This window comes from Coenobita brevimanus, chromosome 67 (assembly GCF_032717465.1).
Source record: "Coenobita brevimanus isolate Jiangsu-jjx chromosome 67, ASM3271746v2, whole genome shotgun sequence".
Lineage (NCBI taxonomy): Eukaryota > Metazoa > Arthropoda > Malacostraca > Decapoda > Coenobitidae > Coenobita > Coenobita brevimanus.
The window spans coordinates 18,629,380-18,758,287 of NC_137020.1; the positions used below are offsets into that span (position 1 = coordinate 18,629,380).

General features: G+C 41.7%; 2 protein-coding genes across 2 annotated transcripts; one reads left to right on the forward strand and one right to left on the reverse strand.

Moving 5' to 3' along the window:
• The first annotated feature begins 18,268 nt into the window (after positions 1–18,268).
• On the forward strand, positions 18,269–30,864 carry LOC145405577 (zinc finger MYM-type protein 1-like). Its single transcript, XM_080276904.1, has 3 exons — positions 18,269–18,431; positions 28,889–28,990; positions 29,534–30,864. The coding sequence occupies exons 1-3, from the start codon at positions 18,269–18,271 to the stop codon at positions 30,862–30,864; spliced, it is 1,596 nt and encodes a 531-aa protein (XP_080133030.1).
• Positions 30,865–38,869: 8,005 nt separating this feature from the next.
• LOC145405517 (ammonium transporter Rh type B-like) lies at positions 38,870–114,879 on the reverse strand. The gene is made up of 12 exons (XM_080276861.1): positions 114,760–114,879; positions 80,798–80,981; positions 79,830–79,980; positions 73,954–74,095; positions 63,422–63,585; positions 60,355–60,492; positions 59,876–60,009; positions 58,835–58,911; positions 50,085–50,134; positions 47,388–47,442; positions 43,813–43,979; positions 38,870–39,293 (listed from the first exon to the last, which is right to left on the reverse strand). Coding segments are annotated over exons 1-11 (1,251 nt in total). The 5' UTR covers positions 114,761–114,879; the 3' UTR covers positions 38,870–39,293; positions 43,813–43,824.
• Positions 114,880–128,908: the final 14,029 nt, after the last annotated feature.

Below are 128,908 nucleotides of genomic sequence, written 5' to 3' on the forward strand. Positions count from 1 at the left end.
TGGTGTCGCACGTTGTGTTGTGGTGTCGCACGTTGTTTTGTGTTGTGTTGTTGTGTCGCACATTGTGTTGCCCACATACACAACATTTGCACACACACACACACACACACACACACACACCTGAGCTGGGATCGGCAATCCCTTTCCCATTGTGACCTCTATTTCCTTACCCAACATTCCTTCCCTTTCCCTAAGGACTTCCCACTTCACCTGACCCTTGTTTCTCTCAGTCTTTGTGCGGTGATTAGAAATCTGGACAGAATAGGGTTGAGACTGAATGGCTTGTTCTCTGTTACTTTTGTTAAAACGATAAATATAAACAAACACGTTTGTTTAAATAACTGACGACCTACCAAAATCTATCATTCTATCAGAATATATATATATATATATATATATATATATATATAAAACTAAAAATATATATATATATATATATATATATATATATATATATATATATATAAAACTATAATATATATATATATATATATATATATATATATATATATATATATATATATATATATTGTTACCGAACAGCGAAAGATAATGTACACTTTAAGTGAGAATACTAAAAATCACTACTGTCCCTGGGTAAAGTTCCAGGTTCAAAACAAAAGAGTTACGTAAAATTACAAGTTAAAGTTTAATGCTCAAACTAACAACAAAACATTCAGGACTCATAAGGATAATGTAATGGCAAAAAAACAGGTTAAATATATGGTTAACTGCAATAGCCTCTATTAACACGAAATTAGCAAGAGTAAATTTACCTAAGTCAGCCCTGATAAAATGAGATACCAGATAATACTCAGTGAATGCCAGATATATTATTACAGATACAAAATATTATTAATGATGGCTGACAACAAGAACCCTATATAAATTACAAAAACCTTACTAGGCCTAAGAATTAACCTTATGCTACATAGTACAAGAAAAAATGCAACAACAGTTATACTCAAATTACACAGCTACTAGATGGTTGGAGACTTCCTGAGCACTCACAATAATAACTGTACAGGGGAGGACAGAGATGTGAACAAAATGAGGAGTAGATCTAAGTGGCAATAATGCAGAGACTGAGCTCATTATATAGGGGCCGGCAGAGCTTGATACAACTTGTAAGAAGGACGCGCAAATGAAGCCATGGGGACAAAGAGTTGACAATCCCGCTCTGAACAACAGAAAGGACGACTTACTCTACTATAACGGTAGAAGGGTGGACTGAGGTAGAACACGCTCGTGATCAAACATGCAGCACACTGTACGTTAGAATTACACAAAGGATGATGAAATCATAGGCTATGTAACACCTCCCCACAAAGAAAAAAGAAATTTACAAAGGAAATTTCTAATTACTCTAAAGCAATCTGTCTAAAGTCTAGATAAGCAATCTGCAATAACATTTTCTTTCCCCTTGACATGTTGTATGTCTAATGAATACTCCTGAAGAAGTAGACTCCATGTTGTCAATCTCTGATTTTTATCTTTAAACTTACTAAGGAATTTCAGTGGGTTATGATGGGTATAAATGACTATGGGGTCAAAAACCAGAACACAAATAAAAATGAAAAATGCTGTAAACCCAAAATCAAGGCCAAAAGCTCTCTCTCAATAGTTGAGTAGTTCTTTTGAGGTGGAGTGAACTTCTTACTGTAATAAGATACAGGGTGTTCAATACCCTGATCATCCTCTTGCAGCAAAACAGCCCCAGCTCCTGTATCACTTGCATCAACAGCCATCTTAAAAGGCTTAGCAAAATTTGGAGCAGCGAGCACTGGCTGACTTAATAGGATAGCTTTAAGTTTGTTGAAAGAGGATTCACAGTTATCGGTCCAGACAAATTTAACTCCCTTTTTCAGTAGGTCTGTAAGTGGTGATACAAGAATAGAAAAGTTAAGAACAAATCTCCTGTAATAACCTACCATTCCCAAAAATCTTTGTAGCTCTTTCCTACTTTTAGGTCTGGGAAGATCACTTATAACCTGAACCTTAGCTCCTGGTGGTGCAACATGTCCATCACCAATTACATACCCAAGGTACTGAACTTTAGCTTGACCAAACTCACACTTTGATAAATTAGCTACAAGATTAGCCTGAACCAAACGGTCAAGAAATTTACTGACATGGCATAGGTGATCTTTCCAGTTGTCACTGAAGATTAATACATCATCAATATAAACAACACACCCTGCCAAACCCTCTGTTACAACATTCATGAGCTTCTGAAAAGTGGCTGGTGCATTCTTCATACCATATGGCATTACGGAACATGCAAAAGTCTTTCCTAGTGTTACAAAACATGAGATCTCCCTAGCACGTTCAGTCATAGGTACTTGCCAATATCCCTTTAACAAATCAAACTTACTTATGTACCTAGCCTTTCCGATCTTGTCTATGCAATCTTCCACACGAGGGAGAGGGTAAGTGTCTGTTTTGGTTATCTGATTAACACGTCTGTAGTCGATGCAAAGCCACTGTGACCCACCTGGCTTAGGGACTAGAGTGACAGGAGAACTCCACTCGCTCTGACAGGGTTCAATCATCTTGTGGTCCAACAGGTAGCCAAGCTCCTTCTGGATGAGAGGAACTTTCACTGGGTTCACATGGTAAGGAGGCAGTTTAATTGGCTTTGCGTCTCCAACATCGACATCATGCATCAACACAGTGGTTCTTCCTGGAGTGGTACGGAACACTTGCGGGTACTCCTGCAGTAATGCCGAAAACTCCTGCCTTTCCTCGGGAGGTAGATGAGAAAGCTTAGTCTGGAGATCATTCATGATATCAGGATTCTTCCCCAAACTATCACTCAGGCTCATGCTGCATGGGAGAATTTCACTTGCAGACTCGGGTGGAACAGCTACAGTGCAGACTGGATTATTTTCGTCCCGCCTGTGATATAACTTTAGCATGTTGATGTGACATAGTTGCCTGTTCTTTCTACGATCTGGTGTGGCGATGACATAGTTGACATCACTGAGTTTCTTCTCCACGAAATAAGGACCACTAAACTTGGCTTGAAGAGGTTGCCCATGAACCGGTAGCAGAATCAAAACCTGATCTCCTGGCTGAAAGTGGCGTAACCTGGACTTCTTATCATACCAAGTCTTCATCTTCTCCCGAGCAGCTCCTAAATTCTCTCTACGCCAGCTGTAAAGCAGTGGACAGCCGTTCTTTGAACTTCATCACATACTCCAGCAGGTTGACGTCATCTTCCTCCAACAGCCAGCATTCCTTGAGTAGCTTAAGGGGTCCTCTTACTTCATGGCCAAACAGTAGTTCAAAAGGTGAGAAGCCCAGTGATTCATTTGGAGATTCTCTTGCAGCAAACACAACGAATGGAAGACCTTTATCCCAGTCTTTCTGATTTTCCAAACAGTATTTCTTGAGCATCGATTTGAGTGTTTGATGATATCTCTCCAACGCTCCTTGGGTCTGGGGATGGTAAGCTGAAGACGTGATCTGGGTGATGCCCAACTCTTTCAGAGACTGCTTGAAAATGACATGAAATTACTTCCCCGGTCTGACTGTACCTCCTTGGGCAGACCAAACTTTGTGAAGAACCCTAGCATTTCCTTAACCACGTTCTTTGCTGAGATATTTCTAAGTGGAATGGCTTCAGGATAACGAGTAGCCATATCAATCAGGGTCAACACATAAGAAAATCCTGAAGAAGTCTTAGGAAGAGGGCCCACAATATCCACCAACACACGGGTGAAAGGCGCCTCAAAAGGAGGAATGGGAACTAGAGGTGCAACCTTTTCGGTCTGATTACACTTCCCCACAACTTGACAGGTGTGACAAGACTTACAATACCAGGAAACATCCCTGAAGATACCTGGCCAGTAGAAGTGTTTCAAAATGAGTGCCACAGTCTTCCTCACTCCAAGGTGTCCTGCCAAACTGAAATCATGAGCCACTCTAATGATATCCTGCCTACAAACACGAGGGATGACAACTTGATGTACAACCTCCCATTCACAGTCGGCTGATGCTGTTGGGGGTCTCCACTTCCTCATAAGTACTCCTGACTTTACATAATAACAAGTAGAAGCACCAGCTGACTCTTCCTCACTGCAAGAGTTAGCTAGACCTTTCAACTCAGGGTCAGCAACCTGCAACTCAACCAACTCTTGACAGAGACAAATTATCAACACTACAGGGTACTGCCTCATCTGGTGAGTGGTCCAAATTAGCAAGAAAAGTGTCAGCTAGGATAACATCATCATCATCATTATCCTCTAAGTCATCAGTAACTTTAGACTTAGCCCTAATGACAGCACATGCAGGGAACACATCAGGGACATCACGATTCTGGGTCACAGTCACAGGTTCACTAGACAACTGAGGAGCTGGACACACTTGACTTCCACCAATATCATTTCCAAGTAAGAAAGTTACACCTGACATTGGGAGTGTCTCATCCAACCCAACCATAACGGAACCATTAACAAAACCAGACTCTAAATTCACTCTGCACAGAGGGACAGAGAAGTAATTATTCCCTACACCTTGTAAGATTACAGTTTCATCAGAGGAATTAACATTAGAGCCTAGAACACTGGTCAGCATAAGGGATTGGCAAGCACCTGTATCACGATATATTTTAACTGATTTCCTGTCATTACTGTCCAGAGGACTGACAAAACCATCAGACAGGAAATTAGCACATGAACTCTTGAGAGTGTCACCCACGTTACTGCTCAAAAGAGGAGCTCCATCATGAGGAATTTAAGTTACCCCTCAAAGCAGGTTCAATTAACTCAGTTAAAAGAATTCTGGGAACTCTCAAGAGTGGACACTAGACCAATTGACTGAATATTTAAAGACTCCTTTTTGTTCACATCACGCTGTCTCCTGAAACATTTCTCCGTAGTATGACCAAGCTTACTACAATAAGTACATTTACTTTTCTGAAATCTAGAGGTGAAGCTGGTATTTACTTCCTGAGAAACATCATCTTTATTCTCTTTCCTGTTACCTGTACTCTGAGTAGAGGCAATGTACTTACTCTCAGCTTTCCCTTTTTCTTTAGAATATCTCTTGTGAGTGAGAACATATTCATCAGCTAAAACTGCAGCATCAGACAAATTATCTATTCTTCTCTCATCAAGATATAGGCTTACATCTTTATAAATACACCTTTTGAAGTCCTCCAGCAAAATCATCTGCTTAAATTTGTCAAAATCATAATCCACATTCTTAGAATTTAACCACTGCTCTAACAGATCTTCTTTGATTTTTGCATACTCAACATGGGATTGCTTATCTTGCTTGTAGGTTGTCCTAAATTTTACTCTATATGCTTCAGGAACAAGCTCATAGGCCTTAAGAATCAAGCTCTTAACTACATCATAATTATCAGATTGATCCTGAGGCAAAGATGCATAAGTTACTTGAGCTTTACCGGTGAGAACAGTTTGAAGGAGTACTGGCCAATACTTTTTGGGCCAATTAAAACCTGTAGCTACCCTCTCAGACAACTGAAAATACTTTGTTAAATCAGATTCATTAAAAGGAGGGACAAGTTTAACATTTTTAGCCACATCAAAATCATCAGAGCTAGATGATCCAGTTCCATCTTGTTTCATGCGATACTCATGGTCTGCCTGAATCCTAGCAAGTTCAACTTGTGCCTCAGCCTCCTTAGCACGAGACTCCGCCTCCTTAGCCTGAGCCTCCTGCAGCGCTAGCTGTAACTTAGCTAATTCAATCTGCGTTTGCTCATTTGGAGGAGTTACTTTAAACAAGCTTTCATTAATCATGTCAACAATTTGATCTTTAGAATGATGAGAGCGAACAACAATTCCCAATTGTTGAGCAACAAGCTTAAGTTCATTCTTTGTTCTGTTTTCTACATCCAACACTGTTTGCACATTTGACAAAAAATCTTTGGCTTCATCAAGTGTAGTAATAGTAGACATCATGAATAAATCACAGTCACAAAATATCGAGCAATATCCTTATGATAATATCCTGAATATCCTGATATGAGGTCGCCAAATTTATGTTACGGAACAGCAAAAGATAATGTACACTTTAAGTGAGAATACTAAAAATCACTACTGTCCCATAAAGTTCCAGGTTCAAAACAAAAGAGTTAGGTAAAATTACAAGTTAAAGTTTAATGCTCAAACTAACAACAAAACATTCAGGACTCATAAGGATAATGTAATGGCAAAAAAACAGGTTAAATATATGGTTAACTGCAATAGCCTCTATTAACACGAAATTAGCAAGAGTAAATTTACCTATGTCAGCCCTGATAAAATGAGATACCAGATAATACTCAGTGAATGACAGATATATTATTACAGATACAAAATATTATTAATGATGGCTGACAACAAGAACCCTACATAAATTACAAAAACCTTACTAGGCCTAAGAATTAACCTTATGCTACACAGTACAAGAAAAAATGCAACAACAGTTATACTCAAATTACACAGCTGCTAGATGGTTGGAGACTTCCTGAGCACTCACAATAATAACTGTACAGGGAGGACAGAGATGTGAACAAAATGAGGAGTAGATCTAAGTGGCAATAATGCAGAGATTGAGCTCATTATATAGGGGCCGGCAGAGCTTGATACAACTTGTAAGAAGGACGCGCAAATGAAGCCATGGGGACAAAGAGTTAACAATCCCGCTCTGAACAACAGAAAGGACGACTTACTCTACTATAACGGTAGAAGGGTGGACTGAGGTAGAACACGCTCGTGATCAAACATGCAGCACACTGTACGTTAGAATTACACAAAGGATGATGAAATCATAGGCTATGTAACAATATATATATATATATATATATATATATATATATATATATATATATATATAGATACACAACTTAGAACTATAAAACTTATATGTAAACTTCAGGAAACAGGCAAATGGGGCCCCCCCCTTAGAAAATTCCTTGGTGCGCCCCTGCTGGGCACTGATAAATAAATAGAGGCTTCACATTGTTTTATTACTTAAGCGTCGTGTGTGTGTGTGTGTGTGTGTGTGTGTGTGTGTGTTTTCATAGTGATAGCTGAGTAGCCTAGGGAAAAGGAGGGATCGGATTAACGGGATGGGGGGGAGGGGGATTCCACCAGTGAAGAAGAAGGTTTAGATGAGGGAGACATGAATATCGAGTGATAGACAGAGAGAGAGAGAGAGAGAGAGCGATATTGTATTTTCAATGTAAATTTTAGAATATAATGAATATTTATAAAGGAAATGCTACTGTTGATCCTTCGATCAGTAATACTATTGTAAATCAGTTTATGTTTTTTCATAAAGAATAGTAATAAAACAATACAATAAAATAAAATAATTTTTCTTCATCTTTCATGGCTATTTCATTGGCTTCCTTACCCTAACCCTCCCCACATTCCGACCCGGGCCACTCCCATCCTCCATCCCTCCTAATATGGACCGATATCTGGACACTGACAGACAAATAGAGGCTACACATTGTTTTATTATTTAAGCGTCATGTGTGTGTGTGTGTGTGTGTGTGTGTAGAGGAAAGAAAACGGAAGAGGGAAGGAGGAAGGTCCAGAATCCCGAGGGGATCTCGTGTTCCGATTTTGGCAAAGGCTTTGTAAAATTCTCTCCCTCATGTTTCCTGAGAAAGGGTATAACCAGTGTTGTAAGCAAGGTATTAGAAAAGCTTATAAGAAAAGCATGGGTAAATCATGTAGATGAACACAATATGATAACAGAAAGACAGTTTGGTTTCAGAAAAGAAAAATCATGTGTTACTAATTTGTTGAGCTACTATGACAGAGTAACTGACACATTACAGGAAAGAGAAGGATGGGTGGACAGTATCTTTTTAGATTTAAAGAAAGCATTTGACACAGTACCACACCAAAGACTTTTATGGAAACTGTACCATCAAGGAGGAATGGGGTGCTTTCAAAGCTAGTATTCCGCTAGATGGCTCCACTGTTGCAGTAAACACATTCCCCGCACTGTTTAAAAAGCATATTTTTCATTGTGTAAATATCTATACTGTTGTGTGAAAATGTGGATCATGGTAATGTCATATGCCGAAATATAAATAATACAAATAGAACACGTATATATAACGTATCGTGAAGTGTTTACATTTATCATAAACGGAAATTAAAATATCACTGATGGCATGTGATGGCAACCCGTCCTTCCAGTGACCCTATATTATTTAATTTCTGCTACATTTAGTGCAAATTTGGTTCTTAATACATAGTTTGTTCAGACTGTAAAGTACGCCTAGTGGGTATCTAGACTCATCCAGTTTCTATGTGGGCAGAAATTTAATGTTGAGTAAATACTGGCATTCAACATTTTGCTCGCTTCCTTCACGCATGCGCACCACAAGACAGTCCCGTGTTTAAGTTTTTCACGAGGGATGCCAAGTTTCCATGAAAAATTTTATTTTGATGGCGTGTAATGTCACGGATTCACTCAGAGTAGAAACAAGCTAAATTCATAACATTCGTCATTGGTTCGTAAGTGACTATGTACAGGCAGTGTGTTTCACTGAGCGATATCTTTGTGTGATTGTCATTCCCACATATTGCCTCTCTAGCTGTTAACTAAGCTACGCCCATTTCTCATGTCCCTGTACCCGACGTTGGTTACATTACTGTCGTAAATGGACACACCCACAAACACATATAGTTCAGTAATGTGAGTTCCTGACTGTTGAGCTGAGAGAGAGAGACCTTCCCCTGCAGCTTCCTTGCACCATGAGTGAGTCGTATATTTATCATTGTAGCTTTTTGTAAATAAAGTGTTACAGTGAAGTTTTGTCTTTTTCTGTTGAGAACTAGTGGTTATTTTAATTTTTACATTTCACCAAGTGCCTACCAAATAAATACCTTAAGGTCATCTTATCATCAATATCTCACACACATTGCCCCCTCTTGGCAAGTCCCCAATGGTATGGTCATGTGAGAACTGTCTCCCAGGCCACCTGTCCACACACATATGTTTGTAAGATCTTCCACTGACTGAGTCAGTAGCTTGTGCACATACCAGTCCTCTTGACCTGGACGCAATCTCACTCGGGGTAGACATTTAAGAGGATGCAGTAGTATTTACTCATCATGTGTTCTCACGTTTGCATGTGTGTGTATAATATATATATATATATATATATATATATATATATATATATATATATATATATATATATATATATATGTATGTATATATATACTCGTGAATACTGAACTTGACTCCGTGTGAATCTTGTGGATCACTTGGAGGCGATGTCTTGGCTTGTGTACCTTCCACAGTCGTCTGTCCTCGGTGAGACCGGGCAAAGAATGACGCGTAAACGATCTTGGTTTTGGGACGGTTCCTCAGACCGGATCATTTTTGATGGTGAATGCCAGTATTTACTCAACATTAAATTTCTGCCCACATAGAGACTGGATGAGTCAAGATACCCACTAGGTGTACTTTACACTCTGAACAAACTATGTATTAAGAATCTAACTTGCACTAAATGTAGCAGAAATTAAATAATATAGGACCACTGAAATGGCGGATTGCCATCACATGCCATCAGTGATATTTTAATTTCAGTTTATGATAAATATAAACAATTCATGATACGTTATATATACGTGTTCTGTTTGTATTATTTATATTACGGCATATGACATTACCATGATTCACAGTTTCACACAACAGTTTAAATATTTAACAAATAAAATTATGCTTTTTAAACAGCGCGGGAATGTGTTTACTGCTACAGTGGAGCCATCTGACGGAATACTAGGCTTTTCAGAAGCACCCCATTCGAGGCAAACTGTTTTGCTGGATGCAAGACTTTCTTGGAATGTAAGGGAAGCGAATGATGAGGTGAAAGAGAGAGAGATTGTCCAGGTGCTTGAGGGTGCGAAAGTTGATGTATGAGGAATAACGGAAACGAAATGGAGAGGTGAGAGTGTGAGAGAATGGGAGTATGGATGGTGTATATGTGCAGGAGTAGGTGAGAATGAGAGGGCAAAAGGAGTATGTATAGTTGTGAGTAAAAGATGGAAGAAGAACATAAGAGAGTATGGATCGGTTGGGTCAAGGATTGTGTGGGTAAGATTGAAAATTGGAATACAAATGTGGGCGACTGTGTGTGTGTATGCACCAACGCAAGATCGTGCAAGCAGGGTGAGAGAAGAGTTCTGGACAAATGTGTAAGTGTGCATGGAAAAGTTTGGAAGGAGTGAGAGAGTGTTTTTGATCGGTGATATAGGGAATGTGAAGGTGGATGGAATAGTTGGTGAGTGGGATGTGCCTGCTGAGATAGATGAGAATGGCAGTGCGTTAGTAGACTTTTGTGCTGGGAGGGGGTTGGTGATAGCCAATACCCTCTTCAGGCACAAGATGATCCACAGGTATACATGGCGAGTGATGAGAAGGGTGGGTGGTGAACTGAATGAAATGAAGGCAATGATTAATTATGTGTGTGTGGATGAAAGGATGCTAAAATGTGTAATTGTTGCAAGAGCTTATAGAGGTTGGGGTAGTGGACTTTCTGACCACTACTTCGTGGTGGCCAGAATCAAAGTCCAATTAGGATGGAGAAATAGAAGAAGGGAGGGACGGGAAGAAGGAGTATTTGTAAGGAGAGTGGAAAGGTTACAAGAGGATGAGAAAAAGGCAGAGTATAAGAGAGAAGTGGAGGAACGATTGGGCAAATATGAATTGGAGCAGATGGGGGACGTGGAAGGTGTGTGCAGGATATTTACAGAAGAAATATGTGCAGCATGTGATGTGGTGTGTGGGATGAAGAGAAGACGGAGGGGTGTGCAAGGAACAGCGTGGTGGAATGAAGAGGTAAGACAGGCTGTGGCACAAAAGAAGAAAGCATACAATAAATGGATGAGAAATAGGGGCGTGGAAGAAGTTGAGAGGCGGAAGAGAGAGTTATATGTAGAAAGAAAGAGAGAGGTGAAAAGATTAGTAAGAGAGAGTAAGAAGAGAGTGGATGAGGAATTTGGAAGGAACTTGAGTGTAAAGTGTAAGAAAAATGTTCTGGAAAGAGGTAAAAAGAGTAAGACAGGGTGGAAGTGAAGTTAGCTGGGGAGTGAAAGATAAAAATGGTAGATTACTAGTGGAGAAGGGAGAAAAAGTGAACAGATGGAGAGAACACTTTAAGGAATTGTTGAACATAGAGGATGGAAGTAATGCGAGTATAAGTGGCTGGGAAATGGCTGGGAGGAGGAGGGAGGTGAGATGACAGGAAGAAATCAGTAGGATAGAGGTTGTGGAAGCAATGAAGAAAAGTTAAATTGGAGAAAGCAACAGGAATTGATGGAGCGTGTGGTGAAATGCTGAAGTATGGGGGAGAGATAGTAGTAGAATGGATGTGGAAAATGTGCAGATTAGCCTGGGAGGAAGGTAGAGTCCCGGAGGATTGGAAGTCAGGTATAATTATTCTCTTGTACAAAGGAAAAAGGGAAAAAGAAGTGTGTGGTAGTCATAGGGGCATCTGTCATCTTAGTATAATAGGCATAGTGTATGATAGGATACTTTTTGGCAGAGTCAGAGAAAGAACAGAGGAATTAGTTGGAGAAGAACAAAGAGGCTTTAGGAAGGGAAGAGGTTGTGTAGATCAGGTATTCATTCTTAGATCTTTAGTGGAAAAGGTTCTAGAGACGGGAAAGAAGTTGTATGCGGCTTTCATGGATTTGGAGAAAGCATATGACAGGGTGGATAGACAAGGACTGTGGAAAGTATTAAGAATATATGGAGTAGATGGGAAGTTGTTGAATGCTGTGAAAAGTATTTATGATGGTGCTAAGGCTGCAGTGCGTGTGGATGGTGAACTGAGTGAATTTTTCTCTTTGGAGGTTGGGTTGAAACAGGGATGTGTCATGTCTCCATGGTTGTTCAATCTGTACATGGATGGGGTAATAAAAGAGGTACAAGGTAGGGTAGTGGATGTTGGTGTGGCCCTGGTGAGAGAGGATAGTGTTTGGAAACTCCCTGTACTGTTGTTTGCAGATGATACTGTGTTGTTGAGTGAAGACGAAGGGGAGCTGCAAGGCTTGGTGGATGAGTTTAGGAGAGTGTGTAATAAACGGAATCTAAAAGGTGAATGTAGGGAAGAGTAAAGTGATGGTCTTTGAGAGAGGTGAAGTCAGTGAATGTACAGCGAGGTTGGATGGTGAGGAAGTGGAAAATGTGAGTACGTTTAAGTACTTGGGTAGTGTGATGAGTAAGGATGGAGGTTTGGAGGGTGAAGTGCTTGAAAGGGTACAGCAGCGAAGAAAGGTTGCTGGTTCCTTGAAAGCAGTGATAAGAAGCAGGGAAGTGAGCATGGAAGTGAAAAAGTTACTACATGACAGTATTGTGATACCAACTCTAACGTATGGAAGTGAAGTTTGGACGTTGCTGGAAGGACACAAGTCAAGAGGGAGAGCAGTGGAAATGGGTTATTTAAGAGGAGCCTGTGGAGTCACATGGAGAGACAGGCTGACAAATGACAATATAAAGGAGCGTTGTGGTGTGGATGTGATAAGAAGCGTTAGGAGGAATACACTGAGGTGGTTTGGCCATGTGGAGAGGATGGAGGGTGAAAGACTGACGAGGAGAGTGTATGTGAATGAGGTGGGGGGGGAACGAGGGAGGGGGCGGCCGAGGATGAGATGGAGGGAGGGGGTGGAGAGGTATATGAGAGTGGGTGGTGTGAGTTGGGAGCGGGGCAGTGATGTGGCGGGGGACAGGGCGACGTGGAGGCGATTTGTTTGTGGCCACCCCAACGGGATTGAGGCGTCTCGCAATAGATAGATAGATAGATATAGAAGATTTTCTCATAAGAAGAGAAATAAGAATAGTACTAAGGAAATTACTCATCATGGAAAGAAGTGACTAGTGGAGTACCACAGGGCTCAGTGCTGACACCAATCATGTTTTTAGTGTATATAAATGATATAAACAGTAACACTGGAAATGAAAGCTATCTAAATATGTTTGCAGATGATGCAAATATACAAAAGAGAATTACTAACACAGACTCTTGTAAAGAGCTACAAGAATTAAATAAACTTTATGAATGGAGTAATGCATGGCAAATGGAATTCAGTGTGGACAAGTGTCATGTAATCAAGTTTGGTAAAAGTGGAAAAAGACCTGCTTGGGATTATACGTTAGGATATTAAACCCTACACACATCAGAAAGAGAGAAGGACCTAGGTGTTATTATCAATAACAGACTATCTCCGGCTGACGACATCAGTGAGAAGGAACGGAACATGTATACACTGCTTTCAAATATGAGAATAGCATTCAGATACATAAATGAAGACATGCTAAGAAAGATATTAACATCATTCATCAGACCAACCCTGGAGTATACATCAGTAGTCTGGAGTCCTCATCTCAAAAAACACATAGACGAGACAGAAAAAGTTCAAAGGGCCCCTACAAGATGGGTACCAAGCTTAAGGGATCTAAGCTACGAAGAAAGACTAAATAAACTGAATCTACCAACACTACAAGAGAGAAGGAAAATAGGTGACATGATTATGCTATATAAATGCATATAAGGGAAGGAGAAAATAGACATAAATGATTACTTAACCTATGGGGAAGCATCAGGAAGAGGACACTGCAAAAAACTGCATAAGAAGAGAGGTGATAAAGACGTAAGGAAATTTAGTTTCCTAAATAGAGCAATTGATCACCAGAATGCACTACCGAATGAAATAGTGTGTGCCCAAACAATTCACAATTTTAAGGATATGTACGATAAATATGGTTTAAGACACGGGACAGTACGAGCTTGACTCATTCCTATAAAGATACAATTAGGTAAGAACACACACACACACACACACACACACACACACACACACACACACACACACACACACGCACACGGGCACGCGCTGTGCCACGTTAGTCAAAACCCGCAATCAGATGGTCCAGTTGGAAATCTTACTGCGTGTACCTATAATCATTCACGCTCTTTGACTCCCGAAAATACTTATCCCCCCCACTAGATAATCGTGGAGTCATGTACACTCAACAAAAGTTCCGACTGGACCACCTGGTCGCGGGATATGGCTTATGTAGCAACAGAGCGCGTGTGTGTGTTGGAGTGCACAAGTTTCTGAATCACCAAGCTTCATCCTCTGTATTTTATTATTATGTGGCCATTGTGTTATGCCATGATACAGGTTAATAAACATTTGTGACTGGGATAATGAGCTGTGCATTGTTCTGTTTATAAAGTCTGGGTTATATAAAATAACTTCTGTCTTCTAGCATGAACCACGATACAGGCTGAGTTGTGGTTCGGAATAGGTGGGCAAGTTCACCCACAAATGGCGCGTTGGAAGGGGAAGGGGGTAGTAGGGGAGTGGGAGGGAGCATGGCAGGTGAAGAGAAGGGGGGTGAGGTGAGGTCACATCGTTGATTCCAACAGTTATTTAATTCTTAGCCATTACAGTACTGCCTGAGGGAGGCCCTTAGGTAGTACTTCTTTGATTTTCCCTGGATTGATTAATGCTTCCATGGCCGGGAGCCATCTGAGTGTGCCTTGTGCATTACGGAGGTTATTCTCTCGGGCATGGAAGCGTACATTCCTTTTTCATATCCTTTGACTAATGCAAGAAAGCCTTGGTTTAATCACGCTTGTTCTAATGCTGCCCGCAACAAGGAGAGAACCTATAAAAGGTACCGGAGCCAACCTACCCCTGAATCACGTTTCTGCCCGGAATCGTGCTAAGTCTGTTCTTTGCTCTGCTAAAAATAATTTCATCCGTACTAAACGCTCTCAACTCTCCAACTCGAATTCTTCCCGCTCCTTCTGGCACCTTGCCAAAAACCTTTCCAACAACTTTACCTCATCATCCTTCCCTCCTCTTTTCTTTTCTGATGGCTCTGTAGCTATTTCTTCTACTGATAAAGCAGATCTCTTCACTCATACTTTCTCCTCCAATTCCACCATAGACGATTCCGGTGCTGTTCCTCCATCACTTCCCCCCTCTGACTTCCTCATGGCTGACATTAAAATTTCTTCAGCTGATATATTTTCTGCCATCACTGGCCTCAATACTAACAAGGCATATGGGCCTGATAGAGTCCCTTCTGTTGTTCTCAAGAACTGTGCTTCTGTGCTTACACCCTGCCTAGGCAAACTCTTTCGCCTTCGTCTATCAATTTGTACCTTTCTTTATTGCTGGAATTTTGCTTTCAATCAGCCAGTCCCAAGGAAGGGTGACCATTCCCAACCCTTTAACTATCGTCCAATTACTTTAACATCCTGGATCTCAAAAGTTTTCGAGTCACTTCTTAACAGAAAATGTTAAAGTATCTTTCCTATCACCACCTTCTTTCTGATCGTCAGTATGGGTTCCGTCAGGGACTTTTCACTGGAGATCTCATCTACCTTTCAGACTCCTGGTCATCCTCCTTTCGGGACTTTGGTGAAAGCTTTGCCATTGTGCTTGACATCTCAAAGGCTTTCGATCGAGTCTGGCATAAATCTTTAATTTCCAAACTGCCCTCTTACGGTTTCTATCCTATCTGTGCCTTCATCGCTAGCTTCCTTTCTGGTCATTCTATAGCTGCTGTTGTAGATGGCCATCGTTCTTCTCCTAGATCTATCAACAGTGGTGTTCCTCAGGGCTCTGTCCTATCACCAACTCTCTTCCTTTTATTCATCAATGACCTTCTAAGCTGTACATCTAACCCTATCCACTCATACACTGATGACTCCACCCTTCACCTTTCCATTCGGTTCCCGCAACGCCCATCTCAGCAGTTACTTCAAGAAACAAGGAATGAGGCTATGACACACCTAATGTCTGACTTGGCTCGTATCTCTGACTGGGGTAAAAATAATCTTGTTGTTTTTAATGGATCATAGACTCAGTTCTTACACCTATCAACCCGACAAAATCTAATGTTTAATAATATTCAGCTTAATCCTGCATCATCCTTGAACATGCTTGGGGTTTCATTTACTCGGAACTTGTCTCGGAAAGATCATGTTACATCTCTTGTAAAATCTGCTTCCAAGAGATTAGGTGTGCTATGCTGACTGCATACCTTCTTTACCTCCGCACAATTGTTGACTCTATACACGGGTTTTATCCGCCCCTGTGTGGAGTACAATTCTCATGTGTGGGGAGGTTCCCCACATACAGCTCTTCTCAATAGGGTGGAGTCAAAGGCTTTTCGTCTCATTAACTCTTCTCCTCTTCCTGACTTCCTTCAACCTCTGTCTTTTCGCCGCAGTGTTGCATCTTTATCTCTTTTCTTTCGCTACTTCAATGGTCACTGCTCCTCTGAACTGTCTGCATGTATTCCTCCACCTCTACGACGGGCGTGTAGCACACGTCTAGCAGCAAACTCTCATCCCTTTTCTGTCCAACTCTCTAATGCAAGAGTTAACCGTTACTCCCAGTCCTTCATTTATGCAACAGGTCAACTCTGGAACCGTCTCCCTCTGTCTGTATTTCCTGCTTCCTATGATCTCCAGTCTTTCAAACGCAGTGTGTCCAGGCATGTCGAAATGCTCAGATCTTGATTTTGGCTCTCTCTTGTATTTTGTTTTTATGTTGGAGGGAACAGTTATTGCGAGCTCGTGGCCTTTGGTTTCTTCTTACCCACTTAAAAAAGAAAAAAATATTAAGGTGTCAATGATATCCTGTATCCTAAATAATGAACCTAGTTATTTTTATAATTTATTTTGATAAACAAATAATTACGCACTTTAGATTACACTAAACTTAGGATACCCCGTCCCTCGTTAATGGACAACATATAGCCTGCTTCACCACCGACTCTCTCTCTCTCTCCCTCTCTCTCTCAGCTGCCTATCAGTAGACACGCACATTATTAGTTTGTGCTAATGAGGAATGACGTTGCATATATTATGTTTATCTAAAATTTAACAGTGCTAAAATACAAGTGCAATACATATTACGGTTTTCGTTAACCAGCGTATTTGCATAGTCTACGTTTCAGTAATAGTCATGGGGTAGACAAAGATATTTTCGTAATGTTAAAGATAGTGTTCAGCGGAGGATACTAGTTAGAGGGGAGGTGGCCGTTGACACCCCCCAATTCCCATAGCTATATGCTGGTTGCGTTATAGTATCACTGTTGAGGTTCCTCTTCCTCCAGTTATGTCAATAATTAAAGTTAACCTACTGATGAACAACCATTTCTTATGAAAAATATAAACTGCCTATATGAACTCTCAAGAAATACTATGGAGCTTATTGTGAGAGCGTTGCAGCTCTCACCAGTCACAGTTCAGGTCCGTTTGTTTCAGTATTGCCAGCCTGGCAGTGTGCAATGTTAACGAACATGCTATTAATGTTGCAGTTCTAAAAACTTATTTTCATTTGGAACAACAGAATTCAAAGTAGGATTTCATTCAGTACACAGAATGTCAAATACAGTATGTGTGTATGTGAGAGGGCTTGGGTGTGGGACAATGCGTGTCATGGGGGTGGGGGAGTGTAGTGAGTATGAAATGTGCGTGTATCATAATGGTGATGTGGGTGTGTGGATATGTGGCTAAGGACGTCCACGACTGATAAATGTAATCTTGGCTATAACACATGATGACACATTCCTCAGTATTTATTAGGTTCTATTTATACGTTTACAGCATAATGCATAATAATATATGATTATGTTTTGGGGTGGAACCTGAATCACCATATAAAAACTAACACTGAAATATTACAATACTGTAATATGGTACCGTATCTATATTACATGTACTGTATACAATATGTCTTCAAGGAGAAAACAATGTTATTTTAACGTTCATTACATACTCTTGCTGTAGGAGCATCGGTTTGTAATGTTAGATTACTGAACTCCCTGCCATCAGTTTATTAACAGTTACACTGTAGCATAGATTTATGGAATATATCCGTTATCTGTTGTATATGCTTTATCATGGTGGCTCACACAGCGGACGTTCACATAAACTATTTCAAACAGGCAGCAAGTTCAATTTCTAGTAGTGTGCAAAGTTCACATATTTTTTGTTGTGGTTGTGAATCCTGCTGTCCTTTTTTGGCCCATATAATTCCTTATAAAATGAGAAAGACCAAATGTAAGACCAGTACCCTATGTCGTATAGTAGTCTGAAAATGATCACTGATATGATAACTACTGAATGACTTGAGTGTGGCGGCAGCCAATCACGCAGCAGCAAAATGTTTCCAGTCAGCCAATCATAGGTAGACCGAGATGTTGTATACACCTAATGTTTAAATCTGGCATTCCTCCTCTGCAATTCATCATGAACAGGCAGCAAACTGCATTACTTAAGAGAGCTCAGATCATCGCCCTTCATGACATGGGGCTTTCGTCACGTGCGATAGCGCAGGAGTTGGCAGTGACCCTGACAACAGTCATCAAGTGGATAAGGGGACATGAGGAAACAGGGAATCTGGCTGACCTCGGTAAGCATGAACACTGTTATACTGTAAGATTGACGATAATGATAATAATAACCCTGACTGCAGTACACTCGAACTATGTTATATTTGATGTCTTCCTCTTACAAATATTATTACCTCGCCCCCAGAGTGGTTTGCGAGGCAGTACCCCTGTGTGTGGGTGTGGGTGTGGGTGTGGGTGTGTGTGGGTGTGGGTGTGAGAGTGTGTGTGGGTGTGGGTGTGAGAGTGTGTGTGGGTGTGGGTGTGAGAGTGTGTGGGTGTGGGTGTGAGAGTGTGTGTGGGGGGGGGGGGTATGTGCGGGCGTGTGTGTGGGTGTGGATGTGTGGGTGTGTGTGCGTGTGTGTGTGTGCGTGCGTGTGTGTGTCTGTGGGTGTGGGTGTGTGTGGGTGTGGGTGTGAATGTGGGTGTGCGGGTGGGTGGGTGTGGGTGTGGGCGTGAGTGTGTGTGTGGGTGTGAGTGTGGGTGTGAGTGTGGGTGTGGGTGTGAGTGTGGGTGTGGGTGTGGGTGTGGGTGTGAGGGTGAGGGTGAGGGTGAGGGTGGGGGTGTGGGTGTGGGTGTGTGTGCGTTTCAAACCGCGAAGCAAAGGAGTGAGCTACCTTATCAAGGGAGGTGGTGGTAGTTGATAATGGAGGGAGGGAGGAAGAGGGGAGGGGTTTAAAGCTGTATCCGAACACCAGACTACTCTTGGTTTCCTGGCCACGGCATCGACATGGCCTGGATCCTTTCTTTTGATCGCGACTATACGTTCAATCGTGCTATAGAATCTCCTTACACAGCCAAATACAACCCAAACCAAGGCGCACCTGTTCTCACCGTTACTGAAACAGGGGCCTGAAATGTAGATTCGATGGTGTTACAAAGTCCTCTAACACATACAGTACAAACCTTACCAGTCCACACGAAACTCTCACCCTTATTTATATAGGGACCTGGACTGTACATTCGATGATGCAACAAAGTCTGCTAACCCAGATAGTATAAGACCCCTGGACCACAGCTAATTCATACTTATCCCTACCCTAGAACTGAAATAGGAACCTTTGCTGCACACTGGACTGTTGAGTATGGTTATCTAAGGAAAGCTTTGGGCTTGGCCAAAACTGAGTGTGTGTCTTTGCATGTGGCCACACTTGCTCCAAGCACGTGATGGACAAGAGGAAACGAGACTTAGGGGTCCGTCCAGCGTTTACACTCCGATATTGCAGCGACTCCAACCCGGTGCTTTGCTATTCCACTTCATTTCTCACGAAGTGGAATCTTAGGTCATGTCCGTCCGTCCGTTCTTCCGTTCCATGCTGTATTTATCTATCTCAGAAACCATTTATTGGAATTTTCTCATATTTTGTATGATTGTAGGGCCATATAGCAGTTTGATGGCCCTCTTTTCAAAAAAAAAAAAAAAAAAAATCCAAGATGGCCGAATTATGACCACTTTTCTGTTTTTGAAACTTTATTTATATCCCCTTTACTTTAACAAACAGGTTTGCGGGTTGTAACGAAGTGGAATATAGTCTCTCTGAGACTTGTTTCATATTGACAATCACGTTTCTGGCGTGTATGGCTGCACACATGCCAGTCTTGTGTAGATGATGACATTAATTGAGGCATTATTATTCTCAACACCACCACCTACGAAGATTAACGGTAGTAAAAAAAAATGCTACGGCTATACTTTCTTTTCATAGCACTTCTTTGTGATCAAGATCATAAAAACAAATCAAGGTCACTGCTTGATTTTTTTTTTTTTTTTTTTTTTTTTTTCAGTACAAAACTACTGTTGTCCCCTGAAAGTATGGGTGTGTGGTTCACTCGTTTCGTTTCGTTTGTGAAGGCTCCAACTTGCTTGCATGCGTCGGCCTTGGTCACCTTCTTGGCTCTCCATGTTGCTTGATCCCTGGCAGCTTCCCAAATCAGTCCCTTATCCCTGAGGTCACACTCGGTGATTTCGTCCCAGGTCTTTTTCGGTCTGCCTTTCGCAACCCTACCCCCAACATTGACACTTCTCACTTTCTGCACCCAGTTATCATCCCTCATCCTCTCCACATGCCCAAACCACTTCAGTCTACCTATCCTCATCATAACACCAGTACACTCCAGTCCCATCCTACCTCTCAACTCTTCCATCATAAACCTGGTCCCCCCAGGCCTCACAGTCGGGGATGCACTGCACATCCAGCTACTCACTGACATTTCTGTACGCTTACACCTCCGAATATCCTCTTCCTTTATTGCCCAGGTCTCACTACTACTAACAAAATTAATAATTATAATGTAATTATGAGGCAGCTATTTTAGAGTTGCCAATTCATGGAAACTAAGAGCCGCTAGATCGGTTTCTGAAAGTCGTTAGAAGTTATTAAATACAGACTGCAAACAAGAATAAAAACACTACGTGGCCCACACGTGAGAGGTGTATTCCACACAAGGGCGAGTGAGGCCCCTGTGCAAAGTCAACAGCTGTGTGGGGGTAAAAGGAGGCACCAAGAAGCAATATCTCACTCAGTTTTCTGGAAGAGGTTACTCGTATGTAAGAGAGGAAATGTGATATTTCCACGATAGGTCCCGAGAGAATGAAACCCTTACGGATAGCCTACTGAGAGAAGATGAGGGACTGAGCTGTATGTCATCCATTTTTGCTCCATGTGAAGCTTAGGAAACCGGGACTATAACTCAGTCATGATAATAAAGGGGAGGGTGATCGGTCTTGTTTGCTGCTGAGTGGCATTATGTGCAAAATAAATCCTTACCACGCATGGATGTAAATACTACGTGTCCCATCTTGTCAGAGCTCCGTATCCCTCTAGAACACCCGGCCCCGTTTGATTATATGGTAACCACTGAGTATTACAATAGCCAAGAAACAAAACTATACAGAACACAGAAAACACCAACATTTCATAACTTCGCCACCATTCGACATGACCAGGCCGACGACGTTTTTTTTTTTTTTTTTTTTTTTTTTTTTTTTTTATGTGACCGACTCTGGGCATAGGCTTCACAGCCTGCTTTCAAGGCCCAGTAGTCCTCCTACGTACCTCACACCTCTACATGTCACCACTTCGGCGCTAACACCCACCGTCCATATTGAATACATGCTAGGGCTGTCTCATACAGGACTGGTGTATTGGTATTAGCAAGGGTATTTTTATGACATGTCGATGGTGGACTCATCACCCTGGTATACAAATCCATCAACTTTCAGATACCAGTGCACACATAAAGTCACTTCTCCCCCCACATGACACCACAACAGAAATACAATAAATTAAAATACGCACTGGTAACAAATCACATATAACAATCGCTAACCCATACATTCCCCCCCAGTCGTCCCCCACAGTACTACACAGTTCTATCTATCTATCTATTGCCAGACGCCTCAATCCCGTTTGGGGTGGCCACAAACAACTCGCCTCCAAGTCGCCCTGTCCCCCGCCATTTCACTGCCCTGCTCCCAACTCACACCCCCCTCTCTCATATACCTCTCCACCCCATCCCTCCATCTCATCCTCGGCCTCCCCCTCCCTCTTCCCCCCTCCACCTCACTCACATACACTCTCTTCGTCAGTCTTTCACCCTCCATCCTCTCCACATGGCCAAACCACCTCAGTGTGTTCCTTATAACGATTCCTATCACATCCACATCCACACCACAACGCTCCTTTATATCCTCATTCGTCAGCCTGTCTCTCCACGTGACTCCACAGGCTCCTCTTAAATAACTCATTTCCACTGCTCTCACTCTTGACTTGTGTCAACACAGTTACTCTCCACAAATACACCATATCACTGACATACCCAACATCATCTTGGGTGGTGATTTCAAAGCCAAGGCGTTGGCCTGGTATGTCAACAACCCTGACATAGACAGAGGGCTGGTACTGCAATCCCAGACAGATAATTTTTTCATACTCAATAATCCCCATCAACATACCCATATCCCACACCAAACCCTCTTCCTCCCATCATCCCCAGACATCACCTTCTGCCCCCCAATTTTCGCCCCCACTACATCCTGGAGAATGGTCAAAACCACTGGATCTGATCACCTCCCAATCATTATCACTACCAAAACCAGAATCATCCCAGCTGGCCACAGACACACATACACTAATTATAAGAGAACCAACTGGGAGGCCTTCACAACTGAAACAGAACAACATTTCAAAACACTAAACAGTACATCCATCACAAACATCAACACCGCTGTGCACACTTTCAATACATTTATATACAATGCAGACAAAAGACATCCCTAGAGGCAACAGAAAGAGACACAATCCCAACTTCACATCAGAAATTCAAGGCCTCATCAGTCAACGGGACACACTGCGACACCCAACACCCCATAAACAAGACACCGTACAACAAATACAAGAACTCAACACTCAAATAAAACGATAAAATATCGGAACAGCAAACACTAAACTGGAGTAATTATCTCCAAACACTTGACCACAAAACAAACACAAATAAACTCTACAAAACACTAAACAGAATCACACTCTCCGACAGCAACACTACACAATCACACGCTGCCATCACAACAACAGTCACCGTACCTTCAAACAAACAACAAGCAAACACCCTCATCAATCACTTTTCACACGTCAGCCATCTAAACCCCCAATGCGACGACCGATAGTATCATCCGACGTAAGAGACAGTTCCCCACAGACCCAGACTACGCACCTTTCACTTATAGCCAGACTAAGCACATCATTAGCAGCCTTAAGCACTCATCTGCCTGTGGACCAGACAACATAAGCAACATTCACCTTAAACACCCTGGGCCACAACGCATACAAGCACTCACCAACATATCAAACTAGAGCTACTCGCACAACTTAATACCCATCATCTGCAAGCATGGCATTATCATCACTATCCCTAAACCTAACAAAGACCCCACGTTACCTTCCTCACACCGCCCCATCACACTCCTCTGCACCCCCTCTAAAGTCACTGAACGACTGGTACTACAACTAGTTACAACTCACACCCCCCTTGGCGGTGGCTGAATCAGTAAAGAGGCGGCCTGCAGTCTTGATGGACTCAGGTTCGAATCCCGACTGGGGCAAGGGACAGTTTAAGGATTTGAATTTCATAAAAAGCAGACTTTCCTGATCTACCAGATGACCCAGCGACAGGGCCGGTCCTTCCTATACGCTCACTACGCTCAGTGCGTAGGGCCTCCGATCACTGGTGGGGCCTCCCGTCCTCAGGAAGTGTATTAAAAAAAAAAATTCAGACAAAAAATTAAAAAATAAAAGTACGTCGAGAATGCTGCTTATATCGACTAATTGATTCCACGTGCATGGACATTGTATAAACAATAATAACTGAATAATTGCAGGCAAAAACTGGGCTACATTAGTTTTTTAGAGTAACAAAAAACAGTGGTAACTACAAATTTGTTTAGTGGGATTTAACATTAAATTCTGATGGCAATACCTAGTGCTGCACTGCAGGAAATCAGCTGAGTCGCTGTTGCCGACTGTTGCCCTCAGTCAGCAACATGACGTCCAAACGTAAACATCTCTCAGGTTCACAAAACGAACAAAGAAAAGACTACAAGAGGAAGCTCATGCTAACAGTAAAGGTCAGTAATTTATGTTACGTTGCCACTCATCATGCGATTGTAGGCTACTGTTTTTAGAATATCGTAAGTGACGAAACTGGCTAAACTTTATTGTTAATGTTCCTGACAGGTCACAGATGGGCCATAATATAAAAACCCAGAGTTCAGGTGGTCCAAAGGCGACGTTCAGTTGTCAGACGTTCCTGAGCATCAGTCATACTTACTATAAAAAATCTGGACCGTCAGTCTTGGCAAAACCCAGTTCTGGTGTTTGAATGCCACGACAGATGCTAGATTAGGAGGGAGTGTGCTGCATGAGCACTAAAAGAACACAATTTTTTAATGTTTCTTCTGTTTAATAAACGAAACACTTCCCTAACCCATTCTAAACTGTTATTTTTATGTAGGAAATAAGTATATTTGCGCTAGAATTGATAACAAATGATGGCAGAATGCATAAAGACCATGCATTTACAAGCAAAATACAATGTACTGTATAGATCAGGCAGGAATGAATTATGATTTATCCTCCTTTTGCAGTTATCTGCATGAAATAATTACTGAGATTATCCAGGTGTGAATTCATATGAGCAAAGAGAATGTATTATTGCATACCTCGTATACTTGCATATTGTTTCCGGCCAGCTCACCAGTCATGAATTATACAGCAGTTTATCCAGGCTATGTGCACCTCTACTCATGCAGCAGTAGACTAGATCATGTGTTCCTAAATTTATATTGCAAGATGTAAATACAGTTATTGGAGACTTTATATTTAGCATGGACACTAATTTACTTTTTACAAAGCTGGTTGAATGGTCACAGTCATTGCAGCACCTGCACAAGAGGGATGCAGTAACACCTCCTCCATTTTTTTCAGCAGTTTCTTTCCACACCTGTCATCCAGCCATGACCAACAGACCATATTGGAAAACATAGGTTATCAGATGTGTGTACTAGAACAGTTGTTCATTCAGTGTCTATATATCTAGCTATATTCTTTTTTCCCCTAGGCTATATTATTGTCACCTTCCCTGTTTCAGCAATTGCCATAAAATATCCTGTTTAGCTCAGTAATTAGACTAGCTACTCTGATATTCACATTCATTATTACCTTTCCCTTCAAGCAGTATGCAATGATTTCCTAAGTTATATGGTACAGCATTTCTTTTTCTGTCCCAGTCTTGTAGATAAGCTTTCCTCTTTTCCCATAAATCATTCCACCTCTATAGTAATTTCTTCCAGTTCTGTTTTATACATTTTCAGAATGTTTACTGTTCTGTTTTCTTAGGTTTCTCCTAAACTGGTCATATGCTTGATGTTTGTCTCCTCACTAAATATTTATCTCATTGCTTCCTGTTTCAGTCATTGCTTAACTGCACCTTTCATGCTTTTGTATAACCGTTCCACCCTAACCAGTATTCTGTGTCTTTCCTACACCCATCTACTTCTCCATTACAGTAACTGCCATTTCTATCTAATTAAGTACCTTTTATATTATATATTCATGGTACAGGCCATTTCCTTAGGCCTGTAGTTATCTACAAGAAAAGCTCTTGGGATGGAAAGATGCCTCAGGATGTTTTTTTTTTTCTCATGAAATAATCTGCATTTACCAGCAAATTTTGCTTTAAGGCCAACACACCTGTGCTCAAATCCGAGTGCTTGACTGAAACAGGTAAATATCTCAGCCAGCATCCTAATCAACCAATTCACTCATTTCTGGTAACCTTATTTTAGGCTAACAACATCAGCTTATCAATTTATTTTGGTGCAAAAACGAAGCACATTTTTCAATAAAGAACTTCAGTGACTGCACATACTTGTTGGCACTGACGAAAAAATTTTCTGTTTTATCACCAGTTTCTGTAACAACTGTAAAAGCAAACACTAAAGCTAGTGAAAAATACAAACCTAACCATTTACCAACAGTGACGCAACTCTGATGTGTTATATCTGCCTTGTAATATAATATTATATATAAACTTCATACACGTCATTTATTTCATGATTTTTCATAGGCAAGAATTGTAACAAGGATGTTGTTGGGTTAGAGGGAGAAGCTTACTGGCTTCCCCTCAAATGTGCTAACAACAGCACTGAGCTGGCTAACACACAAACTTTCAAACAGTTGCCGTTTCAAAAATCTACTAAGAAGGTACACAGGTAGTCTGAAATAAACTAGGAAGCATAATTTAATGTCTTAACTCCAATTTTACTCGCCACGATGCCACCTTGGAAGTTCTTGTTTACTCGTATTCGTTAACGGAAACGTTTAGTCTTGTAAAATTTTATGAACAGCCTTGTATTTCTAATATATTTTAGCCTGCTAAAGAAAATTTTCTTCTGGAATTATTCACTGTTTTTAAATGGAAAAACCGTTATCGTAGTTATGAATATTTAAATTTGTTACACGAAAGGGAGGGGGAGGTCTCCGGTTGTGTTTATCCTACTGTCACATTCCAGTACTATACTATTTTACACCATAAACAGGTGACGATCGCCTGGCGTGAACAGCAAATTTATTATGGTACGAAAACGGGAACGTCAGATGCTCACTTTCGTCCATTATGGCGTTAAGTTTTTTTTTCATAGGCCTTAGTGGCACCGCATAGGGATCGGCAATTGGGTAAATCACTCTGTCGGGGGTAATTTAAAGTTTTCGGTGGGTAACGATACTCATCCATTTACAATAGTAAGAACGCAACGTTACAAATTATATGTTTAAGAAATTACTGCTATATCCAAGTCACTAATTGCATCACATGTAGCCTAGTCACCCCTTTGGCCTCCCTCATCCCTCGCCTCCTCTCTTCCAGACAAAGCGATGCCATTCAACGCTCCCGTGGCTGTCCCCTCTTCATGCGAAACTATATATTACTTAAAAATTCGTTAATTCACTTATACATGTGTTTATGGTGTGGCAAGTGTATTGACCTCAGTATTTCACAACAAAAAGTATTTTTGTATAGTTTGAAGCATTAGGTGAAAACTAATATTCTATTATGAGGATATTACTCAAGTGAAAATAAATCCATTATTTTAATAAAGTGTATTAATTATCAAAATTAGTGTAAACGAAAACTTCAAAATGTGTTGTGCACTATACTTCCCATACTTTGATAGTACATTGAGAAATGTGGTATTATGCATATAAATTTAAAACTGGCTTACTTTTAGGCTTATATATCCAATTTATATTCTGCACTGCTTCAAAAATAAAATCGTGTACTGAACTTCTGAAGAGCCACGCCAGGGGTTATCAGTGTTTCATTTCGCCCAGGGTCATTACTGAAATTTCTTCGTACCAACCAGACGGAAGCAGCTACTCCCGAAACAGACTTTTTGACCCCAGGCAGCCCTACTGCAGCCCCTTCGACCCCAACCAGCACTTTTGCAGCTCCCTCGACCCCAGCTAGCACTACTGCAACACCCTCGACCCCAGTTAGCACTACTGCAACACCCTCGACCCCAGTTAACACTACTGCAACACCCTCGACCCCAGTTAACACTACTGCAACACCCTCGACCCCAGTTAACACTACTGCAACACCCTCGACCCCAGCCAACACTACTGCAACACCCTCGACCCCAGCCAACACTACTGCAACACCCTCGACCCCAGCCAACACTACCGCAACACCCTCGACCCTAGCCAACACTACTGCAACACCCTCGACCCCAGCCAACACTATTGCAACACCCTCGACCCCAGCCAACACTACTGCAACACCCTCGACCCCAGCCAACACTACTGCAACACCCTCGACCCTAGCCAACACTACTGCAACACCCTCGACCCCAGCCAACACTACTGCAACACCCTCGACCCCAGCCAACACTACTGCAACACCCTCGACCCCAGCCAACACTACTGCAACACCCTCGACCCTAGCCAACACTGCTGCAACACCCTCGACCCCAGCCAACACTACTGCAACACCCTCGACCCCAGCCAACACTACTGCAACACCCTCGACCCCAGCCAACACTACTGCAACACCCTCGACCCCAGCCAACACTACTGCAACACCCTCGACCCCAGCCAACACTACTGCAACACCCTCGACCCCAGCCAACACTACTGCAACACCCTCGACCCCAGCCAACACTACTGCAACACCCTCGACCCTAGCCAACACTACTGCAACACCCTCGACCCCAGCCAACACTACTGCAACACCCTCGACCCCAGCCAACACTACTGCAACACCCTCGACCCTAGCCAACACTACTGCAACACCCTCGACCCCAGCCAACACTACTGCAACACCCTCGACCCCAGCCAACACTACTGCAACACCCTCGACCCCAGCCAACACTACTGCAACACCCTCGACCCTAGCCAACACTACTGCAACACCCTCGACCCCAGCCAACACTACTGCAACACCCTCGACCCCAGCCAGCACTTCTGCAGTTCCCTTGACCCCAGCCAACACTACTGCAACACCCTCGACCCTAGCCAACACTACTGCAACACCCTCGACCCCAGCCAACACTACTGCAACACCCTCGACCCCAGCCAACACTACTGCAACACCCTCGACCCTAGCCAACACTACTGCAACACCCTCGACCCCAGCCAACACTACTGCAACACCCTCGACCCCAGCCAGCACTTCTGCAGTTCCCTTGACCCCGCCACCACCTGTGCAGCCCCCTCGACCCCAACCAGCACTATTGCAGCTTCCTCGACCCCAGCCAGTACTACTGCAGTTCCCTTGACCCCAGCCAGCACTACTGCAGTTCCCTTGACCCCAGCCAGCACTACTGCAGTTCCCTTGACCCCAGCCAGCACTATTGCAGTTCACTCGACCACAGCCACCATTTCTACAGCACCCTCAGTTTCAACAATTTGCATTGCCTCTCCGGCAGTATCAGCAGAGAAGACAGCACCACCAACTGATCCAGCATTTTGGCTATCTCCCATTACAGACAGTTTCAGGACTGAGATGGTACGCAGAGGACCATTTATTGGTAAGAGAAAATTACAAATATCCAAAAAATAAAGGTGGAAGAGCATTTCACGATGGTCTGTTATTAAGAAAAATGCCTAATGGTGAGAAAATTCCAAGAAGCTGGCTCATGAATTCAGAATATACAAATTCCGTATTTTGTTTTTGCTGCAAGTTGTTTCAGACTAAAAATATGAAATTCATAGAAGGAGGTGTAAATGACTGGTCAAACATTAATGTACTGATTCTCAGTCATGAGTGCAGTCCAGACCACTTAAAATCCATGGTGATCTGGAAAGAGCTGCAACTGAGGTTGAAATTGGGCAAGCAAGAGATGTCAATGATGGAGGTAGAAAGAAAGAGGTGGCGGAATGTGCTCACACGCTTAGTGTGCATCATTCAGTCACTTGCAGAGAAAAATCTAGGTTTTAGAGGATCCTCTGACAAGCTGTATGAGCCAAATAACGGGAATTTCCTCAAAGAAATGGAACTGTTAGCCAAATTTGACCCAGTCATGGATCAACATCTAGCAAGAATTACAAATAACAGCACACACATTATCTAGGCAAGCATATCCAGAACGAGCTGATCCAGATAAGCAACAAATTGATGGAGGACATTGTTATAAAAATCCGCCAGTCAAAATATTTCACCCTCATACTCGATTGCAACCCAGATATTAGCCACCAGGAGCAAATGTCCATCATTGTTAGGACTTTGAATCTGGAGAACACGCCAGAAATCCAGGAGCATTTCCTTGAGTTTGTGGTAGTGGAGGAGACAACCGGATTAAACTTGTCTACTGTGATACTGGAAAAACTGAAGGAGCTTGATATACCCTTTCAAGATTGCAGGGGTCAAGCTTACGATAATGGAGCAAATATGAAGGGGAAAAGACAAGGTGTTCAAGCTCGACTTCTTCAGAAAAACCCCAGGGCAGTGTATGTTCCATGTGGGGCACATACACTGAACTTGGTAATTGCAGATGCAGAAAAAGTATCAAGGGATGCTATTGGATTTTTTGGGCATCTCCAGAAATTGTTTACTTTCTTTTCAGCTGCCACACAAAGATGGACTGTTCTCAGAAAACATGTACATCTCATAGTAAAGTCTCGGAGTGACACCAGATGGGAGAGTAGATTGCAAAGCATCCATGCAGTCAGACACCAGGCAACTCGGATCAGAGATGCCCTTGTAGAGGCTCGAGAGAATGTGTCTGATCCTGTTGCCAAAGTGGAAGCCCAGGCTTTAGCAGAGGAGGTTGGATCCTACCGCTTCTTGATTTGTTCTGTTGTCTGGTGTGATATTTTAACTATTGTCAACCAGGTCAACAAACTGCTTCAGTCAGCTTCCATGCAATTAGATGTTGCAATTGATCTGATAAATAAAGCCAAGACCTCCCTTGCACTCTACAGAGAATCTGGTTTTGCTGGAGCACAAACCACTGCCAAAGAGTTGTGTGAAGATATGAATGTTGAGCCACAACTGAAACAAAAACTGATCAGGAGCACAAAAAGGCATTTTGCTTATGAAGGTGCAGATGAGCCAGTTGGCGATGCTCTCAAGAATCTTGAGATTTCATTTTTTAATGTGGTAGTGGACTCGGCTTTAGGTTCATTAGAAGTGAGATTCCATTCCCTCAATGAGGTGCAGGAGAAATTTGGAGTGCTGCTGAAGTTCAATAATATAGAGAAAGTTTCTCATGAATCACTGAAAAGTCAGTGTGCAAAAGTAGAGACGACTTTGAGCTGCAATGGTGAATCAGATATAAATGGACTTGAACTGGCACAAGAAATTCAGAACCTTCTTTCAGTACCACTCCAGACAACAGCACTGGAGATGCTGTCTTTAATCCACGAAAAACAACTGGAAGAATGTACCCCAACCTGTGGATAGCACTTAGGGTAGCTGTGACACTTCCAGTTACTGTAGCCTCCGCGGAAAGAGGTTTCTCCAAATTGAAGCTAATCAAGACCTACTTGCGTTCAACGATGAGTCAAGAACGCCTGAGTGGACTTGCTGTCATTAGCATCAACAGAGAGCTTAGGAAGCATCTCAGCTATGATGATGTAATAGACGACTTCGCCTCAAGAAAGTGCAGGAGGGTGAAAGTGTAAATTAATTGCTAATATTCATTCATTCATTCATTCATTGCCAGACGCCATGTATCCCAAACGGGGTGGCCAAGGGCTTAGAGTTAATTGTTTTACAGGGAGGGGCACTAATCCTCCACCAACCCCACTTAAACGTAGGGAGAACGTCCTTGTTTAATAATGATGATATTCATTATCGCTATTTATAGTATAACATTAGAATATTAAAACTTTCTGTGGATAATGATTACTTATATTTGAGAGCCTACAGAGTTTTGGTGTAAAATTCAGAATTATTACCGATTATAATGGTATTTTTACTGATGTTACACGTTTTTGTTTCAGTGTTTTTGTTCCAACATATATGTTACTATTCGGCATTTTAGCTATATTTTTTTCCTTTTCTAATAGGAGTAACCTAATTCATAATATTACAAAAAAAAAAAAAAAAAAAATCGTAGCCTTTTTGTCACTATGGAGTTATTTGGCAATGACAATTTCTGTTTTTATATATCTGAATAATGATTATATGTAAATTATAGTTTCACTCAAGATATCATTATTTTATTTTTATTCAGAGAATAAAAGATTATGCAGTACAAGTTTTTTACTTTACATTGCTCGGGATAGGGATATAACTTGGGGGATGTATATGTAGGGTAGGGGGAGAAATGCAAACAAAGAGTTGGGGGGGGGGCCTCCAAAGATCCAGCGTAGGGCCTCAGAAAAGCTAGGACCGGCACTGCCCAGCAACATGTAAAAATACCCCCGCTAATACCAATACACCAGTCCTGTATGAGACAGCCCAAGCATGTATTCAATGTGGATGGTGGGTGTTAGTGCCGAAATGGTGACATATAGAGGTGTAGGAGGACTACTGGGCCTTGGGATAGGCTACTGCCCCCGAGATATAGGCCCTGAAGCCTATAAAAAAATCACAACATGGCTTTAGGCCATTACACTCCACAACCACTCTTCTTACAGACCTTACACAAAGAGTTTTTGATGGCATGAACTCCGCTACGCCACCACACAGAACATTCCTAGTCACACTAGACATCAGCAAAGCTTTTGATGCCATCCCCCGCCACAACCTAACAAACAAAATACTCAACACAAGCATGCACAATAACACAAAAAGATGGTTAGCAAATTACTTAGCAGTCAGATGTGCACATGTAACATTTGCCGGTCAGTCTTCAAACATCAGAAACTTCACAAATGGCATCCCTCAAGGATCTGTTTTGTCCCCTACACTCTTTGACCTATGCATGCGCAACATACCCACATCCCACACACCACAGATACACATGGCTTTCTATGCAGATGATGTAACATTTACATGTACACACCAACACACAAATACAGCTGCACACATCCTCCAACCTTACCTCAACACACTACACGAATGGTTCACCACAAAGAGGCTCAAAATAGCCCCAGCCAAATCTGCAGTAACCCTTCTCACAAACTGGACAGCAGAACATAGTCACATTCCACACCTCACCATAAACAACACTCCACTACCACACACACACACCCAAAATCCTTGGTGTAACTACCGGTACTACATATCAATGTCATTTAAACAACACATCACAAACATTCAAGATAAGTTAACACCAAGACCTTAAGATCACTTGCCCATACAACATTCGGACACAACAAAGAAACTACCACCACAGTATACTAACAATATATACGTTCAGTGATGAATTATGCAAGCCCTGCTTGGGCTCCTAAACTCACTAAAACACACTACAACACTCTATAAACCATACAGAACAAGGCCCTAAACATAATCACAGACTGCACAGCTACTACATCCACATACCACCTACATCAAGAAACCAAAGTCCTCAAAGTCAAGGATCACCTAGACATGAGAGGCGCCCAAATTCTTGCTGCAGCCTCCACAAACCCACAGCATCCACTACACTACATGGCAGCACATCCACACACACCAAGGAACATCAGAACAACACCCGGCACACGATATCATACACAAATACTGTCATCTCTTCCTCCTCGCCCACCTCAGACCAACTTCCAGAAGCATATCCATACTCAAATCAGTCACCACTCCATTCACTCACTTAAAGACAACACACAGCTGCATGCACGGCCTCCTGATATCCGCCCTTCTGAATCACATCTCCCTCGTGAGAACAGAGTCCACCTGGCCAGGCTGAGATGTGAGCATCATCCAGCCCTGTTAAGTTACCAGAAGAGGCTGGATGACTCCGTCGCAGATGCCTGTCCAGGATGTAACACAGCACCCCATACTATTAAGCACATTATGGAAGACTGCATTACACACAGTCACCTGTACCAACAACACAACATACACTCCTTGAGAGTTCTGTGGGAAATCCCGGTCTCGGTCATGGCCTTCCTTAGGGACTCGGGGCTGTTTGGCCAGACTGCCTAGGGAACAACAACTACTACTACTACATTAGCCAAGTTTTTTGTGAGGCATTTAAAACTGTCCAGACCGATTCAGACCCGTCCCGTGGCTGTTCTTTTGAAAGCTGATCTAAAGTAGTTCTGCCTCAGAGACAGGGCTGGTTTGGACTGGCGCTGCGCACAGTGATGAGCGGTAGCCCTGAGCAACAAGATACCTAGAAAAAATGAGCATCCCCTGTCCAGGCGGTAATTTTTTTTGTCCCTGGTATATTGGTCATCCAGTCATGTTGGCAACTTCGGATCGAGTGCCTCAAGAAAAGACTCGGCAAAGTCGCACCGTCATCTGGTCATCCCCCCCCCAACAAAATAAGCTATTATGGTGGATTATCGTTAGGTTAGGCATATGTTGGTTTGGTGTCAAAACACGGCTTTTCTGGTGATTTTTTGGTTTGATTAGCCAAATTGTTTCATCTATCCCCAAGCGAAGGCGGGATATTGCCGAATAATTTCTCACAGAACTGGCTATGATGTGCTAATGTGGGTGGATGACTAAGTGTACACGAGGAAGAAAAAAAAAAACGCATCCGGGGGTAAACAGTTAATACAGTGAAGATTGGCGGACGGATTTAAAAAACATGTATTTCTAAATATTGAATTTCGTACTGACTGCCACCATTGACGGAGGAAGGTGATATAATGTAGATGCGAAGTCAAGTGAATAGTTACTTAAATCAAAATAGAAAAAGTCACTTATTTAGTGAGATAATAGTAACGGAGAGAAGTTCGGAGTTTGTGAATCCCTATAGAGTATTCTAAGGTAAAGATGACTTTGGTATTGTCCAGTAATGATTTAATTAATGACGAGTGTTGTACCTATTACTTTTGTATAGGTAATTACATTGCTGTTTTCACTAAAGGGTAAGTTGCAGGCTTCTTTCACATCATGACATAGTAAGAACGCCATTATCATGACCGCCATGGTGAATGGAATAACAAGTTATCGCTTATTTTGTATATGTTGTAATAGCTGGAACTGCATACAGTAATAACGCCGACATTAACGTCCAGATTTATTTATCACCATACCTCTCTTTTTGTTTACATAACTCCTCCTATTTCATGGCTCCGTACACACGATTTTTCTGCCAGTATGGGCTGCATTCAGGTTAGTACTGGTACGGGCATCTAGGAGGTCGAGAAGCCTATACTTCTGAACTTGTGTAGACTAGTCTTAGAGAGAGAGAGAGAGAGAGAGAGAGAGAGAGAGAGAGAGAGAGAGAAGTAAATGGATTCATGGGTTAAGTGGAACCATTTGGCATGTCACTGTGTTGATTCACCTGCAGGCATCACTACACTGAGGGGAAGGTTGAAGTGACGTCACTCATCCGTTTATCTATCTATTCATAGCCAGACACCATAATCCTATATAGGGTGGCCGTTTGAGTCATATTACAGGGAGAGACACTAACCCTCCTCCAACCTACTTGTTGACACGTAGGGAGCACTTTTGGGTTGGTTATACAGTTATCACCCGGTGTTGCAAATGGTTTCCTGGCTTTAAAAACATGGTACTCATCCAGAGTTTAAGCATACGACCCTATAAACCACAATGGTTGTCTGTCCCAAGAACCCTTTGTGCAGTCAATGGGTACAAGTGTCTTAACTAGGCAACAGCAATATCGCCACCGACTTATTTCATTATTGCTACCGTCAGACGATTTCACTTAGCTGGAGTGGCCTCTCCTCTTCTATGCTAGGGGTTAATCCTTCCTCCGCTATTCGTGGCTTTAGGTCATTGTTGGCCAGCTCATGCTGCCCTTATTGTTAGTCGTGTTTTCTTACTTGGTTGCTTTCTTTTGGTCTTTCTTGTTTAATTGTGCCAGGCACTTCTACCATTCAGAATTAACTGATTCCTACCAAACTTGGTCACAATGACCAGCCTATAACCTAGTTGTGTCCACAAGGTTTTGGCTGCTAGGCAACAACTCGTTGCCTAGCAACGGCCGAAAAACCGTTTTTTTTTTTTTTTTACTTTTCACGTCTTGAGCTGTAGAAGCATTACTAATGGGTGTAGGAAACTCTGACTTCTTTAGGCGTAATCCTGAGGTCATTCACTATTGGAAGTGTGTCATCCACTTTCCTCTCTCCTTTAGTTTTCAAGTGGCAACCCCATGAAGATGCGCCTGTGTCCCTAGCAACCGGTACCCATTTTCAAAAATGCCCCCCTAGTTCCCCAGCGGCTCGATGGAACTGAATGAAACTTTGCATGCTTAGACATTAATTAGTATTACAACTTTCTATTATACACCTATGGGCTACATTAACCAGGTCAGGGGTCAAAGGTCATCGAATTTGAAGCTAAAATCACAACTGTGCTCACGCGAAATGCAAAGGCTGCAAAGATTATTAAGCCAGGGCCATGATTCTTGGGTGGAATGTTGCACTGGAGTACCTCCATACAAAAATGACATTTAATGTCGAAACACTTCCAGTCACTGGCAGCACCATCTAAATGTTGTGCCTCTGGTGGGCCATTCCACGAATTTCAAGATCCCGAGCTCCACAGTGGGTAGATGGAATTGAATGAAACTGAATGCTTATAAATATTAATGATTGTTATATGTGTGCTTCGTACATGCATGACCTATGTTCGCCAGGTCAGGGATCAAAGGTCATCAGGAGCAGAAAATATGAAAAATGTTAAAATTATGACCTTGCTCGTGCGAAATGCTATGGCTTCAAAGATTATGAAGCCAGGGTCATGATTCTTTGGCGGAATGTTGCACTGGAGTACCTCCATATAGAAATGAATTCTGGTGTCGAAATTCACATCTGGTCGCTGGCAGTGCCACCTATAATTTGTGCCTCGGGAGGGCCATTCCATGAATTTCAAGCCCTCTATCTCAACAGTGAGTGGATGGAATCGGATGAAATTTTGCATGCTTATAGACGTTAATGAGTACTATAAGTGTGCTTCGTACATCCATGACCTATATCCGCTAGGTTAGGGTTCTAAGGTCGTCAGTTGCAAAAAATATGAAAATTGCTCAAATCAGTCTCTCTCGAAAGGCTAAGGCTCCGAAAGTTACTCACCTAGGGCAATGAATCTCGGATGGAATATTGTCCAGGAGTACCTTCTTACAGGACTCAGTTTTGGTCCCGAATTTTACTTACGGCCGCAGGCAACACTATCTACATGCAGGGTTGAGAGTGGTTATAAAATGATTTTTCATACCGAAATTCACTTCCAGTCACTGAGAAAGCTTGGTCCGCATAGAGCTGGCCATCGTCGCCTACCGGCTTGTAAGGCTAACTGATGGTAATTATATTCAGTTAAAGAAATCAGTGAAATAAAGAGACTGAAGATTATCTACAGTAAACTAACTTATCACTGTTATCATTGCACTTACGATTTTTTTTTTTTTCGTTTCGTGAACACCAGATGATTTTATTCCTTTGAGATAAATTAGAGTAGTCAAAGGGCTCTCCTAATCCAACGTTACCTGCTCCTCATGATCGTGTCGTTGATAAAGTTTTATACGTCCACACTTGACAATATGAAACGTGTCCAAACGAGCAAGCTTGCTAATGTTATAGCTGAAAGAACTATGGCATCCCACTTGCCTGATAATAATAAACGATTTGAAATTTTGACAAAACTATTCAAATAATACCTATTAATTTTCCATAGGCTTTCCAACGACGTGCATGATGTTCCTTTCCTCTAATGGTTACTAATATAACTCAGTTTTGGTGTTCCAGTTGGCATTCCTCGGCTTTATTTTTCAGTTGTAGTGTGACGAAATCTGAGAAAAGTTATTTAGGTAATAACACTCTGTTTTTTACAAGCTTTCCAAAAATCTACGTAGATTCGGTGTAGGTTTATTAGTTTCCAAGAAAATTATGTTTTGGTGCTGTGATGTACCACCTGTCTACGTAAGTATATCAGTGTTTTCGCTAGCTTGCTGGAACAGTGATAAGGCACAGAGGAAAAACGGATAATATGTTTACTTTTATTTTTTGTGGCTTACAGTTATTCAACCTATGATTAATATCCTGACTTACATATGTAGTAAAAAGGTGACAAAGTAAGTAAAACAATAAGTGTGCACTTAGAGGTAAGCTATACACACGTATCACTAACATACTTAAACATATTAATAAAACATCTTTTCATCATCATCATCATCTCGACCTTTCCTTCGACGATGATGATGACGATGATGATTAGCAGTTTGACTAAAACTCTTAAGTTCATATACAAAAATATTCTGAAATATGATCTATCACACACAGACATAGAGTTTGGTTTTGGAGTATTAATACAAGGCAATATATATCTTGGCACCAACATCTGTTTACCAAATTTGGTCCTTGGATTAACAACCATTTACGATTTTATATAGGCATTTCATTTAGTTAATAATATACTCGTATATGTTAAACCAAGGTGGCAGCAGAGTCGCATTCATTTGTTTTTCAAGACGTAAGAGATGCAGAACAAAAAAAATTGAAATAAAGCCTTCTCTATATTGTTGAGGCTAAAGGCAGGTGATATAATATATTCAGACAAGGGGAAGCCTACAGATAATATTATTTGCTTGTGGTTAACCTGAAAATTAAATCTTAAAAAAATTTCCTTAGAGTTGTATATACACTAGTGAATGTGACACTTCGCAGATTGTAGAATGTACTGTGGTATCAGCTAAAAAAAGCTTTTAATTTGTCCCAGAGTGATTGTTTTCAGCTACAGGCTATCATGTTGTCAAAGTACAATACACATTTTTCAATTTACACGTCATTGCTCTGTTAAGTACGACCTCCGACATTTACCCTTTGTTAGTTTATCTAACCTTTTGACAGCTTATATTTTAATACACTGGCGAGTCATAGATTCTGCTCATCTTCCAGTTCAACTCCTGGCTGATAGGAAGTCTTAGCCAGTGTGTCACACGGAACGAAGACACGTTTGCCTGATGTTAAGGTGGTAGCTGGCACTATACTGTTTACAGCACTTACATACTGTATGTAGGCCATTAGATGGTGGTACCAAGGTTTGCTAGACTGCACGAGGAACAGTTTCTTAATGACACCGTTACTCAGGCAGTCTAGAAAAACTGAACCACAAACAAGTCTTCGTTCGGTGAGCACCCCTGGCCCCGACTCCTTCCAAGCAAGGGTAGGATTGGACAGGGAACAGGAACTGTGGCTCATGAGTGCACGTGTTATAACCTCATATATTCAATTATCGTTTGTACAGTTGGCAAAACCTTGTGCATTGTATAAAAGCATGAGTAATAGAAGTTTAATAAATTCAGTTATGCTTTGTAAATTGGAAAATTAATGGTCAGTTAATGGAAAAGACTTAGGTATGACTTTTAGCTTTCTTTAGGTATGCATCAGTGAAATCTCTGGGAAGTATTGGGCAACGCTTAGGTCGGCATAGTGACCAGATAATATATTATGTTCTGTGGAGCTGAAGCAAGGCCTCTAAGATAAAATTTTTGTGCAAAATCAATCCGTTTCAATTCATAGTTATGTTTTTAGTTTCCCTGACGGACATCCAGTGTCTAGTAGCTGAAGCGAGAATAGTGTAACTTACTTCAGGTTCGTAGTATTGAGATATGTTTTTATTTTGAGTGCAGATTATCGTTTGGCTGTACTTCATATGATTCCACCCCAACGCTTAGGCGCCAATTAGCTTTTTATATTTTAGTGAGGTAGAGTTGGAGTGAGACTTGGAGGCCCTGCTCTGGCCAGTGCCCTGTGGCTGACTTGGCTACCTGTGGATGTTACGCCAGCAGACGACCCAACACAATGCCTTCTCTACAAATGGTGAGAAAGAGAGAGACATCAGCATTACATACAGTATACTTGAACACACACACACACACACACACACACACACACACACACACACACACACACACACACACACACACACACACTGAAGTTGCCGCATAAAAGTAGCCGTTAGTAGCCTACGAGCTGCTTACCCTTTTCCATTTAATCCGTTGACACAATTTTTGTACCTTCAGCCGATTTTATTTGCATATGGGGAGATTTCATGATAGGGAGTTAACGAGGGAATATATATATATATATATATATATATATATATATATATATATATATATATATATATATATATATATATATATATTTTTCATGTGAGCAGAACAAAATCGTCTGAAGGTTGCGATAACAATAAGAAATTCTTTACCAGATTAATGGGGTTAATGAACAATACACGTGATTTACTTCAAAAATACCTTTAAAAATATACATTTTTCTTACATAATTCACAGTTGATTCTTAAATATTCTTAACTTTTTCCATTAACGGATCCAGCGGGGGAAGAGGTGGTGGACGGGGGTGTGGGGTGGAGGAAAGAAGGAAAATGGCTTCCCAGCAATACTGAGTGAACATACCTGCTGATTGACTTATACTCGTAGATACATAATGCATATGAAAAACAAAAATGTGAGTGAAACGGAATTACCAGTTAAAATATGCATCGAATAATAATAATAATAATAATAATAATAATAATAATAATAACAATAATATTGATAGTATTAGTAGCAGTAATAATAATAATAATAATAATAATAATAATTAATAATAATAATAATAGTAAAATGCCTTCTGAGTAGCCATGTGGACAAAACAATACCATTTTTCATTACATCGTTTTTCTCTTAAGGTGAGGCGGTATATAGGTAGCTACAACACACAGACGGGCATACTGCTTTAGCGTATACAATATTTGATTGTCAATAGCCTTTCTTTTGATATTTCTGTACTAGTTAATTTCTGAACCTCCCCCTCCCCCCTCCCCAGCAAGATGGCCTCTGGGTCAGCCCGTGTACTACGTAAGTATTTCGGGCAGTATTCCCTTTGTCATAGTAGCTTTATTTTACATATTATAATTAAACAGTATGTACATCTAACTCTTGCACTTTCCAGATGAATTTATTCAAGTTTTCGGAGACTTCAGGAACTCGAATAATCAAATTTATATGAATTTGGTCCTTCCAGCGTTCAATAATTCAGCTGAAGAGAGATTTTCTGAACTGGAAAGGTTGTACACTGCCTTCGTAATCCCCTCACTACTACAGTGTTCTCGTAAAAATAAAATCATCTGATCCTACAGTAATAAACAGAAAGGTCCTCAGTTACAGAATATATATATCCCACTTTGTTACTGACTATTTAACTACTTAAGCCAGGGAACTATATGTTGGTTCGCACGTGAGGGGCCGAGCAGTAGTGTATTATTACTATTATTACTCTTAGATAACTTTAAAAATTACCTAAACTTAGCAAAAGAGTTGAGGGTCAGCCAAGGGGTAACACAACTGGGTAAACTTAAACAATTTTAATTCGATTTAGCCAAACCTGGAAGAAAGGTTGAGGGTGAGGCAAAAACGAAATTAGTCTATTTTCAGAAAAGCCCGATAAGGTCTCTGCAAGGACAAAATTCGACCCGTGTGTGTTAGTATCTGAAAAAGTATGATATTTTTTTTTATCTGATTTCGACCAACTTTGGAGGAAGGGTTGTGGGTCAGCCAACTGGTTGAACTATTATTATTATTATTATTATTATCTTTAATGGGTCAGGGGTCAAGGTGACATGGCAAGGTTAACTTAAGCAGTTTTTATCCGATTTAGAACAAACTTGGTGAAAAGGTTCAGGTTAAAACAAGGATGAAGAAATTAGATTTTGAGAACAACCATTCAGAGGTCAAGATTGTGGAGTAAGGTCAAAATTCGACGTGTGTGTGTTGTAATAATGTACTAATATTTGGTGTTTATCTGTCTGTATTGTGCTTGCCTGCACTAGTTTCAATATTATTATTATTATTGTTGTAACCAAAAGATTTCATTCCACTTAGGGATGGCGTTTCGCAGTGAAACATAACTTTTTATTTATTTTTTATTTTTTTCAAGCTTTGGAGTAGGTCACTATCAGATAAGTATTTTCACTTAAGGAGTAATGAAGCGGTAATGGCGGCTATATCTAACCCATCTATTTCGAAATGTTTCTTACGCCGAATCAATAGTCTGGTGGTAACCAGAATATCTTAGAAAATTCATCGTAGTGAAATTTGGTGTAATATGTAAGATAACTCAAAGAAAGAAGTGGTACGATATTTCCAGTGCCAGCAAGGACACGGCTGGCAGGACCGTATTCTGGATGGCGCAGGAGGCTTCGTTGTACTGTACCTCTTTCTGTCCCAAGTAGCTTGGATATTACACCCTAACGTCACTTGTATGTTACTCGTATAATTTGAATATCGATATAATTACATCAATAACACACAAGTGGATACTGAACACTGAGGTGTAATGTGCAGAATAAACCCCATAAGAAAAAAGTGTTACTAAAATTCCAGCGACAAAAATGCGGCCTATCAGGAAATATATTCTTCATTAGCATATCGGCTCACTAGTCTTCACAAATTAGTAGACTAACTTACACAGCCTACAACCAGTATATGACAAGAGCTCAAGATTGGACAGGAGGACAGATCATTTGTCATCAACTCCGGGTATGCAGAAATGTTACAAAGTAGAAACTGTACCTTCATAAACTCGCGAGGTTTTCAATATAAACAGTTTAAGACATCATGTATTCAAATCTGATAAATTGTTAAAGATAAGCAGTAGTCTACTTTTATCTATTTATGTATTTTATTTATTTATCTAGTTATTTCTTGTCTAGCACTTGACCAGCTATGAAATTAGTGGGTGTGGATTCCCCTCCTCCCTCCCCATCGGCATATCCCTGCATTCATACAAATAAAGAATTTTTAATATACCCCTGTCGGTAATATCTTCATTACAATTCCTAACATTTTCCACTGATTAAATCGCACCTAATGTAGGATTATCATTAGTAAAGCAAGTGTATCATCTATACTGGCGCGCATCCGTTCAAGATTGTCTTAGCCAACTATGGTTAACAGTTTTAGTAGTATGTGATTCAACAGTTTGATCAGTAAGGTGAGTGATAATGATATGTGATTATTGACATCAGAGAAAATTATAGCACAAGTTATCCTTATAAAAAAAGTTACCCATATATGCCCATGTACTAATGGCAGGGCATTTGTAGTATTTCATTCCTTCGTTTAACTTCTTCACATCAGTGACGGTCACCTCTGCCACGCACTTCCAGAGATCTTTGTAGAGATTATATTGAAAGACTGTACTAAGAAAGTAATGTGCATGAGGTAAGTGTGCTATGGTGTGTGTGGGTGTACTGCAGTTATGGCATGGTGGGCTGTTTGTTTGGCGACACTGGAGCCTAGAAGGGTGATGGCCACAAGGGGGTGTGCATATGGGAAGAATGATTTTAAAGAATAAATATTTGGTGAGAGTTCATGAAGGGCGCTATGGTTTTGGATGGCTGAGTTGGCTATAAGTTTTTGTATATGTCTGTAATGTGTAGTGCTGGGTGTAGGAGAAGGGATGTTCTTAAGGCATTCTGTTTACTGATGGGAGGTTATTAATTTTAGTTTATTTGTTTATGTTTGTGGTGTGAAGCTTCCTGTGCTGACACGGTGGACTGAGTAAAGTATCTTTCATGTTCATGTGGCTGTGATCGAAAGGACTTTTGATTTTTTATGTAAGTGACCTGTATTTGTGATCTTTGTATACCTTATAATTTTGAAAGCTTTAGGTTATGTTTTTTTTTTAAGCTTTTCCATACTTGTGGCTGCTAAGGAGGGAACCCAGTTTGGACTCGTGTAAATATTGCTATGTAAATGAACAACTTATTGACTAATCAGTCATTCATTCTGTTGTACAGAGATTGTGCTTTTAGGGCATCACATTACTAATTTGTCACTGCATATAGTACATTAAGTCTTATGTTTTGAATTTATTTATGCATACTATGTTGTTTTTAAAATGGCATAAATAAATAACACAAGATATGAATGTGAAGCATGTAACATAAACCGCTAATGAAGATGTACTAAGCCTCCCAGGTGCACGAGAATTAAGTAATTAATCAATCGTCAATCGTAACTTGTTAATTTAAAAAATAACGAAAGTCCTGGACATACTTTCAGTCTCGTTTTGAGATGTGCTGTACTGTTGTACTTGTGCTGACCTGCAATTGTGATGACATGTAGATATGGTGACTTGGAAATGTATTAACATGCGATTGTATTGTTTAATTGTTTAAGTGTTTACTGGTGAATACACTGCATTTATATGCTGACTTACAAACTGTTAAATCTGAATATTAACTTGGGAATATGTTTACAGTATAACGTTCATGCGTTATACCTACGTCATACCTACGAATTTGTTAACTTGGGAATGTGTTTACTTGCGAATGTGTTTACTTGGAGGTGCCGTTGTCAGCCATAGGGAGTGTGGCGCTGCCCTTGTGGACCTCCTCCTCGTCCTCACCCTCCTCCATGACCCAGTACTTGGCGTCCTCGTAAAGTTCCTCAGTCCTCAGGATGGCGAAAGGACGCAGGCGGAGCAGAGCGCCTGGGGCAAGGGAGAGAGGGATGGTTAGTACTGGCTAAGGGAGAATAAGATGAAAGATACATAATGGATGGTTGATGTAATGCGGTGATGGAACTGTTGGCCTAAATTTTGAAATACCTGCACTTGCGCTTGACATCCATTGCCCACAAAGCAGTTATATTCGCAATATATATTTTTATTATAATATCTTCGTATATCAGGTCCCGAAGTCTTGCCTATTCCTCCTAGGCCACCCTGTAGCATTTTCAGTCATGAAAAACATATTGAAACAAAATACAGCACTGAAATACTACAACGCATTGTTCAACCTCTTCCAGCAATCTCATGTCACTCACTAAAGTAACAAAATGTAAGCTGCCTGATTTTTAGTGAATCAAAATTACCAGGCACACCGAAACATCCAGAAAACTATCGCTCAACTCCAGTTACACCGAGCTTGGGGTGTTGACAGTTCTTTTGGCGACTACAAAAGAGAGCCATGGTTCCTGCTCACCCTGTTAGCCTTTCCTGGGTGGGGAGGGGAAAGTCTTAGTCAGAGTTTCACACTGAAGGAAGACCTGTTGCCTGGTGTCAAGGAAGTGATTCAAAGCTCTGACAACCTACGCAGGGAATACTTGACAATGACTCAAGCGTTCAAAAAATGATTCGAACTACCAACAACAGCTTCTTGTTCGATGTGAATCTTTGGCTATGACTTCTTTTCAGCCAGAAGTAGGGACGTGCATCATCCACTCAGTCGATGTAGTCCTAGCTTTAGGAGTCTGAACACAAAGTGGCAAGCCAAACGGCTCCCTTTTAGCCCACAAAGTCAACTACACTGGGTGTTAACAATGTAACCACATATCTGGCTGTTTAGTAGGTTAACACGGGCTATACCGATGTGGGTTACCTATCTGTACTATAAAAACAGTTGTTTCTCTCTGCATTGGTGTGGATGTGCACCCGCTCATGCACGTGTGTATGTGTAAACTTGTAATTCATCCTGCTGATGGAGGGTGATGGCTGGGTGAGTAGGCTGGTTGGCAGATAGGTGGAGTGGGTGAGGAGGATGGATTGGGTGGATAGGTGGGTGGGGGTGAGTATGGGTAGCTGGGGTGGGTAGGTAGGTGGGTGGGTGGGGTAGCTGGAAAATTGGTCCAAAGGAATTAAATCCAAAGGATGAATAGATCCATGGTAGGAATAGGTCCATGTGGAAAACAGATCCAAGAGGAAGATGTCTGGTGAATGGAGCCAAGTATGAACATAAGTCCAGTGGGCAGAGGTACAGCAGATCCACTGAGGAAATAGGTCCATACATGGACTCAGTAGTTTACCTTGGGGAGGAAATACATCCATGAATGAAAATAGTTCCAAGAGGGAAAATAAGCCACTGGGGGAAAATGGACCCTTTTAGTGTCGGTAGCTGGGGCGCTCATCATCCACTCACTCGATGCAATGCTGCTCTCGGGTGTCTGCCCTTTCCTCTCCTCCCTCCATTCCTTCCTTCCTCTTCTGTCTTTCCTTACTTCATTCTTTCCACGTCCTTCTGCCTACGGGTGACTTTACACTCCCTCTTTTGTCTTTCTGTCCTTCATTCTTTCCTCTTCCTTCTCCCTGTGGGTGACTCAACACTGAGTGACAAGCCGAATGGTCTCCTGTACACCAGGAAACCATTTACTAGCTGGGTGGTAATCACATAACCATATTTTGGCGCCTGGTGGTTTAGTGGCAATTACGGCGCTCCAATCGGATTGGGCCGGTGAAGGTTTATATCCAAGGGGTGGTTGCGGTTTCTTGCTTAGGTAATGCCACTCAGGGATGAGTGAGGCTGGTCACTCTCATCTTAAATGTCAGGACCAACTTGCCTAGCCCCAGGCTCCTACGCTCCTCATGGGGCAACGTAGGATTGGATGACGGATGGATGCATGGGAAAAAGTTTCAAGGTGGGAAATAGGTTCAGGGATAAATATATCATTGTGTGAAATAGGTTCATGTGGAATATATCTCCTTGAATGACAACGGGTCCATGGGGTAATATCGGTTCATGGGGGAAAAGAGGTCCATGGAACAAGTAGGTCCTTGGGGAAGAAAGGTCCAAGAGGAAAAGTGAGCCCATGAAGGGAAAGCTGTCAATGCAGGGATAGGTACCTGGGGGAAAACAGGTGAGTGGGAGGTTAACATCTACGGGGTGTGGCCAGAGAGGAGTTTATTTGCTAGTAAGTGTGTAAATCCGAGGGACAGGTGGGATTCATAGCTCATATGAAGCTACTCGGAACCAGTCACTCACCAGTCACTCAGTTTCTTGCATGTACAATGTACCCTGTGCAGTAAAGTACCCCATAGCGCGTCTCTGGTCTTTGAGCATATAATCTTAAATAGGTGATCTGCTAGGACAGTCAGAGGGACAATTCGATTTCTGTTCATACACTGTCCCTCTGTCTACCAAAGGAAAACCAGCTATTTTGTCGTATATACCCAAAGACAGGGATGTGATAAGGATTACTTTGTGCATAAGGAACTTTGTGCATGCACGAACTTGGTGCATGTGTCACAGGGTTCTTCGGGTCCTTATGGGGAAACAGAGGCTTAGATGATGGACAGAGGTACAGGTAGAGGGTAAGCAGGAACTACGGCTCACATGTGTAGCCTACTTAAGCTGGGGATACTGGACCACATGCAAGATCTGACCTTAGGGCCGTATTCTCCCTAGCATTTCTTCTTTATTAATTTTTTTTGCATATATCACGTTAATAGTTCATTTTATGTTATCTATGTAATCAGTGTCGATAATAAAAATACAGAAACGACTTACAAGACGGTATTAAGGTGTAATATGCCAAATAAGCCGCTAAGGAAGAGGTGCTAGAAAGCCTCCTATGATGACAAGAATACTGCCTTTTGTCCTGAATCGAATGTGTAAATGACCACTTCGATGCGAAATACCTGCAGAGCATATTACCATGGCTAACGACGGACGATTTTACTGTGCCTAAGGAAAACCTACCGCACATAAGTATTATAAATACGTAAGTAAAAAAAAAAAAAAATGACTGTCTCATGTGTGGGTCAGTTGCAGCCTTCTTTTCCAGCTCCCAACAGACAATAGTACTGGTGACAGCATTAACACTGCAAGTTAACATTGCCACCACTGACTTCATCGTCGGCAATATTCGAGCATTATATTCCATGATTGACATGTTGGCCGAGTAAAAAAAATTGGTATTTTAATAATAATAATAATAATAATAATAATAATAATAATAATAGTAATAATAATTCCAGTGTTTTGGTATATTGTTTCTCCAAAGAATTCACCGCTGCCTGAGACATATTTGCACCTTGACAAGACACGTTTGCACCTTGACAAGAACTGTGACATCATTCATATACTGTATAAACTTCCCTTGTGTCCAAGGGTTACCCACTTACCCGTCAACAGCCCTCCCACCAGAGCGAAGGCCATAGTCACCACCAGAGCTAGGATCTGCAAGGGAAAGTAGTTATCAGGTACTATTAACTCTCTCATGGTCGCCACAACTCTGGCATTAAATCACAGCTAACACCACACGAGTTTAAGACAAGAGTGAATCACAGGAGGCTGGGAGTGTTAGTACTGCCACCATTAACCCTCTCATGGCCAGGAAAAAGTCTACCATTATAATCTTAACGCCAGACGATTTTATTTAGCGTAATGTGAGGCTTAGGAGGCTGGGAGTATTATATCATTCACTCCAATGACGCATTTCTAATTTTATATGTGCTTCTCTCTGATGATTTTATAAAACGCACGGGGAACGACTTCAAGTGAAGGGGAATGATGGAGGCTGTTATCTCAACGACTTCAAGTGAAGGGGAATGATGGAGGCTGTTATCTCACTCCTACAAACTGAAGCCTCCCTTAAGCTGAAACATGTCGTCTAACAGCAGCAGAGATCAAATACAAATATGTGTTCGGTCTGGAGTGGTTAATTATTTTTACGATTGACTTCCTCAATACAACAATGACTTATCTGTTGTAATATTGTCTACAGACGATTTCATTCAGCTTAGGAAAGACCTCCCTTTATGAATGGGTTAATGAAGGCTATATTATTACATCCGGTTCGCCAAATCTCTCGAAAGTTGAATAAAATCGTCTAAAGACAGCAAGAGTGGAATAAAAAATATGTCACAGGGCTGAAGGGAACAACAGGTGCCTGTAGCATTGTAGAATTTCCGGGGATCATTTTGTTCTCTCTCTCTCTCTCTCTCTCTCTCTCTCTTTCTCTCTCTCTCTCTCTCCAGTTGAATTAGATGATGTATTTTTGTATTTCGTGCTGTGTTTTTGGTACCTCTGAAGATTTTACACAGCTTAAGATAGATTTCTCGAACTGCTGATGTTAGACGCAGCCTTCATTCACCCCTGCACTGGAATACGCCTCCTCTTAGCTTAGTAATATCGTCTGGTGGTGGGAAAAATAAACTAAAAAAAATATCCGAGTAAGAGAGTTAACACTGATTCTTCTCTGCTGGTAAATAAATGAAGACGAAAGTACTGATTAAACAGTAATTTCCACAGTTTAACCAGTTCAGTCCCATAACGCATTTTTCCAGTTTATTTTTGCTACTTTCAGAGGATTTATTTCAGTTTAGGGTAAGCGTCTCCTACTCAAGGTGTCAGCTTTTCCATCTGGAGAAGTCCCTGGAAGGCTGAACAAAATCGCCTGGACGTGGAAATGAAAAAAAAGAAAAAAAAAGAAAAAGGAGTGAAGGGGTTAACTGATGCTCTTCATGGCAGTTTTACCAAGACTGGAATTTTCAGCTATATTTCTGGTCGATATCCTGCCTTTAATCTTTTCAGTCCCGTGACGTGTTGTGCCGATATCTTCCTGCTTTTTCCAGACGATTTTAGTCATTTTTGTAGAACTCTCTTGTCGAAAGGAAGTTAGGGGTTTCTCCTGTGTTGCGGTTACGGTTCAGTCAGCATAGTAAGGGTCCATCCTGCATCGTTTAAGCATTTCGTACTCCCACTGTCACACCCACGCCCACACCAACAGACTGACCGTCTTCACAGCACGGGATACCAGTTGGTGAGCTTCCAGTGGAGCGCTACTTATGGGACAACTCTGTATTTTATGGTGTTCCGCATACCACTTTTCAAAGCAAAATGAGTGTTTGGTACTCCTTTCTCTCAGTCAGATAAGTAATGATCGTCAGCCAAGGATGGTTTGTATCGTACTTGTGTGAGAGGAATCAACTATACTCTGTTCGCATTAGTAAGGGGTGATATTGCCACCTCTTCTCCTTAATGATTGTGTTGTCGCATGAGATTATCAATGAATTAGGGTACTAGTCAGGAAGAAGTGTTATGAGAAATATATACAGCCATAGTACTGCCTTATTCTGCCGCTGACCTATGGAAATTTGTTGCAAAAGGACGAATATATCCTTCAGGTTAAAGTCAATTAACTACCGTATAGCAATATTGCATTGTCTCATACCTGACAAACATGTCTACCACCTTTCAGCTTAGTTTATGGTCAAGTGTAGTCTGAATATAGAATGAATTTGACTTGTAACCAATGAGACTCATTCCTAAACTCATAACTAAGGTTCATCAAATTTCCAGCAACCACAGTTTAATTTACGAATTTTGAAAATCGTCCAGTTCCATTAGGTGAAAACAAACCAGCCATTGTGAAAGCTGCAAACCCAACGTGTAAAGTACTGTACACTAATGTCAGTGTGAAGAGCCATGAGAGTTGTCTGGCCAGCCTGGGCCACCACCTGGATGCACCCATAATGGAGACTGACGTATAAGTAAACAATATTAACCACTTCACTTCCCCTGCTCACTTTCCATTTCTGTTCTTGCTATGTTCGGACGATTTCAGTCAGCTTGGGAGAGACTTTCCAGACTGATGGGGTTAGATACAGTCTACATTAACCAGTTCGGTATGAGAGCTTTTTCCTGAACTGAAAAAAGACAAATCGTCCGGAGGTAGCTAGAATAAACTATAAAAGGCGTCATCGTACTGGAAGGGTTAAATATAACTTATGAAATCTTGTAAATGTAGAACAAGGGGACAGAAGAACAAATAGGCAATCTACACAACATAGGCTTAACAAAGTTTATAAATACTGTACCTGGTTGGTGGCCTGTGCCCCAGCGCTGATGCCGTAACCGGCTCCAAGGTCTGGGGACGTATTATAAAAAGCACTTAATTAATTACTAAGGTAAATACAAGTGGCATTGCTAGTACATTATTACTAATTGTAGTTGATGTCTGGTCGTGTATATATATATATATATATATATATATATACACCAGTCCTGTATGAGACAGCCCTAGCATGTATTCAGTATGGACGAGGTGTGTGCGGTACGTAGGAGGACTGCTGGGCCTTGAAAGCAGGGTGTGAAGCCTATGCCCAGAGTCGGTCACATTATATATATATATATATATATATATATATATATATATATATATATATATATATATATATATATTACTCAGCTGTGGTTATGAAGTGTTTAATGGCTGCATGCGTGAAGATGAAAGCATAAACAAGCATTTGCATAAACAAATTAAACTGAAATAAGTGTATCAATGATGAACTTCGGAGATTTGCAAAAATAACCAGACTCACAAGTTACGCTCAATGTTAATTATGACTATGACAAAATACACTTTAGTATTTAGTATAGTTTAGTCGTGAAGTGTATGGTAATTACACGAGTACAGATTAAAGTACAGCTACCTCCGAAAACTGTCGGTGCAGTGTGGGTCCGATGCCATCCAGAATGATTCGATTGTGTGATATTAACAGCCTCGGACAAGGACTGACCAAAAGATGACGGCCAAGGACCGGAAGAAGGACATGGTAATCGGAACTTGGAATGTAAGGGGAGCGAATGATGAGGTGAAAGAGAGAGAGATTGTCCAGGTGCTTGAGGGTGCGAAAGTTGATGTATGCGGAATAAATGAAACGAAATGGAGAGGTGAGAGTGTGAGAGAATGGGAGTATGGATAGTGTATATGTGCAGGAGTAGGTGAGAATGAGAGGGCAAAAGAAGGAGTATGTATAGTTGTGAGTAAAAGATGGAAGAAGAGCATAAGAGAGTATGGATCAGCTGGGTCAAGGATTGTGTGGGTAAGATTGAAAGTTGGAATACAAATGTGGGCGATTGTGTGTGTGTATGCGCCAACGCAAGATCGTGCAAGCAGAGTGAGAGAAGAGTTCTGGACAAATGTGGAAGTGTGCATGGAAAAGTATGGAAGGAATGAGAGAGTGTTTTTGATTGGTGATATGAATGGTAAAATAGGGAATGCGAAGGTGGATGGAATAGTTGATGAGTGGGGTGTGCCTGCTGGCATAGATGAGAATGGCAGTGCGTTAGTGGACACTTGTGCTGGGAGGGGGTTGGTGATAGCCAATACCCTCTTCAAGCACAAAATGATCCACAGGTATACATGGCGAGTGATGAGAAGGGTGGGTGGTGAACTGAATGAAAGGAAGGCAGTGATTGATTATGTGTGTGAGGATGAAAGGATGCGAAAATGTGTAATGCATGCAAGAGCTTATAGAGGTTGGGGAAGTGGACTTTCTGACCACCACTTGGTGGTGGCCAGAATCAAGGTTCAAGGTCCAATTAGAATGGAGAAATAGAAGAAGGGAAGGACGGGAAGAAGGAGTATTTGTAAGGAGAGTTGAAAGGTTACAAGAGGATGAGAAAAAGGCAGGGTACAAGAGAGAAGTGGAGGAACGATTGGGCAAATATGAATTGGAGCAGATGGGGGACGTGGGAGGTGTGTGCAGGATATTTACAGAAGAAATATGTGCAGCATGTGATGTGGTGTGCGGGAGGAAGAGAAGACGGAGGGGTGTGGAATGAAGAGGTGAGACAGGCTGTGGCACAAAAGAAGAAAGCATACAATGATTGGATGAGAAATAGGGGCGTGGAAGAAGTTGAGAGGCGGAAGAGAGAGTTGTATGTAGAAAGAAAGAGGTGAAAAGATTAGTAAGAGAGAGTAAGAAGAGAGCAGATGAGGAATTTGGAAGGAACTTGAGTGTAACGTGGAGGGACTGTAAGAAAATGTTCTGGAAAGAGGTAAAAAGAGTAAGACGGGGTAGATGTGAAGTCAGCAGGGGAGTGAAAGATCAAAATGGTAGATTACTAGTGGAGAAGGGAGAAAAAGTGAGCAGATGGAGAGAACACTTTAAGGAATTGTTGAACATAGAGGATGGAAGTAATGCAAGTATAAGTGGCTGGGGAATGGCTGGGAGAAGGAGGGAGGTGAGAAGACAGGAAGAAATCAGTAGGATAGAAGTTGTGGAAGCAATGAAGAAAGTTAAATTGGGGAAAGCCCCAGGAATTGATGGAGTGTGTGGTGAAATGCTGAAGTATGGGGGAGAGATAGTAGTAGAATGGATGTGGAAAATGTGCAGATTGGCCTGGGAGGAAGGTAGAGTCCCGGAGGATTGGAAGTCAGGTATAATTATTCCCTTTTACAAAGGAAAAGGGGAAAAAGAAGTGTGTGGTAATCATAGGGGCATTTGTCTTCTTAGTATAATAGGAAAAGTGTATGGTAGGATACTTATTGACAGAGTTAGAGAAAGAACAGAGGAATTAGTTGGAGAAGAACAGGGAGGCTTTAGGAAGGGAAGAGGTTGTGTAGATCAGATATTCATTCTTAGATCTTTAGTGGAAAGGTTTCTAGAGAAGGGAATGAAGTTGTATGTGGCTTTCATGGATTTGGAGAAAGCATATGACAAGGTGGATAGACAAGGATTGTGGAAAGTATTAAAAATATATGGAGTAGATGGGAAGTTGTTGAATGCTGTGAAAAGTATGTATGATGTTGCTAAGGCTTCAGTGCGTGTGGATGGTGAAATGAGTGAATTTTTCTCTTTAAAGGTTGGGTTGAAACAGGGATGTGTCATGTCTCCATGGTTGTTCAATCTGTACTATCACGATCCAAAGTTTCTTTACCCCCCTGAGTGGAGGAAGGTCGAAGCCAAGGTTGAAGAAATGACGGGCCATCGAACACAGGCCAGTTCATGATGGAGGGGTTCACTAACCTGAAGCTTAGGATAATAAGAATCACCCGGATGAAACACACAAGCCTATTTATGAATCACGGTATCATGAACCATTTTTAGTCTTGTATACTGGCAGTGTCCGATCATCTAGTCTTGATACAACCTTGGCTTCGACCTTCTTCCACTCAGGGGGGTAAAGAAACTTTGGATCGTGATAGTACATGGATGAGGTAATAAAAGAGGTACAAGGTAGGGTAGTGGATGTTGGAGTAGCCCTGGTGAGAGAGGATAGTGTTTGGAAACTCCCTGTACTGTTGTTTGCAGATGATTCTGTGTTGTTGAGTGAAGACTAAGGAGTGCTGCAAGACTTGGTGGATGAGTTTGGGGGAGTGGGTAAGAAACGGAATCAAAAGGTGAATGTAGGGAGGAGTAAAGTGATGGTCTTTGAGAGCGATGAAGTCAGTAAATGTACAGCGAGATTAGATGGTGAGGAATTAAAAAATGTGAGTACGTTTAAGTACTTGGGTAGTGTGATGAGTAAGGATGGAGGTTTGGAGGGTGAAGTGCTTGAGAGGGTACAGCAGGGAAGAAAGGTTGCTGGTTCCTTGAAAGCAGTGATAAGAAGCAGGGAAGTGAGCATGGAAGTGAAAAAGTTACTACATGGCAGTATTGTGATACCAACTCTAACGTATGGAAGTGAAGCTTGGACGTTGCTGGAAGGACACAAGTCGAGTGAGAGCAGTGGAAATGAGTTATTTAAGAGCAGCCTGTGGAGTCACATGGAGAGACAGGCTGACAAATATGGATATAGAGGAGCATTGTGGTGTGGATGTGGATGTGAAAGGAAGCATTAGGAGGAATACACCGAGGTGGTTTGGCCATGTGGAGAGGATGGAGGGTGAAAGACTGACGAAGAGAGTGTACGTGAGTGAGGTGGAGGGGGGAAGGAGGGGGTGGAGAGGTATATGAGAGAGGGGGGTGTGAGTTGGGAGCGGGGCAGTGAAATGGCGGGGGACAGAGCGACGTGGAGGCGATTTGTTTGTGGCCACCCCGAACAGGATTGAGGCGTCTCGCAATAGATAGATAGATAGACAGTACATGTAATGTATATACGACAGCAAATACCATGATTCCCTACCTATTACACGCACTGCAGGTGGTTACTGATACAACAGCCATCTACCATGTGGCAAGCCAATGTGTGCGAGGACAGAAGTGCATTTCCCGTTATTCTCTGATCCATGTGCCATAATATTTAGCATTTATGATGCACCGATATTTTCTGGAGCTAGTGTACACACAAAGAAATAGGCATCTCTCTTTAGGATATGTAGCAGAAATGTCAAAGTATCTGAGGCACGTATTAGTGGAGATGTGATTCCCATTGTGCATTGCCAGTCGGAAAATTTCTTCAGACGGAAGTGGGAAGATAGTTATTTCTTTGGGCGGTGTTCTCTTATGGTTAGGAAGCTAACTAACACCACTTTCTAACTGGTTTATATCTATTTTGCTTGTATGGTTAGGAGGCAAACTAACACCACTTTCTAACTGGTTTATATCTATTTGTGCTAGTATCTATATTTTTGTGTGTTAGTTATGCAATATAAATTGACATAAAAAGATAAGAGACAAGAAAGAAGGGGGGGCGGACCATAAATGCCCCCACCATCCGCCCATCTCCCGGTGACGACTCAACAAGCTCCCTGGAACCACTGTCTGACTCACTTCTTCTTCATTTCTGCAACATTCGGGGCCTTTCCTCCAACTTTCTCTCTGCTGAACACCACCTCTCCTCCTCTAAACCTCACCTTCTCTCTTTAACTGAGACTCAGCTGTCTGAGGCAACTGACAGCAAACCCTTTTCTGTATCCTCCTACTTTCTTTATACTTATTTCAAAGCCAAAGGTGGCTGTTGTGTATACGTATGCAACAACTTATCTGCTCTTGTGTTCCTGAACTTCATTCTTCTGAATTCTCTACTCTCTGGCTTCGGCTCTCCTGTCATTCTCTGACTAAATATATCTGTGCTGTTTACTTATCCCCTAATTCTACTGATGAATAATTCTTCAACTATCTTACTTCTACGATGGAACACATTCTATCCATTTCTCCTTTCTCTGAAATCTCCATTCTAGGAGATATCAATGTTCACCACCACCTTGGCTCTCCTCTCCTTTCACTGATCCACCTGGTGAACAAGCCTACATCTTTTATATCCTTAATGACCTACTGTAAAGCAGCTCGTACAGCACCCTACCCGTATCCCTGACCGCCTTGGAGAGAGCTCCAACATACCTGACCTCATCCTAACAACTAATCCTTCTGCTTACACTGTTAATCTTTTCTCTCTGTTGGGCTTCTCTGATCATAACCTTATTATCTTAACCTGTCCTATTGCTCCGGTACGGCCTGTGGACCCTCCAAAGAAATGTCGACTGTGGCACTTTGGAGCTGCAGAATGGGAGGCCCTCAGGCAATACTTCTTTGATTTTCCCTGGAATGATTATTGCTTCCATGGCCAGGAGCCATCTGAGTGTGCCTTTCGCATTACGGAGGTACCGTACTCGGGCATAGAAGCGTTCATTCCTTTCTCATATCCTTTGCCTAATGCAAGAAAGCCTTGGCTTATTCACGCTTGTTCTAATGCTCTATGCAACAAGGAGAGGGCCTATAAAAGGGACCAGAGGCAACCCTCCCCTAAATCACATCTTTTTTATGTTTCTGCCTGGAATCGTACTAAGTTTCTTCTTCACTCAGCTAAAAATAATTTCATCCATACTAAAGGCTCTCAATTCTCCAACTCGAATTCTTCCCGCTCCTTCTGGGACCTAGTCAAAAACCTTTCTAACAACTTTACCTCATCATGCTTCCCTCCTCTTTTCTACTCTGATGGCTCTGTAGCTATTTCTTCCACTGATAGGGCAGATCTCTTCACTCAGACTTGCTCCTCCAATTCCAACTTAGACAATTCCGGTGCTGTTCCTCCATCATTTCCCCCCTCTGACTTCCTCATGGCTGATATTGAAATTTCTTCAGCTGATATATTTTCTGCCATCACTGGCTTCAGTACTAACAAGGCATATGGGCCTGATGGAGTCCCTCCTGTTTTCCCCAAGAACTGTGCTTCTGTACTTACACCCTGCCTAGGTAAACTCTTTTGCCTTTCCTTCTTCCTGGACGTTTGCTCTCTTTCAGCCAGTCCCAAAGAAGGGTGACCATTCCCAACCCTTTAACTATCGTCCAATTGCTTTAACATCCTGTGTCTCAAGAGTTTTCGAGTCTATTCTTAACTGAAAATTTTTTAAGCAACTTTCTTTCTGATCGTCAATATGGGTTCCGTCAAGGACACTCCACTAGCGATCTTCTCACCTACCTTGCAGACTCCTGGTCATCCTCCTTTCGGGACTTTGGCGAAAGCTTCACCATTGCAATTGACATCTCAAAGGCTTTCGATCGAGTCTGGCATAAATCTTTAATTTCCAAACTGCCCTCTTACGGTTTCTATCATTCTATCTGTGCTTTCATCTACAGCTTCCTTTCTGGTCGTTCTATAGCCGCTGTTGTAGACGGCCATCATTCTTCTCCTAGATCTATCAACAGTGGTGTTCCTCAAGGCTCTGTCTTATCACCAACTCTCTTCCTTTTATTCATCAATGATCTTCTAAGCTGTACATCTAACACTATCTACTCATACGCTGATGATTCCACCCTTCACTTTTCCATTCTGTTCCCGCAGTGTCCATCTCAGCAGTTACTTCAACAAACAAGGGATGAGGCTATGGCACACCTAATGTCTGACTTGGCTCGTATCTCTGCCTGGGGTGAAAATAATCTTGTTGTTTTTAATGCATCAAAGACTCAGTTCTTACACCTATCAACCCGACAAAATCTTCCACAGGAGTACCCACTAATGTTTAATAATATCCAGCTTAATCCTGCATCATCTTTAAACATACTTGCGGTTTCATTCACTTGGGATTTATCTTGGAAAGATCATATTACATCTCTTGTAAAATCTGCTTCCAAGAGGTTAGGTGTGCTAAGTTGACTCCGTACCTTCTTTACCCCTGCACAGTTGTTTACCTTTATACACGGGTTTTATTCGCCCCTGTGTGGAGTACAACTCTCATGTATGGGGAGGCTCCCCACATACAGTTCTTCTCAATAGGGTGGACTCAAAGGCTTTTCGTCTCATTAACTCTTCCTCTCTTACTGACTCCCTTCAACCTCTGTCTCTTCGCCGCACTGTTGCCTCTTTATCTCTTTTCTATCGCTGCTTCAATGGTCACTGCTCCTCTGAACTGTCTGCCTTGCATCCCACTACCTCTACGACGGGTGCGTAGCAACAAATTTTCATCCGTTTTCTGTCCAACTCTCTAATGCAAGAGTTACCCGTTACTCCCAGTCCTTCATTTATGCAACTGGAACTGTCTCTCTCTCTGTATTTCTTACTTCCTATGATCTCCAGTCTTTCAAACGCAGTGTTTCCTGGCATCTCGAAATGAATGGATCTTGGATATCTTGGATTTGGCTCTCTTTTGTATTGTTTTTGTTTTTTCTTGGAGGTAACTGTTTTGCGTGGTCCTGGCATTTGATTCCTTCTTCCTCGCATTAAAAAAAAAAAAAAAAAAGAAAGTAAATAGTTCAGGAAGGGGTACTGGGAAGCCTCCTTACCAGACGACAATACCAGCCTTTGACTGTTTATTCAATCACAAGTACAACCTTAGCTCAAAGATGTGGGTCATGATGGAATCTGAGGCAGTCTGCATAATACATACTAACCAATTACTATGACAAACAAAAGTCTCATTACCACTAAATGAATACCATGATTAATTTTATTTGGTTACATTTTTTCACTTTAACATCCACTCTGGTTTGGTTATGAAGTGTTTGGTTTTGGTAGTTGTATGAGTGCAGCTGATGGTTTAAACAGTCGTATGCACAGTGAATTCCATCAGTCTTATGACGTGATTCTTTTTTTTTTTTTTTTTTTTATTCTTGCTATTGTCAGACGATTTTATTCAGTTTAGGAAAGACCTTCTATGTTGACAGGGGTTAATGAAGGTTTTAGCTAATACTTCCAGTTCAGAAAAGCCTATCCCAGGCTGAATGAAACCGTCTGAAGATAGAAGGAATATAATATTTAATGTCGTCGACCTGAAGCCTTTACACTGAAGAAGTTTATGACTGTGGAGCCTGAGGACATATGCTGTGCACTGAACCTCCTAACCAATTATTCCAGTTATTACGGTAACAACTTTTTCACATTAATATCAAACTCTGGTGCTGGAAGGGACGCCTTCATGTGATGGCACCGATATACCAGACGGCTTCACTGCCATGCTATATAAACGCCCTTCAGCTCCCTTCTTATCCTTCGAAAGGAGTGTGCATTGCAGGAGAAGGGTAACATCATGCAACGGTCTCCTGGGTTAACATTCAGATGAAACCGGGGTTGCAACACCAACAACAGCTACTACTACTACTGCTATTACAACAACACCTACTACTACTACTACTGCAGCAACAACAGCAACAGCAACAACAACAACAACAACAACAACTACTACTACTATTACTACTGCTGCTGCTACTTCTACTACTACTACTACTATTACTACTACTACTACTTCTACTACTACGACTATTACAACCACCACCACTACTACTACTACTACTCCTTACTACTACTACTATTGTTACTACTATTCAGCTTGGTTATGGCTATAGTACCAATAGCTTTCATACTGACTGTAGTCTGTAATGACTGTTGTTTGAGTATGAATGGAGAAAACTGTATACAAGCAATATAAAGGTAAAGAAAAAAGAAAAAAGTGTGAACACTGCACCTGGTATGGACTTCCTGAGAATTTCCAGTTCCTCGGAGCCTTCTTTTGGGGCGCGAGCTGGGAAGATCTCATATAGGCTGTAGGGAGGGTGAAGAAAATTACTCTCTCTCTCTCTCTCTCGTTATGTGTAAGACTGGAGAAGTAGTTACAGCAACCAACCTCCCCATCCGCACACACGCGCAAGGAAAGGCATGATCATATTCCAATTCTTATTCCCACCTAAAAAGATGGGGTGAGGTTGGTTTCAGAAACACAGAAAGAGAAATCATAGCGGTGGGACAGTGATCACCAGCATTCCTATGGAAATCGGCCACACAGTCATTCGCGCATTATTCAGGCCTTTAATATCCAAGCTACATCTCGCAAGCATAGTTATTTACGCATTTTTTCCTCCTCCTTCAAAGATGTACCCGACATACACCTATCAGGCAGTTATGCCATCAACACACATAAAACAAGAAGTGTCAGATCCTCGTCAAATCCTTCTCAACACATACTTTACCCAAGTATTTCTACGTCTTGTCAATTCCTGTGCTTCGTCAACCTGCACACACAGCGTTGTCACACACTGATTTACTATATCCATCTACCTTCTTGGACAACCATGCCTCCCTCTACCCTTATCTTTTCACTACGGTATTCACATCTCTCTCTATTTAAATCTTTTTTATTCAGAGACTCCCTCCCAGTATTCATCATCCATCCTCTTGACAAACCACGCCTCCTTCCACCCTCATTGATACTCAAAACACCTGCAGATTGACTCGCATATATCCTAAAACTCAGTTAAAATTACCTTTGTTCCTTTAGTTTCACACAACTACCCCCCTACTCACCCACAAATACCCTAGTCTGGTCGTAGCCTCTGGAACACTGCTGGCCAAGAGAGCAACAACAATAACCTTAATGAGTCCAGGTATCTTTTTTTACACATTCGTCTCGGGCATCCACACTCTTGGCCTACCACGCCTCCCCTCACACACACACACACACACACACACACACACACACACACACACACACACACACACACACATTTACCTTGGTCCGTAGGTAGCCTCTGACGCCAAGGCTGCCATGATAGCGCCTATAATGCCAGCAATGATTCCAGGCATCCCGTGTAGGTTGTTGACTCCACAGGTGTCGTGGATGCGCAGACGAGAGGCCAGGAAAGGCTGAGGAGGGGAGGGGAGGGGTGAGCGGCGAACCTAGCACTTTTCATTAATATGTCTCTTTATCTGATTATTTGTCTGTCAGACTCCCTACTCAGTCCGTCTGTTTGTCCGTTAGCCAGCCTCTCGATCAGTCTCTTTATCTGTACCTCTCTATGTCTATAACATATTATACCTGTCTTTCTATATCTTTATTTCTCGATCCGTCTTATCTGTGTATATTCTTATTCATCTTTCTGTTTATACAACCATCCGCTCATCCATCACTTTATATGCCTGTCAAATCTATTTATATACTTATATTAATTTACCTGTGCTCTCTCTGGCTCTCTCTCTCTCTCTACTTACTGTCAAGTACACATATCCGAGTACGGACACAGTGGCTGCGATGATGCCAACCAGTGCTGCCCCCCACGGATGTATCATCAGATCGGCTGAGGTCCCAATGGCCACTCCACCAGCAAGGCTGCTGTTCTGCACGTGTACCTGTGGCGGAGGGGAGGGGGGGGTGAGCACTGTTGAAGGGCAGGTTTCACAGCTGACGTCATCATCGTTATCATCATCCTGACTCTCTTTTCCATCTAAGGATTGGGTGAGGTTAGATCGACGGAAAGGGAAACAGACTTCTTCATAGTGGGAGGACTATTAAGCTCTTTTACAAGTCCAGCAATCATATTTTAAAGATGTAATTCTCTAAAGATGTACTTTATATAAGCCTATCACATGGAGTCAGTGCGTCGACTGTTTAGTTACAAAGAGGTGTTAAACCTTCGTCATGTGTCGACTGTCTAGTTACAAAGGGCGTTAAACCTTCGTCATGTGTTCCTTCCTACATAATTCACTCTATCAAAGCGATCCCGTGTCAGTTTCCTAGCCTCATCAACTTCCATTTCTCTATCCTCATCAACTTTCACATGTCGTTTCCTCACACACTCATTTACCATATCCACAATCCTTCTTGGTCTACCATGTCTCTTTCCCCCTTCAGACTCACTTATTCACCACCCTAAACAGACTACTTTTTTTTCTTTTTCCATCGAAGCATATTCTTTTCTCCCGTGTTAACAAGACTTCTTTACATCTTTTTGCGAATCACGGTATTTCTTATCCTATCCATTCAATGCACTCCACACGCATTCCTCAATAATTCTGTTTCCGCTGGATTTACTCTTGAGTTTTTGTTTTCACGCCACAACAAAAATCTCACACCCATAAGTTAATGTGGACACTGACACACATTCATGCCGTCTTTACGCGCCTTCACACTCAGACCTCAGTTTAGTATCAAGACATTCATGCCACCAACCACTTTCCTTCCCTGTGACACTCTATTTTCCACATCCTTTTGTATATTTACCTCTTTCTATTACTGAACCGAAGTACTTTCTATTACTGAACGGAAGAGGGTGGGTAGGCAGGGAGGTGAGTAGAAATGCAGGGAGGGAAGCAAGCAGGGAGATAGGAGGAAGGCACAACGGAGGAAGGCAGGGAGGTAGGTAGGGAGGGAGGTAAGGAGGTAGGTAAGGAGGTAGGTAGAGTGGCATATAGAAAGACAGGCAGGGAGTGAGTGGGTAGTTATGTAGGGAGGTAGGTAGGGAGGTAGGCAAGGAGGTAGGTAGAGAGGTAGGCTGGGAGGTGGTTGGGGAGATAGGTAGGTAGGTGGCCATGTAGGTAGGAAAGGAGACAGGTAGTTAACGAGGTAAGTGGGTAGGGAAAGGCGAAAATGAGTACAAGTTAATCCTTTATATGCCAAAGGGTTGCCTTGCACCTTAATATCTTGTGGTGAAAGGATGGTATATTCTAGGAGAGGTGTTGCAAAATCTGAGATCAGCGGATAACAAATAATGCGCTGAACACAGCAAGGATCATACAAGACTTCGTTACTAAACAATTAACATGACCATTTAGTGGAGCTGAAGAATATAATATCATTTGGGGACATTATGGCAAAACTTAATTCCTTGTACTAGCAGTCATGTATTTGCAAATAATAGGCCAACATTTTATTTGAACGAATATGATGAACACCCAGGTCCGAACACTTACTATACAAATTGTATCGCAATCTGTATAAATGACAGTTACAAATAAAATTAACACGTTCAGCCAGAGCACGTCTTTCCTAATATATTCATGGTATTACCTCCTGACATTTTGTTATCCCTTGTACGGGTGACATTATTTTAACAGCTCTCAATGTCTTTTCAAGACGCTATGAACTCGTGTGGACCTATCAAAAATGAAGTAAAGAAGACGCCTTAGCACTGACGCTGCCACTTTCATTTTATTCTTGCGATCTCCAGACTATTGTATCAAGTTCAGAAGGACCGAACAGGACGGTCAGGTATAGCCCTAAGTACTAAGGTGCTCTCTTAATCTGAATAGGGTCGATTGGTGGTAGCAAGGATGAAACATAAATACCGTCTCTGGGGCTGAAAGGGTTAATTTTGATTATACTTTGAGACAGTATAACTTTTCGTGTCACTGTCAGTCTCATTTCACTATCTACATCACATTTTTAATTCCAGGCTACATAGAACTAAGTCGCTTATTGAATACGTATTGGTGAAAGAGTCGATAATAAGCGCTATTAGTGAATGTCTCCATCAGAGAGTTGTACGAGTATGTAATGCACATATAATGAAAAGCATATATCGAAAGAAATATACGCAGACGGTTAAGACTGTGATGTGAAGCCAGGATTCCGTGGCCTTGAATGATCTGTAAATGACTGTGTGACCCACATCACTGGGAATGCTGTCGATAGTTCTACCTTTGTTTTCTTTTCTTTACTTCTGCATCGTACTTCACGCGGAAATAAAGGTTTGGTTGATGATGGTGATGATGAAAATGAACTTCTGCGTCTGTGATTTCTCAAATTTACTTAATCACGGCTCACCAGTCAGGATGGTGGCGTGGCCCAGTTTCGCCAAGTTATAAGTAACTGTGTATAATTTCTAAGAAAATGTACAAGTTCTTATATCAAGACGGTTAACCCCTACACAACGACAAAGGTTCTAACTTAACGGATCTGCTACGATGGCGCCTTCTACATTTTATTATTTCTATTGCCACGATTGTATTCAGCTTATGAGTTAATGAAGGTTTTAATCCCCATCCGGTGCGAGAAGTTCTTCCAAACAAGGGAGTGCACTGGTAAGGCTCAAAGGGGCTACAGCATCATTTTTATCATATTCTTGCTTTACCTCGACGATTTTACAGAGCTCAGTAAGGAACCCTAACTGTACTTCTTTGTGTGAAGGGCGTATCTAACCCATACAGTAAAAAAAAAAAAAAAAAAAAAAAAATCCTGAGCTGAATAAAATAATCTGGAGGTGGCAAGAATAAGATTAAAATTCTTCATCTCATCGACCAGGTTAAGACCCACGTCAGTCACGAACACAATGGCAGTTACCATGTCAAACTTCTTTTCCTTGTGGAGTAGTGATGACAGTGCGAATGTGGTGAGGCAGCATGTGATGAGTGAGATGTAGGTGTTGATGATGCCGCGGTGCTGGTCGTCACCAGGGGCAGCACCAGCGTTGAACGACGGCCAGTACAGCCACAGGAACACCGTGCCTGGGGAGAGAACAATAACATGGCTTAGGGCGCGTCCACACCAAACGCTTGCTTGAATGAAGCATGAACATGAGCATTGTTTGAATGGTTATTATGGAATCCTTAGTGGGCATAATACCACCCAAAAAAGCTTACCATGTTGAGGATTTGTTTCGTTGAGGTGCAAACAAATCAACTGTGGAAACTGCCCAGAGTCTCAATCATCCGCTGCATATGACCCATTACAGTTGATGGTAAAGCCAGAGGATGAGAAGGAGTAGGGTAAAACAGGTACAGGGAGAATATTACACAAGGAGCCGGAAAATATCGCAAGGAATAACTAAACTTTCTGTAGGCATCCAAATTAAGTGTTTCTATGCACTTCTTAGCGCAAAATGTTAATGGGGTGATGGAGAGGGACGCTTTTGTGTGATGGCACCAATATGACTGGGTGCTTCAACTGCCCGGTTATATAAAAGTCCCTCAACTACTTCCCTGTCCCATAAAGGAGGATGGTGGAGTGTATGAGAAGGGCCGCTTAAACCTGCAATCTACTGGGTTCTCGTTTCAGATGAACCTGGAGCCACGACAACAACAACGACATAATGTAATGATGATGGAAGGGTACAGTGTCTGCTACCTCATGGCCAGTGCTTGGCATACCCATCGAAATTCATGAAGTACATAACACTTCAAATTGGAGATGGCTTTTAGTTTACAGAGAGGTTCAGTTTTGGCGCTGCAGACAACCAGCTGATATTAACAATCAGCTTCGGTCTAAACTCACACAGCATTACGTGTTATGTTTTTGTTTTTGGCATCAGTTTTTAACTGTTGCAAGTCAGGGTTGACCAATTAGTAGCCACTGGCGTAGAATTATTCTGATTACTGAATGGTATGCCTTCCTATACTAAAGTGTACTTAGATGTTGAGAGAAGAGAAGCCACTGCAGACGGAAGTGAGTGAAGAACGTGAGGCAGAAGGAGGACAGGAAATCAGCACGATTCATTACTTAGAAACAAATCTGACATCACTGCATTATCGCATTAGCGGTTGTGTTATAGATTATTAGCTTACCACATCGGATCCATTAAAATATTATGATAACATTTTCTGCAGTTTTTTTCCTGTTTTTGAAATAGTTTCATTTTCAATTCTGAGGGTAACTGTAGGCTTAATTTTGCATTTCTTTTTTATGGTTTACATGAATTCTAGAGGAGGACGATTACATAGAATATGTTCCTGACCCAGCTGTAGGGAGTATTCATTCCCTCATCCCCCAGGCTTTACCTCATGCCAGTGGCCCAGGAGCCAAATACGACCCACCATAGTCGATTTGTTTTCATCTCACAGAACTGGGACACTCAGTCAACTTGAATAGTAAGTAGTTATTGCATGAAATCCTATGGGCCGTAGTTATGAGGCATGTGATGAGCCTCCTTGGTTACTAAGCAAACCATCCTCTCAGTTTAATTATATATGGCCATGAATCAATCTGAAAGTGTTAAAGAAATTTTATCAGGCAAGGACAAACGTGTTGTAGCAATTTCTATCCGACTCTCTGTCGTAAATCCGGTGGATATCTGTGTACTCTATTGCAGGGGTCGGCAGCCTACGGCCCCCGGGCCTGACCCGGCCCGTAAACCTAATTTGACCGGCCCGCCAGTATGCTCCACATATTCACAAAAATATTCCCGTTTTAGTGAAAACACAGCAAGTCTTACTGGCTGTTAATCACTATGGCAAACACTAGTTAAATTTAGTCTGTTGGAAAAATTTATTCACATTTGAATGGAATACTTCAACTCGCCGCCTCCAGCCTGAAGCTTAATAATGAGAAACTTTCGCGTGAGAGGCAGCATAAAAAATCACACTGACTCTCATTGCCTGTTGGTTGGCAGTATGACTACACAAAAATATCTAAGTAATTAGTAAGTACCGTGAATAAAAATATTTCTAGTACACATGGTGATGATTGTTTCACTGAAAATTATTTCTTCTGTTTATAACGCAATAATTTGATAAAAACTGTATTCAGTGGTGGGTGGGGGCGCCCATCATCCACTCACTTAGTGTAGTGGTATTCTATTGCAGGGTAGCTCTACACCGAGTGGCAACCCAAATGATTTCCTGTAAACCAGTAAATAATTTAAGACGCTGGGTAACCTTATAGTCAACCAACACGTGTTCCCTACGTGTCAACAAGTGGGTTGGCGGTGGGTTAGTGCCCCTCCCCGGAAAACTACTAACTAAAAATACAAACAAGAAGCCTCGGACCAGGACTGACCAAAAGGTGACGACTAAGGACCGAATACAGAACATGATAAGGATTGCTACATGGAATGTAAGGGTGTGAATGATGAGGTGAAAGAAAGAGATTGTCCAGGTGCTTGCAGGTGCAAAAGTGGACATATATGGATTAACGGACACTAAATGGTAAGGTGAAAGTATGAGAGAGTGGAAGTATGGATGGGGTATATGCGCAGGAGCAGTTGGGAATGAGAGGGTAAAAGAGGGAGTATGTATTGTTGTGTGCAAGAGATGGAAGGAGAATATAATAGAGAATGGATCAGTTGGTTCAAGAATTGTGTGGGTAAGATTGAAAGTAGGATTTAATAGGTGGGAGACTGTCTGTGTGTAGGCGACAACGCAAAATCATGCAAGCAGAGTGAAAGAAGAGCTCTGGGCAAGTGTGGAAGAGTGCAGAGAAAAGTTTAAAAGGAATGAAAGAGTGTTTTTGACTGGAGAAATGAAAGGAAAAGTAGAGAATGTGAAGGTGTATGGAATAGTTGATGAGTGGGGTGTGTCTGCAGAAGTGGATGAGAATGGCAGTGCACTAACTGACATGTGTGAAGGGGGACGGGGGGTTGGTGATAGCCAATACCCTCTTTAAACACAAAATGATCCCACGTATACGTGGTGAGTGATGAAAAGAGTGGGTGGTGAACTGAATGAACATAAGACAGCAAGTGATTATGTGTGTGTGGATGAGAGAATGAGAAGGTGTGTAATGGATGCATGAGTAGTTGGGGGAGTGGACTTTCTCACCATCACTTGGTGGTGGTGAAAGTCAAGGTTGAAGTGCAATGGAGGAATAGCAGGAGGGAAGGACAGGAGGAAGTAGTTCATATAAGGAGGGCAGAAAGGTTGCAAATGGATGAATAAACGACGGAATATAAGAGAGAAGCGGAGGAGCGACTGGGTAAATATGATTTGGAGCAGATGGGGGATGTGGAGGGTGTGTGCAAGATATACACAGAAGAAATTTGTGCAGCATGTGAGGTGGTGTGTGGGGTGACGAGAAGACGAAAAAGGGTGCAAGAAACATCATGGTAGAATGAAGAGGTGAGACAGGCTGTGGCGCAAAAGAAGAAAGCATACAGTGAGCGGATGGGAAGCAGAGACATGGAAGAAGCTGAGAGACGGAAAAGAGAGACGAAAAGATTAGCAAGAGAGAGTAAGAAGGGAGTGGATGAGGAATTTGGGTGTTAAGTGGAGGGAATGTAAGAAACTGTTCTGGAACGAGGTAAAAAGTGTTGGACAGTGTGATAAAGAAGTTAGTAAGGGAGTGAAAGATAAAAATGTTAGACTGCTGGTGGAGAAGGGAGAAAAAGTGAACAGATGGAGAGAACACTTTAAGGAACTGTTAAACACAAAGAAAAAGGTAATGCGAGTGTAAATGGTTGGGGAATGGCTGGGAGAGAAAGGGAGGTGAGAAGGGAGGAAGAGATCAGCAGGATGGAAGTAGAGGAAGCAGTGAAGAAAGCCAAATGGGGAGAGCCCAGGAACTGATGGAGTGTGTGTTGAAATGATGAAGCATGGGGGAGAGATAGTAGTAGAATGGCTTCAGTGCTTGTGGACTGTGAACTGAGCGAATTTTTCTATCTGGATGTTGGATTGAAACAGGGATGTGTTAGGTCTCCATGGTTGTTCATTGGATGGGGTTATAAAAGAAATACAAGGAAGGGCAGTGGATGTTGGAACGGCCCTAATGAGAGAGGGCAGCGTTTGGAAACTTCCTGCTCTAGTGTTTGCAGATGGTACTGTATAACTAAGTGAGGACGAAGGGGACCTGCAACGCTTAGTGATTGCTTCTGGGAGAGCGTGAAAGAAACGGAATCTAAAGATGACTGTAGAGAACAGTAAACATATGGTCTTCGAGAGAAATGAAGTAACTGAATGTACAGAAAGGTCCGATGATCAGGAAATGGAAAATGTTAGTGCATTTAAGTACTTGGGCAGTGTGATGAGTAAGCATGAAAGTTTAGAGGATGAAGTGCTCGGAAGGATACAGCACTGAAGAAAGGTTGCTGGTTCTTTGAAAGCAGTGATAAGAAATAGGGAAGAGGGTATGTAAAAAAACAAGTCGCTGCATGATAGTATTGTGATACCAACTCTAACGTATGGAAGTGAAGCTTTGACCTTGTTGGAAGGACGCAAGTCAAGAGTGAGAGGGGTGGAAATGAGTTATTTGAGAGGAGCATTTGGAGTTATAAGGAGAGGCAGACTGACAAATAAGGAAGCGAAGGAGTGTTGTGGTGTGGACGTAAGAGTGACAGAAAGCTTTAGGAGAAATATGCTGAGGTGGTTTGGCCATGTGGAGAGGATGAAGTGCGAGAGACTAATGAGGAGAGTGTATGTGAGTGAGGTGGAGGGGGGAGGGATGGAGGAGGAGACCGAGGATGAGATGGAGGGATTGAGTGGAGAGGTCTATGTGTGAGGGAGGTGTGAGCTGGGGGGGAGGGCAGTGAGATGGCGGGGGACAGGGCGACATGAAGGCGATTTGTTTGTGGACACCCCTTTAGGTATCTTGCAATAGACTGACAAACAGATAGAGATTTTCAAGAAATACTCTGAATATTTCTACTACACATAAAACAAAAGCGATGGCATCTAGGGCTAGTTGCGGTACTGTCAAAGAAGAGGGAGAGTGGCCATGTGCGATTTGCCACAGGAGCGTGGGAAGTAATTCCAACTTGTGCAGTGTTAGTGATTAGTGGTTGTATTAGAGGTAGACTGCGAGATAAGCTGATTTCATGTATGCGGTGTGTCGGGGAGAGCACGTGGAGATAGCCAGGCGTGAAAGGATTAAGCTTTCTGGTGAGTCTCTTAGGCGTGTGGAAGAGTTTTTTTTTTTTTTGGGGGGGGGGGAGGGGAGACATGTTATGTGCTGAAGGTGAGGCTCTGTGGATAGAGTGAGGAGTGGCTGGAAGATGTTCAGGAAGCTGCTGCCTCTCTTGGCACTGAGAGGGCTCTCCCTCCGTGCTAAAGTATCTTTGTATGCGGCATGTATTCGGAGTGTAATGCTGTATGGTAGTGAGACATGGGCAGAGGGTATTCACATCCTCAAACGTACAGAAATGTCAATGATTAGGTGGATGTGCGGTGCGTCCCTGATTGCGAGGCCTTTGTGTGCTAGGTTTACTATGGAAGAGTTGAGAGGTATGATGGGACTGGAGTGTATTGGTGTCGTGATGAGGAGAGGTAGATTGAGGTGGTTTGGGCATGTGGAGAGGATGGGGGATGATAACTGGGTGCAGAAAGTAAGAAGTGTTGATGTTGGGGGTAGGGCTGAGGAGAGAGGTATACCGAAAATGACGTGGGACGAGGTCATTGTGTGTGACCTAAGGGATAAGGGACTGAATAAGGAAGCTGCCAGAGATAGAGCAGCACGGAAAGCCGCCATTAGGTGACCAAGGCCGACGCATGCATGTTGGAGCCTTCAAACACGAAACGAAACGAAACATGATGATATCTGTTTCAGTGAAAGTTTTTTCTTTTGTTTCTTATGTATTAATTTTATTAAAATTTGTATTCAGTATAATTTTAGAAAATATACTTTGAATAAATGTTATTCTAATTAACGTGTATTCTTGTATATTCATCTTCATATTGACATACATCTAATTTTCATATTCATATTCATATTATTATTATTGGAGGAGGGGGTGTAGGCTTTAACAAGTTCAACACATCTGGCCCGCCAGGCGCCAGCTGAATAAGACAGCAGTTCCGGCGCGAGTCCATCAAAGGTTACCGACCGCTGCTCGGTTGTCTGACTTACAGATATTGGTGTCCAGATTATTCCAATCAATCAATCAATCAATCAATCATTTCCTGTGGCACCCTCGGGGATGCATAGGGCCTCGATGAACTCACACCACCACATCCTATCTTGTGCTAACTCCTCAAGATCTCCCCAACACTCATCTCCAGCTTCCCGTCTCACTGTCCCCACCCACGTCTCCTCTGGCCTTCCTCTACCTCTCCCACCAAGTGCCACCCACCCTGGTGCACCTCGCACTATTCCCCGTCTCCCACACACATGTCCTAGCCACTTCCATCGCGAGAACCTAACATATTCATCGACCGGCCGCACTCCCGTTATTTCTCTAATTCTACCACTTGGTATCCCTTCCCACCACTTAACTCCTAATATTCCTCTAAGTGCTCCGTTTTCAAACACCAAGAACCCACTTTCCACAGTCACTGTGCTGTACCAAGACCCGTGTCCACAAATTAAGACACTCCCAACCACCACCTTATAAAGTTTGATTTTTGTATGCACAGAAAAATCGTTATCATTCCAAATATTTTTAAGCACTCCCATTGCCTGATTAGCCTTCTTTAACCTTTCCTCGAATTCAAAGTTCAAAGAACCATCCTTGGCTAAATAAGTACCTAAATATTTAAACCTATCAACTTGCTCCACAACCACACCTCCAATTACACATTCCTGCGCATTTTCCATATTCATATTGATTATTTCAGTTTTTCCACAATTAATAACCAAACCCACCTTGCGACCTTCATTCACCAAACAGTCCAACACTCTCTGCATCTCTTCTGGCCCATCACAAATCAAAACTATATCATCTGCATAATCTAAATCCAAAAGTTTCCTGTTCTCTCCCCAAAGTATACCTGCACCGGTTTCTGTTCCAACGCGTTTCATAATGTAATCAATGACCAATATAAATAGTAAAGGCGATAGAACACCACCTTGAATTACTCCGGACTTGACTTCAAACGAATCACTCAGACAACCATCAACCATCACTTTACAAAATGTGTCCTCATGCATGTTCATAATGACCCTCACAAACTCCTCTGGTATTCCATAATGTCTCATGATCTTCCCCATAGTCTCTCTCGAAACACTATCAAAAGCCTTTTCAAAATCAACAAAACAAAGACTTAACGGTACTCTCATTTCATTAACTTGCTGCATCAAATGCCTAACTATAAAGATCTGATCATTGCAACCAAGTCCCTTTCTAAAACCAGCTTGTTCATCCCTCAGAATACCCTCAACCACCGGCTCCAACCTATTTAACAACACTCTACTGAAAACTTTCAAAGCTATCGGTGACAAAGAGATTCCCCTCCAATTACCACATTCACTCAGGTCTCCCTTCTTCGGAACTTTAACAATTACACCATTCTTCCAAACTGATGGTAGTAACCCCGTCACCCATATCTTATTGAATAGCTTGGGCATGATCATTATTAATCTATCCCCCTCCACTTTAAACATTTCCGGAAATAAACCATCCTCCCCTGGTGCCTTATTATTCTTTAACTGTTTTACTGCTTTCTCCACTTCTGCAAGCCTCAACTCTCCTGTTTCTATATTTAAATCTTCCTGAGCAGACGGTATATCCTCTTCTGGTGGTATTGGTCTATTAAGAACTGTCTCAAAATGCTCTTTCCATCTATTTTTAATATCTCCATCTTTTGTCAATAAATTTCCTTCCCTGTCTCTAACTGGTATTTCCTTGCGTTTACCTGCATTACCACTCAGTTCTCTAATCGATTCATATGCTATTCTTTGACTCTGTCCATCATTTTTGTTTATTAAGATTTCAGTCTCTGCAACCTTTTCATCCACACATCTTCTTTCATCTCTCCTAGCTAACCTTCTTACTTCTGAATTCAAACTCCAGTACGCAGCTCTTGCTAATTCAATCTCTCGTTCATCAACGCTTTATATCTCACTCCTCAATTTAGCCTCACCTCTCTTTTTTATTCCAGTGACATTTAATGTTCCACTTCTCATCATTGCTTCAGGGTCAGTGAAACAATGACCATGAATTAGTTATATACTGCGAATACGAAAATCTCGACCAGCAGGGTAACTTATCGCGAGTTTTTAGTCCCTGGAGAAGTTTCAGCATTCAATTTCTTTTCCACCCACGCATTTCAGGCACAGTGCAGCCTGTCTTGTCTTTCTGAATGTGAAATCAATCCTTCAGCAGAAAAGATCCAGCACCCAGTTTTAAGTTATTCATACTCTCTACTCTTCTCGTACGGTTAAGTTATTTTTTAAATTGTAATAATATTTAGTTTCTAGTTACATTCATTCCGGCAATTTGAATGCATATGCCAAGACTGACTCGTGAAATGAAGACAGCGTCATGTAATGTTGATGGCAGCTAACTTGCCAGCCCTGAAGTTGTAACCGTTACGTCCCTCCATGATCATTTAAATTGTGTTTAGTAGAATGCACACACACACACACACACACACACACACACACACACACACACACAACCTGGACACCTGTTAAAATTAAGCTGTTCTGCATAATGCGAGGGACCCAGTGAGCCAAAGAATAAAGCAAAAAGTGAATTAGAGTGTAAGTGAACCAGACAGTGGACCAAAGAGTGAGTGAGAGTGAACCAGACAGTGAAGCAAAGGGTGAACCTGAGTGAGACTGAACCGGACAGTGAAGCAAAGAGTGAACATGAGCGAAAGTGAAACAATGTGTGAGTGAAACAAAACGAAGCAAAATGTAGGCCACAGTAAAGCAAAGAGCAAGACAGAGTGTGCGGGAGAGAGTTGGCCGGTAGCAGTGGGGCATGGGGCCAGCCAGGTCGACTTGCACCATGGCTCGTACCAAGGTGAACATAAAGCTAGCCGAGGATGCGGAACACGGAGGCATGGGGAGTAAGGTGGTGGGGCAAGTACAGTGGTACCACGTCAGGAAGGGGTATGGCTTCCTGACTCGACGGGACACAGGCGACGACGTTTTTATCCTCTGCTCTTCCATTGTGGCCCCAAACCCAGCCCATCCTATACCTTCAGTTGCCGCTGGCGAGGTGGTGGAGTTCGTGGTGGAGGAGAGCCCCAAGGGTCCTGCACCTGCCTTTGTCACTGGCCCTGCAGGCCAGGTGGTGCAGGGCTCTTCCCACGCCCTTTCCCGTCGTCGGCGCCAGTGCCAGCCTCCAGCTGCGGCTTCTGCCTCCTTCCCTGCCTCCTCTGCCTCCACCATCGTTACTATGTGTGTGGAGGTTGCCAAGGCCTTCTCGGGGGGGAGATTTGGCAGTTTTTGCCCAGCACCTGCCTGCCACCTTCAAGGCCAATGGGCTCCCTGCCATCATAATTCCAGAGTCATTTTCCTCCACACCCATAGTGCAGAGGAGGCCTGAGAGGAGGGTCCCGTGTCGTCGTTCTGGGCCCCCTGCGACCCCCACTTCTTTGGTCCCGGGGGTGCTGCAGCTGTAACCGTCAACTCCCCCAACGAGGATCCGACTGCCAGGGCGTGCTGTCTCCCGCCGGTATACCTCGCAGTCCCTCCCTGCTGTGTCCATTGAAGTTGGGGACGATGAGCCCTCATCACCTGAGGTAGGAGTTCCCACCCCTTCTGTGTCTCCCATGGTGCCTCCGGATGTGCCTACCCCTTCATCTGAGGCTCAAGCACCGGCGAGTCCCACACCCTCATCTTCGGCTCGGCGACTCTCTTGGGGCAACTTTGCCTCCCTCACCCGGTTTGGCCTCAAGAGCATGGAGCAGCAGCTGCGGTACTACGAGGACAAGGCACCTGAGGAATGTGGGCAGGAGGAGTTCAGTAAGGGGGACTACCAGTGGGCCTTGCTTTCTTTCAAAGAGTTGCGCCAGGGGTCCCTTCAGGCTGTAACCGACCCCGAGGAAGTTCGAATCCTGTCCTACACCCTCAGGATTGTACTTTCACACCTCAATGGCACAGACTCTACTTCTGACTCAGGCTCCAGTTCTTCTGCTTCATCTGAGGTCTAACCACCCTTCGGCCATTAGCCTCATATCACTGCCTCCCGTGTGACTAAGCCCTCCATTGCCTGTATTTTGAGCTGAATATAAGTGTCCTTTTGTGTAACTGTCTTTATCTATTCGGGCATCTTTTGTTTACTTGAGGATTTGCACTTTTTGTTTATTTCAGTGTCTTTTGTGTATTTGTTTTGTGTATTTATCTTATACATAGACTCTCTGGCTAAATGGTCACATATGGCCGACAGCCATTAATCCAAGAAAAGAAAGAAAGAAAAAAGAAAGAGTGTGCGTGAACCAGAGAAAAGGAAAGAGTGGGGCAGAGTGTGAGTGAAGCAAAGAGTGCAATGATGGTTCACTAACCAATCATGGCGAACCGGTCTGAGGTGTAGTCAGATCCTTCCTTGGGGGTGGAGACGTCACGGCGATACAGCAGCAGGGACGCAGCCAGCCCGTAGTACGCCCCAAACGCATGCACGAACATTGAGTCACCCATGTCGACGGCCTGGCGAAGAAATATGGGCTTTAGTGCAGTTGTGGTTACAGGTTTATTTGAAACGTGAGCCCGGTGGACTGCAGGTTGAAGTCGCCCCTCCCCTTTTGGGGGACAGGAGAGGAATATAGTGTTTATACAGCTGGACAATGGAGCTGCCCGGTCATATCAGTGTCACCACGTGAAGACGTAGCCTACCTTTCCAGTAGCCTACCAGATATGAGGATAAACCTGAGCGACACTATTAATGAATAGTATTGATACGTAAATAATTGACTGAAACATGATTTCCCACTCATGCATTTCTCTCGTAGATCAGTAATTAATTTACTTAACCTTACCTACCTGGGGACTGAGGCGAAAATGGCGTCCTTTGTGTAGGAATCCATAGTTGACATGCACAAATATTCGATTAACACTATGCTGAGTTACAAGAGAAGTTTGTGGAAGAAGACAGTGACGCTTTTGTAAGGCAAATACATTGCATAATATAAATGCAACAAAATCCGAGTGTACAGTACCATCCGATATGGGTTACGGTTAGGGAACCGTATTTTAGGCGACCTTCGTTAGATTGTGCTTCGGAAATATTCCTGCAATCCCTGAGTTACAAGCAAGATTTGGTTTCAGGGATCAAATACTGATGATGATGTATTCCATAAACTATGCACTTTGAATTTTACACGAGATGAATTTAACTACCCCTTAAAACCCTCATGCTTTAAGGACGACAGGACGTACCTGGGAGTAGGAGCATATTTCAACCCAGTGTCTATTACTTGAAAGGGGTTGTTTTGGTGAAAATTTATAATAAGATAGGCAACACTACAAGACTTATGGATATCATCACTACTAGGATAAAAGGAAATGCAAATGAAGAGAACGAGGAACTATTACTGGTGCCTACTTCAGCCTCCAGGAGAAGTATGTACTTATGACGAATAATGAGGCCTAGTAGCTTACATCTGTATCAACACATTCTGCCACAAAGGGTATCATATCCCTCAAACTACTGCATTCTCTACTGATTGCACAGCATATTCTTTCATACGTATTGTTTTACTATTTTTTCTCAATCATATTATATGTAAGTGCCTATAAATCTACCATACTTGTCCCACGGGGTAAATACCTTGCAATATATATATCCATCCACATTCTGATATAGTCTTATAACTTTTAATACATTTTTATACTTTTATTTCTAATCTACCTAAAATACCATGGATTTTCCCAAAGATGCATCTCACTTCTGCGACAGTATTAAAAGTGTAGTTTGTTTAAGTACTAGGGTTTTAATTATATATGCAGAATAATACATTGTACTGTTGGATGTAAGGTATCACGCATACCATGAAAGGGGGAGATCGGGATTTCCCTTAATAAATCTTTGAAATATGATAATCCTTAGCGATTTATTTTGTATCTTACACCTTAACATTGTCTAGTGTGTCATTTGTATCGTGTAGGCGACAATGTTTGCATCAGTAACTTACACAACGATAATGGGGGTACAGGGTTCAGCATAAATTGCTTAGGAAGTGGTGCTACAAACTCTCTGGCTGGTATTTTCGGTGGCGTAGGAGACTTCGTTGTGTCATTTCCTTAGCGATTTGTTTCCCACTGTACGTATCTCTTTCTCTCGTGTGTTCTGTACATCTGCTTAATATCTACACAGTTTACATCACTTTCATACCAGAGGATTATTGCAATGTTCAAAAGAAATCGCTGACGAAGAGGCGTTGCGAAATCTCTCAAACCAACTAGAAATATGGGCAACCGAAAACTGATAACTGAACACTTTTAAGTCTTTCATGACGATAACGTATTACTTTGATATATTCCTGCTGCCTACAGACGAGTTTATTCTAATTAGGAGATATTTTCAAGCCAAGGGAATCTACTATACCTTTAATTACCCACTAAGCTATTTGAGAGCAGTTTCTAGATGTATAAAACAGTCAGGTGGTAGCAAGAGAATCTGGAAATATGCCATCGTAATGAAGGAATTAGGATAGTCTAAAAATAAGAATAAAATACGTAGGCTATTCTCTTAATTAACAGCCATTTTTTTATAACATTTTTTTTTCTTCCCGCGTATTCTAATTTGTTCTTTTCAGATCTGAGTCTCTTATCTTCAGGAAAATACCACTTTATTTTTAGAAAATGAAGATCTCACTACCAAAAATGCAATATTAGTGGAATATGACATTCATCTGACCTACTCTGGGAATCCCTTAAATACTATACTCTTTTCACCTTAACTTGGCACAGATTTTCGTTTTCTATGCAGGGTATTTTACGTAGCTCAGTGGCAGAATAAGAATACTACAGTTTTACACCGTCATAGCACTTCATTGTAACCAGCACCATATGTTAGTGTTAACCTTTTGTTACAACTCAGTACTCAAGATGGAGAGACAGTAATTTCATTCCAAGCTAAAGCGGAAGGAGTACAGCAATGGCGACCTTTTGATGGGAGAGAGAATGGAGACACCAAGCAAACCTATTTTAACAGTGAAAACTACTTGCCACAGACCTAACCTTTGAAGCTATCCCTGGCATCCCTCATCCATAACCTCGGCTAATTTTCATAGTTACTTTCTCAAATAATAATAATAATAATAATAATAATAATAATAATAATAACAATAATAATCTATCTATCTATAGCCCGACGCCCTAATCCCGCAAAGGGTGGCCGCAGACAAAACGCCTCCAAGTCACTCTGTCACCCACCATTTGACTCCCCTCCCCCCAACTCACCCCCCCTTCCCTCATATGCCTCTCAACTCCATCCCTCCACCTCATCCTCGGTCTACCCCTCCCTCTCCCTCCCTCCACCTCACCTACATACACCCTCTTAGTCAGTCTTTCATCCTCCATTCTCTCCACATGTCCAAACCACCTCAGTGTATTTCTCCTAATCTTTTCAACCACATCCACATCTACCCCACAACGTTCCTTCACTTCTTCATTCGTCAACCTGTCCCTCCACGTCACTCCACATGCTCCTCTCAAGTAACTCATTTCCACTGCTCTCACTCTTGACTTGTTCCCCTCTTGCAAGGTCCACGCCTCGCTTCCATACGTCAGGGTAGGGACGTAATAATAATAATAATAATAATAATAATAATAATAATAATAATAATAATACTGTCATTAGAACGTGTATCTTGAGTGCAAAGAATCAGCCACTTAAATAGTGGTGAGGTCCTTTAATTTTATTACTGGTATATCTTTACCGTACAGTTTTATTCAGCATAAGACAGCCTCAAGAAGTAAAGGGGTTAAATGTCTATAGCTAACTTCTTCAGTTCATAAAGGCTGTAGTGCTGATTCAGACTGTCTGACGGTGGCAATAAACCAGTGGTTCTTAACCTTTTTTCTTGGCGACCCAAAATCCATAAGATGGTCTATATGGCGACCCAAACCCTCGTAAACTTACTCTGCACCAGAACTGAAACAAACATATGTGTCATATCATGTAACTAAAACCAAAGTAATATTTCAATATTTTATTGATGTCATAATAAATAAATTTCATTTTTATTATATGTACTTCCTAAGAACTAAAATATCAACACATTTCGGCAGGAAAAAAATAAATCGAAGATCAGAAAATCAAAATAATTCATTCATGTTCATGATACACCTATTTACTCTGACCATTAAGGAGAGAGTCACTATTTTGGATGTTGTCTGAGACATAAAGTACTATAATCAGTGAGATCCCTGGCACTGAAAAGTTTCAATCAGCTTCTCAAACCGGGTTGATTTAGATGACAGACTGCATCTTAGGTCATGCTCTGGTTGTAGACGGTTTTTGTACTTTGTGAGTGCAGAAAATCCCGCCTCACACAGATGAGTTGTAGCAAAGGGAAGGAGTGCTTTCAGGGCTTCACCTCCAAGAATTTTCTTTTCTTTGTAAACTCTGATCCAGAATGAGCTCAGTGATTCGTTTTGTTTCCTGAAATCATAACGAAGTGTTTCATCATTCTGAACCTCGATGAGCTGCTCCTGGAGGTAGCTGATGTTCGAAATCTCGTCAGGTCAGTCTTCAGCTTCAATGCTGAAGGGATTTCTTACCCAGGCATATTTCATCACATTCTCAGGAATGTAGTGAAAAACTCTTCGATTAGTCTGGAGATATGTTCCACAATGATGCTTTGTGGAACGACGCAGTCTTCCCAGTCTCAGTTTTACTCTTCCACAGCTTCAGTTTCCCCTTGAATGCAGTTACCTTCTCTGACAGCCCAACTAATGTCTGATCGTGACCTTGCATTGAAATGTTCAGGGCGTTAATCTCAGCAAAGATATCTGGAAGATAAGCCATTTGCATCACCTACTTTGAATCAGAGAATCTTTGGGGCCAGTGAATGATTCTTTTTTTCTAGAAATATCTCAGTCTCGTTCCGCATTTCAGGCAACCGTTGGAGCACCCTTCCTCGTGACAGCCACCTAACCTCAGAGTGGTACAACACGTGTACATGTTCTAAACCAAAATCAAAACACATCCGACTGATGATCCTGGAGGGCACAGCCTTAGATTAATGAAACTGACTACCTGGATGACTTCCTGCATCACTTTCTGTAACTCAGGTGACAACCCCTGAGAAGCAAGATTCTCACGGTGAAGGAGACAGTGAACAATCAGCACGAATGGATTTTCTTCTTTAACTCTAGCAATGAAGCCATGACGTACTCTCAGCATTGCTGGTGCACAATCACAACAGACATAAAACACTGATTCCACTGAAGCCCTTCTTCCTTGAAGAATGAGTCCACAGTACTGAAAATATCTTCTCTGGTTGTGGTTGTGTGTAATGGCCGACAGAACAGAAATTCCTCTTCCATGTCTTCTGGACCTCGGTACCGTACGTAAGCCATGAGCTGGGCATCATTACTCCGAAATGAAAACGGTTAAGTTTTAAAATATAAAATGTACAGTACCGGTACGCTACTCCCAGTTGTGTGCATGGTAATAATCTTTTTTTAAGCCAAATGCAATCGCCTACTGTAGGGAAGAGAGAGAGAGAGAGAGAGAGAGAGAGAGAGAGAGAGAGAGAGAGAGAGAGAGAGAGAGAATGTAAAGTGTGAAGTATCGATAAGTACGGTAATATGTATACAACATTAATAATATCAGTAATATATGTGTCTCTTGGCGACCCACTCCAAATGGCTTGGCGACCCAAATTTGGGTCGCGACCAATAGGTTAAGAACCACTGCAATAAACAGATGATGAATAAATTGATAAATGACCAGTACCGCACTGAAATGGTTAATTCCTTTCCAAAGCGGCTGGCTAAAGGAAATGGATCTCAACCATCAGGGTAGACTCGTGCATATGCAATACTGAGAAGCTCATGAAGTTATTACTCATAATGACTATGCACATTTCACGTTAACGTAAAATGATATTTGTCTGTCTTGAATACTAAACTCTTCCAAAGGAGTAATATTTGAATATCTGTCTACACTGACGTATTATGAATAGGATGTAGAAACGTAGTAACGTGTTGTTCTGCCACTCTGCTACGGGAAATAGCCTGCAATAGGACGGTAGTCCAGGCCAAGTTAAGGAGAAGGAACCGTAATAATAATAATAATAATAATAATAATAATAATAATAATAATAATAATAATAATAATAGCAAGGGAAATAATGATAACAACAAAAACAACAACAATAATAATGACTTTTTAATAACGTTTGCTAATGACAGAAAAATATGAATCACTAACCCCAAAATATTTTCTGCCGATCACTTCATTGATGGCGAACAAAGGAATTTCTATAAGTGTGAGTATGATGAGCTGCGTGGGTGTGGTCTTGCCGAGCAGGGCACCGAAGCTGATTAATACCGCTGCTGCTGTGAAGTCTGCACCCAGGAGCCTGTCGAAAAGATCACGCAAGCTTTAGGCAGCCTTTCACTGCCTGGGTATTATGGTTATGGCAACACCAAAAGCAGAAAAGCGAAAGTGTTAACAGTCTTGGGATCACCTCATAAACGTGTTATGGAATGGTTGCTCCCACAGTAAGGAGCACACGGAATGACCAAAAATTGTCAAGAAGCTTTTCGGCCAGCTGTACCTTGATCAGTCACCATCTGTTGTGTGATTACCACTTAGGAGCTTGATGGGAAAAATGGGGTGTCAGAGTTTAAACTACATGAATCAGGAACTTTCATCGACCAGAAACTTTTCAAGAAAGCTAGGAACATCACTCTGGGGTTTCCAAACCTGAAGCAAAAGTTTGCTCAAATATAAACTATATGCCTCGCCGGTGAGTCTGATCCCGAGAGCGTCAAGAGAAAATAGGCAGTTTGGGAGACTGGACTAAGGGAGGGGACTGTGCATACCTAACATAAACATGACCATACCAACGCACAAACACACAATACAGAAAACATGAAAATGAAGCATAGAAAATAACGATATATAAAAAAACAATATCAGTGAAAATCTCAGAACTTTCAACGCAACTGTGTTTCTTTCTAAAAAAAGAAAAACTTCAGTTATATTTTCGTTATGGAAAAGGTGGGTGAGGACCCCTCCCCCAGGGAGAGAGGGAGAGAGAGAGAGAGGCAACAACAACGTCTTCTAACACATTCCAGTCGATGAGAGGGTGGAACTGTGAGTTGTTCAGGATGACTCATACTTGAAGAAGAAGATGAAGAGATAAAGAAAGAACAGCAATTTGTGTAACTCACGAATTCAAGTCGATGAGGATTTCACCGTGGGAGAGATGGAAGAATCCGTGGATGAGGATGGCCCACTGGAGGCAGAGCACACCTACCATGAAGTTGAGGCCGACAGCACTCAGCCCGTACCGCTTCAGGAACATCATCAGGAACCCGAAGCCAATGAAGATCATCACGTGTACATCCTGGAACACTGTAAGAGAGGGGAAGGATTATGGAATGTTCCTTCTCAGACTTAACAAGAAGCGCTGCCAAGGCACAGCAAACCCGTCCCCGGGGGTCATTTTGGTGCTGATATATAAACCAGCAGGATATCTAGTCAAAGATGTCACACATCAAATTTTGGAGTAAATCGGGTGAAAATTGACCGTTTGATGCCTATTTGAAAGTTCAGGCCCGAGCCACCTGATATTGACCCCCCTACCGCTAACTGGGAGGTAACCCTCCTGATGTAAAGAAGCATGTTATAGGATGCAGATTTGAAAGATGTGCCTTTAGGTTTTGGTTTCATGTCGATATGACGAATTTGAAGGTTATGCAGATAAAGCGATTTTTTACCTGTATTTTTTTCTTACATTTATTGGGCCTACAGCCTGGGCCTTGGTCCAATTTGGGCCAAAATTTAATCAGGTGATCAGAAGGTCATAGGCCATAATCCCTGTAATTTTAGTCAAAATCGCACCAGTAGTTTTCGTGTAAAGTTGTTAACCGACAGATAGACAAACAGACAGACAGACAGACAGACAGACAGACAAACAAACAGACAGACAAACCGAATGAACACAATACCCGTCCCCGAGTCCCTGCGGGGCGGAAACGGGTAAAAATGACATCAATAACAAGAACAACTATTTTAATGATGATGATGATAATAATAATAATAATAATAATGATAATAATTAATAATAACAACAACAACAACAATAACAAAAACAAAAGCAAGAACGACAACAATCTGGTCTTTTGTCTCTCACTAGCGCCATTTTTATCTCCTAGAAGGAGGAAAGATAATGTTTTTGGCTGCCTGTGTGTGTGTGTGTGTGTGTGTGTGTGTGTGTGTGTGTGTGTGTGTTCCCATTATATCTCATGAACAGTTTGAGCTATCAATATGAAACCTTCAGGGTATCAAGATATGTCCAAAATCTTGGACGAGTTCGAAAATGGTCACTTGGGGTCAAGGTTAAGGTCACGAATATGGCTGGCAAAGGTCAACTAGTTTTCATCGCCCGCCTTTAGCACCATTATATCTCATGAACATGAAATCTTCAGGGTTGCAAGATATGGCCTAAATCTTGGACTTGGCCAACAGCGTATTCTGGCAGGCGATTAGCATTCAGCTCCAGAATGCTTTTCTTTCACTTCCAAACGAATCCATTACCGCTCAGAGCACGTTTGCTCCATCGAAAAAAAAAAAAAAAAAAAAAAAAAAAAAAGTGTGTCATGTTTCACACGCAGTGCAAGACGCAGCACAAGATAAAACGCAGCACAAGATAGATGTGGTCGTCAGGTGGTTAAAGTATTTCTGAAATTACTCAAGCTCGATCCCAGACTGGGACAGGGAAGTCTGATGATTTGAATTGCGGTAAACAGACTTTATTAATGTTGCACAAGATCCACCGATATGTCATAAAATGTCTCCGGTATTACTATTATGCCAGTCCTGGACGGAATAGTACAAGTATAGGACAGTGTGCAGAAATGGTGAAATGTGAAGATGAGTAATTGGTGGGAAAGCTGCATGACCTCAGGGAAAAGACAGTCAGGAATGCGAAAAGCAGCACACACACACACACACACACACACACACACACACACAGAGAGAGAGAGAGAGAGAGAGATTGTTCTCTCTCTTTGTGGAACGATTCAGGGTGAAGCATGGATGAAGATTTTCAGTCAAAGGTGAAGGTCACACAGGAAGGTCAAAGGCCACAGTTCCAAGGAAGAGTCACTTGAATAGGTTGAACCTTGACTAAAATTAGTGGAAATGTTAAGGGTCAGGCAAGAACAAAGGCATTCAATGTTGAAAACAATCAGTTATAGGTTAAGGTCACAGGGCAAGGCCAAAGCTTGACCCGTGTGTCTGTGTATTAGTTAAATCAGTTGTTATATGCTTTGAATCAAACTTGGTAGATGAGTTAAGGATCACCCTAAAGACTGACCCATTAATTTTCAGAACAGTTGGTCAATGGTCAAGATTACCCGGCAAGGTAACTTAAACAACTTTTCTCTGATGCCGACTAACTTTGTGGAAGAGTTCAGATTAAACTAACGATAAAGAAATTCGATTTTTAGAGCTATTAGTCAAAGGTCAAAGTCACAGGGAAAAGTAAAGAAATCAAGGTCTTTGGATAAAGTCAGCTAGCACATTTTTTATTTGATGTGAAGGGTTAAGGCTTAGGCAGAAATGAAGTAACTCGATTTGAGAATAATCTGGCGAAGGTAAAAGTCACAGGGCAAAGTGACCAGTTGATGGTCACACGTACCGCGCTCTGTAAGTGTTCTTTCTTGTTCTGCATTAAAAGTATCTGATACCAGCAAGAGTAAAAAACAAATGACGTCATCTGATGGAAACGATTAGCCTACGCGAACACAGTATTTTCCCTACTCTCTTTATTCGTGCCTCTTTAAAGCAATTAATTGTACTCTTCCTAAGGGAGTTCCGGAGCAGGAGGGGTTAAATGAAGCCTTCATTAACATCATTGTCGGGGCAAATGTTTTGCTATTCAAGCAACGCCTGAGTATTTTATTCAACTGAGGGTGAGGCACACTAGTCCATGCTTGTCACCATCAACAGGGATACAATTACCGGCTGGGTGAGTATCAGAGACAGTGACAATCCAATGAGGCAGGGGGGCTTCATATAAAATCTAAACTCTCTCATGAATACTTCTTCTCTTGAGTTTTACTTCAGCTAACGCCAGACGATTTTATTTAGCTGAAGTTCATACTGTAAGTGGCATAGGAAACTTAGCAGCACCTCTTCCCAAGCAATTTATTTTGCGTATTACATCCGAGCATTTACTTGCATGTTATGTCGTTTTAGTAGCATCATAGTTTGCATCAGTTCTTTTTTTTTTTTAATGCTAGGAAGAAGGAACCAAAGGCCGCGAGCCTGCAATTAATGTTCCTTCCAAGAGAAAAACAAGATACAAGAGAGAGCCAAATTCAAGATCCGATCATTTCGAGATGCCTGGACGCACTGCTTTTGAAAGACTGGAGATCACAGGAAGCAGGAAATAAAGACAGAGGGAGACAGTTCCAGAGTTGACCTGTTGCATAAATGAAGGATTGGGAATACCGGTTAATTCTTGCATTAGAGAGTTGGACAGAAAAGGGATGAGAGTTTGCTGCTAGACAGCTGCTACGTGTCCGTTGTAGTGGTGCAGGAATGCATGCAGACAGTTCAGAGGAGCAGTGACCATTGAAGTAGCGATAGAAAAGAGATAAAAAGGCAACAGTATGGTGAAGATACAGAGGTTGAGGAGAGTCAGTAAGAGGAGGAGAGTTAATGAGACGAAAAGCCTTTGACTCCACCCTATTGAGAAGAGCTGTATGTGGGGAGCCTCCCCACACATGAGAGTTGTACTCCACACAGGGGTGGATAAAACTCCTGAATAGAGTTAACAATTGTGCAGGGGTAAAGAAGGAATGGAGTCGGCATAGCACACCTAATCTCTTGGAAGCAGATTTTACGAAAGATGTAATATGATCTTTCCAAGATATGTCCCGAGTAAATGAAACCCCAAGCATGTTCAAGGATGATTCAGGATTAAGCTGAATATTATTAACATTAGTAGTTATACCTGTGGAAGATTTTGTCGGGTTGATAGGTGTAAAAACTGAGTCTTTGATGCATTAAAAACAACCAGGTTATTTTTTACCCCAGTCAGAGATACGAGCCAATTCAGACATTAGGTGTGCCATAGCCTCATCCATTGTTTGCTGAAGTAACTGCTGAGATGGACGTCGCAGAAACCGAATGTAAAGGTGAAGGGTGGAGTCATCAGCGTGTGAGTGGATAGGGTTAGATGTACAGCTCAGAAGGTCATTGATGAATAAAAGGAAGAGAGTTGGTGATAGGACAGAGCCCTGAGGATCACCACTGTTGATAGATCTAGGAGAAGAACGATGGCCGTCTACAACAGCGGCTATAGAACGACCAGAAAGGAAGCTAGAGATGAAGGCAAAGATAGAAGGATAGAAACCGTAAGAGGGAAGTTTGGAAATTAAAGATATATGCCAGACTCGATCGAAAGCCTTTGAGATGTCAAGTGCAGTGGCAAAGCTTTCGCCAAAGTCCCGAAAGGAGGATGACCAGGAGTCTGAAAGGTAGGTGAGAAGATCGCCAGTGGAGCATCCCTGACGGAACCCATACTGACGGTCAGAAAGAAGGCTGTGATAGGAAAGATGCTTTAAAATTTTTCTATTAAGAATTGACTCAAAAACTTTTGAGATACAGGATGTTAAAGCAATTGGACGATAGTTAGAGGGTTCGGAATGGTCTCCCTTCTTTGGGACTGGCTGAATGAGAGCAAACTTCCAGCAAAAAGGAAAGGGACAAGTTGATAGACAAAGGTGAAAGAGTTTGCCTAGGCAGGGTGTAAGCACAGGAGGGACTCTATCAGGCCCATATGCCTTATTAGTATTGAGGCCAGTAATGGCAGAAAATACATCAGCTGAAGAAATTTTAATGTCAGCCATGAGGAAGTCAGAGGGGGGAAGTGATGGAGGAACAGCACTGGAATCGTCTATGGTGGAATTGGAGGAGAAAGTCTGAGCGAAGAGATCTGCTTTATCAGAAGAAGAAATAGCTACAGAGCCATCAGAGTAGAATAGAGGAGGGAAGGATGATGAGGTAAAATTGTTAGAAAGGTTTTTGGCAAGGTGCCAGAAGGAGAGGGAAGAATTCGAGTTGGAGAGTTGAGAGCATTTAGTACAGATGAAATTATTTTTAGCAGAACTTAGCACGATTCCGGGCAGAAACATATAAAAGATGTGATTCAGGGGTGGGTTGGCTCCGATACCTTTTATAGGCCCTCTCCTTGTTGTGGACAGCATTAGATCAAGCATGATTAAACCAAGGCTTTCTTGCATTATTCAAAGAATATGAGAAAGGAATGTATGCTTCCATGCTCGAGAGGATAACCTACGTAACGCGCAAGGCACACCCAGATGGCTCCCGGCCATGGAAGCAATAATCATTCCAGGGAAAATCAAAGAAGTACTGCCTGAGGGCCTCCCAATCCGCAGCTCCAAAGTGCCACAGACGACGTTTCTTTGGAGGGTCCACAGACCATACTGGAGCGATAGGACAGGTTAAGGTGATGAGGTTGTGATTGGAGGAGCCCAACGGAGAGAAAAGAACAGTGTAAGCAGATGGATTAGTTGTAAGGAAGAGACCAACTATGTTGGAGCTCTCTCCAAGGCGGTCAGCGATATGGGTAGGGTGCTGTACAAGCAGCCCTAGGTCATTAAGGATAGAAAAGGTGTAGGCTTGTTCGCCAGGTGGATCAGTGAAAGGAGAGGAGAGCCAAAGGTGGTGGTGAACATTGAAATCTCCTAGAATGGAGATTTCAGAGAAAGGAGAAATGGATAGAATGTGTTCCATCGTAGAAGTATGATGGTCAACGAATTTTTGACAGTCAATAGAATTAGGAGATAAGTAAACAGTGTAGATATATTTAGTCAGAGAATGACAGGAAAGCCGAAGCCAGAGTGTAGAGAATTCAGAAGAATCGAGTTCAGGAACATGAGAACAAGATAAGTCGTTGCGTATATATTCACGACAACCACCTTTGGCTTTGAAATTAGTATAAAGTAGGAGGATACAGAAAAGGGTCTGCTGTCAGTTGCCTCAGACAGCTGAGTCTCAGTTAGGAAAAGAAGGTGAGGTTTAGAGGAGGAGAGGTGGTGCTCAACAGAGCGAAAGTTAGAGGAAAGGCAGCGTATGTTGCAGAAATGAAGAAAAAGAGAGTCAGACAGTGGTTCCAGGCAGCTCGAGTCGTCACCGGGAGAGGGGCGGATGGTGGGGGCATTTATAGTCCCCCCCCCTGTGGACTCCGAGGCTACGTGTTGTGCTGCCATGATTTTTTTTTTTTTTTTGAATTTAGGAAAAGGAAGTGTAGTGTGTACTGTGCATGTAGTTTGGTGTTGATTGAGAAACTTGTATTGGAGAGCATGCTGGCCTACTCTCTGTGTTACTGAGACACTGGAAAAGTTCAGCAAAGGGAGATGGTCGGGACCTAGTCCCGAGGGCTGATGAAATGGGAGCTCCAGCTCTCCCTGTCATCAGTTTTCCATCCACCTTGGGAGTGCTGCCCTGCTCGACTGGTGCTACAGTCTACTCCTTTAGTACATGCAACAGGATACTGAGGCGCCGTGTGCAGAGCAAATTGCTTCAGAACAGCTGCTGCAAAATTTCCAAAACCACGTATAATAGCACCTAAGTCATAACAGCCTGTAAATGTTAATATTGGCACCATTAACCTTCTCATAATCGGGACAATTCTGCTACTGTATCGCAGCTAACACCAGATAATTTTATTCAGCTGAAGGTGAGTTAAAAGAGTGTCTCGTACTGTATATGTACAACAGGCTGTAGGACACGTCCGAATCGAAGTACCCCTGTACTGCAACCACGTTTGAAGCCAGAGAACTTGTGCCGTTACCGAGATGGTTGTTTTGGTGTCTGTTGATTCCGCATCAATATTTTATACTTTTTGTAAGATAAAATAATTTTAAAGGACTAAATTTAAAATATGAGAAAGTTGGAGATACCAGACCCAGGTACAGTATATGCACAGTAAGTTTTAGGCCAGTCTGCCCGGGAAAAAAAAAAAAATGAGTGCGTGGCAAGGAATGTTGGTAAGAAAAACGAAAATACGAACACGACGATACTGACACGCACACACACACACACACACACACACACACACACACACACACACACACACACACACACAAAACTTAAAGAATGCAACACGTGCGACATGGACTTTTTCCAATGACCTTTGGCGAGTGTACTCCAAATCAAATTTCTTCATTATTGCTTGACCCTCGACCTTCCAATTGGTGTGATTCAAATTGGATCAGAACTGAGTTGACCTTGCCTTGTGACCTTGACTTTTGACAGATTTATCAGAATCGAACATTAACATCCTTGCGTTACCATCAGGAGTAGACTGTAGCACCAGTCGAGCAGGGCAGTATACCCAAAGTGGATGGAAAACTGATGACAGGGAGAGCTGGAGCTCCCGCTTCATCAGCCCTCGGGACTAGTTCCTGACCATCCCCCTTTGCTGAACTTTCTCAGTGTTTCAGTAACACAGAGAGTAAGCCAGCATGCTCTCCAGTACAAGTTTCTCTAACTGTCAACACCAATCTACAGGCACAGTACACACTACACTTCCATTTCAAAAAAAAAAATAAAAATAAAGGAAAATGGCCCACCCATACCATGCCTCGGAGTTCCCGGGGGGGGGGGACCATAAATGCCCCCACCATTCGCCCCTCTCCGGTGACGACTCTTTGAGCTGCCTGGATCCACTGTCTAACTCACTTCTTTATTTCTGCAACATTCGCGGCCTTCTCTCTAACTTTCTGTCTGTCGAACACCACCTCTCCTCCTCTAAACTTCACCTTCTCTTTCTTACCGAGACTCAGCTGTCTGAGGCAACTGATAGCAAACCCTTTTCTGTATCCTCCTACTTTCTCTGTACTCATTTCAAAGCCAAAGGTGGATATTGTGTATTTGTAAGCAACGACCTATCTTGCTCTCATGTTCCTGAACTTGACTCTTCTGAATTCTCTACTCTCTGGATTCGGCTCTCCTGTCATTCTCTGACTAAATATATCTGTGCTGTTTACTTATCTCCTAATTCTATGACTATCAAAAAATTCTTCGACTATCTTACTTCTACGATGGAACACATTCTATCCATTTCTCCTTTCTCTGAAATCTCCATTCTAGGAGATTTCAATGTTCACCACCACCTTTGGCTCTCCTCTTCTTTCACTGATCCACCTGGTGAACAAGCCTACATCTTTTTTATCTTTAATGACCTAGGGCAGCTTGTACAGCACCCTACCCGTATCCCTGACCACCTTTGAGAGAGCTCCAACATACTTGACTTCTTCCTTACAACTAATCCTTCTGCTTAAACTGTTAATCTTTTCCCTCTGTTGGGCTCCTCTGATCATAACCTTATCACCTTAACCTGTCCTTTTGCTCCGGTAGGGCCTGTGGACACACCAAAGAAACGTCGACTGCAGCACTTTGGAGCTGCAGATTGGGAGGCCCTCAGGCAGTACTTCTTTGATTTTCCTTGGAATGATTATTGCTTCCATGGTCGGGAGCTATCTGAGTGTGCCTTTCACATTATGGAGGTTCTCAGGCACAGAAGCGTACATTCCTTTCTCATATCCTTTGCCTAAAACAAGATAGCCTTGGTTTAATGACGCTCGTTCTAATGCTGTCCGCAACAAGAAGAGGGCCTAAAGAAAGGTATCAGAGCCAACCCACCCCTGAATCACATCTTTTTAATGTTTCTGGGCGGAATCGTGCTAAGTCTGTTCTTTCCTCTGCTAAAAATAATTTCACCCATACTAAATGCTCTCAACCTTCCAACTTGAATTCTTCTTGCTCCTTCTGGCACCTTGCCAAAAACCTTTCTAGCAACTTTACCTCATCATTCTTCCCTCCTCTTTTCTACTCTGATGGCTCTGTAGCTATTTCTTCTATTGATGAAGCAGATCTCTTCGCTCAGACTTTCTCCTCCAGTTTCACCTTAGATGATTCCGGTGCTGTTCCTCCATCGTTTCCCCCCTCTGACTTCCTCATGGCTGACATTAAAATTTCTTCATTTGATGTATTGTCTGCCATCACTGGCCTTAATACTAACAACGCATATGGGCCTGATGGAGTCGCTCCTGTTGTCCTCAAGAACTGTGCTTCTGTACTTACACCCTGCCCAGATAAACTCTTTCGTCTTTGATTTCAACTTGTGCCTTTCCTTCCTGCTGAAAGTTTGCTCTCTTTCAGCCAGTCTCAAAGAAAGGTGACCATTCCCAACCCTCTAACTATTGTCCAATTGTTGTAACATCCTGTGTCTCGAAAGTTTTCTAGTCTATTCTTAACAGAAAAATTTTAAAGCATCTTTCCTATCACAACCTTCTTTCTGATCGTCAGTATGGGTTCCTTCAGGGAAGCTCCACTGGTGATCTTCTCACCTACCTTTCAGACTCCTGGTCATCCTCATTTTGGGACTTTGGCGAAAGCTTTGCCATTGCACTTGACATCTCAAAGGCTTTCGATCGAGTCTGGCATAAATCTTTAATTTCCAAAATGCCCCCTTGCGGTTTCTATCCTTCTATCTGTGCCTTCATCTATAGCTTACTTTCTGGTGGTTCTATAGCTGCTGTTGTAGACGGCCATAGTTCTTCCCCTAGATCTATCAACAGTGGTGATCCTCAGGGCTCTGTCCTATCACCAACTCTCTTCCTTTTATTCATCAATGATCTTCTAAGCTGTACATCGAATCCTATCCTTTTGTACACTGATGATTCCACTCTTCACCTTTCCATTCGGTTTCCGCAACGTCCATCTCAGTAGTTACTTCAGCAAACAAGGGATGAGGCTATGGCAAACCGAATGTCTGAGTTGGCTCATAAAAGATAATCTTGTTGTTTTTAATGCATCAAAGACTCAGTTTTTACACCCATCAACCCGTCAACATCTTCCACAGGTATACCCACTAATGTTTAATAATATCCAGCTCAATCCTGCACATCCTTGAACATGCTTGGGGTTTCATTCACACGGGACTTATCTTGGAAAGATTATATTGCATCTCTTGTAAAATCTGCTTCTGAGAGATTAGGTGTTCTAAGCTGACTCCATGCCTTCTTTACCCCTGCACAGTTGCTGACTTTATACACGGCTTTTATTCGCCCCTGTGTAGAGTACAACTCTTATGTGTGGGGAGGCTCCCCACATATAGCTCTTCTCATCAGGGTGGAGTCAAAGGCTATTCATCTCATCAACTCTCCTCCTCTTACTGGCTCCCTTCAGCCTCTGTCTCTTCACTGCACTGTTGCTTTTTTATCCTTTTCTATCGCTACTTCAATGGTCACTGCTCCTCTGAACTGTCTGCTTGCATCCCTCCACCTCTACGACGGGTGCGTAGCACCAGTTTAGCAACAAACTCTCATCCCTTTTCTGCCCAACTCTCTAATGCAAGAGTTAACCGGTTCTCACAGTCCTTCATTTATGCAGCAGGTCAACTCTGGAACTGTCTCCCTCTGTCTGTATTTCCTACTTCCTATGATCTCCAGTGTTTCAAACGCAGTGTGTCCAAGCATCTTGAAATGAATGGGTCTTGAATTTGGCCCTCTTTTGTATTTTTTTTTTTTTTAAGGAACGTTTTGCGGGCTCAGCCTTTGGTTCCTTCTTCCTCGCATTAAAAAAAAAAAAAAATGGACCGTTTCTTAGAGCTTAGTCTTAATTAGATACAAACTGTTATGCTGATCTTGCCATGTGACGTTGGCCTTTGGCATGTACTAAAAACTGTAGGTCAGCCCATTTTTTGTTCCTCAACTCTTTCACTAAATCTGATACAATCATGTCGAAATAATTTTAGTCATTTTGTTCACACACAGACACACACTGGTGGTAATTTGACCTTACCCTGTAACCTTGCCCGTTGACTGAGTGTTCTAAAATAAGATCTGTTCATTCTTGCCTGATGTCTGGCCACACTTGCCTGTTCGTGGCAAGTTTCAGACATTGTCACGAACACAGTGGCGCCTCGAACTTGTACTTCAATGTGTGAGTCATGTTTGTTGCACAGGTAACGACAAGGCTTAGTACGGTGGACATGAACTCAGCAAGTAAAAAGCTCACGGGAAAATGGTGAACTGTATCCCTGAAAAGGGAGTGGTCCAGAGACCAAACCTTAATGTTGATTGACCTACACCACACGTGTACATACGAGGGTTCTTTGGGATGTTAATGATGAGTACTATTCAACAAAGTAAATAAGACAAACGTCTAAAAGATATGAGATCCATTACGACTTAATAAAACAGTGGTTGAGAGATACATCATAACATTAATTTGTTAGGTAAGGAGGGAGACAAGGAAAATAAAGTGCAAATCTTGTGATGGACGAGACAACGCATATATCAGTAAATGATTTTTATTCTCGAGCCTGAGATTTATGTTAAACACCAACAAACCACATTTTACATACGACAGTTTCCTCGTCCACACAGTATCTCAGCAGCAACTGCAGCAAGGACCACATTTTCACTTGCCTACACTGTGATGGGTACTGTCAGACTTTTATGGACTGCGCGTTCTCTTCACATCTGTCTCAAGCATGCTGATGACATTGCTGTAATCGTGTGTGTGGCATACTGCTAACAGCAACATGTTTCATGTATGTGGCATACTGCTAACGTATGTACAACTCGTTTCATGCATATTTCTAACAGTGTTTTTGGGTAAAGTTTTTGGCAAGCGTAGCCGGACCTTTACTCCTATATCAAGCTTATCTTAAATCAGATGAAACCTACTTAACCTGTCCCTTCCATGTGACCTTGGTCTTTGACTAACTTCTCAAAATCGAATCCCTTAATCCTTGCCTTATCCTGAACCTTTCTACAAAGACTGATTCGAAACTGGATAAAAACTATTTAAGATCGCTCCTGTTTTACCTTCAAGTCTTTCACCAAATATTTTATCTAAATAGGATAGGAGCTTTTAAACATGACCTTGCAATATAAACTTAATCTTTGACCTGTTGTGCTAGGAACAATAGGTCAACTCCCTGGCCGACCCTCAACCATTTCATCAGATTCTGTTAAAGTCGGTTCATGAATGTTTCAGTTATTCTGTTCATACAGATTCACAAAAGTACACGCAAAGAGCAAAACATTACACGCACAGGAATGTCTCTCGTGCTGGTGTAGTAAAACCTTTTCCTTAAAAAAGAAAGACGTCATTGCTGAGAAGAGAATAAACAGTTTCTGCAATAAGCAAACCTGCATGTCACTGATTTATTATTAGGAGTCGCTTTATTTGTTCAATTTTTTATTCTTATAATGTTCATGACGGTCTGGTTGTGAAGTGTTTGGCAGGTGCATGAGTGACAAGCAGTATTATACACACCTCCAGCCCAGGAAGGTTCGTAATTTAATTTGGACGCTGAGGACAACAACAGCTTTAGGCCAGGTTGCAAGGTTACGTTCTCCCCCACCCCCAGTCTTCCTCTCCCCTCCGCTTCCCACCTTTGCTCTTCTTCACTCCACCTCTGGTGTGTGTGTGTGTGTGTGTGTGTGAGAGAGAGAGAGAGAGAGAGAGAGAGAGAGAGAGAGAGAGAGAGAGAGAGAGAGAGAGAGAGAGAGAGAGAGAGAGAGAGAGAGAGAGAGAGAATTTTATAACTTATTTCAAAACCGACTAGAATGGCACTCAGTAGAGCGCATACCTCCGTCAATGCCCAACATGCAGTTCCTTTTAATTCAACAAGTCCTACTTGTTACTGTACAGCAGCTGGAAAAAGACCATCCCCCTATAAAAGCATATTTAAATCCGCTAGATCTGGAATTTTATATGAATCCACGCCAAACTGTACACATTCGTAGATACCAATATCCTAAATATGCCTGACTTTTTTCATCAAGATCCATGCAATATTTACTGAAAAATATGCGGAATTGTCAAAAAATACCATATCTCGCAGTGTTAAAGAAAGTGATTAAAGATTCCTGGATCAGCACCTTCATCCGGATTCGCACAAAAATTTAATGGAGTCTATTCTGGGCCAAGGCCCATTCTCCTACCAAGTTTCGTGGAAATCCGTCCAGTAGTTTTTGTGTAATCTTGCTCACAAACCAACCAACCAACCAACAAATAAACGGACAGGGGTGAAAACAAAACCTCCTTGGTGAAGGTAATGAAAGGAAAGCTAAGGAACAAAACCACGTTCGTCGATCCTGTGCCAGCTTCCTGCCGTCATTACTATCAGCATGCCAGCACCCAAATGACCTGTGATTAACCTACCTGAACTACTCTGGAACAATTTAGTACGGCAATTAGTTCAGGCTGCTTCAGGTACAGTTACATACAAGGCGAGTCAAAGGGCTGGAAACACTGAGGAAAATGTAATGTTTCCTTTTGTTTTACCTACCTTCTACACTGACATTTTTTGTTTCTATCTCCAGACGATTTTAGTCAGCTGAGGATAGAATTTGCAAACTAGTGGGGTTAGAAGCAGCTAGTACTGTGTTTGATTACTAAAATGCCCTGTGTTGTGCATTTTTCTTCTGCGTGTCCGGACTTTCACTCATCCTGTACGTTGTCTTAAGTCATACTAGTCGTATTCAGAGTCCGTCACTGCGGCTAACCCTTTCACTACCATGACGTATTATTCTTAGTTTACTGGTTACAGACGATTTATTTAACTTAGGAGACCCACCTGGTAGTGAAGAGATTAAAGGAGGCTGTTCTCAAACTTCGAAAAATCTCTCCTAACCTGAATAAAATCATCAGGGGTAGCAAAAATACGAGTAAATGTAAAATAAATGTAACACACGTCAAGTCAAGTCTGGGCAATTTTGGTTCATTAATGCAGTTTTAGGGACATTTTGGTAAGGTTGGGTTCATTCAGGCATTTATCTTCGTTAAGAACCTTCATATTCAGTGCAGCTCAGTCCAGGTTCATCCAGGACCATTCAGGACCAATTAGGACCACTTAGTACAAGCGTGGTTCATTGTGGTCTATCAGTGTCAGTTCAAGTCCAGTCAGGTCCCTCACATCTACTTCAGTCTAGGTGAATCATTTCAAATTAAGAAATTCAGGTTCAGTTAGGTTCATTCGGGTCCTTCACATGCATTCAATCTCAGTTAGGTAATTGCTGGCCGTTCAGTGACATTAAGGTCAGTTTTGCTCCACCAAGGTCACTTGAAGGGCATCGAGGTCCAATTAGATTCCTTGAAGATTCCTTGAAGATAATCAGTGTCATTCACCTCTCACATTCAGTCCAGCTCAGTCGGATTAATTCAAGACCATTCAGTGCCGCTTGGATCCCTCTAACTCTTTCTCTCCAATTTTCCAATTAACTCTTCCCTCACACCACTCCCCCTGCTTCTCTCCCCTACTCTACTTCTCACTTCCCCTCTCTCCTATCCCTTTCCCTCCTCCCTAACTCTTCTTTCCCTCCAACCTTCCCCTTCTCGGTGACTTCAGTACATTTCCGCAATACTGCATGCGCCCAATTAACACTTACATGAAGTGAACAGGGGCTGCATCCACAAACTTTCTTGAGCTTCAGTTGTATTCACAGTTTATCATCTATTTATACAGCTACTAAATATTTTAACAAGCAAACTAAAGTGAATATTAAGGTGAAAAGAAAAATACGTTCAAACGCAAAAATTATGATGATTCACATCAATGGAGACTTGTTAATCATAAGAAAGGGTTGAAAATCTGTAGGAATGATGTGCTGGAAGCATGAGTGACAAGGAACATATTTTCATCGGCTTAGAAGGCTTTAAGTTAATAGCATCTTCTCTTTACGTGTGTGTATGAGCTCTGGTACAAGTGATATCCCATGATCACGTGAAGGCACATATACCAAAGGAGTCAGTTTGCCGCACCAAGGTACCAATTAGCGTTAGCCTCTCACAGCCAGATGTCGCTCAGTTTGGCGACTGCAAGAGCCTGAGAGTGCTGAAAGACTTTTGTTGGTTACGCATGCAAATCATTTCTATACTACAAAGATACAAATATAAATAGAATCACTGCCACGTAATAGGTAAGATAAATCAATAAGGAAGAGCGATAAAGCTCCCTGGACGTTAACCTGGCGAAGATCTTCTCCCAAGATCTTCGCCCTTTAAGCAATTTGCTCAGTGTCTCCCCTCGTAATTTGTCTTCGAAAAATCACATTAATTCTATATCAAAAGCAGGTACGAAAAGATTTAGTATGTTGAAAGGACTCAGTGCTTGCTATGCAGTAAATTGCTGGTTAAGTACAAGGATCTGATTCACCCCTATATGAAGAACGGCTTTCACGTGGAAGGGGACTCATGACATGCAACTTCTCGTCGCCTCACTTGCGTCTCTCTCTCTCTCTCTCTCTCTCTTGTTATAAGGTTCCTGTTTCTCTCCTCTTATTTCCTCGCCCCAGCTGTTCCTTTTGATTTTTTTTTTTTTTTTCCATTTTTTTTTATATCCTCTTTTCAGTTTCACCATACGTTTTCTGTTCCCCTACATAGTGTTTTTTAGTCTTTATGTCACTGGATATTACGACACGGATTTAATTGTACGTACACAGATTTCCAAAACGAAAAAAATAAGTCACCCAGACCCATCTCACTGGACCTACTTACCCATGAATTGATGTAACCGTGAAGTAAATCAATCCAAACCCATTTTAACGCCGTGGTGCTGATCTCCTCGCGTTATGGACGGTTTGTAGGTTGGATTCGGTGGCTCTGGAGATTTCGTAATAACTCTTCCTCGGCGCTTTGTCATGAATATCGCACCTCAGTATCATCTTATACTGCTGCAAACTATGTCCATATGAAAGCAATATAAACAGCATACAAGAAAATGTCAAAGTGTAATATATTGTAAAATAAATCGTTTTAGCAAAAAATGGTATAAAGCCTATGCCTTTTACTGTGGAATACGGCCCTGCTGAGAGGTCCCGGCCTGTACCTCAGTAAATATGTTTCTCTCGTATTAAATCTTTACTGTTTTTACTGTTTCTGTCATAATTCTTCCACGGGCCTGCCCTAGTACACGCAACAGGCATATATTCCCACGACTCCCTAATTCTTTCCTTTTCTTCTACACAGGAATAATATATAATGGTCCATATATTAGGCTACATCCTCTTGCTCTTCCCTGGTCAGTTTACGTGTGCTGCAGTGTCGACTAGCTTAGCATTACCATAGTATTCCCTGTTTAATTTTTACTTCCCATATCCCTACTCATGCTTCGTAGCCTTTTTTCCCCATTGATTTCATGGCTGACTTAAATTCATGAGGCAGCCACTATGTACGTGACATCCCATCAGCAAATTGAGCCATCCCGACAACGTACATGATACCTCCAGCTCGCATTGTACTGATCACTCTGTGTAATGCCTGCCTTCCAGTCCTCATGCACACTCCCTTGCGCTGCTGATAATCTACATAACTTCCAGCTCCCTAAGGAACCTCCGTTGGTCAAGTCGGTACCGTGTGTCTGCCAGCCCTCCTGACCCGAGTTCAGTCTCACCCCAGGGAGGAAAATTAAGAGGTGCAGTAGGATGTCCTGGCATGTGTTGTCATATGTTTGCACCTTGTCGAGGTTTACTCAGTGACGTATAAAGATTCTCCTGCTCACAATCATTGCAGCACATATTTCCACATACACTCTTCATCCTGCACTCCAAAAGCCTTCAGCATCTAAACCCGTGTGTGGGAGAGTCAGATTTATAGTGAGGGAAAGTGGTGGTTTTCCTCGGCCAACGAATTGGTTGTCCTTCAGGATCTGTAAAGCACGGCATGAACATGTGTGATAAAGCTGCCCACGTACAAGACGTACGTCAAGTGTGGGCAAGCCGGTGTTGCTACAGTGCATACGAGTATATACTCCATTAATACCTCTTCCTCCACACACACACACACACACACACACACACACACACACACACACACACACACACACACACACACACACACACACACACACATACCACTCATCTTAAGCGCCTTTTCCGCCTTAATCTTCACTCAGTACGTTCATTCCACATATCTCATTCCATCGTCCACTGCCCGTGTCCCTGTTAAGGTCAGTGCCAAGTTTGGTGCTAATACTTGCCCTCACCCAGGCCTCCATCCACCCCATTAACCCTGCCACCACAAAGCCTTCATTTTATGCCTCAAGAGAGATCCCTCTGATGGAAGAGATTAAGTAACTGGTGGAAAAGTGCCTCCATCTCTCAAGGGCCTCACGCTTCTTTCCCAACACACGGAACCATAATTATGCTCTTAGGCAAAAGAGGTTCTCTAAAATCCCTTACTCATGATTAGACTGGCTTATTTCACCATTTCACCTTGACATTCATTTGTTGATATGCATATATTTTTAATACTTACATACTTTGTTTAACCGTCATAGACGAGAATATTGACGTGGGATATGCAAAAGTACAGTGGTTAGGAAGAGATCACACACACACACACACACACACACACACACACACACACACACACACACACACACACACATCGCTCGCTGGTGCAGTGGTAATGTTCCCGCTTGCCAACTGGTGGACGGGAGTTCGCGCCTCGCTCAGGTTGCGAAAAGTTTCACTGACGAAGTGGGTGGTTATTGTCTCCCTTGAGCAAGGGGATGGGTGTGTGCGTGTGTGAAGGTCACAGCCTTTCCCTTAGATCGGACTATATGAGCTCTCAGCTCCCTTCCGGGAGGGTAAAAGCTGACGATCAAGAACATCAAGTGATCCTGACCGACCCGGTGAATTACACACACACACACACACACACACACACAAATATATATATATATATATATATATATATATATATATATATATCTATATATATATAGTACCTCCTTTACACAATTTGATATTATAAATTCCCAAATAAACACAGTTATTTCTCTGAACCAGGACCTTTGTAAAATTAATCAATAGGGACAAAAAAATCTGATCTCATTTAATGCTCAGAAAACTAAATACATTAATTACTCCAACAGAAAGAATCCCTCAGACTCTCACTTAATTTTAAATGATGTCAGTATTCCCATATCCACTACAACTGATATCCTAGGTGTTACTCTAAACCTCAACCTAAGCTGGACAGCTTATGTTAAATTCCTTGCTAAAAATCTATTTATTTTCTATTGCTAGACGCCATAATCCCGTACGGGGTGGCCATTTATCTCTGAGTTATTTGTTTTACAGGGAGGGGCACTAACCCTCCACCAACCCACTTGACACGTAGGGAGCACGTATTGTTTGGTTGTATGGTTACCACCCAGCGTTGTAAATGGTTTCTTGGCTTACAGGAAACCATTTGGCTTGTCACTCAATGTAAAGCCACCTGTAACGGAAAGAAAAGCATTAAGAAGTGACAGGAAAGATAGGAGAAATAGGAAGAGAGGAGGGCAGGCACAGAAAAAGAATGATAAAGGCTAAGGAAGAAGTAGGCAGCACTACATCAAGTGAGTGGATGATGTCTGCCAAAGAACTGGGACTTATGTACAGAGTTCGTGAATTCTTCACTGACGAGCAGATGGCCACAATATACAAAAGTCATGTGCGTTCTCAGATCGAATACTGTTCACCACTGTGGAGTGGATGTGGAGCGGTTGCACTGAGGCAGTTGGACAAAATTCAAAATAAAGCCATTAGATTAATCAATAATCTTGCCATCACGCAAAACCTTCCTTCATTATCAGTACGTAGAGTTGTTGCTTCTTTAGCATTATTTTATAGATATTTTTACCGTAAGTGTTCAGACGAACTGGCTTCAATTGTTCCTCCCCTTCACATTTTCTCCCGAAATACTCGGGCAGCTGGGAGCGCCCATGAATTCACACTCTCTTCCCCGCAATGCAGAACCTCTGCTCATCAAAATTCATTTATCCCCAGAACTACTACTCTCTGGAATTCACATCCTGGGAGTTGTTTCCCACAAACATTTGATCCACTTCAGTTCAAATCCAGTTGTTATGGGTATTTTATGAATGGAGGATGCCTTTAGGCACATGGACTTATTTTTTTTACCCTTTGTTTTTCCTTCCTCCATTCATTATCTATTAAAAAAAAAAGAATTTGGGCCAGATTTTCGTCCATTCGTATCTTGCTTCACGTATCTCAGTTATGTTGTAGTGATCTTCTTTTGTAAACTCAGAATTCAAGATGGAGGGAATACAATTGTGGGCAAAGTCAAAGTGAAACAAGTACAACAATCTTCCTGAGCTGAGGAAAATTCGTGTTTCAGTCATGTGTATGCACCCTTTATCCCTCTGCCACTACCCACACCTCCCTGCCTCACCTGCACTTCCACTCACAAGTCTTTTCTTGGCCCAACATTTTATATTCAGTTACCGTGTTTATCATGGATCATGAACTAGCTTTCACCACTATTAAGTTTCAGTAGCAATTTACTGTTTTTAGACATTTGTTTGTTTTTTCGTATTTTCTATAACATCCAATCGCTTTACTTGTGAGGTGTCTGGTAGCTGTATGCGTTATGAAAAGAGTATAAACAAAGAATGTTATGCACTGCTTCCCCTCCCCACTTTCTCTCTGTCTATATATATATATATATATATATATATATATATATATATATATATATATACTATGGGGTGTAAACTTAAAGTAGCCATTTATTTCAATCAGTGTGTGTGTGTGTTGGGGGGAGGGGTTATGGCCTTTGGGAATCTTCCTTTCTTAAAACGTGGTTCCAGCAGAGATCTACTATTTTGCAAAATATCGCATTCTTAGGTTAAAAAGAAAAATAATAATTACGGTGTTACTGTCCCCCTAAGGATTCCCCTCCCCCCGTGTGGGTTGCTCATCGGGGGTTCCAGACTGCCTAGTAGGTGACTGGGGTAAATGACAACCAATAGGCAAAATTTCGTTTTCCTAACACTCCTCCCATGAGGTCTGTACTCTGTTTTTCAAGAAAATACAGTATATATCTCAGTGAGTGAGTGAGGGTGGGAGGGAGGGAGTGGCACAGTTAGGGACAAACACTATTTGGCCGTCCCTGTGGGTGCAGCACAAAACGTCATGGTAGTGGGTGGGACTAGCCTATCGGAGAGTACATCAAGCGCTTTCATAATGACTGTCCCTGAAGTGAAATAAAACTGCTGGCCGGTGGCAGGACCAGAATATAAATGGTGTCATCATACTGAAGAGATTCAGAGTAACTTGCGAGAAGGTAAGCAGAAGTAGATAGAAAAGTGTAGGTAAGAAAAAGTATGGCATCCTTTACCATTGGAAATCCTTCACATTTACCGTAGATCTCTCTCTCTCTCTCTCTCTTTCTCTCTCTCTCTCTCTCTTTCTCTCTCTCTCTCTCTCTCTCTCTCTTATAAGATTAAAATGTAGAAGAATGTTAATACGATCATGAAACGAAACAGCCATTCATTCAAATCTCTCTCTCTCTCTCTCTCTCTCTCTCTTTCACACACACACACACGCACACACACACACACACACACACACACACACACGCAATCTCAGACCTCAGTATTCACAGCTAAAAACACCCACCGACACACATCATAGGTATACAAGTCATAATCTCTTCTCTTACATATACATACAGTAAGCCGACATGCACAACCAGGCATGTGCACATAACCTTGAGGTGCATGCGCGCGAACACACACACACACACACACACACACACACACACACACACACACACACACACACACATGTATGCACAGCACAGTAACTGAATACATGAAAAATTCAAACACATCAAATAAACTACACACATAAATTTTATATCTCTCTGTCAGTATAATCGATGTATTTATATATCTGTCTAGCAATCTGTTTAATAGCTGGGGTACCCGGTGTTGGCCAGGTAAAACCCTATGATCGTGCATGCCAGCATTGCCTGGGACCTCGGATGGCCACTTCCCCTGTGCTGGAACGCCTGGGTCACATTTTACACACTGAACCTGTGGTTCTCCTTGGGTCCATTTCTTCAGGAATTTATTCCCCATGGACCTATTCCTACCATGGACTTATTTTCCCACTACCCACCCACTCATCAGCCTTTTCCACCTACCTTGCTCACCCACTCACCTACCTCCCCTATTCAACCACCCACCCACCTTCCCACCCACCCTGTCCACCTACTCACTCATACTCATTCACTCATCTTGTCCACTCACTCACCCACGCACACTGCACATACACTCAACTCTATCCACGCACCCCACCCACCCTGCCCCACCACACCCACTCACCCTGCCCCTCCACATTCACCCATTCACTCAACCTACCCCACCCGCCCTGCCCACCCTACCAATCCGTCCATCCATCCGACCTGTTTTAGCTAATAATGATATGGTGTAGAATTAAAAAATTTCTGCGGTACATGACTCCCATGTTTCCACCATTTTGTCTTAATTATTTCTAATTAGATAATCTTGGCCATCAGGGGCGCCACTTTAACAACTGTAATGTATACTGTACATTTGAACTAAAAAGTTACACCTGTTAGAGTTGCTTAGAGAGTTCTGTATGTATCCCCTCGATATCCATAGAGAACGGAAGGACACACAGACAAACATTCTTTTATCTATCTATCTATCTAACTATATCTGTATATCTATGACTATGTCTATCTACCTATTTATATCTGTATATCTATGACTATATCTGTTACTGTGTCTATATATTTATATAATGTGTGTGTGTGTGTGTGTGTGTGTGTGTGTGTGTGTGTGTGTAGGAGAACCATAAAGTTTATAAGTTTAAAGAACGTTTAACTAGTGTAAATCATAGGTCACAATGACAAAAAGTTCAGCCTAATAATACCCAGGCAAAACTAGTTGCAGGGATGCTGGGGAATGCTCAGGCTGTAGAACTAAAATGTTATAAGCCTAATTTTAATAAAGCATTTCAGTTACAGGTAGTGACTTCGTGTGGGTCAGACCTATCTGGAATTAAGAATATTACATCACCGAATGCTAAGTGCAACGGCAGATCAACTGTGAGCCACTTTATGACGTTCTCTTGTCTCCTATAGCAGGCCACACAACAATGCCAAGCCATGATTATCTCATTTATATATGTATGATTTTGTGTATCGTCACAAAACGTATACAGGCGCCGTATCATGATCATATAATTTCATCAGAGGATTTCAGTCAGGCCAGGAAAAAGCTTGTACAGTATAATGAAAGGGTTGGAAAGTCTCAATGATAACCACTTCAGTGTACTGATGTCTTTTGTAATGTACTTTTGTTAACACCACTTTATAATATTTACAATACTAAGAACATGCCATAGCGAAAGGACTAGAAAGTCTCCATTAACCCCTTCACTACGATGACTGTCCTTCCTAAGCTGAACAAAAATCATCTGGAAACAATAATAACAACAGAGAAAAATTCTGATCTTAAATGTCAAGTTAGTGTGCCTTTCTGTCTGCGTGGAAACTTCCTGAGTCATCCTGCTGCTGCTGAGAAACACTGCGCTGAGTAGGTGGATCGTCTTGTGGGTGGATACCCGCAGGACAAGGTATATTAACTTTCAACGTCCAAATATTCAGCTGAAATTAATCTATCCAACTTGGGTAGTAGCACTCCTAGGCTGTAACTCCTGGAAGGCTGTCCCTCCTTGATGGTAAGATGGTTTCCCTGGAGGGGTTGGCCTTCCAGGGGTGCTTTACACCCCCGGGACATTCACTTCCTCTGGGGGGTTGACTATTACGGTGACAGGCTTTTGTTACTGCCCTTGGTGAAAGAACTAACCTCTTCAGTACGATTATGCTATTTTAACTTTTGCTCATTACAGAAGATTCTACTTACTCACGACAGATTTTAAAACTGGAAGGGTTAGATATTTTCTTCCTAAGCCTCTTCACAACCGGAGGGCTTTTCAAAACCGAATAACACTGTTTTGTAGCAGCAAGATAAAAGTACATTAAGACGTCATCAAAGTAAAACTGGGGGGGGGGGGAGAACTAAAACCTCTCTCCTTGAAATGGCATAGGACTATGGAGTCCAATGGTCAGAGAAAAGGTCTACTGTTGGGAAGGAAGCGACTTCGATCCCGGGCTACAGGAGAGAACAGTTTGAGTATCTGAAAGTCTCTAAAACATAAAAAGACCTGCTCACACTATCAAACCAGTCCTGAATGAGACAACCCTGCCATGCATTCAGTATGAACGGTGAGTATTAGCACGGAGATGGTGACCTGTGAAAATAGGCTAGCTGACTTGTAGGAGTACTGCATCATGCCAAGAGTTAGAAAAAAACCTCTCTCCATTCCATGTGTGTGTGTGTGTGTGTGTGTGTGTGTGTGTTACGTATCTCACTCTGGACATTGACAAACCAATCCTTTCCCGAGGCCCAACAGTCTTTCTACGCTCAAAAGATGGTGCCACAAAGCTTCACTTCTGAACAACTAGAAGTTAATACTTACTGTCCATACTCAATACACGCTGGGGTTGTCATAGTCAGTGCTGGTGTAATGGTATTAGTGGGGGTGGTTTTATGTCCTGCGGTGGGTTGGTTCCCTGTATCAGCCTGAGATAAATCTGACTTCTCGGACGGCAGTGTAGTGCAATTGCATTTTATGATACGATGATGATGATGATGATATTCCACTGAAAATGCTGATTAAAATGAATATCCATGAAATGACGCAAAACTGTTGAGTTTTGAAAGTTAGATTAACCTGCCCAGCTATACTATAATAATCTACTCTCTCTCTCTCTCTCTCTCTCTCTCTGCTCAATTATCCAATAAGATACTGAAACAGACTCGTTCTCTAGATATCTTCAGATTTTCTCTCCCTCCCTCACACACACACACACACACACACACACACACACACACACACACACACACACACACACACACACACACACTCAAAATTAGAATTCTCATGCTAAAATCATTAACCATCCTTTGCTTCTCAGTCAGTTTGTTTGCTCGTTCTATCGTGCAACAAATAACGCTGAAAAATACATACGTGTCAGTACCTTCAGGTAACACACATACACACACACACACACACACACACACACACACACACACACACACACACACACACACACACACACACACACACACACAGATGCCCTCATGTGTGCACTTCACCAAACCAATTTCTCCCATACAGCCCCTCTCTCTCTCTCTCTCTCTCTCTCTCTCTCTCAATCAGTCAACAGATAATTTTGTCTGTACATGTATTTATCAACCACAAATGCACCAGCACACAGACATAATCTCAACATTATCCCACACTGCTCGGAGAAACACAAGTTCTATCCCGGGCAGTGGCAGGGAACAGTTTAATAATGTGGATATCGTTAAAATCAACTTTACTAATCTTCCATACGACCCACCGATACGACACAACACATCCTTCCTAACAACCCGTGCATGCATTCAGTATGGAAGGTGGGTATTAGCGCCGATGCAGGGATAGGTGAAGAGGCAGTGCATACAGGAGGCTGATAACCCTTAGGGAGTCTATGTATAGAGATGAGAACACACACACACACACACACACACACACACACACACACACACACACACACACACACACACACACACACACACACACACACACACACACACACACACACACACACACACACACACACACAGTGCTACAGGTACAACTACTTTAAGGTGGTAGGTGGTGGTGACCATCATCCACTCGCTTGATGCAGTGCTGCCTACTTCTTCCTTCACCTTAATCATTCTTTTTCTGTGTCTGCCCTCCTCTCTTCCTATTTCTCTCATCTTTCCTGTCACCTTTTATTACTCTTCATTCCTTTTCAGATGGCTTTACATTATCAAGCCAAATGGTTTTCTGTAAGCCAGGAAACCATTTACAACTCTGGGTGGTAACCATATAACCAACCTATACGCGTTCCCTACGTTTTAACAAGTAGGTTGGAGGAGGGTTAGTGCCCCTCCCCGTAAGACAACTAACTCCAAGACACACGACCGCCCCTTGTGGAAATATGTCTGGCTATAGATTCATAGACAGATAGGCTACCACTAACATGCAACAAGAAGAAGAAGAAGAAGAAGAACAACAACAACAACAACAACAACTACTGCTACTACTACTACTACTACTACTACTACTATTACTACTATTACTACTACTACTACTATCAATACTACTAGTACTCTTCCTGCTGCTACTACTATTGCTCCTCTCTCTCTCCCTCTCAACAGGGCCACTCTCACCGTCATCAGCTTATCAAGAGAATCATCAATCTCACCCTCATGCAGGTCGACGTGGTTACTCTCTCTGCTTCTCTCTCTCTCTCTCTCTCCCTCCCTCTGTATGGTACTTTGTCCCCTGTTTGTCTGTCTGTCTCTGCGTATGGTATTTTCCTGTCTTGCTTTGCAGAGCTGGTAAAATAGGAACATACTATGCAAACTGTGATGTCTGTTTTCTCCCTGCAGGTTACGTAGATTTGCAGCAAGATGCAGAAGAAAGATACCTGCTCATTTTTGGGACCGACGTAGCCGGTTTGTGTAATCGTCTAAGTATATAAAAACATCCTTCAGCTCCCTCCCTGTTCCCGGAAAGGAGGATGGTGGAGTTCAGGAAAATGGAAGCTTCAGTGTGTAGTCCATGGGATTCACTTCCAGATGGGCCCAGGGTTGCAGCCACCACCACTATTGTCTTGCCTTCACGCTGATGCCACATGATTTTATTCAGCTGAGAGTTAGTCACAACAGCCTGAGAGACGTTACCCTTTCGGTTTCTTCTATAATAAGTCCTCGCCATAAATAAAAAAAAAAACGTGTATTTTTTATAGGAAGACTGGCGAATTACGTAAAAAAATGTATATTAACACTCTCAGCCTCCTATTTCCTTTCTCCCCTAAATAAAATGACATACTGTTAACTGAATTAGGATGGCAGAGTTGTTCCGGCCATAAGGGGGCTGCTGGTGGCATGCTACACTTAACTTCCTACAGCTGGAGCGGTCACGAATACGGGACTTGGAGAAGGTTAAAGTTACACTCCTATTTATATATGCGACTCACTAGATTACAGACCCAGAGGCATGGGAAACGAGTGTAACATTACCTAACACACCCCTGGCTTTTAGTGAGTAAGCAACGCATGTACTTGTATCGTTATCTTCCTCTCTTGATTTCACAGTGCCATGGATTGTTCAGATGGAAGAATTACATCCACGTAATGTTGTGCTTATTAGAACGGCAACGGTTTCGAATGACATGATGAAACTGTTGTCATCCATCCATCATCCATTCCTTTTTGTTTTTATTTTTTTTTTCCAACCCCATCAGGAGCGTAGTGATAAAGAGTTTGGCTACCCAGCCCCGACATTTAAAAAGAGGGTGACTAACCTCTCCCGCCCTTGAGTAGCATTATGCAAGTAATAAACCCCGGCCCTTCCATGGATGTACACCTTTGTTTTTCTCATCCACTTGGAGCCTTAAGCCGGGTCATTTCTTAAACGGTTTTCACCTAAAATAGTAAATGGTTGTCTGGATAACAGGAAACCATTTGGCTTGTCATACAATGTATAGTCTCCTTAAGGGTGTACTGCACTGAGTGAGTGAAAGGTGAGTCCCCCCCCCCCCACCTACCACAGGAGTCCCCACCTACTTGTAACTTCTGTGCAAAAACATTTTTATACGTCAGCAAAATTCTTTCCTCTGTACTGTTACCCATTGCACTTTTTCAGTTTCAGGGTACAATGAAAGCCAATAAACTCACTTCCTGTGGCTTTAAACTGTGTTTTATTCTCTAAGATTTCAAAGCAGGAAGTGATTTAGAAAGTGCACAGCATTACGACCATCATGGCATCGACCCGGAGAAAACGTTGATGGGATGTATTCCACTAGGCATAGTAGGCATCGTACCAAATTTTCCTTATTACACTTGATTAATGAGCTACACTTTATTACACTTTAATATCCTCTGTTACAGTATTTGTATTTTATTTCTCACACAGTTTACTTCATTACCGTAGAAGAGTATGGAAAAGTGTAATAGGAAAATAAATAACTGAAGCAGAGGTGTTACGAGGGCTCCTGTGCCACTCAAATTCGGACCTAACCTCATAGTGGTAATGTGGTAGGCTGGGACCCGTGAGATGGATTGTGGGAGGGGAGTGGGAAGAACCGGAGTGAGAAGAAACAAGAAGAAGAAGATGAAGAAGAAGAAAGAAAAAGAAGAAGAAGAAGAAGAAGAAGACCAAGAAAGAAAAAGAAGAAGAGATAATAATAATAACTACAACAACAATAATAATAATAATAATAATAAAGGAAAAGAAGAAGAAGAAGAAGAAGAAAAGAAATTAATGATAATAATAATAATAATAATAATAAAGGAAAAGGAAAAGAAGAAGAAGAAGAAGAAGATGAGAAATTAACAACAATATTAGTAATAATAATAATAATAATAATAATAATAATAATTGCGATGAAGGAGGAGGAGGAGATAGAACACGGTGTAATAAGAAAGAAATGGAAAAGAAAAATACAGAGAAGAATAAGGAGGAGGAGAGGAAAGAGGCGGAGGATATGGGGGAGAGATCCGGTACAGTAAGAAGGCGTAAGAGGAGGAGAAAGGAGAGGCGGAGGAGAAGGAGGTGGAATCCGATATATGAAGGAGGAGGAAAGGGATGAGAAGGAGGAAGAGGAGGAGAAGGAGAAGGAGGAAGAGAAAATATAGGTATAATGTCAACAGATTGATTTACGAGTCCGTGGGTCAGTCTGGGGCAAGAGAATGGGCAGACGCAGTATGTGGTGACGTGCTGGGAATTACACCACACATCGTATTCTAGGTGGCTTTGGAAATGCCGTAGTACCTCTTCCTAATCGATTTATTCTGCATGTAACACCTCCCGTGCATTATCACAGAGGGACACGGACACAGACAAAGAAACACACACACACACACACACACACACACACACACACACACACACACACACACAGTTACATAGAGTTACATAGATACACAGACCACACAGACCTTACGGTCCCTACGAGGTGGTCTGGCCTTAATACTAAAATGACTTAATACTAATACAGTGCATAGAAGCGTTTGAAATGGAGAGAGAGAGAGAGAGAGAGAGAGAGAGAGAGAGAGAGAGAGAGAGAGAGAGAGAGAGAGATACACAAAGACACAAGCACACATGACCACAGAAAGACACAGAGCTATTCACACATAGACACCGAGAACCACAAAGAGACAGGGAGACACATAGAGAGACGCAAAGACAGAGAAAGAGAGAGAGAGAGAGAGAGAGAGAGAGAGAGAGAGAGAGAGAGAGAGAGAGAGAGAGAGAGAGAGGCACATAGACGGACACAGAGACACAAACATAGGCACACAGGCACAGACAAAGGGAGACAAAAAGACTTAGAGACACACACACAAAGACAGAGAGATACAGAGACGCAGACAAAAAAACACAAAGCTATAGCGGTACAATGATAGAGAAAAACACACGGAGAGAAACTGAGAGAGACAGAGGCAGGAATGGAGAGACACAGAAACACAGAGACACAAAGATGCACAGAGAATTAAAGACATAAAAACACGGAGACAAAGAGGCACCTGGAGAAAAATTCATTGAAGCCTGGAAACACAGATACACAGAGAGAAAGAGAGATACACAAAGAGGCACAGAGACAGAGACACAAATACTGGCACAGAGAGACACAGGGATAGAGACACAGAGAGACAGAGGCAGACATTGGAGAGGAGTAACGTGGGAAGTTATTACTCTTTTGTATGGTGTGTGTGTTCTTACCTAATTGTTCTTACCTAATTGTATCTTTACAGGAATGAGTCAAGCTCGTACTGTCCCGTGTCTTAAACCATATTTATCGTACATATCCTTAAATTTGTGAATTGTTTTGGCACACACTATTTCATTCGGTAGTGCATTCCATTGATCAATTGCTCTGTTTGGGAAACTGAATTTCCTTACGTCTTTATCACCTCTCTTCTTATGCAGTTTTTTGCAGTGTCCTCTTGCTGATGCTTCTCCATATGTTAAGTAATCATTTATGTCTATTTTCTCCTTTCCTGATATGCATTTATATAGCATTATCATGTCACCCCTCTTTTCCTTCTCTCCTGTAGTGTTGGTAGATTCAGTTTATTTAGTCTTTCTTCGTAGCTTAGGTCCCTTAAGCTTGGTATCCATCTTGTAGCGGCCCTTTGAACTTTTTCAATCTTGTCTATGTGCTTTTTGAGATGAGGACTCCAGACTACTGATGCATATTCCAGGGTTGGTCTAATGAATGATGTTATTATCCTTCTTAGCATGTCTTCATTTATGTATGTGAATGCTATTCTCATATTTGCAAGCAGTGTATACATGTTCCGTACCTTCTCGCTGACGTGGTCAGCCGGAGATAGTCTGTTATTGATAATCACACCTAGGTCTTTCTCTCTTTCTGATGTGTATAGGGTTTTATTTCCTAACTTATAATCCCAATCAGGTCTTTTTCCACTTTTACCAAACTTGATTACATGACACTTGTCCACATTGAATTCCATTTGCCATGTACTACTCCATTCATGACGTTTATTTAATTCTTCTTGTAGCTCTTTACAAGAGTCTGTGTTAGTAATTCTCCTTTGTATTTTTGCATCATCTGCAAACATATTCAGATAGCTCTCATTTCCAGTGTTACTGTTTATATCATTTATATACACTAAAAACATGATTTGCGCCAGCACTGAACCCTGTGGTACTCCACTAGTCACTTCTTTCCATGATAAGTAGTTTCCTCTTAGTACTGTCCTCATTTCTCTTTTTATGAGAAAGTCTTGCATCCCACAAAACAGTTTGCCTCGAATTCCTCCTTGATGGTACAGTTTCCATAAAAGTCTTTGGTGTGGTACTGCCAAAAGCTTTCTTGAAATCTAAATAGATACTGTCCACCCATCCTTCCCTTTCCTGTATTGTGTTTGTTACTCTGTCATAGTAGCTCAACAGATTAGTAACACATGATTTTCCTTTTCTGAAACCAAACTGTCTTTCTGTTATGATACTGTGTTCTTCTAAATGATTTACCCAAGCTTTTCTTATAAGTTTTTCTAATACCTTGCTTACAACACTAGTCAGTGATACTGGTCGGTAGTTGAGTGGATTTTGTCTATTTCCTTTCCTGAATAAGGGGACAATATTTGCTTTTTTCCAAATATCAGGTAGTTTACCTTGACTCAAGGATTTCTTGAAAATTAAAAATAATGGTTTACATAACTCCTTTGCACATTCTCGTAATACCCAACATGAAATTTCATCAGGACCACTTGCTTTTCCTCTGTCTAATCTACTTTACTCCTCCTGTATTACTTTTTCTGCTATTTGTATATCTGGTAGTATGTGTGGACATGCGTGTTCCACATAGTCCCTCTCAAAATTTTTTTCTTCTCTAAAAACTAATTGGAAATTCTTATTTAGTGCTTCACAAATATCTTTCTCTTGTGTATAAGTGATTCCCTCGTCCGTAATGGATTGTATTATATCTTTTACTTTAGTTTTGCTTCTGATATAGCTGTAAAACAGCTTTGGTTGATCACTACTTTTATTTATTATATCCTCCTCAAACTGTTTTTGGGCTTCCCTCCTTATTCTTGTATAGTCGTTTCTTGCCTGTTTGTAATTATTGTACGCCCTTTCACTATTGTGTCTTCTGTATCTATTCCACAACAAATCTCTTCTTTCTTTTGATTTTTTACATTCTGTATTGAACCATTTCTGTATTTTCTTATCTGCTTCTTTGTGCTGTGGGATGTACTTCTGGACTCCTATTTCATAAAATTCACAAAATTTTTTATATACAGCATTTAAATCTTGTCCTCTAAGCTCATTTTCCCAATCAACTTCTAAGAAATGCTTCTTTAGGTCTTGATAATTTCCCTTTTTATAGTTTAGGCTCTTTTTGTAACTATCATTGCTGTTTACTATGTCATATGCTATCCTGAAGTTATAATTCAGTACTGCATGATTGCTTTTGCCGAGTGGAGGGTGATATATTAAACTGTCAATATCATTTTCTTGCCTTGTAAATATTAGATCTAGCACTGAAGGTACATCAAGTCCTCTTTTTCTGGTGGTTTCCCTCACATGTTGCGTTAAGAAAAACTCTTGTACGAGATCCAGGAGCTTTTGGTCCCAACAGCTTTCTTGGCTATTTATATCTAGAGTATTCCAATTTATACTCGTATTTGTATTGAAGTCCCCAGTTAGTATAATTCTTTCCGATTTCTCTTCCATTTTATGTAGCACTGATCTTACACTCTGAATTGTACTCTCTGCCAGGTCTTCATATTCGTCTCTTTCCCATGTGTTTGATCTGGGTGGCATGTACAAATTGGCTACAATTACTTTACCTTCAGATGTGTCGATCTCTACTGCAATCAGTTCTACTTGTGATGGTATATCTAGTTTTATTTCCTTGACTTTTAGATTTTTCTTAGTTAATATTATAATTCCTCCTCCTTTTTTTAAATATCTGTCTCTTCTCCATATATTGTATTCCTCTAAGTTTAGTATGTCATTTGATATCCTTGGTATTAATTTTGTTTCAGTTAGGCATATTATTTGTGGTTCATTTTCTCTGACATAATCATTCATCTCTAGTAATTTAGATACCATTCCATCCACATTTGAGTACATCAACTTTATCATCTTGTTTATATACTTGTCATGACATGGTTCTACTACCTTCCTCCTTTTTCTTCCATCCTGTTTGTGTACCACTTTCGTACCTGCAATCCTATTACTTTGTAGAAAAATTTCTTCTTCTCCTCTTCTGATCTTCCCTCATTTTTTGTTTTTGCTTCCTCCCTTTTCTCTTTCAGTAATTCCAGTTCCTCTTGTGTTAGGCATCTTTTTATCCATACAGTTTTTAACTCCTCTTTTTCCTTAAGATTCTTTGCATTTTTTAGTATCTCTTCCACAGTGTTTACACTCTGGAAAGTCACCTTTAGAGGTCTTGTCTTGCTTTTCTCGTATTTCCCTAACCTTTTGTGTTCCTCTATGTCTTTACTACAGATTTCCTCTGATACTTCTTTCAGTAAGCTCATTACATTTGCCGTCTCCTTTTTGTCTCTTGTGATCTTGTTTTTAACTTCATCCTCTTCTATACCAGTGATTACTATTGATTTGTTTATGTCTACTAAAATCTCTGACTAACTTTGGATTGTTTTGGATTATTCTTTTCACTTCCTTTTTAATGCTTTTTTCCTCCACCCTTGTTTCTAAGTCTTTCTTTACTTTCACCATTTCAGCATACGTGGTTTCTACATCGTTTTTGTAACTTTGCACAGCTTCATTTACTTGTGTTATCTTCTCCTCAATATCACTGCTCTGGTCCATAAGACTGCTTGCTTGTCTAATTGTCTCTGTGTCATTTTTGAACTCTTCCATAACACTCTCGTGATTGACTACTGTACTTGCCATTTCACTCATTTTCTTCCTAAGTGTACTCAATTCCACGGTTAGTTCACTGATGGTTGTGTCTTTCTTACTGGCCTCCCTTCCTAGTTTTTCTATTTCTTCCTTTTGCAAGTGCATCTGCTTCTTTATTTCATCAATTTCATTTTTGAAAGCCATTTCTAGTTTGTTTACACGTTCAACCAGTCTATTGTGGGTCTCTACTTCAACCAGTTCTTGGTAGAAATCATCATTTTGCTTTTTACCTTTATCCCTTTTCTTTTCCAAATTTGTTTTACTGAAGTATGTATCCATTTTGCAATACTTAAAGTGCAAAGCATATACTTACAATCTCCATCTTGTTGTAGTCTAAACAAACCTCAGAGTGTGTGTGTGTGTGTGTGTGTGTGTGTGTGTGTGTGTGTGTGTGTGTGTGTGTGTGTGTGTGTGTGTGTGTGTGTGTGCTTCTTGCTGTACCGTACATTCTAACTGATATTCAAAGCAGTGGCGATGATGCTGTATTATTTTATAAAATAAGTAAATTGAAAAACAAATGAATATCTTCCTAGATCTCTCTCTCTCTCTCTCTCTCTCTCTCTCTCTCTCTCTCTCACTTGTTCATACTGGATCATCCTAGGGCAGTCTTATTCAGGGCTGGTGTTATAGTATTTATCCTATTTATCCTACGGTTACTCTCAGCTACTGGAAGGGCTGCTGCTGAATTACTCGACTACCTAAGTTACCAGATAGGAAGTAGGAACAAGACAAAAAGTAGGAACCAGACAAATATTGCAATTAACAAAATTTTGATTTAATTCGTTAATATCCCAGGCAAACCCACAGAGGTTCTGAATATGATATGATTACACTGGCTTGACTATTACCAGAACGAAATTCTTATTTGCCAAAATTGATACACAGCTCTGAATGAGCCATTATTACGGTATATGTTACAAATATCACCGAAAATTAGGTATATATAAATGAATTAGGAGAATACAAAGGAACAAAAAATTAAGGAAATAAGTCGAGCTTTGTGCCTGAGGCGGTTTCATTTGTGGTGAACGATGATGAATGTCAATATTGTACAGTAAGTGACCAGACTGATTCTTGCTTTTCCACATTTTGGTTGTCTCTCCTCCCCGACTGTATTCGCCATTCGTGAGCGTCTTCTCCTTCGTGTCAGTTGTGTAAAATTAACCCCTTTAGTCCAGTCATGTACTTCCAGAACATTGTATTAAGGTTAGGGAAGATTTTTTTGACATAAGAAGACTAGGTGTAGCATTAATTGCCCGTTTCAGTAGTAGAGATGTAGGTGGTGTCGACCAATATCCACTCAATACAGTGCTGCCTACTTCTTCCTTCACCTTAAATATTTATTTTCTGTGTCTGCCCTCCTCTCTTCCTATTTTTTCCATCTTTCTTGTCACTTTTTATTACTCATCTTCCCTTTTCAGTGGCTTTACATTGAGTGACAAGCCCAATGGTTTCCTGTATGCCACGAAACCATTAACAGCGCTGGATGATAACCATATAACCAACCCATACGTGCTCCCTACGTGTCAACAGATGGGTGGCGAAGGGTTAGTACCCCTCCCCGTAAAACGTCTAACTCAAAGACAAACGACCGCTCCTTATGGGATTGTGGCGTCTGGCTAGAGATAGGTAGACAGATATTAGCAGGGAGCCTTCGTAATGTGATTAGAATTGTCCGATGGTAGCTTGGCTGGAGTGAAAAAAGACGCAATCATGATGACAGGGTTATATAAAACCAGGATACTCACTGGGATAGGTCCTGGAGTGTGCCCATGGGTTGTCGTCCTTGTACTCCTGAGCCAGTTCATGTTCCAATTCTGTCTCGTTTACCAGAGGGTGGTAGCGGGCGCTGGCGTTGGGATGGTATCTGAGGAGATGAAAAGGCGGTGAAAGGGGTAAGAACCCACGTTGAAATATGAAGAAAACAGAAAAAAAGAGGCAGATCGATGGCTTGGTTAGTTAAGTACTGGCCAAACGAACAATCTCTTGTGAATTCGAGTCCCCTGACTGCCAAAGAGATTGTGTTGTAGACGGTGATAAGCAAAAGCCAGTATGCCACCATCAAGTACCTAAAACTGTTTTACATCACTAGACCACTGTTTCCTGTCTCATCGTCAATAATTTGTATATATCTATCCTGTCCACCTCAGACATTTCAATTACTTTAATTTAGAAAGGACACAAGGAAAGCCTTTGACAAGATATGAAAGATGGGATTGCAAAACAGATGATTAGAACTAGGTATGCCTGAAACAGTAATCTACTATGTGACATCCCAAGAACCGCAGGCTAAGTTCGTGATAAATTACAGCATATCACCAATCTTGCAATATCCAGGCAGGATGCAAGAGGGATCTGTTTCAATTCCTTGTTTATTTTGTTCAGTACACCAGTGGTGTGTCCTGCCAGATACGCCTACACACATATGATATATACTGGTACTATGCAGATGACACCACCCGAACTGTGATACCAAATGGCTCGAAAGCCGAACATGACCAGCTTATCCAGACGGAGGCAATCAGATTGAAACATTACGAAATGTCTGAAGTATACGGGCACGCAGGTAAATTTGTAATCGTATCAAAGGACAAAATTTATCCATCAAATGTGAATATCCAAGAAAATACATTATTCAAAAAGCAGAAGAATTTTAAATCACACACAAACGTCCCGAGGCAAAATTATTAACCTAATACTATCTTCCACGTCTCTGGTCAGATTTTGGAACTTTACTAAGAAAATTAAAATCCACCTGGTCAGAATGATATTGCCAATAGCCTACGAGAGTATTCGCCAACACCACTCACATGGCTTCAAAAGCTCGATTGTTCTAACTACAGCAGGTGCAAAACACAGCTTTCCGGTCCGTCACCAACAAGTGACCCTAATAATGAACAAGGAAACCACCAACATCCGCGCCTTCATTCAGCTGGCGGAATTGTAATTACATTGTTGCTGTTACAGGACCATAGTGCTCATATTAGGAGAGTCCCTAATAATTAAGGAGGTTAATGAGAAGAATATTTTCCACTCATTTTGAAAGTTTTCCTTGAATATAGCTAAAATAAAAATAAAATTTACACCAGAAGAAAAAATAGTTATGGAAACAAAGACACACCTGAGAGAGGATGTCTTTAAAGTATGGGAGGGACTTGACACAAATGATGCTGTAAATTAAGATCATATCGCACACAGCACCACAGCACAACGGTCTTACTAACAGAATGGGTAACGTCGTAAGATTAGCATAAACACTTCTTTCCTTAACACAACAGATGAAGAATGCACTCACACACACCATGCAAGAGGGAATGATATAAAGCTGCAAAACACGTAGCTAAAACGCTAACAACATCGTCTAATTTACACCATATAATTTATCACTATATTCTGTTTCATTCACTGTAATTTCTTGATCAAACCTCTTCTCATCCCACCAAGCATCCTCGTAGATAGCCGAGGGCGTAGGTTTTATGCCTGTCGTCTACATGAGGTCGTTAAGGCTTTAAATTTTGTGTCTTCAAACATCTTAAAAAACACGACCTGCAACGTTGAAATAACATTCAGATCCTATTTACACAGCTGGGTGAACAGGGACCAAGAGAATGCAAACATCGACTCGAGAGCGGTGTGTGCATAAGAAGGGTGAAGGGGTGAGAAGTGAGGAGATGAAGAGGTGAGAGAGGGCGGGGAGAGGGCTTGTTCTCCGCTGAAGGTATTTTCGGCGGTATTTTTACTCCTTGCTGTACTAGATTAAGATGTTTTCGGTATCTATAGGTGATGTTTCCAGCAAAAATTATGTATTCACCAGCGTCTTTTTGCTTGTGTACAAGATTCCTCAAAAAGCTGTCATTCGATTTCAAAGAAATCTGGTGAATAGGTGCGCAGTGGCTCAAGGACGAGTTGATTAAATTTTGAGGTGGATCCAGACTTAGATGCCGGAATAAATGGTATTTTAGTGGCGTTGGCAGAGGTATACATTTTCTGATTTGTGTATCAGGGTATATTAACTGACTATGTGTGACTGTAAAGTATTCGTCTGGTAGGAAAGAGGAACTACAGCAGTAAATTACAAATTTTATTGGCGTTAGAAGATGTATGCTCTCTCTTAATGTTTCCTTGTTATTCCATTTCGTGAGAAAAGAAGTGGAAAGTACGGTTAGGTTATGTCCGTCCGTCCGTACGTCCGTTAGTCCGTGCGTCCGTTCGTCCGTTCCACGCTGTATCTCAGAAACCATTTGTTGGAATTTTCTCATATTCTGTATAATTGTGCGGCAATGTAGGAGGTTGATGCCGGTCTTTACGAAATTTTGGGAAGATCAAGACTGGCGAATTATGACCAATTTTCTATTTTTGAAACTTTAAATCCATTATATATCCTTTACCTTAACAGATAGGCTTACAGAAGGTGATAAACTTATAGCCTATAGGAAGTCATATATAGTGAGTCTTTACAAACCTGTTCTTCATATAATTAATTTTGTTGCACTAGCACAATATAGTAAGTGATTCATCAGTTTTTATCTTCGGAGTAGAATATAGTCTCTTTAGGACTTGTGAAAGGGCTGACTAAAGCCGTCCGCTGTAAGCTGATAATTATAAACTGCGATGTTTTTCATTATCATTTTTAACATTAATCATGATACATATGAGCGCTGCTGGTGCTTTAGGTGTCTCTTGAGTATATCAAAATCGTTTACTTTCAACCGATTTTACTGTAGAATCACCATGCAGTAAACGAGTTAAAGAGAAATGGTCCATCTGCAGACTGTGTCCAATTTCTGTCAGTCATTTATGAAACCCTTGATGAGCCTCTGTTTCCCTGCCTCGCTGCTGAATGTGCTTGTAACTAAACCTAGTATTGCCAATCGTGTGATGATAGGAATGCATGTTAAACTTTCTACCCCGCTGATGAGTGCGGCTGTTGTGTGGCATGCAGGCTAACCTCGTATTATGTTCGCATGTGTTACAAACGAGAGTAAAGCTTATTTGACTTCCCTGAGTCCTTGCTAAATGTGCTTAGAACGTGACATGCAGGGTAGCCACCTCTGCTACTCACGTCTATTTCATACATGATTGGTAGATAATCGGGATTTGTAAATATCTTTGCCTTCCCAGTTATAACCCCTTCAGTAAGGAAACATCTATTAATTTTTGGCTATATTCAGATTTCATTCAGATGAGGATGGGAAGGGTTGGCTTTATCTAGTCTTAACTCCTTAATTAATTCCTTTTTTAAAAGTTGGATAAATATGCCTGCAGGTCGCAAATGTTGAATAAATACGATATGAACATACTGGATGGACTAACACTTTCACTTGGTGGTCTAGTGGGTTAAGGCGCACAAACCAGGTGTGATCCATAAGGGTATGCATCTAATGAATGGCTGGGGTTTGCTGCACACAGAACACCACTCAGCAGTTAGCGACTGGTAACTTTCGCCTTTAATGTCGGAGCCCAGCCCTGGCTCCTACTCTTCCGATGGGGCAATTAAGGACTGAATGACAGACAGAATATCGACAGAAAACTTACGAGGGCGGTGGTGGTAGTAGTAGTTGCAGTAGTAATTGTAGTAGTAGTAGTAGTAGTAGTAGTAGTAGTAGCAGTAGTAGTAGATGTTTTGTATAACCAGGTAACTCCCAGTCCAGTTATATGGGTGTCACCAAATGAAGGCACCTCTCTCCAGCACCAAAGATGTATCCATAATTAGGATAAAAATATATTCAGAATGAGGCCGAATGATTTTAGTTAGTTCGGAGAAATTCTGGTTGAGAACACGATTGCAGTTGCTTGACAGAACGAGAAATAAGGAAGGAAAAGAAGAAAGAAAGGAAAGAGAAGCAGAAGGAAAATGAGAGGGAGTGGAAGAAAAGCAAGGGGAGGAAGAAGATAAGGAGAAAGGGAAGAAGAAAAGGAATGAGCATAAGACATAATAAAGAAGGCCGAGAAAAAAGAATCGAGGAAGAGGAAGGAATAATAAAAGAAGACGTAGATGATGCTGGAAAGACCATGAAGGGAAGAAGAAGAAGAAGAAGAAGAAGAAGAGGAAAGGAGAAAAAGGAGGAAAAGAAGGAATGCGAAAAAGAAAAAAAGAAGAGGGGAAGACTGAAGATGAAGACGCATCAGAATTCCACTTGATCCATCCTTCAGTCTTCTTTCACCCGTCCACTTACCCTTTCCTCCTAGCCCCTCCCACCCTCCACTGTAACATGACCTTGATATAAGCATTCGATTATCCTGGGTTACGTAAGGGAAGTACACACACACACACACACACACACACACACACACACACACACACACACGTATTAGACATTACTCTCTCCTTCCTTCTCCTCTTCTCTCTCTCTCTCTCTCTCTCTCTCTCTCTCTCTCTCTCTCTCATGTCCAGCTCTTTCAGCCTAAGTACGTAATTTTATATCTTACTTGGACCCCTGACGATTATATTTTGACTGAGACATTTTTTTAACGTCATGAACCCCTTCAGTACAAGAGGCTTTTGCTAAATTGCATAAAATAGTCTGAAGGTATGGAAAATAAGCCAGACTATTGCGTCATGGGAGTGAAAGGGATAATACCGTATCATTAGTACAACATGAATGGTAAGCAATGTTCTAGAATCATTTGTTCGAGACTGTGGGCTATCTAGAGAGGAACAGATATTCCAGACATGTGATGACGCTAGATAAATAAATGTGATTTTTGTCTTGCTCTCTAGAAACCATATAATAAAGTCCCACATGTTAAGCTGATAAAGTAAAGAGTTTGGTAATATTAGGAATGTATGTGGATGTACAGGGAATGGTTGTATATCAGGGACTCGACAGTTGTTTTAATCGAGACATCACGGCACATATTTGTTAATGTTGACGTGCCCCAGAGATATGTAGCTTACTAAGGACAGTTCCACCGTTGTCTGTATCACTAGCACTGGTGTGTTGTAGTATATTTCTTTCACCCTGGCTTGGGCTAGATTTTTGTTCTTTTGCAGCTTATGTCAAGTAGCAGAATGTGACAATGCTGCGACTGTACATTATGTTCACAGCTCTTCTTCGTGTTTAGTAACATATTCAACATTTTTTTTTTTTACAACTCAGTATTAAAGATGGCAATTTTTGGCCAAGTTAAAGTGAAATGGGTATAGGGTCAGTACTCTTAGCTGTGTGTATCAATGGCAATGACGTGTAGCGGCAGTTGTAGTGATTGTGGTTGTCATGACTTTAATAATGGTGGTTGTGAAGGAGGTGGTGGTTGCTGGCCTAACTTAATTTCATATACTGAATAAAGTTACGTCTTAGTGGCATGGTAGTGCAGTACAAGTCATGGGTGGGATCCGATAACTGTGTGTTATAGCGCCGTTAAAATCCAAGAGATGGCTGGAGTGCTTTGGGTCTTCTAGAAGCTGTTAGGGCCGTAGGGAGGTCTATGGCATCGGGCTCTTCTACTCCGAAAGCTCTGAGCCCAAAAGACTGGCAGTGGAGTTATGTTTGAAACTGAGATGCCAGACCTACAACAGTGCCTCAGAAAAATAACTGCAATATCAAGCGTTGACCACATTCTTCAGTACTAATATACAGGGTGGTTCACATATAACGCTCGACTAAAAGCTCGCTTGATGGCATCTTGTATTTTGTGGGGATGGCTCAGTTTGCTGGTGTGAGGGCGAGTGTGTCACTGCGAGCAGGAAACGAATAACTTAGACAGGATAGATTATGATAACGCTGACTGAGCCGCAAACACAGGAAATCAACCGTCGGAGTGGAAGGAACATTATTATTTATGGACCACCCTGTATGTTACAGTTATCAGGTGCGCCTCTCGGAAAAGAATTTTAATACAAACTGTTGGGGCATCAAGTCAAAGATATTCAGTGGATCAAGGCTCTGGGGGAAAAGCTTCACATTATTTGAATTATTCCCACCAGTGCAGTGCAGCGGCTAAGAAAGTAAACCGAATGATGGAATAAATTAGCAGAATCAGATACTATATGCTAAAATCTGACCTCGCCTGCATGAGCTACGTCGTTCTGGGGTTCCCACTTGAGCAAGGATATAGGTAATCCCTACACTACGATGGCATAGTACATTCTTGCTGCCTGAAGACGAGTTTGTTAAATTCCGGATAAATGACCAGAAATGAAGAGGTTAACAAAGGATATATATAACCACTCCAGTTCAGAAATGTTCTCAGAACCTTCTGCTAAGTACGCTGGAGATAGCAAGAATTAAATAGAGAAGGCGTCTCGGAATGAAAGGCTTAAATTACAGTCACCGAAGCGAAGGGCTACAAACTAAATCCCACTCTCTAAAATGTCATCGTATGATGGCAGGCGAAGAGATTTCAGTTGGTTTTCCTTGGCGAAGTGTTGGTTCTGGGAAATAAACTGAATGTTTTACCATTCTGAACTTCCTATGATTCACTGACAATTGAATAAAATCGTCTGGTGTAGGTTCAGATAAAACACTGAAGTTAGCGGGATCATGTGATGTTAATGGAGACTGTTGGGACGTTCTGGTTAACTTCCTTTACGTACCGGTAGAATTTCTGGCAAATGTACTGGCAAAGACATTCGCTTTCCCACGCGGGTCATTTGCAGTGGCGTCACCAAGGGGGGGCTAGGGGGGCTTAGCCCCCCCAAATCAAGGACTCAGCTCCCCAAAATAATAATAATAAAAAATCACCAGCTTACATAGTATGCTTGCAGCTCGTCATTGACCCACCTAGCTTTCCCTCAACCCCCTACCGCCAATCCACTTTTATTCGTGCATCCATATTAGTTTAATATATTATTTATAACTATATAATGTGATTAGTTATTCACAATTTACGTAAACCTATGACTCAAATAATAAGTTATAATATATTAGTTTCCCATATACTTTTTCCAAGCTTGGTTTTCTTTGAAATATATTTATTGCACAAAGAATGCAAGATTGTATTACGTTTATCAGACTTATTATATATTTACAATATATAATATGGTATATATTAATCACGGAGCTTTAAAAATTGGATTATGCAGTCTAAAATATCTGATCTATGCAATTTTTCACAAATTCGAATGTTCAGAGTATCGGAACTCGGAATGTTTGTTTACATTGAGAAGTGTCTGTGAACTGTGGCTAAATCCTGTGTTGTTTTCGGTTTTATTTGAATGTATTGGTTTCAGTGGCTGTATAGACGTTACTACGTTCCGGTATATTGCTAGCCACCTCACTTTACCTGTTCATTTTTGTTTTTACAGATATGAGATCTAGCCTATACTCTATACAAAGAGTCAGCAGTACTTAGTTGGTTCAGTCGACACTCGACTGTCAGAACTGAATGTCATTTCCCTTTTATAGGCTATTCTACAATAATACATTTGCGGATATCAGCCAGCAGCCACTCAAGTGATGAAAAGGTCATCTAAAAATCCTCAGGGACAGGGTGACATAAGGAAATTCTTTCGCACCTGCACCTCCAAAGATGACTCAGATGAGTGCCAAGAAAAAGTGGCTGTTATTGGGAATGAGGTGCGAGAAGCAACCCCAGATAACCCCAAAGCTGAACCCATTCAGACATGTGTAAGTAGTGTTACGGAACAGAGAAAGATAATGTACACTTTAAGTGAGAATACTAATAATCACTACTGTCCCGTAAAGGTCCAGGTTCAAAATAAAAAGAGTTAGGTAAAATTACAAGTTAAAGTTTAATGCTCAAACTAACAACAAAACATTCAGGACTCATAAAGATAATGTAGTGGCAAAAAACAGGTTAAATATATGACTAACTGCAATAGCCTCTATTAACACGAAATTAGCATGAGTAAATTTATCTAAGTCAGCCCTGTTAAAATGAGATACCAGATAATACTCAGTGAATGCCAGATATATTATTACAGATGTAAAACATTTTTAATGATGGCTGACAATAAGAACCTTACACAAATTACAAAAACCTTACTAGGCCTATGAATTAACCTTATGCTACACAGTACAAGGAAAAATGCAACAACAGTTATACTCAAATTACACACAGCTGCTAGATGGTTGGAGACTTCCTGAGCACTCACAATAATAACAACTGTACAGGGGAGGACAGAGATGTGAACAAAATGAGGAGTAGATCTAAGTGGCAATAATGCAGAGACTGAGCTTATTATATAGGGGCCAGCAGAGCTTGATATAACTTGTAAGAAGGACGCGCAAATGAAGCCATAGGGGACAAAGAGCTGACAATCCTGCTCTGAACAACAGAAAGGACGACTTAGGGTACTCTACTATAACGGTAGAAGGGGGGACTGAGGCAGAACACGCTCGTGATCAAACATGCAGCATACTGTGCGTTAAAATTACACAGAGGATGATGAAATCATAGACTATGTAACACCTCCCCACAAAGAAAAAGAAATTTACAAAGGAAATTTCTTATTACTCTAAAACAATCTGTCCAAAGTCTAGATAAGCAATCTGCAATAACATTTTCTTTCCCCTTGACATGTTGTATGTCTAATGAATACTCCTGAAGAAGTAGACTCCATCTCGTCAATCTCTGATTTTTATCTTTAAACTTACTAAGGAATTTCAGTGGGTTATGATCGGTATAAATGACTATGGGGTCAAAACCAGAACACAAATAAAATGAAAAATGCTGTAAACCCAAAATCAAGGCCAAAAGCTCTTTCTCAGTAGTTGAGTAGTTCTTTTGAGGTGGAGTGAACTTCTTACTGTAATAAGATACAGGATGTTCAATACCCTGATCATCCTCTTGCAGCAAAACAGCCCCAGCTCCTGTATCACTTGCATCAACAGACATCTTAAAAGGCTTAGCAAAATTTGGAGTAGCGAGCACTGGCTGACTTAATAGGATAGCTTTAAGTTTGCTGAAAGAGGATTCACAATTATCGGTCCAGACAAATTTAACTCCCTTTTTCAGTAGGTCTGTAAGTGGTGATACAAGAATTGAAAAGTTAAGAACAAATCTCCTGTAATAACCTACCATTCCCAAAAATCTTTGTAGCTCTTTCCTACTTTTAGGTCTGGGAAGATCACTTATAACCTGAACCTTAGCTCCTGGTGGTGCAACATGTCCATCACCAATTACATACCCAAGGTACTGAACTTTAGCTTGACCAAACTCACACTTTGATAAATTAGCTACAAGATTAGCCTGAACCAAACGCTCAAGAAATTTACTGACATGGCATAGGTGATCTTTCCAGTTGTCACTGAAGATTAATACATCATCAATATAACAACACACCCTGCCAAACCCTCTGTTACAACATTCATGAGCTTCTGAAAAGTGGCTGGTGCATTCTTCATACCATATGGCATTACAGAACATGCAAAAGTCTTTCCTAGTGTTACAAAACATGAGATCTCCCTAGCACGTTCAGTCATAGGTACTTGCCAGTATCCCTTTAACAAATCAAACTTACTTGTACCTAGCCTTTCCGATCTTGTCTATGCAATCTTCCACACGAGGGAGAGGGTAAGTGTCTGTTTTGGTTATCTGATTAACACGTCTGTAGTCGATGCAAAGCCGCTGTGACCCACCCGGCTTAGGGACCAGAGTGACAGGAGAACTCCACTCACTCTGACAGGGCTCAATCATCTTGTGGTCAAACAGGTAGCCAAGCTCCTGGATGAGAGGAACTTTCACTGGGTTCACACGGTAAGGAGGCAATTTAAATGGCTTTGCGTCTCCAACATCGACATCATGCATCAACACAGTGGTTCTTCCTGGAGTGGCACGGAACACTTGCGGGTACTCCTGCAGTAATGCCGAAAACTCCTGCCTTTCCTCGGGAGGTAGATGAGAAAGCTTAGTCTGGAGATCATTCATGATATCAGGATTCTTCCCCAAACTATCACTCAGGCTCATACTGCATGGGAGAGCTTCACTTGCAGACTCGGGTGGAACAGCTACAGTGCAGACTGGATTATTTTCGTCCCGCCTGTGATATAACTTTAGCATGTTGATGTGACATAGTTGCTTGTTCTTTCTACGATCTGGTGTGGCGATGACATAGTTGACATCACTGAGTTTCTTCTCCACGAAATAAGGACCACTAAACTTGGCTTGAAGAGGCTGCCCATGAACTGGTAGCAGAATCAAAACCTGATCTCCTGGCTGAAAGTGGCGTAACCTGGACTTCTTATCATACCAAGTCTTCATCTTCTCCTGAGCAGCTCCTAAATTCCATCTCGCCAGCTGTAAAGCAGTGGACAGCCGTTCTTTGAACTTCATCACATACTCCAGCAGGTTGACGTCATCTTCTTCCGACAGCCAGCATTCCTTGAGTAACTTAAGGGGTCCTCTTACTTCATGGCCAAACAGTAGTTCAAAAGGTGAGAAGCCCAGTGATTCATTTGGAGATTCTCTTGCAGCAAACACAACGAATGGAAGACCTTTATCCCAGTCTTTCTGATGTTCCAAACAGTATTTCTTGAGCATCGATTTGAGTGTTTGATGATATCTCTCCAACGCTCCTTGGGTCTGGGGATGGTAAGCTGAAGACGTGATCTGGGTGATGCCCAACTCTTTCAGAGACTGCTTGAAAACGTTTGACATGAAATTACTTCCCCGGTCTGACTGTACCTCCTTGGGCAGACCAAACTTTGTGAAGAACCCTAGCATTTCCTTAACCACGTTCTTTGCTGAGATATTTCTAAGTGGAATGGCTTCAGGATAACGAGTAGCCATATCAATCAGGGTCAACACATAAGAAAATCCTGAAGCAGTCTTAGGAAGAGGGCCCACAATATCCACCAACACACGGGTGAAAGGCGTCTCAAAAGGAGGAATGGGAACTAGAGGTGCAACCTTTTCGGTCTGATTACACTTCCCCACAACTTGACAGGTGTGACAAGACTTACAATACCAGGAAACATCCCTGAAGATACCTGGCCAGTAGAAGTGTTTCAAAATGCGTGCCACAGTCTTCTTCACTCCAAGGTGTCCTGCCAAACTGGAATCACGAGCCACTCTAATGATATCCTGCCTACAAACACGAGGGATGACAACTTGATGTAAAACCTCCCATTCACAGTCGACTGATGCTGTTGGGGGTCTCCACTTCCTCATAAGTACTCCTGACTTTATATAATAACAAGTAGAAGCACCAGCTGACTCTTCCTCACTGCAAGCAGAGTTAGCAAGACCTTTCAACTCAGGGTCAGCAACCTGCAACTCAACCGACTCTTGACGAGACAAATTATCAACACTACGGGGTACTGCCTCATCTGGTGAGTGGTCCAAATTAGCAAGAAAAGTGTCAGCTAGGATAACATCATCATCATCATTATCCTCTAAATCACCAGTAACTTTAGACTTAGCCCTAGTGACAGCACATGCAGGGAACACATCAGGGACATCACAATCCTGGGTCGCAGCCACTGGCTCACCAGACAACTGAGGAGCTGGACACACTTGACTTCCACCAATATCATTTCCAAGTAAGAAAGTTACACCTGACATTGGGAGTGTCTCAACCAGCCCAACCATAACGGAACCATTAACAAAACCAGACTCTAAATTCACTCTGCACAGAAGGACAGAGAAGTAATTATTCCCTACACCTTGTAAGATTACAGTTTCATCAGAGTAATTAACATTAGAGCCTAGAACACTGGTCAGCATAAGGGATTGGCAAGCACCTGTATCACGATATATTTGAACTGATTTCCTGTCATTACTGTCCAGAGGACTGACAAAACCATCAGACAGGAAATTAGCACATGAACTCTTGAGAGTGTCACCCACGTTACTGCTCAAAAGAGGAGCTCCATCATGAGAATTTAAGTTACCCCTCAAAGCAGGTTCAGTTAACTCAGTTAAAGAATTATGGGAACTCTCAAGGGTGGACACTAGACCAATTGACTGAATATTTAAAGACTCCTTTTTGTTCACATCACGCTGTCTCCTGAAACATTTCTCCGTAGTATGACCAAGCTTACTACAATAAGTACATTTACTTTTCTGAAATCTAGAGGTGAAGCTGGTATTTACTTCCTGAGGAACATCATCTTTATTCTCTTTGCTGTTACCTGTACTCTGAGTAGAGGCAACGTACTTACTCTCAGCTTTCCCTTTTTCTCTAGAATATCTCTTGTGAGTGAGAACATATTCATCAGCTAAAACTGCAGCATCAGACAAATTATCTATTCTTTTCTCATCAAGATATAGGCTTACATCTTTATAAATACACCTCTTGAAGTCCTCCAGCAAAATCATCTGCTTAAATTTACCAAAATCAGAATCCACATTCTTAGAATTTAACCACTGCTCTAACAGATCTTCTTTGATTTTTGCATACTCAACATGGGATTGCTTATCTTGCTTGTAAGTTGTCCTAAATTTTACTCTATAGGCTTCAGGAACAAGCTCATAGGCCTTAATAATCAAGCTCTTAACTACATCATAATTATCAGATTGATCCTGAGGCAAAGATGCATAAGTTACTTGAGCTTTACCGGTGAGAACAGTTTGAAGGAGTACTGGCCAATACTTTTTGGGCCAATTAAAACCTGTAGCTACCCTCTCAAAAAACTGAAAATACTTTGTTAAATCAGATTCATTAAAAGGAGGGACAAGTTTAGCATTTTTAGCCACATCAAAATCATCAGAGCTAGATGATCCAGTTCCACCTTGTTTCATGCGATACTCATGGTCTGCCTGAATCCTGGCAAGTTCAACTTGTGCCTGTATCTGTGCCTCCTGAATACGAGCCTGAGACTCCGCCTCCTTAGCCTGAGACTCAGCCTCCTTAGCACGTGCTTGAAACTCAGCCTCCTTAACACGAGCCTCCTGCAGGGCTAGCTGTAACTTAGCTAATTCAATCTGCGTTTGCTCATTTGGAGGAGTTACATTAAACAAGCTTTTATTAATCATGCCAACAATTTGATCTTTAGAATGATGAGAGTGAACTGCAATTCCCAATTGTTGAGCAACAAGCTTAAGTTCATTCTTTGTTCTGTTTTCTACATCACACACTGTTTGCACATTTGACAAAAAATCTTTGGCTTCATCAAGTGTAGTAATAGTAGACATCATGAATAAATCACAGTCACAAAATATCAAGCAATATCCTTATGATAATATCCTGAATATCCTGATAAGAGGTCGCCAAATTTATGTTACGGAACAGAGAAAGATAATGTACACTTTAAGTGAGAATACTAATAATCACTACTGTCCCGTAAAGGTCCAGGTTCAAAATAAAAGAGTTAGGTAAAATTACAAGTTAAAGTTTAATGCTCAAACTAACAACAAAACATTCAGGACTCATAAAGATAATGTAATGGCAAAAGACAGGTTAAATATATGACTAACTGCAATAGCCTCTATTAACACGAAATTAGCATGAGTAAATTTATCTAAGTCAGCCCTGTTAAAATGAGATACCAGATAATACTCAGTGAATGCCAGATATATTATTACAGATACAAAATATTATTAATGATGGCTGACAATAAGAACCTGACATAAATTACAAAAACCTTACTAGGCCTAAGAATTAACCTTATGCTACACAGTACAAGGAAAAATGCAACAAGTTATACTCAAATTACACACAGCTGCTAGATGGTTGGAGACTTCCTGAGCACTCACAATAATAACAACTGTACAGGGGAGGACAGAGATGTGAACAAAATGAGGAGTAGATCTAAGTGGCAATAATGCAGAGACTGAGCTTATTATATAGGGGCCAGCAGAGCTTGATATAACTTGTAAGAAGGACGCGCAAATGAAGCCATAGGGGACAAAGAGCTGACAATCCTGCTCTGAACAACAGAAAGGACGACTTACTCTACTATAACGGTAGAAGGGGGGACTGAGGCAGAACACGCTCGTGATCAAACATGCAGCATACTGTGCGTTAAAATTACACAAAGGATGATGAAATCA

Excerpts from the sequence above, each read along its gene's own strand:
- LOC145405517 (XM_080276861.1), bottom strand. Across the intron at positions 47,443-50,084 it reads GGGCACAGGCCACCAACCAG|ATCCTAGCTCTGGTGGTGAC; the intron begins GTACAGTATTTA and ends TTTCCCTTGCAG. Across the intron at positions 43,980-47,387 it reads GGTGGGAGGGCTGTTGACGG|GCGCTCTGCTCCGCCTGCGT; the intron begins GTAAGTGGGTAA and ends CCCTTGCCCCAG.
- LOC145405577 (XM_080276904.1), top strand. The coding sequence starts at position 18,269 with ATGAACAGGCAGCAAACTGCATTACTTAAGAGAGCTCAGATCATCGCC. Across the intron at positions 18,432-28,888 it reads AGGGAATCTGGCTGACCTCG|TATCAGCAGAGAAGACAGCA; the intron begins GTAAGCATGAAC and ends CCTCTCCGGCAG. Across the intron at positions 28,991-29,533 it reads ACGCAGAGGACCATTTATTG|GCAAGCATATCCAGAACGAG; the intron begins GTAAGAGAAAAT and ends CACATTATCTAG.